General features: G+C 36.5%; 13 protein-coding genes across 26 annotated transcripts; 6 read left to right on the top strand and 7 right to left on the bottom strand.

Annotated features, from left to right (window-relative positions):
* Positions 1-21,626: 21,626 nt before the first annotated feature.
* Positions 21,627-37,665, bottom strand: LOC122404045. The gene is made up of 4 exons (XM_043407907.1): positions 37,501-37,665; positions 28,574-29,629; positions 24,491-25,165; positions 21,627-22,670 (listed from the first exon to the last, which is right to left on the bottom strand). The coding sequence occupies exons 1-4, from the start codon at positions 37,663-37,665 to the stop codon at positions 21,825-21,827; spliced, it is 2,742 nt and encodes a 913-aa protein (XP_043263842.1). The 3' UTR covers positions 21,627-21,824.
* Positions 37,666-45,508: 7,843 nt separating this feature from the next.
* On the top strand, positions 45,509-51,064 carry LOC122404053 (leukocyte receptor cluster member 8 homolog). 3 transcript variants are annotated; one of them, XM_043407921.1, is made up of 7 exons: positions 45,509-45,648; positions 45,731-45,869; positions 46,307-46,746; positions 46,903-48,068; positions 48,237-48,570; positions 48,662-48,869; positions 49,551-51,064. In XM_043407921.1, the coding sequence occupies exons 2-7, from the start codon at positions 45,802-45,804 to the stop codon at positions 49,711-49,713; spliced, it is 2,379 nt and encodes a 792-aa protein (XP_043263856.1). In that variant the 5' UTR covers positions 45,509-45,648; positions 45,731-45,801; the 3' UTR covers positions 49,714-51,064. The 3 variants fall into 3 exon arrangements, with proteins under 3 accessions (XP_043263856.1, XP_043263855.1, XP_043263857.1); XM_043407922.1 differs by having other exon boundaries at positions 45,542-45,648; positions 45,734-45,869; XM_043407920.1 differs by having other exon boundaries at positions 45,534-45,869.
* An 800-nt stretch (positions 51,065-51,864) lies between these two features.
* Positions 51,865-59,674, bottom strand: LOC122404054 (cAMP-dependent protein kinase type I regulatory subunit). Of its 5 annotated transcripts, none has more exons than XM_043407926.1 (6): positions 59,372-59,674; positions 59,078-59,280; positions 53,843-54,152; positions 53,055-53,321; positions 52,770-52,973; positions 51,865-52,653 (listed from the first exon to the last, which is right to left on the bottom strand). In XM_043407926.1, exons 2-6 carry the CDS (start codon positions 59,240-59,242, stop codon positions 52,481-52,483), a joined length of 1,119 nt encoding a protein of 372 aa, XP_043263861.1. In that variant the 5' UTR covers positions 59,243-59,280; positions 59,372-59,674; the 3' UTR covers positions 51,865-52,480. The 5 variants fall into 5 exon arrangements, with proteins under 5 accessions (XP_043263861.1, XP_043263859.1, XP_043263860.1 ...); XM_043407924.1 differs by lacking the exons at positions 59,078-59,280; positions 59,372-59,674 and adding exons at positions 56,701-56,891; positions 57,054-57,138; XM_043407928.1 differs by lacking the exons at positions 59,078-59,280; positions 59,372-59,674 and adding exons at positions 56,219-56,627; positions 56,701-56,808 and having other exon boundaries at positions 51,911-52,653.
* A 459-nt stretch (positions 59,675-60,133) lies between these two features.
* On the bottom strand, positions 60,134-66,877 carry LOC122404052 (gamma-1-syntrophin). 2 transcript variants are annotated; one of them, XM_043407918.1, is made up of 11 exons: positions 66,304-66,877; positions 65,522-65,626; positions 65,184-65,382; positions 64,676-64,801; positions 64,438-64,599; positions 64,169-64,353; positions 63,870-64,028; positions 63,550-63,774; positions 63,267-63,470; positions 63,036-63,150; positions 60,134-61,028 (listed from the first exon to the last, which is right to left on the bottom strand). In XM_043407918.1, exons 1-10 carry the CDS (start codon positions 66,364-66,366, stop codon positions 63,043-63,045), a joined length of 1,536 nt encoding a protein of 511 aa, XP_043263853.1. In that variant the 5' UTR covers positions 66,367-66,877; the 3' UTR covers positions 60,134-61,028; positions 63,036-63,042. The 2 variants fall into 2 exon arrangements, with proteins under 2 accessions (XP_043263853.1, XP_043263854.1); XM_043407919.1 differs by having other exon boundaries at positions 65,184-65,379; positions 66,304-66,876.
* Positions 66,878-67,711: 834 nt separating this feature from the next.
* Positions 67,712-69,920, bottom strand: LOC122404057 (mitochondrial nicotinamide adenine dinucleotide transporter SLC25A51). Of its 2 annotated transcripts, XM_043407933.1 has the most exons (5): positions 69,780-69,920; positions 69,500-69,638; positions 68,856-69,125; positions 68,053-68,765; positions 67,712-67,947 (listed from the first exon to the last, which is right to left on the bottom strand). In XM_043407933.1, the coding sequence occupies exons 3-4, from the start codon at positions 69,000-69,002 to the stop codon at positions 68,055-68,057; spliced, it is 858 nt and encodes a 285-aa protein (XP_043263868.1). In that variant the 5' UTR covers positions 69,003-69,125; positions 69,500-69,638; positions 69,780-69,920; the 3' UTR covers positions 67,712-67,947; positions 68,053-68,054. The 2 variants fall into 2 exon arrangements, with proteins under 2 accessions (XP_043263868.1, XP_043263866.1); XM_043407931.1 differs by having other exon boundaries at positions 67,712-68,765.
* Positions 69,921-70,251: 331 nt separating this feature from the next.
* Positions 70,252-73,932, top strand: LOC122404056 (very long-chain specific acyl-CoA dehydrogenase, mitochondrial). The gene is made up of 8 exons (XM_043407930.1): positions 70,252-70,386; positions 70,955-71,162; positions 71,248-71,466; positions 71,537-71,965; positions 72,558-72,821; positions 72,921-73,277; positions 73,349-73,561; positions 73,653-73,932. Exons 1-8 carry the CDS (start codon positions 70,319-70,321, stop codon positions 73,788-73,790), a joined length of 1,896 nt encoding a protein of 631 aa, XP_043263865.1. The 5' UTR covers positions 70,252-70,318; the 3' UTR covers positions 73,791-73,932.
* A 2,462-nt stretch (positions 73,933-76,394) lies between these two features.
* LOC122404042 (leucine carboxyl methyltransferase 1) lies at positions 76,395-78,590 on the bottom strand. Of its 2 annotated transcripts, XM_043407903.1 has the most exons (5): positions 78,226-78,590; positions 77,578-77,761; positions 77,140-77,491; positions 76,836-77,068; positions 76,397-76,658 (listed from the first exon to the last, which is right to left on the bottom strand). In XM_043407903.1, exons 1-4 carry the CDS (start codon positions 78,433-78,435, stop codon positions 76,864-76,866), a joined length of 951 nt encoding a protein of 316 aa, XP_043263838.1. In that variant the 5' UTR covers positions 78,436-78,590; the 3' UTR covers positions 76,397-76,658; positions 76,836-76,863. The 2 variants fall into 2 exon arrangements, with proteins under 2 accessions (XP_043263836.1, XP_043263838.1); XM_043407901.1 differs by having other exon boundaries at positions 76,395-77,068.
* A 511-nt stretch (positions 78,591-79,101) lies between these two features.
* LOC122404055 (muscle M-line assembly protein unc-89-like) lies at positions 79,102-81,611 on the bottom strand. The gene is made up of 2 exons (XM_043407929.1): positions 81,578-81,611; positions 79,102-81,463 (listed from the first exon to the last, which is right to left on the bottom strand). The coding sequence occupies exons 1-2, from the start codon at positions 81,609-81,611 to the stop codon at positions 79,809-79,811; spliced, it is 1,689 nt and encodes a 562-aa protein (XP_043263864.1). The 3' UTR covers positions 79,102-79,808.
* On the bottom strand, positions 81,329-92,940 carry LOC122404050 (glycogenin-1). Its single transcript, XM_043407916.1, has 10 exons — positions 92,849-92,940; positions 92,492-92,715; positions 87,619-87,754; positions 87,360-87,534; positions 86,992-87,281; positions 86,684-86,864; positions 83,302-83,505; positions 83,103-83,220; positions 82,487-82,562; positions 81,329-81,463 (listed from the first exon to the last, which is right to left on the bottom strand). Exons 2-9 carry the CDS (start codon positions 92,496-92,498, stop codon positions 82,543-82,545), a joined length of 1,131 nt encoding a protein of 376 aa, XP_043263851.1. The 5' UTR covers positions 92,499-92,715; positions 92,849-92,940; the 3' UTR covers positions 81,329-81,463; positions 82,487-82,542.
* Positions 92,941-93,293: 353 nt separating this feature from the next.
* On the top strand, positions 93,294-107,151 carry LOC122404046 (guanine nucleotide exchange factor DBS-like). Of its 4 annotated transcripts, none has more exons than XM_043407908.1 (16): positions 93,294-93,863; positions 100,151-100,246; positions 100,339-100,453; positions 100,540-100,630; positions 100,715-100,945; positions 101,029-101,288; positions 101,374-101,608; positions 102,701-102,895; positions 102,993-103,169; positions 103,260-103,445; positions 103,518-103,853; positions 103,931-104,248; positions 104,327-104,524; positions 104,609-104,817; positions 104,883-105,081; positions 105,161-107,151. In XM_043407908.1, the coding sequence occupies exons 1-16, from the start codon at positions 93,692-93,694 to the stop codon at positions 105,386-105,388; spliced, it is 3,246 nt and encodes a 1,081-aa protein (XP_043263843.1). In that variant the 5' UTR covers positions 93,294-93,691; the 3' UTR covers positions 105,389-107,151. The 4 variants fall into 4 exon arrangements, with proteins under 4 accessions (XP_043263843.1, XP_043263844.1, XP_043263846.1 ...); XM_043407909.1 differs by lacking the exon at positions 93,294-93,863 and adding an exon at positions 95,121-95,571; XM_043407911.1 differs by lacking the exon at positions 93,294-93,863 and adding an exon at positions 99,674-99,808.
* On the top strand, positions 96,093-98,622 carry LOC122404049. The gene is made up of 3 exons (XM_043407915.1): positions 96,093-96,739; positions 97,167-97,364; positions 97,467-98,622. Exons 1-3 carry the CDS (start codon positions 96,671-96,673, stop codon positions 98,499-98,501), a joined length of 1,302 nt encoding a protein of 433 aa, XP_043263850.1. The 5' UTR covers positions 96,093-96,670; the 3' UTR covers positions 98,502-98,622.
* A 1,634-nt stretch (positions 107,152-108,785) lies between the features above and the next one.
* Positions 108,786-111,306, top strand: LOC122404051 (adenylate kinase). The gene is made up of 4 exons (XM_043407917.1): positions 108,786-109,089; positions 109,181-109,417; positions 109,697-109,864; positions 109,935-111,306. The coding sequence occupies exons 1-4, from the start codon at positions 108,973-108,975 to the stop codon at positions 110,169-110,171; spliced, it is 759 nt and encodes a 252-aa protein (XP_043263852.1). The 5' UTR covers positions 108,786-108,972; the 3' UTR covers positions 110,172-111,306.
* A 778-nt stretch (positions 111,307-112,084) lies between these two features.
* Positions 112,085-116,939, top strand: LOC122404048 (cullin-4B). 2 transcript variants are annotated; one of them, XM_043407912.1, is made up of 11 exons: positions 112,085-112,532; positions 113,121-113,484; positions 113,557-113,745; positions 113,821-113,967; positions 114,045-114,231; positions 114,345-114,537; positions 114,625-114,926; positions 115,083-115,313; positions 115,408-115,686; positions 115,768-115,920; positions 115,988-116,939. In XM_043407912.1, the coding sequence occupies exons 1-11, from the start codon at positions 112,229-112,231 to the stop codon at positions 116,081-116,083; spliced, it is 2,445 nt and encodes an 814-aa protein (XP_043263847.1). In that variant the 5' UTR covers positions 112,085-112,228; the 3' UTR covers positions 116,084-116,939. The 2 variants fall into 2 exon arrangements, with proteins under 2 accessions (XP_043263847.1, XP_043263848.1); XM_043407913.1 differs by lacking the exon at positions 112,085-112,532 and adding an exon at positions 112,724-112,852.
* The last annotated feature ends 1,228 nt before the right edge of the window (positions 116,940-118,167 follow it).

Genomic DNA, 118,167 nt, shown 5'->3' with positions numbered 1-118,167 from the left:
TGTGCCATAACCGAGATGTAAAGTGTCTGTGAATTGTTAAATATAAAAGTGGTTACAAAACAGAGATGTAAAGTGTCTCTGAGTTGTTAAATATAAAAGTGGTTACAAAACAGAGATGTAAAGTGTCTGTGAATTGTTAAATATAAAAGTGGTTACAAAACAGAGATGTAAAGTGTCTGTGAATTGTTAAATATAAAAGTTGTTCCATAACAGAGATGTTCAATATTCAATTTCTACATATTCTCCATCAAAATACGCGTTGTTTGCAACTTGAAACATTAAGATCCTTCAATCCGTTCAGAAGTTATAATATTTTAAAGATGCAGAAATATTCGTTTGAAATTTCATGCGTATGTTTAAAAATTTAGAACTTTTGAACGGATTGAAGGATCTTAATGTTTCAAATTGCAAACAACGCGTATTTCGATGGAGAATATGTAGAAATGCTTTATATATACGTATAAGTATTCCATTATTTAAATAATGATTCTTTAACTTTTTGTATGGGGACAATTCGTGAATAATTCGTGTATCAAAATTGCACAGATGTCGCTCGGTCTCTCGTGAGCGTCCGGGCTCCTAGTATATAAGAGCCCCCTGAGGCGTTCATCGGCGAGTTATCTCCCAACCACCAAGCAAGACGGACCGTATCGAGATGAAGAATTTAATTGAAGATTTCCATTCAATCAAAATCGAAGATGGCCAAAGATGATGGTTCACGAGCAGCGGCCAAAGGACAAACCGGTCTTTTTAAAGACCAAGAAAATCTCATTTGTGGGAACCACTAAACTGAACAACTTTTCTATTTAACAACTCAGAGACTTTACATCTCTGTTTTGGAATAACTTTTATATTTAACAACTCGGAGACTTTTTACATCTCTGTTTTGGAACAACTTATGTAATAAAATTGAACATGGTATATTTTTGCCTATAGAGGCGAAAAATATACAAATACAAATTGAATTTATTGAATTGATATTAAGTAAACGTTCTTTGCTATAAGATCAAAAAATTATTATTTGAAATAGTAGAACAATTAGAAAATAAATCGTTTGAAAATAATTTCGAAAGTCTTACTTGATAAACTATATTCAAACGATTTATTTCCAAAGTATTGTTTTATGTCAAACATGATCAGGGGGTCTTGAAACGTGTATTTACGTGTCAATTTTTCATTCAATATGGGCTTTGCTTATATATTTGTGTCTATATAACTTGAATTTAAATTCAAATGGTAATGAAAAATCAATGACGCATGTTTGTACATTATTTTTTAATCCTGGACTCGTTAATGGTACTTCTCTAAGATTAGATAGGGACAGTAATGGGGAAGAAAATTTAGTGTCAGTGCCTTCTGGTTCGTAACATTTAAGCTTTTTATTACAGTCTCTCATCATGTATTTCATGAAACCTCTCTTTCTATTAATTCCTGATTGCAGAAATGCATATATAACTCTAATAATTTTTAAACTTATTACATTGCTCAATGGATAGGAATAATCCTCTATTTGTACAGGACAAATATATAAACATCGAACCAACAAGTCCATAAAATATGCAGGATAATTGCCCGTAAGAAATTCATCTACAAACAAATTAGGTACATTAGCTAGTGCATTAGTGGTAGCAGATTCTGACCCCTTTAAGCATGTCTAATATTTCAACTTCGTCTTCTTCCTCTTCTTCTTCTTCTTCTGCTGATTCAAAGTCTCCATTTTTATCAGTTTCTTCTATGTACATTAGAATGTGTTGTGGCACGAGCTGCATATTCCTGTGAAAACCCCAATGGAAGTAAGCAAGTATTTCTGTAGATGCATTTGTATAGCCATTTTTTGTCTTACGGTTTTAGGTGATCTACATAGTATTCCAATGAGTGCTTGTCCAAGGTGTAGAATCCGCTCAACCATTGTAAAGTTGCTTCTATACAATACTGACGATTACTATACCTTTTTCTTGTTATTCGTCGTATCTTTAAATAACGAAAGAGGTTTCTAAATGTACCACGTTTTACATAATCATTGCCTAGTAATATTGCAGCTAATGGCAGTGTAGATTGACTTAAACCTCTATAAGAATTTAATAAGTGTTCAACTTTATAAATTTTACAACGTTTCGTGTAACCATTTCCAGTTGAACTTTTCACCGTGTAATTGTCCAATGTATCAAATGGTATGTGCAATGTCCCAAACACATAAAAATCTGAATCATAACTCAATAGAGGACAATTCAATATCCTTGCTACAGTAGCTATAGCATTATCAGCTTCGAATAACTTTAACAAATCGTCAAAAAAATCCGATACTCGTTGAGCGTATTTATCGTAATCACCGCCAAAAACACAATTGCACTTGTACGAATTATATATTTGACAGCTAAATAACTAAATACCTATCACATGGCTCGAATTATTCCAAATAACGATCTGAACGATTGTTTATGAAAGTTGTTAAACCTGGAATACCCATTTTGAAACCTATTTATTAATTTACACTTTTCTTAATGTTTCATATCACAAACTAAGTTCGTTATGCGTATATCAATATTAGTTATTATGCATTTATACATAGGTTGCATGTAACAGGTAGTCAAATTGTGTGTTATTCGTTATTTTATTTGAATCAAAAGTTTGTTAAATATTATACTTTGACTACTTGGATAAATCAAAGAAATACAAGAGCTGTGCATAATGTTTTTGCATTGATCTTTACGATATTACAAACCGGTATAATAAAAAATAAAATTAGATAGTATACTGATCTTGCATAATTAAGTGCATTGACGGGCGACAATACTAACGACGAATTTCCTTCCTATACGTATAGGCAAATATACCATGTTCAGGTTTATTGCATAACTTGTTCCATAACAGAGATGTAAAGTGTCTCTGAGTTGTTAAATATAAAAGTTGTTACAAAACAGAGATGTAAAGTGTCTCTGAGTTGTTAAATATAAAAGTTGTTACAAAACAGAGATGTAAAGTGTCTGTGAATTGTTAAATATAAAAGTTGTTACGAAACAGAGATGTAAAGTATCTCTGAGTTGTTAAATATAAAAGTTGTTACAAAACAGTGATGTAAAGTGTCTCTGAATTGTTAAATATAAAACTTGTTACAAAACAGAGATGTAAAGTGTCTCTGAGTTGTTAAATATAAAACTTGTTCAGTTTTGGTGTTCAGTTTTGGTGTTCAGTTTTGGTGTTGTTCCCAAATATGAGGTTTTCTTGGTCTTTAAAAAGACCGGTTTGTCCCTTGGCCGCTGCTCGTGAACCATCTTCTTGGCCGCCATCTTCGATTTTGATTGAATGGAAATCTTCGATTAAATTCTTCATCTCGATACGGTCCGTCTTGCTTGGTGGTTGAGGGATATCTGCCGCGGGTGCGCCAGGGGGCACGGTTTTTATAGAATTTCTTGAAGCCGGAAGGCTGCTGACTGGCTGCTGATTGGCTCGTTGATTCTTTGGCTTGACTGCATAAAAGCGGACACAGCTGGGCAACTCTTTTCAGTACTCCTGGAACCGCCGGGGGTACTGTCACGCGTTTTTCTTTCTGTTTCAGATTCTCTGATTCTGCGATGCTGACCAGGAAGGATCACCGTTTGGTATACGCATAACCAATATTAATATAACTAATCCCAATATTGTCTTTTTCATTTATATATATATAGGTGATGTAATATTTGGGTTGTTCGTTCCACTAATTTATTCAATTATTTTCCTTTCAGGTTTTATCTATACATCGTTGGTTTGATATTTTTCCAATTATTTTGTTATTCGTCTTGCGCTTCGTTGGGTTGTTCCTTTCCAAATTAATCTATTATTGCACATCGTTGGTTTGTTTTTTTCCTATTAATTCGTTTGTTTATCTTACTGCGTTGGGTTGGTCAATTCATTCCTTCAATCAATTAGGTTTTGGTTTTGATTTTCATTTCTTATTTAGGTTATATTTTTTTACATGTATTATTAATATGTAACTATTAATTTTTACGTTAGTTTTTATGCAGGTCAATTTCTAGGTCGCCAACAGATGACGTCGGATTCATCGTTAAACGTAAGCGATTAATTTTAAGGCGCGGCGCGAATGTAAAAATTAACGTCGAATTTTTCTTTTTCCTTGTTTCTTTTTCCCAGATTTCCTATGTTTCATTAATTCACATTAATTCTCAATTCCACCTACGACGTTAATTTTCAGTTTACATTGTATATTATTTTATTTAATGCGTAGATTGCCAAGTAACGAATGAATTAATAGCTTCTTTTCCAGTCTCGTTTCTCCGGTCACCGCTGCTTTAATGTAGAAAGCAAGTGATCGGCCGTTTAGATGGTTCGAAGGGTCGGTTGCCGTCCTCTGGTGAGACAATTCTAGGGAAAGAGTCATCGGCCGTAGAGGGGACCTGTTCCTGTCTGCGGTAGCCCCGACTCAGGATCTCTCTCCTTTGTCAGACGTCCCGGGTTGGGTCCTACGGGCTCCCAGCAGGACGCGTTGGAGAAATGGGGAACCCGTGTCTGGTGCGTCGATTCTCCTCCCCTTCAATTGGACTTGCTAAGAGGTAACGAGCTGCCCCTTTTGACCCGCTATTCGGTACGTGTCGCACCTCATGTTCCTACTGCACTGTGCAGTATTGTGTCGCGTTTCGTCGTGTCGCGTCTCCCACAATTTACCTTCCTCCTTTGTTTTAGAACAGTAATTACTTGGCATCTTTTTTTTTGCGTAATCTAGTGTGTAAAAAGGAAGGTCGATCGAACTTTGTTCCATCGATCTCACTTTGGGTCTCCACTCGCAGCAACCTCCTCGTGGTGAGACCTGGTAATCGGTGTTACCTTTGAAGAACAACTTCTTCATTATGGGTAACACCGAGCTAATGGCTGCGAATTTAAAACAATATAAATTTGATTTTTAATCTAAATCAAAATTAAATGTTGTCTAATACTTTTTTCTAGGTATTCATCAGCTCAACTTCTAGAGAAAAATTTCAATGAGATAAGTTTTACTTTATTTATTTTCAAAAATCGTATTAATAATATACATACGTGTGCTCATACATGGGAATAAAAAAAAATTTCTTTTTTTTCAATAATTAAAATATGATCAGGAGGTCTTAAAACGTATATTTCCGTAAAATAAATTTTACAAAATTTTTTTTTCATTATGGGTACTTTGCTTATGTGCGCCTACATAGGTCGGAAAGTAAAAATGCCTGGGAAGTCGAGAATCTCGGCTCGAGAATCCAAATCGTATGCCGTTGTCGGGAGGTCGGATTTCAGTTGTGTGGGAGCGAGAAGGCAAATGTGAGCCTTTCTCTCTCGACTTCCACGAAGCGAGAGAAAGTGGGCATGCGTCTGTTTGCCTTTGTCGTCTTTCCGAAACTCCACGAGCTCACGTACATACGCGTATCTGGCACTGCCCTCTTGACACTGCAACACATATTCCCAGTTTCTACGTTTCTTTGAGCAAATACACGATTTAACATCGTGTCAAGCATAATACACATTAACTTGTTGAGACTATATGTACGTCAATTTAATTAATAACAGTGTCTAAAGCTTATTATTATAATAACTAGAGTAGTGTCCACATAACTGACCACGCTATCCCCTATCAATGCCCCTTACACCATTCGCGGACACTTAAATGGGCACCACCCCTACCTAATTCGCTGTATATCTATATATATCAAGACGACATCTACCACAAAACGGCCAAGTTTGTCGAGAAAATGTAATTCACCTCTTTGCACACTAGATGGCGTCTCAATTATTTACGATCGAAAACTAATTTTAATTTATTTATTAATGCAACAATAGAGTACTCGGTAATTTAGATCACTTATAAATGCTTCACAATTAACGCTAAAGGCCCGAACTTGTCTAGAAGCAGTCCTATTCCTGTCAAAAGACATCGCTAACCTAAGACACAGGTTAACGGAATAGGACTGTTTCTAGACAAGTTTGGGCCTTTGGCGTTAATTGTGAAACATTTATAAGTGATCTAAATTACCGAGTACTCTATTGTTGCATTAATAAATAAATTAGAATTAGTTTTCGATCGAAAATAATTGGGGCGCCGTCTAGGGTGCAAAGGGGTGAATTATTTCTCGACAAACTTGGGCGTTTTGTGGTAGATGTCGTCTTGACACATGTATATAGATATACAGTGAACTACGTAATTGTTATAATAATAATAATAATAAGCTTTAGACACTGTTTATTAATTAGACTGACGCACATACGGTCTCCAGTTAATGTGTATTACGTTTTACGTGATGTGAAGCCATGTATTTGCTCAAAGAAACGTAGAAACTAGGAATATGTGTGCAGTGTCAAGAGGGGATGTTGGGGGTATGTTTTGACAGGAATAGTACTGTTTCTGGACAAGTTTGGGCCTTTGGCGTTAATTGTGATGCATTTATAAGTGATCTAAATTACCGAGTACTCTATTGTTGCATTAATAAATAAATTAAAATTAGTTTTCGATCGTAAATAATTGAGACGCCATCTAGTGTGCAAAAAGGTGAATTACTTCTCGACAAACTTGGCCGTTTTGTGGTAGATGTCGTCTTGATATATATAGATATACAGCGAATTAGGTAAGTACTTAGGGTGGTGCCCATTTAAGTGTCCGCGATCGGGATAATGGCCATTTATGTGGACAGTAGAATGAATCAAGATGAATTCCGCTAAATAGCCTGCATAATGTATTTGGCGAGTTCCATACTTTGGAATATTCGAACCTTTTGACAGCAATGCGTTTAACAACGATATCAATGCAGAACTCCCCGATGCAGAAAAACCCCATGAAAATGGTTAAATTTTCAAAGAGCCATAACTCCCGCAATACCGAATGTATTTTGTTGAAATTGATTTGCGAAGCAGAGTGAATGGATACTTGTAAAAATGTATTAGACAAGATTGTCGTAGTGCGTGGAACAAGAGGAAAAGTAAGACTTGTTCGACTGTGATCGAAGGTACATATTTATACATAAACGAGATTTGAGATTATTTGCGAAATTGCTCAAGACAGATCGGGCATATCGGCACACCTGCTTCCAAGCAGATGTCGAGTGCCGCACGGATTTTTTATTTATTTCCGCTGGTTAATGCCGAGATTACTGCAAGGAGAATGTAGGGCGGTGAAATTTTGCTCTGGTTTTCTGAATTTCTTGATCGCAGCGCACCCGGCGCGTTCGATCTGCCAACTCTTTACCGGGAATAGTTGTCGTTAGGGTTGAATGCACGGTACACTGCACCGAAAACAGTAATTAATGCTAATCCATATCATAATGTACGATAAAGAAAAGAAGCTACAAGGTAAAAGGTTTCCATCGTTTTATTTTTCTATTCGATTACGTTGTAGAGGAAATGAAATATCATTTGAACAACTACCGCGATTCTGGCACATAATGTATGTACATAGGCATTTCACTAATAACAGAAACGATGTTTGGTTTGCAGATCGTCGACAGTTGGTTGAAACGGACAAGAGACTCGACAAGGCATCCGAATTGTCGACAAGGTCGTGGAATTTATAAATTTCGATTTTCCAGCAACACTTTCTCTCGCAGCAGCAATAGTCTGTTCGCTTGTTGCAGTACGTTGATCAGGAACCGAACCAGTGGCTCCGAATTTCTCCACCGAACGACGAATTGCGATTCCCGATCATTTATCGTCATTATCGAATCGACAAGTTTGATCAGTAGTAGTAGTAGTAGTATTAGTAGTAGGCCAAATTGTGGTTTACTTTCATGTTCGTGCCGTTGCAACATGCTAGTTTTCTCAGTAATTACAAACTGCATCGTATGTTTATTCGAAATCAATGATAAGAGTACGACTCGATAGAGATTTTGGTGCGTTTTCAAATTCCCTTGATGCTTCCTATAGCGGTTTAGTGTAAATGAAGTCGAGGGCGTGGCGTCGACAGCGATACAATCGGAATGAATTACCATTTGTTCCGGCACTCGACGAAGCTTCTTAACATTTTACACAAGTTATTCTCACCTCCCACACGGAAGGAAGTAAAAGAGCAAACCGATTGACGGCACAATGTGCTTCGACGGCGAAATAATTCATCCACGAATCTTTCTTAATGCCAGATAATACCGTACGATTAACATTGTTCGACAGGCACATGATAACAGTTACCTTGTACAATTATTAATTATTTCGCGCGAGCGTTGGTGTTGTCGATTCTGTATGTATGTATGTACGTATGTATTTTGAATAATTCCGAAATCGTAGCATTTATCGTTGGTGGTAATAAGACGCATGTATCTCTCTGTTCGCGTGTAAATTGTCTGGAAGATTGTTTCGGGAGTAAATACATAAACGATCACCGACGCACATTGATCGTTGATCGTAAATGGAAAATAATAATAATAGATTGGACGAAACGGTGGTAGTAATATGAAAGACAGGGTAATGTTATCGCATCGAGATCAAGACTCGCGAACATCGGATGCATGCAACCTCACATTCACTTGGTTCAGCGGTGTTTCTTACTTGTTCGGCCAACAGCGCGAGGATTCTCTTTATTAGCGTTTTGAAATAAACGTTGAGCAAGAACGATCCAACAGCTACGTGGATCGATCGAGTATAGATTCGGTGAATCACGCGTCTCGACAGACATTTTATCGCGAAACGTACGTTTCACGTTTCACATTCACTTTTTCGAAATGATCGGTATCGCAAATAATTCTAAAGAACAAGTTTAAAAATACTGTAACGGTATGTATGCGTTAGCGTAGCGTAGGGTAGGCATGGCAAACTCAGTTTCGCCCGAGGGTTAATTTTCACTTTGCCACCGCGTGCCTCGCGGATCGCAGATGTACAATTATGTATTTTACAACGGTTGCATGGAAATATCAAAAGTAAACGCGCGTAAAGAGATCATTTCGAGAAACGCAGCCACGAAAGTCTTCTTTGGGGCAACAACAACGAAAGTAGAAATTAATATACCGTTTAGAATGCAATTCCGTGAACGAATTAGCACCTACATATATTCAAAAGGGACCAACGTTTCGAAGAAATTACATAAGAAACGAATTCTTGCACGATACCGATTTACGTCTTTTCCAACGGTCTCTGCGTAACTTGGTGTTTCATTTTTCTATTCTCCGAGCAACGGAAAGGATTATTGTTCATTTTTCCGTTCACTTTGATCGCCGTGTTCGCTGCATCGATGGTCTTTACTTTCGGAAAAATGTCCTCGTCGACTGTTGGAATAAATGATCAACGTAGAGCCAGTGGGCTGTTGCGGCAACTAAATCAAAGATCAACGATCCGATCGATCCGGTGAACGCGTTGTGGGAGGGTTGTAGGTCCCATTCGTAACCTTTATCGATCTATTCGTTTCGCGAGGATCTGCGCTCTATGAATTATTGCGCTTAAACGGCTCCCATTAATCTATAAAACTGCCGCGATTCTTCATCCGTTCCTCCGCGAGAATCAACAGCCACGGTACGCGAAATTTTTTTCTTTCTTCGACATTGTTAACGCGTCGAGATTATCGGACGCCTTGGGCTACAGATCAAATCGGCTGATTCAGTCATTTCTGAGCTTCTCTTCTTAGCTTCTCCTCCGAGGTCGTGATTTTTAATACTCGATACTCGTATCTCTTTTTTTCACCTTTAACTTTTCTGACGTTAAATATGCAACGTGTACGCATACGCGTTCACCGATCGAATTAAAATCCAACCGTAGGCCGAGGTAATAGCTGCTGATTCAGAGATCCTATCGATCAACACGCACGATCGGAATAAAAATGACGAACATGTGAAATTCAAATCTGCCATGGTTACTTTTCCAAATCGGTTCCTCCCGATCTATTGTAAATGCTCGGGAATTAAAATACATACGTAGAAACATACTCTTTCCGTATCACCGGAGGCGCGCCATTTCGACTAATTTCTGCCATTACTTTTCCTTTCTAATTTCATCGAGCGCACGAAGAAACGACGCGGGAAAAACGGCTCGATTTCGGTCGGCCCCTATCGATCGACCGCTGCACGTTCTTCGAATTAATTATCAAAGTGTACGTAAGCGGTGTCGGTGGGAATAGGTTCGAAGCGTCGTTTCGTACCGTGCCGTTTCAGGGGAGATCCCGAGGCGTTTGCGTGCATCCAGGTCTGGTTGCGTAGCCTCCCTGATTATCACCTGCACAGCTATAACGGCGATTTTCTTCCAACGAATAGATCCACGGGAACGAGAAAAGAAGACGTTCTAACGAACGTTACAACGTCGCGAACGTTTACGAAGCAACGCGGCGAGTAACCTGCTTCGGCCAATACTCGCTGACCATGTTAGGAGAAACGTTGACCCACTCGTCTACGATCCTTTAAGGGGATCTTCTCCCATCGAACGCGAGAAACAGCCATTTTTTCCTATAGTATAAATATGCCAACTTGTTGTTTAACGGTTCATTCGGATATAGATTATAATTTTTAAATTTTAAACATTCACGAGCACCGACTGTTTTCTTCTGTCTCTCTTAACGGACAATATGTATCCGAGAAATGTAAATAACCGATCGGTAACTGTAATCGGCCTGTAACTTCCGTCTTACATTCGGCCAATTATTCGAATACGATGTCTGTTACCAAACCGTTGCCTCGTCAATGAATATAGCAGACCTCTGAATGGTTGTCCAACGAATACACGTTAACGGCATACATATGCATGCGAGATGCATATCTAAATACGCGTACGCCTATATGTATGTATATTAGCATTGAAAATCTGCTCAAGGTATTTCACCGGCCCGCACAGCGCTCTTACAATTACCGATTATAATTGATTCCATTATGGCTACCATTTTTCCGATAGCGGCCCTGTTAAGAAAATCAGACTGTATCGCTCCACCCACCATGGCTGTAGAACGTTTGACGGGCAATTTTACTTGTAAATTTCCTAAACTAATTTCCAAAGAGTGTAGGAGATCGCGACGCTAAATGTTACGAGATTCTCATCGCGAAAAGTGAAACACGCATACTTGTATGTATGTATGTCTTTCTCGGTGGACGTCGAAACAAGAGAGAGAAGGGACGAGTGTAAAATGAAATTCGAAATGCTTCTGGCATTTGTTGGTTCCGTAATAGGAGAAGTTGAGGCGCGCGAAACGTTGCGATAGCTGGATTACGGTAACTTTTCTCTTCGTGTCACCCTAGGGCGCCTGATGATACGTTGTAAACTGCAATCGACCTCGTGAACTTAAGCGTTACGCTCGTACACACGGGAGATTATTGCTGATGCCGACAGCATCGCAACCCGGTTGGATATTAATTGGAACCGGTTGTACCGCGTTGCAAACGTGCTCCAACACCGACCAGAGAATTAGAGCAAGGATTTTGAAGGAACTTACGAATACACCTTCTAATCGCTACGAACATCGATTCCTGAATAACTTGTTCCAATACGTACGGGTCCACCGTACGTAAATAACGTACAGAGTTGAGCGTTATCGGAAGATTAACGTTCCAAATAACTTGTTCACGATATGTATATTATCGTAAATAGTAATACGTACATACGTACCATTTCCACGATACAGATTTCTCGTCGAGCGTAACGTGGCATCGATGACTAGCCGCACCGACCGAAAGAAATGCAATGTAGGTAGAAAATAGAGAGGAATGTAGGCTGATCCACCAGGCGAAAAGTATCACGGGCGGGTCTACACTGTCTGCATATCCTAGCTAAAATTATACATATACATATGATACATCCTTTCGGTTATGTACATACATCCACGTAAAATCTCGGTGAGATTTCTTGCTAGCGACCAATAACTGGATCCGCGGCAAAATTACGTTCCGGTAACTTTGTTGCTTCCAGCACTAGCTACGTATTAACTTTGCTTGAAAATCATACCCCTTTCGAACACTCTCTCTTTGGAAAAGCAGCTGTTCCGTTTGTTGCGCCTGGAAGGCAAACCGTTTGATAACACGCGCGTAGTGTAATTTGTTTCGTACAAGGGTTACCCCTTACCAGCACTGTTAACAGCAACTCGGGAAGCAAATATCAAATAATTCCGAGTTTCCGTCGAGAACGATTCGTCAACATTTTTAGATCCAACCAGGAAAGCAAGATACAGAACAGTGGGTAAGCATTAGAAAGCGAAGGAAATAATGCGTGCGTTTTCTTTGCCGGAACCGCAACGCCCGCGGCGAGCCACGGCGCTTGTCTTAACCGTAAACGATCTTATGATGTTACATACCCCTGCTGCCCTTCTAATAATTTCCAACAATTATCGTCCGCGACTGTTTCTCGTTCGAAATTGCAACAACTTAATATTTTCTAGTTTAATTGAAACTTGTACACGCAACGAGACGCGATAAAAGCTACAGGGTTCCCAGAACTTGTTGTATCGTACGATCCACCTGATCCATTTATCTCTGGATCTTTATCCTCGAGCTGGTGTCGCCCCGAGAACGGAATTCCCGCGTCTCCGAACGCTGAGATCATCCTCTAAGACAGTGAACCGTAATCTACATTTAGGATGGTGTGTTGCGGGCAACTTAATTAACGGCGCAATTTACAGGGTGTTACGTTTTCAGTTGGTCTCCCCTTTGGTACCCTTTCCCATGATCTTTCTCCAAGGCCGGCCGAGCGTTCAATAAAACACGGATCTTAATAGCGCGGAACAATTAACTCGGACGAGCGTGTGCTCTAGGAAGCTGGACAGCAGCCTTTTACGATCCTCTACGAACGTCGCATTTATCAAGCGGCTCTATTATGCCTTGAATCTGCACGTTAAGCGGCCAACTGCCCTGCCGCGCTTACCTTTAATTAACACTGTGCTTCTCTGCTTCTTATCAGAACCGCGCAAGGTGAAAGAAAAATTCCATTGTTCCCGACTCTCTTCACCAGCCAATAACCCGCAGTCCGTTTGCTTTCAGACTTTTTACTTTAACGTAAATTACGTAAAAGATTACGGTAAGAAACAAACTCTGCGACGAGGTATTAAAAATCATTTTCATCCGCAGGATATCTGGGCCGCGCGCGGTTTTATTTCTCGTCGCGTGTCTCCGTATTCGTAACATGCACGATAAATATAAATGAACGGTATTTAATTAATTTATGGACACGATTAGGCGCCGCTCTGCGCCGATATAACAAAATTAGTTTAAACGTTCGCTTCGTACTAGCTGCCTGTATCCTGTCGATCTTGATCAACAATTTATTAGAAATCTCTACGCGACGGTAAATATCGAAACGATCGATAAACCTTAAACTAGATTTTCTATCGAGGAACACTCGCCCAATCGATCAACTTTTCTGGACAAGCTATAATTGAAATTTGAAAAAGTTCAAGTTGAAAGTTTGAATCGTCCGAGCCTTAAATTCGGTATTTAGAGTCTTCTCGGTCGTAAAGAAGCGAATTGCAAATTCTCGACACGAAGATTAGCATCGTGAACCTGATTGGTATCGTTGTCCTTAACGGTAGGTAGGTGTCGTGGACGAGACGTCGAAGAAAATCAAACGGTTCCAATAATCGGGAGAGATTGGAAATGCAAATGTTTAAATTTAGACGAAATGCGCGCGTCGAGACGAGTCGTCGATCGCCGCGAAGATTCTCGAGAGCGCGCGTGCGCGTGCGATCGCGAACACGACAAGTAGCAAGTCCAACACTTTCCATCCTTTCTTCGCGCGCGAAATAACCGTCGCGTCGTCGCTACGAAATGTCAAGGTGATCACCGAGTGAAAGGACACCAGTATTTGTGCTTATTTTTCGTCAGCGTTCTTCGTACCGTGATGGAACGATTAATAAATTATTTTTCCCCTCAGCCGCCGGTTTCGACAAAGACGAATCGATTCGAGCGTGTCTTTTTCAAGGGACGGATAACGATCCGGGGTGAAACTGCACCCTCGCCCTTTCTCATCGATCGAGGACGATTCTCTTTATACGTATGAACGTAAACGAAACGCGTGATTTAACCGACCGGTAATAACGGCTCGAGCCGCGAAGCTACGCAAACTTACGAGATATAAACGCGCGACCGAGGAGACATTTTCGTTTATGGCCCGACGATTTCAGTGCAGTGAAAGTCCCGTCAAGCCACACCGGCGTAAATTACCCGAACATTTTACCGTCTCAAAGCAACACTCGAATCGCGAGTACAGTGGACGCGACAATTTCTACGAGATTTCGGAAACATCAACGTGCGGTTTTTCTTTCGATCCGCGCCGAGCTTCGCGCCGAGCTTCGCGCCGAGCTTCGCGCCGAGCTTCGCGCCGAGACGCGTCGCTTTTTAATAAATAAACGAGTAAAATAAATTTTTAACCGATAACGTTTACGAGTCTTGTAACTTGGTGTATAGAATCTGAAATCCTAGCATCAAAGTCTACTGTTTACTTTAATGTAATCCTCTCGAATCTGACCTCATACCAGTACTTAATACTCCAAGCCGTAACATACCGGCGTGTTCTATTTCAATCTTTCTATCTAAAATTTTAACTCTCTCCTGGTCATTATGTATATCTACGTTCCACAGAATCATTCCTACGCTTCTTTAAAACATGCCGGTCCAACTTTATGTTTATCCTATTTCCTATAATAGTACAGTTTCGTCTTCTTGTTGCGGGTACGACGCGACGTAACAGCATCCTAATCGTTCATCTCGCGTTTAACACGTTCTTTGCGGAGGAAGTAGATTTATGTGTTTGCGTCCGGGCCGGGCCAGCCGTAGGTGGAAGTGCCTGGATTTGCTTTGCTCACCGACCGTTTACCGCTACCATTTTCTCCACGTTCAACATCCATTTACTTTGTGGGAATTGTTAAACGGTAATAATACTGCCCGTGCCGTGCACAAAGTTTAGAAATTCCAAACAAACAGGTTTCTTTCGTATCGTAATCCGAAAACTTGTAATTTAAACGTTTATAAATCATAAATCGATCGACTGTAATCCCGTTGGAATTAACGAGAGTAGCGTACACAGAATGATTGACATTGTTTCAAGGCGTTCAGCACCGGTTGCCACTGACATTTATTGCCGGTGCAAAAAAACGGCAACAGAAGCGGCACGGCGTTACGCGGACTGATTTACTCGATTGCACAACCCGTGATTAACGGGCTCTGACATTAGCTTTCTGACACGTTGTTGTCGACACACTCCCATCGCGGCTTTATCGCGTTTAAAAGAAAGTTAACGGCCGTTTAAACGGCAAATTAAACGGGACACTTATAGATTGTAGAGGCGGAACGGCTCGGTCAGCTGCTTCAGGGTAAACGGCCACGGTTAGGGCAAAGAGCATCTCGTTCGTTCCGGTATCGATTATCTATCTCGCCTCGTTAGATATTATTTCTTCACGAAACATTATCGCGAATATCGTTGATTGGGAGACAAGTTTCACGACGCTTCGATTCACTTTTAGTCGGTCCAGTATTTAACAATTTTTTCTCACCTAGCCACAATTAACCGCTAAAGCGAGTGCGCAAAGAACCAGATGTATCGCGGAAACGTATAAGGGATTGCTCGTTTCTTTTCCAAATGCAATTAAAGCGTACCTTCGTCCGAACATTCCGGACGAGATTTCATGGACGGGAAGAGTGGTTCGTTCGTTTTCATCGCGATTAAGATCGCGAAAGATCGCGTTGGTTATATCGGTCGGTCAGCCTTGGCTCGAACGAGACGCCGTTTGTCGTCGATAATTTTATCGTGTTCGCGTAATAAATATCTTGGTACGAAGGCAGACCAAATATTATGTTAAAACCAGTTCGCCGTGGTCGGTCGAGGGAACCTGCTCGCCCCGGATTGTCCGCGAGCCAAACAGATCGTGTCTCTCGCGACCCACTGCCAGATTAAAAGAATCCAATCGATTTACATGCCGACACACAAAGTACCATGTACCGATTTCTAACACTTGCTTCGCTCAACCGCTATTTCCTCGTCTTTCGTCTATCCTTCCTCTCGATGCTACTCGTTAATTATACATACATATATGTATTGGTTGCGATCGAGAGGCGAGGCGTGATAAGTGCACCAAGAAATCGCTGTCTATTTCTATTAATATTAAGATACGAGCAAACGATATCGATACTCGTCGAACCGCTATTTTCACCAGCTCATCGCGGGGCAAACCGAGCTTCGATATTCCGTTTCGCGTTTACGACGCGACGATTAGATAATTCATTTTTAAATCAATAATCTGTAATGTTCCGGGTGGAAGTGTGTTTGCTCGCAGGCGACGCTTAACTATCATCGGCAGTTTCGATTCCAATTAGTCATACTGTATGTATTTCGTACCTTTCTCGTGCATACTTGCGTATTTAATGCGCGTAAACGGCACATAATTCTTCCATATTTATCGTGCATTAACATCCACGGTCTAATTATAGCATTGACGCGCAAACCGAAGACGTTTGCAAGCATTTATTTTCGATATTAACGATTTCCTGCAGCATACGCGATCGTAAAATCTGGCTTACGATAATCGTTTTTCGTTCCAGCAGTGTGTGTGTGTGTGTGTGTGTGTGCGCGCGCGCGTAGAGGCGATCCGCGGCTCCTTTTGTCCAGGCTGTTATTCGTGGATTATGTATATTCTGCTTGTCGAAAAGCATGCGTTTCTTTTCTTCCCAGTTCGTAACTTTGTATCTATGCGTGTCTATTCTCCTCGAGCCAATCACATATTTCATGGACACCTACTTTGGACAAATTATACTCCTTTGCCACCATAAATGACTATAAATCTTAAATGATCGTCCGCCTTTCCTCGCCATGACTGGCAAAATATAACTACTCGTTATGAAAATATAGAATGTGGGATTCGAAAGGTATCCTAACGAAACAACTAATTCGGGCATATGCCGTTCACGATTAGGTAAATTGGAAACATCGATCAGGGGAGAGCGAAAACCAATTGACACGTGGATAGCCTAGTCCTTTGAAATGAACTGGCCTTGAAAACGATGGAAATCCAGCCGATCTACGTGGTCGATACGTATCCTGGGAATAACTCAATTATCGACAACAAGACTTGGATCGGTCCTTGAGGTAAATAATCCTCGTCGTTTTTTACTTGTTACCCGCGAGCAAAACGACGTTTAATTGATCACGAATAGGACTCCGCTAAAGGAGAGATCATACTCTACTTGGCTGTCGACGACATCTCGATCGAGGCTTGTCCCGTTATTATTCTTAATAGCCCGAGCGATTTAAAATCGCGACGACGCGACGTTCGTTAGTCGATGGAATTCTATACATTAGGTTTCTATAAATTTGTTTTCAGAGCAAGATTCGAGTCTGTTCAATTTCACAGTAACTTGTTAATCATTTAAACACGATAAATACAGAAATTTCAAGATAAAACGAAAGAAATGGTTGGTCCATCCAGTTTTGATGTCGACATGGTTGCTCGACGTTGCTTGTTCTCCAGAGTCAAATGGCACACGCTCTGTGAGTGAATCCTATCTGGGGGGGGGGGGAGAACGACGGCGCATCGCGATCTCGTTGCACCATTCCAGTGGTCGGCACGGACATTTCACCTTTAAGAATCGCGCACTGACCTCCTGAACTCGATGATCGGGGGAAAAAATCCGCCGATGGAACCCGATCGACCAGTTTCAACCGCGTTTTTCACAGGAATCGACGTTAATCGACGTTCGCTGGGAAGCGTGAGACTAGAGAGGATCGAGACCGAGCATTTCGATCGTAACAGATGGGAAACAAACCTCCGATCGATTATTTCAAAGAGAATCAAGCATCTTTAACCGGTCTTATTACGTTTAATTGCTAATTACTTTGTCGGTTGTCTCTCTGTACTTGTACATGGCACGTACTACGATTCCTACTCGACGCCAAACCTTGGAGAATGCCGATGGTCAACTTGTTCCAGCAACGGGTGTATCTCAGTAGAGACTTGTAGGAAGACCAAAAATGTCGAGCAATCTTGTTTATCCACGAGTAGGTTGTGCAAAGATGGGAAAAGAGCCGATCGCGTACGCCGCGACGAAAGTACCCTTTCCCCCCCCCATGAACGGTCTAGACAGAAGAGGAAATTGCAGAACAATTGTTAAGTAATTCCCCTATCGGTTACGTTTTATATAATAACTTGAAACTGTATCTCCGAGAGCCTGTCCCTTTCTTTCTCGGTTTCGAATGCGATTCAGAGACTTATCGATCCCCGTTAATTATATTATCCAACAACGATTTTTAAGGTCTCGTTGGCAACAAACATTATCGTTAACCCGTTGTTATGTCATCGCAATTAAACGGAAAGATCGGTTGACGAAACGCACGCGATACGTTCGAACGTGGGAATCTGGTTTCGAATAAAACGAATCGCTAACGATTAATAAACGTTCCCGTCGAATCATTAATTACTTATAGATTCGAGACACGAATTACGGTGAAAGGTAGTTGATTTGACAGCGTGTCTATCGTCAAATGTTATAGACATCGTACGATTCCTGGACAAAAGGATGCCGCTACGTATCGAATTTTTTCCTATTTCGCACTATTCACCCGAGAAAACGTGTTAACATTTTTCGAAATTCTTCCACGTACAGGGTGGACCGCGATACTTGATCAGCTTAATTTACCCTATCGCTAACGGGTCGCGCTATCTTTTTGTCTCGCAGCGTACGCAGTACGTGTTCCTCGTTGTTGGTAACGGATAGATAAATTCGATCGCGACACGTTGGCCTTCGGATGTCCGTGAAATATCAAATATCTTTTTTTTTTATACCAGGAAACCGGTGGTCACTCTTGTATGCTGAACAAACGTTGGCCCACTAATGGAGGAACGTTTATCAAACATTTACATTCAAGGTACGCGATGCGGAGTACATTTCGCGTTCAGGCCTAACATCGAGTGTCCATTGTTTATTTAGTCGCCTTAAGATTCCGACTACGTTATTAGAAAGATAGACATTTCGCTCCATTGCCTAAACTCCACGATAACTGTAAAAGTCTCGTAAAAGTTTGTAAAATATCAACGCCTGTAAATTCTATGTATAGGATGCGTCCTAACAGAATCTACTTTTCTGCGATCGATCGAGGACACGGAATCGTTTCTGTTTGCTTTTTACAGTTCGTGTGACCAGCAGCTGCGAAAAGAAAAACCAATACATCAAATTTCGGACATTTCTGCCTCTCTACTTATTAATTCAATCTTGGCCCTGTTAGATTTCCGTTCTCGGAGTAAGTGGCTCCTCGATCCACAGCACAGCTCCGATCTATCGCGTACCGACAGAACTTATCCTGTCTCCAAACAGTCTACAAATCAAATGTCGGTAGCTGCTCGCTGTACTCAAACGTTTAACGGAGTTTTCAACAAACATAGGAGCGTACCGCCGGTTCCTCTCCATTAACGTGCTGATTCCTCGAGTGTATACTTGCGTGCCATTATTTCAAGTTTCTAAGCCCGAGCGAAGAGAACAGCTATCTCATTAAAGCTTTGTATAATGTAAATCTATGGCGATAAATGATATAATTTTAAAGAATTCTATGTGTTCTCACCATTTTTACCATTCTCTGTTCCTCGCCAAATCATTCCCGTACTTATAAGATACATGCCACCTCTTCGCAAGGCCGCCAGCATTTTGGAAAAGTTCCGGACACTTTGTAAATCCGGATTTGGCCTTGACCCAGTTTCAAAACTGGGTCAAGGCCATCTGAAATTTAGGCTGGGGGAGGCTGGCAGTAGCCAGTAGTAATCGTTACACGTTGTCAGAAGTATCAGCAATGGTCAGCAATGGTCAGCAATGGTCAGCAATGGTCAGCAATGGTCAGCAGAGGCCTGTAGTACGGAACGAAAAATTGTTAGTTTCGTTCAACTTTTTCATACGATTTCTATATAAAAAAGTGAGCCTTTCTCCCTCGACTCCTACGAAACGGTCCGAAATTACTTGACTGTCCGAAACTCGTCCTAGCTCACGTACGCGTGATCGGGCATAGTGTGAGAAAGTGGAAAGAGGTGTCCTGGGTGCACTCGGGGACTTCGTCTAGCATCTCTGAGCTATCCTCGTATCAGATACGATCTCTCGGCGCGTCAAGTGGTCCTTTGGTTTGCTCGCGCCAAGAGGAAGCAACTCGTCGTCGGTTGTTGTACGTTTTTCGATGAACACGAGAAAGCCGGGGAACACGTCTATTGGATGGACATCGCGGACCCGTCGCAACCGGCGAGTCATTCCAATTATAACCTTAATTAGAGAGCGGATTCATTAGATTTTTATTACCGTCTTTGCTCTTATCCTGATGGTCGTGATGTATTGTTGACCCCGGGTCGAAAGTTTCCTCTAACGGTTACGTAAGCGTCTCTTAGAAAGCATTTCGAACGTTTCTGATTAGCGACGGATACACCGTTTCCTCCATTTTAATCGGTCCGCACTAAAACGGGATAGGATCGAATATAATCGGAGGGGAGAAACTAACGATGGTTCGATAACCGTGTTATAATTATCGATTTTTATCCATCTTATTCGAAGATCGATCCGAGTAATTCTAGGTTTGGTCCAACAAGAGCTACGGAGAGAACCAGAATTCGAAACAAGACTAATTATGGGTTCGGTTGGTCTGCTGGACCGAACGAACGAACGAACGAACGAACGAACGAACGAACGAACAAACGAACAAACGAACGAACGAAATCGACAGGATTGAGAAGGAAAATCGAAAAGAACTGGTGCATTCGATTATCGGTTTAATGAAATTAGGGACACAAGGCTGATGATTCTAGGATTGAGTTAGCCAAGATGATGGATGAGTGTTGATGCGAGGAGCACAGAGAGAAATGGCATTACTCGCGGTAATCACTTAGGACAGTGTTTCTCAAACTTTATCTGCCCACAGACACCCTTAATAAATATCCATTTTGTTAATATAAACTAAAACTAGTTAAAAAAATACATGTTTATATTTTATGCTGCTTGTTAGAAATTTTAGTACAAGACGAAACTATGTGGGTTCTTCCTTTCGCGTTCGCGGATCGTTTGAGAAACACTGAGTTTCGACGTATCGTGCAAAGGTTTCGTAATATTTCTTACGTTAAAACTAATGTTAAGCCATTAATCTCAGTTTCGAATATCGTGGTAACATCGTGTTATGTGTTCCATTTTATTGTATTAAAAGTTCTTTTACATAAATAATACACGGTTTCGAAAATGTGGAATTCGAATATCCGAAAGGTATGTTGGACAAATATATTACAAGTAGAAAAGGGAGCTAAACGAAGGATGTCTTTTATTAAAAGTAAAAATACAAAATCGAGGCTTACGCGCGTTCTTATTATTAAACTATCCCCTTAGAAAAAGAATAACCTAAATTACGAGCTACGGTTTAAGTACGTATGTACGCTTCATTCGTCTCAACAATAATTTCTCTCATTCCAATGCATAAATATTCCACGTGAAACTCGTAGTGACCAACGATGATTAAAGTCCGTCTTTTTCGTACGAATCGACATTAATGCCACGATGCAACGATCGATTCCAAAGGAAAGGGGATTGTAACAAAAAAATAATCAGGTCTGGCGTAACAATTTGCCAACCGAATCGATACGTATTACCGTAAAACAACAATTTCCAGGAAAAGGCAACCGTTCTTGCTGTTATGGTAGCTCGGATTACCGATCGGACATAGCCGCTTTCAAACGAATCTAATACATACTTTCTACAGTCTGATTAGATTTCCAGGGACAGAAGTTGTATCAACCATTTCCGCGCATTAATCGCTAGAACCTAACGTTAGACGTCCGCGAGTTTGTGAAACTCGTGCCATCCAGTCGTTGGACAAATTTAACAACAAACAAAGATTCTTACGGTACAGAGTATTTTACACGTAATCTACGGTCTAGCATAATCTGAAGAGTACGTACTTGAAGGATGCTCGTCGCACTAGGTGCAAGTTCCATCGTTGGTTTTCGAAATGGGCGTCAGGATGCTCAATTCCTGATCCGAATTCGGTGGCGTGAGGGCGTCCGTGGGCGTCCTCGAGATCATTCTCGTCTGAACAACTCTGGACGACTCTGTTCCAACAACAGCGGCGGCGGCGGCGGCGGCGGCGACGGCGACGGCGACGGCGACGGCATCGGTCTGCGTGTTCTTCGCCTCGACGGGATTGTTGACGGTGCACTTCTTAAAGTGTGTCCTCATGTTACTGCTCTGCGAGAATCTTAGTCCGCAGTTTGGACAGGAGTAAGGCTTGGTGCCGGTGTGATAATTCAGATGCGTCTTCAGGTGATGTTTCTTGGTGAAAGCTTTCGAGCAGAGCGTGCATTGGTACGGTTTCAATCCGGAGTGAAGTCTGGTATGCAGCGTCATGTTGGACCTATCGGCGAAAGCCTTCTGACAAACCTGACACTGGTAGGGTCGTTCGCCCGAGTGGGTCCTCAAATGCTGCTTGAGCAACATTTTCCTCGAAAATGCCTTCCCGCATTGTTCGCATTGATGAGGCTTCACGCCCGTGTGTATTCTGACGTGCATGTTGTACGCGACCCGCTGGTTGAAGCTTTTTCCGCATTCCTGGCAACCGTACTCCTTCCGGTTGCGGTGGATCTTCATGTGAGAGCTCAGATAGCCACGATCGTTGAAGTACTTGCCACATTCCGGGCAGGTGGCCGCGAACTCTCTGGTGCCCTCGTGGACGCTCCGATGGTACTTGTAATTACGCAATTGCGAGAACTGTTTGCCACAATCGGCGCACCGAAACGGCTTCTCCCCCGAATGGGTCCGTACGTGTACCTGAAACAGATTTCGGAACCTCAGACTCCGGATCGGAACGTGTACGTACATATGTATGGAAAATAAGTGTACGTTTCATTATTTTCATCCGCCAATTGCTACCTTTAAACCAGATACACGATTTAACAAACCGGTTGTTTAAATTCTACTTACGACAGGATGTTATAAAAATGGTATAACAAGTTCTTCGTAAAAGATTCAACAAATACTAATAATGGGTCGCCTTTAAGAGCAACCTACAATTTCCAATATTCATTTACGTACAAATTATTACCAAATAGAAGCTACGCGATAAAATCTCTTAAGTGGTAACATTTTGACAACTCTCCCCTAATTGACTAGTCGGTGAATATTCGAATATATTAGCATTTCGTATTCGCTAGCCACGTAAGTGCAGAATACCTGCTTTATTTGATTTCGGTATTCGGTACTTTTTTTTAATCTATGTAATAAATAACGAACAGGTCGTAGACCTGCTCCAAGACTTTAAATCTTGCGTAAATAAATAACTTTACAGCGATATAAATATTTCATTAATTTAGAAATTCCGTATCGATTTATTTAAAAAAATTTTAACAAGTTCAAGTACCGTTCCGGACCTTTGAAAATTTCATCTCTCTTTCGGAAACCACATTTTCATTTTTATTTAGTTTTACGTTTGTTCGAGAATGCTGCGGCAGCACCACCACCACCAACACTCCTCTATTTCGCCTAATTATACCACGAACTGTTGTACCGTTTCCGATTAGCAGTTCTGCTGTCTAAATACTGTTACAATGATCATCCATATATGTATGTATAGACGAAATCTTGATTAAATATTTTTAACAGCGATAATGCACGACAAAGCAATCCACGGTCTGAATTACACGGACTGAATTCTATGGTTTTACAGACCATTTTTTACGCTATAGAATGATGCTTTCGTCGAGTGAAAGTTCTTCCTTGGGTGTACAATATATCGATTAAAATTTATCTGGGAAATAATTAAAGAGCAACTTAATTACTCTTCGGTTATCTACAGGATAGATACCACTTACGGTACAGTCTCCGTTATACGAACAGAGCATGTTCTTATATCGTCCCTCTCTTTATCGAAAAATCCTTCTATAATAGAGAAAGTAAATTGTTAGGAAAATTTTAAATGTAATCGGAATGACACTATTAAAACTATCTTGGTTAGAAATCTTCCAAGAACCAGAAATATAAAATAATTAATGCAAGGGAAATAAATGTTCTTTTACCTAGAAAATTTCATTAATCAAATGGTTGGATCTCATTAATTTGGATTATGGAATTGTATATTACGCTGTATACCGAATCTATTACAAGATATAATGTTTGAAAATGATGATTTATTAACGTTCCAAGGATCGATTGGACTCTTCCTTGTTTCTTACACGACCTAATCTATCATAGTAATCGTGGCAACAAGTCCTTTCATCCTGACTAGCGTTACATTGCTCCATTTAGTAATTTTTGATCCGCTATTAATTCGATGCTTACATTCTTGATAACCGTTCGATTCTTTAACCGTGGAATTTAATAAATCATCCAGGAAATCATTAATCAGCTGGATCACCGATACTTTTAAGATTACCGGGAAATATTTTTACACTCGGCGGAGCAACAAAGTCTGGAATAGAAGGACAATTATCGATATCCGACTAATCGTGGCTGCCTGGACCGAACAGCTAAGACTATCGGGTAATCAGTGAAAGCGTATCGGTATCTGCAGAGCAATATGATCAATTTTAACCAAACGTGCAACAGATTTTACAGACTTTGGAAAGGTTATTTGTGTTGTATGGAGTTTGTACCTTGAGGGACGCCCTGGTGACGAAAATCTTCCCGCACTGGTCGCACCTATGATTCTCCTCCCCTCCGGCCGGCCTCCCACGCCGAAGAACATCATTCCCGACAATGGAATCGTTGTTATTGTTGTCGCTATTTACAACGAGCCTTTCCGCGAGCTTCTCTTCGTTTCGCTGCTCTGTTTCAGGCCTCTCGGTGCCCAGACTCGCGAAACAATCGTTTTTAACGTCGGGTTCGATCGTGTCGCACAGTCTGCTCACAGGATGAGAGATTTCCGGCTTCTGGGGCGGATGGGGAACAACTTGCCCGAAGTAACCAGCCTGTCTATTAACGTTTTCGTTATCGTTGGTCAACAGGGACCTGGTCGTGGTAGACACAGCGTTGTTCTGCGGTTGCAAAAGCGTCTCGTTGCTTCCGACGTCGTTGTTGATCGTCGGGACGGTGGTCTGCGCGGTCGTGGCGATGAAAGGGATCATCTGCGACGAGTAGAACTCTTGGTGTCGCGTATCTGGAACGACACCAGGGTCCAGCAACCTGGGACCATTGTTACTAATAGGAACTTGGAAACCGTAATAATGATCGATGGACACGGTATTTTTGGAGGGTTGCCGATCAGGGCTGCCGGAGGTCGCGACAGGCCGTGCTGCTGCTTCCGGTGGACGCTGGCTCTCCCCGATCTCCTGCAACAAAGCAATCAGAACTTCTAGCCCGTTCCCCTTAATTTTCCTCCGATCACTATTATTTCGCGTCCGCGAGACTCCGTAGCCCCGTTTGTTCTCGCTTCGATTGCACGTGTGTAGGTAATACAACAATACACCGCTCGAATATCTTCAACCGATTCGGTTTCGAACGACAATTTCATTCATCTGATTTGGGAATGTACGATTTCGCTGCAATGTTAACTAGAGGGATTCTGCTGTTAAAAATTACTTGGATAAATTGTAGAGATAGAGCCATAGAGCTTGTCATTAACAAATGTTTTATGTAGATTTCACGAGCGTGTTCGTGTCGTTAATATTTCCGCGAGCGTAATGAAACGCGATAAGCGAAGAGTCTGTTGCAATAAGGATGTACATATACTATACATACATATACTGTACGTATACTGTTCGGTAATCTATGGTCGAACCGGTAACATTTCCAATCGTCCGTAAAATGGATAAATTGCGGATACATAAACAATCTTTACGATGATCGGCAGACTGTCTTTCTTTGTAGCAATGCTGCAAATGATAGAGAAGCAACCGGAATCGCGCGATAAGGAGATCGGTAAACTAGTGCGTTCGGTGCATTCTGCAACTAGGATCTGGCACGTACAGCGACTCGGACTTTCCTAAACATTCGATCAACAATCGAAATCCGGATTCTAAAGTGGAGGTTACAGAGCCGGGCAATTGAACGAGGTTCCGTACGCAGCAACCTAATAGTTTACCACCTAATTGGGAAATTGTTGGTTGAATCGATCATCGAGTGTATCCACACTTAGGATTTCTTCGAAGCGACACTTTCGTATCGGATGGAACAGGTGTGTGCCACAGTCAAAGTAACGAGCAACGGTATCGTAAGAAAAGGGGGAGGGCCCGACGCGAGAAACACACGGGCCGGCGCGTTGCGCAAGGTCGTAAAGCAATCTGAAAAAATCTGGAGCATATCAGTGCACGTGTCGAAAGAGAAAACGTTCCTCCTTTCCAGATTGCGTGTAATCGCAGGTAAAGCCGAGATTCGCAGCTGGTGTGCGCCAGCTGGTAGCACCTCGAACGAAGAAAAAACGTACACAGAGAAGGAACAAAAAAATAAAAAAAAAAAAAGTTACATAAAGAAAGAAAGAAAGAAAGAAAGAAGAACGTAAAGACGAAAGGACCGCCATGTAACTGATAGTTTCATTAATCAGAATGACATTGGCTAACCGAAAGACCGAGCAGCTGGTCGTACAAGTCCTTTATCACCTGGCACCATCGAATTATTGCAGGCTGGTAAGTGAGCTTGCAAAACCGCATGTCGGGGCCAGCACTGATTCTCCTTGCATATTTTACGGAAGAAAGCAAAATGAACGGCTGCCGTGTACGGACGCAATCGGTTGTTCAGCGTGCTTTCATTTGTGGTGAAAGGTCGATGAAGAATAAGCGGGCCCTGGCTCGCCTGGCTTCTTCCGATCTTCTTGTTTCCTTAAGAAACAACAAGAGATCGCCTATATTTAATAGATAAGTGGCGTGCGCTGTGCTCTTTGGCTCGTATCGATGGCTCGCCGATAAGGGACCAGCGCGGCAGCGTTGGGAATACAGACGAACGATCTAACGATGATCGGGATGTTCCTATCGAGATAAACAACCGAATGAAACACTATCCTTATCGACTCGGAACTTTTTTACCGCACGATTATCCATCGAATAACAATGGTAATTGTTTCTCGCCGGTTACCAGAAGCCTAACCAGTTCGATCTCATATGTTATGCTCGCAGCTTCGCGTCTGCAAAGAAACGAGACGACCGAAAATACACCACGGAACGCGCGTAAATTTTCGAGGCGAATACTATACATATAGATACATATGTATAGCAGAAACGAGGACGATCTCGCGCACTAGGAGACGGGTAAACGTTATGCAATGGACCCGTGCTTGTTCGAAAGATGATCAAACGTGAGCAAGAGAAAGAGAAAGAGTCGGAATTATAGGCAGCGCGGAACGTTGCATGTAGCTACGTAGCGTAAAATCGAATTTTTTCCAAACAGACCCTATGGTTTCTTAGTTTCTAACCAATGACCAATGTCACGGAACAACTGCCGAGAACTCCTTATCGTCTTGATAACTATACTCGAAGAACATGCGATGTCCTGGCGATTAAACACCGTATCGGTTCGATATACATAGATACGTGTACGTTCGTTCGATTTTATGGAATATATTTGGAAATAATAGCAAGCGGAACGGATCAGTGATGTTTGCTCCGTTGTTATCCCCAGAAGAAGCATCTCTGATGCGCGTTCCATATGGTAACGAGACTCGAAGGATGAGTCGTGCAGTCTCCCCTCTGCGATCAACAGCCACAGCAAACAAGTCACTTTCTGTATGAAAGGATACCGTTTGCTACTGGTCGGATTAGTAACCCGATCCGACGAGATTCATGCATGCAACGTGTGACGTAACAATACGAAGCCATGGAACAGGAATCGGTAATTGTATCTAGCTGACAAATCCGCTCGGACAAATTCATCCAGCCTGACGAGACAAAAAGTTGGTTGGATTACAACAAGTTCATTGATCGGCGAATCACGCGTCCCTAATCGAACTCTTTAAAAAGAAATGTTTGTTGATCGATGCTACGTCTCTATCTTGCACGATCTACGCTGGTGCTCCAATTTTCATGAAAGCGGTGAAAGGAAATGCCTCGGGTAAATATGCCTTCGATCTTCTTCCAACGGGGGAAAAGAGTCGCGTTACGTTCAATTGTTGCAACAAGAGTTGCGTTGGAAGAAAGGGAATACATGTCCCGATTCTTGAAGCGTCTACCTGCGAAAACGGTAATCGTATTAATTTTATCGATCGTAACCTGTTCCTCTCAATGTTTCGTTTCGAGGAAAATAATCGAGGAAAGCTTGTTTCGTAACAAGCTGTGAATTTTTCAAACTTTCCACCATTACTCGTAAGCATGGCAAGTGCAACTTGTTAAACTCGTCTTCTTCGTTTATTCTGTCAAAACTCGAACATGATCGGAGCGATGTTTCGATCGACAATTGCACGGCCTAGATTTATTCCAGAGATATGCAAATGCGTACCGCCGCCGCACCCGTTGCAGTGCGGTATTACGACTTGGATCTTATTTTTCTGGATGCACCCGGACTCTGTGCAATCGGATATCGAGGATCGACTGGTTGATACGATAAATAATATACCGAACGGAAGATGATTGGAGAAATACAATAACGAACGCCTTGAAACAGATACATATATCCGGCTACGTGTTTCGGTTCGTATACATACCCGTTCGATTTAAAAGAAAATTCGTTTCTACAGGAATAATCCCGTGTCTATGGTATTTTCGAATTCTGTATCGAGGATCGAACGTAAGAGACGATCGATAAGGACTTACGACGTGATCCGCGTGGGGCTGAAGGACGATCGGCTGCAGCTTGGGCAAGTGATAAGGCCTGACGGTTTGTCTCCACGGCGAGGCTATCACGCGATTGGCCACGTGCCTCTTCGGCGTTTTCCAACCGTAGCAACTTTCCCCGCAAGTTAAATCCTCGCCGTAATCTGATTTATCCAACGACCTCGTGCGACCCGACGATTCCAGGGATGCCGTACCGCCGCTCTGACAGGAGCCAATCCCCGAACGGATCACAGTGAACCGATGTCCTCTGTCCTCCTGGACGGTCTCGTCGTCGGCGTTGATCCCCGTGCAGGTTTCATCGTTTCTGATCCTGAGCTCGAGAGGGTCCAGGTCCCCGTGGACTTTGTAAGGACACCTCGTGAAACAGAATTCCTGCTGGGCCTTGACCGGCGAACGTTCCGCGTTGCTGTCGCTCGGCTCGGTAATCCTATCGATTCTGGGCGCCATCGAGGCAGGACGATACCTCCTCACGTCCGTCTGATTCGTCCTTTCGTTATCCGACGTCCGATCTGCGCCTCGGACGATCTTTTCCTGGCTGGCATTTACGAAAGCGGGAACGGGCCAGGTTGTAGAGCAATATCTGCCCGGGCCGTATCTCGGCCCGGCAAAGTTCATCGATTCAGGAAGCGGTCCGATTTCTCTCGCGGCTACCAAGGACTCGATCGCCGGATAGGGGGGTTCCTCCTTGCTCGCTGGACCTCCATCGTCTTGATCGGGCCCGGTTGGCCGGTACCAACCGTCGCAGCACGGATACTGCTCGCACCGCAAATACTTTGGGTTGATCTTCACGTCTTTGATGTCCTCGTGGTTGCAGTGCGGCTGCGCGCAGGTCATCACGACCGGGACTGGCGGCAGCCTGATGTGCAGGGCCTCCGCAGCGCGCAGAAACGCGTTCAGACGCGGACGGGGCACCGTTGCGGTACCCGTGTACACGAAACCAAGGATCGCTGCGAGTTCCGGTGCCTCCACCTCCGCGAGGATCACCGTGATTGGCTCGCAATGTCCAGAGGTTTTGCTATGCGCCAGCAACACTTCCTGAAACCAGAAAACCCGAGCCCGCGATTATTCCACGATTTTTTAACCTCGAGCAGCGCGCCTCATTTTTAACACAACAGCCATTATTTTCGGAATCGTTTCCAGGCTGTTGCCCGACCAGATGCAAACCCAACATCCTCGCCCTTCAAATACATCGCCCGGCCTCTATACCTAGAAAATCTACAAGTCGGATCTCCACTCCTTTTCCTACAATCTTGCGATAACGTTTCTTCGATGTTCTCCAACGGTTTCATCCATGCCGACTAATTGCGCGGCTATACATCACACGCGACCATCCAAGGATAACAGTTAACGTTACGTTCATGACTCGATCGCACGAAAACTGACATTCGTGGAAATCGGCACGAGTTTGTAAATGGTACGCACACCGGGATTACAAACGCGACGTTCTGCATGCAACGCGAAACACGCAGCTACGTAGACATTATCTGCACTCGTAAATCTTCGGGGTAGAGGTAACGCCGAGCACTCGTACATTCCGAATTGCCAGAGGAGAAGGAGCCTTCCGACGACACAAAGACGTTCCGAGTAAACGGAACGCGTATCACGCTCCTCACCGGGAGATATAGCGCCTGCATAAATTATTTCAGGTGCGAATAACCGTGAATCTTAGATACGTGTTAATAACTCTTAATGACAGAACGTAAACGATCAAGGAAACGTTCAAGGTAGTCAAGACTAACGGTGTTCGCCTTCCGTGATAACATTAAAACAAATATGTACATACATTCAGCCGTCTTGATCAAACGTCATTTCTATTATTATTGTTATTATTATTAGGCGTTGTTGTTGCCCCAAACTATGTATAATGCCCTGTCACTTGTTTTGACATTCCTTTCTAAACAAACATCCGAAATCGTTCTTTCACTTTTTAACGGAACCTCGGACCGGACACAAGTATCGCACCTCTTTAAAATTCGACCTTCCGATTCTGTTACACGATCTAAACATTCCGTTATCTGCAGGGTAAGGATTAAAATATGTAGTTTCAACAGGACGGCTTACCAGCACATAATTCTACAGTTGCTACATCTTTCGTTAAATAGAACTAATAATATACATATGTATATTGCCAACAACCTCTGACAATAACGCTTAACGAAGGATTTCAATAGGTATTTTCGCAATCGCTTCAGAACTGAACCGTTAATCTTCGATCGATTTGAATTATTCAGCCGATTAGAATGTAAATATGTCGTCTATGGTAGATCGAATAATTAATATTGTCGAACGCTCGAAACTCTGGAAAGAAAATAAAAAAACTGTAGACATTTTAAGATGTTTAGCGTCTATTCTCCTTGTCGATATATGTACGTCTACGAGACAAATTACACCGTATCAACGGCTAACATTACACGTACCAGCAGGAAGTACGTAATTATTGTACTAATTTTCTGTCAAGGTATAACCGCAAACTGCCATACGAGATATAAGTGATGACGCTCATTACGCGGTTCCCTGCAGACCTTTTTCCACTATTATTCACAGCCCCGCCATCCACCGGCATGCGCGAGCATAAACGATCAAGGGACAATTAAGTACTGTATCTGGTCATTGGAAAAATAACGTAAATAGTTGCTATAGAATAATACTTGATACCAAGTATAACGAGAGTAATTTCGCGAGCGTTCCAGGCCTTATTTTATTTGCTTTTCGATCGTTTCTATACAAATAAGGTGTAAATTACACTCGTGTTGCCGATTTCATCGTAAAAAAGGAACAGATTTATGGATTGTTTCATCGAGGTATGTATGTGGGTATTCGAAACGTTGCCAATTACAATAAAATGCTCGTAGAATCGTTAGATAAATATGGAATAACAGTCGTATTAGGAAAATGTTTATACGTGTTAATCGTGTATAGTGGCAAATTAAGCGTTATTGGTATTTAATGGATTTTTCGAGGATCGCACCATACCCCCGATAGATGATGTCATCGAAACGATGATACGAAAGAATTCATACCTTCCCGAGTACTTTGAATTTCAAATGGAAATTATGTTGTTGCGTCAGATAGGCACTAACGTCTTCTACAATTACCGGGGATCGTGTAAAGATTCTTCGAGTTTTGCGAGTAACGGTATAAATTGTAAAACCTGCCGTGAATTCGTAATAGAAGTTCTATTAGAAAATCAAGCCTATATTCGATGTTATGCTAATCGCAGTATATCATTCGGTACAAGGTTTTTACCATAAATAGAAAATTAGCTATAAATATGAATATACATATAGTATAACGAAATTATGTAGAAAGTATATCGATGCGGACGATGGTCACGGTAAAACTTTCGACTGTCAAGCCAGTGACGAGACGAGTCATTAAATTCGTCTCTATAAGGAGCCAAGTCATTTAAAGGTTATTAAGTTGACCTTGCGGTGCCATTAACACCTATACCTCTAGCTTATTAGTTTAAAACCGTATAAAATCGAGGAAGGAATTGGAACAAACGTCCGTTATCTCCAAACAGATTAATTTAACTCGACGTATGCCTAAGGTAATCTAACTGTACCGTGGATGCGAACAATACGCGTTCGTTTACACGTTCAAGAGCCAACGACGTTTCCCCTGGAAGAAGCGAGAGGACAGCTTCTACTAAATTGCTTTTTAGAACCGGGACTCGAAGAATGTCAGCGATCCAGAGACACGTTTCTAACGTTCCCAACGATAATATTATCTGCTCCGAAATGGGGTAGTTTGCTCCAGAGGTCTAACGGGGTCCTTTCTATGCAACGTTCTTAAATATCGGTTAAATCTTGCAGAGAAGACAAGCGATTCTTTTAAAAACTTTGCACGCGGCTCAAGTCTGAAAAGAAATATAGTTTTTTTAGTAAGTCAAAATGTGTAGAAATGTTTAATAATAATAATGATCGAGGTGGTACGTACGGTCAGGTGTGCAAGTGGAACAGTGTCGCACGTAAACGATACGTCTACAACGACCGCGTAAATCCATCGAGTATTCTTATTAATCATTGTACCCGATTAGCGATCCGATAGGTCTGCGTGTAAATCAGCCGAGGGAATAGTGCGGAGAACAGAAGCAGACTGAAAGAAAAGTAGGGAAAGGAAGGAGGCTGGCTTGTGGCAAACGTGATAAGTTGCTCGGCAAATGAAATAAATGTTGGGGTTCGCGTGTAACGCTAATAAGAAACGCGGATAAAATCTGTTCCGTAAGGTCGCGGCTTCGATACCGGACATCCCATCTATCTATCGATCGAGACTTTCATCGATTTTATGCACCGGTGATATTCGGTAAAAGCCATACTCTGCCCTCGGGCGAATATGCAAACGAGTAGTCGCGCAAATAATTACCGATCAAATTTTATTTGAATAAAAATTCATCGAGGATAGAATAAAAAAGAAAATAATAGGATAAATAGAAGATTTGAGAAAAAGTAAAGAGTTAAATTAATTAGCTTCGAATCCCGATAAGCCTAGATTCGCCACTGGCGATAGGCGATAAATTATCATAGCTACATATGTGCGAACAACGGTCAGCAGTGCGGCTATCGTTTCTACATTAACAGAAATAGCAGTTGACTAAAAAGTAGAGAATTTCATTTTAATATATTATCAAGCTGTTGTCGTTGATATATCGTGATCTACATATAATCAAGTTTAATTACATGACTTTTTTCTTTAAGGTAACCAAGATTAACAACCTGTGCTGTTTGAGAATTAATTTCAGAATTTACGCTGCACCGACTACATACTGTGTCAAGGAAAATGTAAAAATAGTAATAATAGTAGGAGAAAGTTTCGATGTTGTCTGATAATGGTAATTAATTGTTCGGTAATTATTCGGTATAAAAAATTGGACGATGTAAGAATAAAGATCGGCGCGGCTTGAAAAGTTAAACGGTGACTTGAACGCGCGCATAAGGAACGATCATAGTGTACATATGTGTATAAGTAGTAGGTACCTACATAGTCGTGTAGTTGTTGCGCGCGACTTGGAACAACATCCAAACTCATAGAGCGTTGTTTATTTTGAAAAAAGATTAGAGTGTGTTGCACGAAGCAAAGGGCGAGATCATTTCGTAGCGGAAAATGCACGCGTCTACGTGGAAGTTTATGACAATGCGTACGAAGAACGTTCGCGAGAGGGGAGAGTGTGCGCTATCTTGGGAATATAGTGAATCAACTGCCATAAAATAGCTGCGTGCAAGAATTTTAATGGTCCGCGAGCTGGTGTATCTCTGGAGATCAAACGCGGCGTTTAGCATGCATCAACTTGTATACCGCATATAGCGCGTCCTACGTGCTAGAACCTCTTACTTTTTACGAGACACCGAAACGGTAAATGAAATCATTAGGGTGCGCTGACCCGCCTATCGAACCTTCTTATCAAACAGATGCATACACGTCCCATGATCATTGGCATGCTCTTCTAAGATCAAACACGCATCTTCTACGCATTGTGATCGACGAGATCGCTCCTTGGAACAAACTGATATCAAATTGCAAATTAATTGTGGGAAACTTGAGACACTCTCGAGATACGCCTGCTGAACCTGCTGAATTTCTAAGTGTGTACTATCAAGCGTTCCATACATTAGCTGGCTGCTGCATTCTGTTGTACCTTTAAGCATGGAACTTGATGACGAGAGCGTAACTATTTTACGGGCTATATCTACGTGCGGTCTTGAATAAGATTCGGAATCAGGAAACGTGACATTGAAGCGTACGTAGGGAGAGTAGAACTGGACTGTAGAAAAAGAAGCGTTCAATTATCTAAGAATTGTCGACGACGTAACAGAGAGCGTAACAGGGTATGGAATATGGCAATCGGCTCGACGACAAAGATGGTAACGGGGAAACGGGCCGTAAGTAGTTCTCATTATCGACTGGTTAAACGTGAATTCCGAATTCAGGATCCCGGTAGCGACATTTGTTTCAGAATGCTCGCGGTTCGGACAAAAAACGGGAGGAAAAAAAGTGGTGCATGCGCGCGGAACCTTTCGCAGAGAGATTTGCACCGTGTAATTTTTAAGGCGCGTTTACCAGCCGTCAAGAATAAGAGAGCAATCAAGAAGGAAATAAGAAGAGCGATCAAATTGAAAACGATCGTCGGAAAATTACACCGGGCTAAAAAAATTAACCAGATAAAATGTCACAATTACGTGGATTCGCTGACTTGTGCAACGAACGTAGAGACACGGAGAGTTGGATGGAGGAATTAAAGTTGGCTCGAATAAAACGAAGCGTTCTCGAGGTTTGCAAATACCATTGTGAAATACATAACACCGAACTATCTTAGGTTTCTTCTCGGTTGATATGCTGCTTACAAACTTCCGCGTGTAAACTCTGTCTGTGTGTGTGTCTTGGAAAAAGTTTATTTTACCATCTTCTGTTTAGTAAGAAGAAAGAAACTGAAAAGAGCTACCGATTTTTACACGATCGATTCCCATTAAGCACTCTTAATTTATCGATGTCTGATTCGTGAAATGTTTATCGCCGCATAACGATACGGTGCTATTCTCTAATTCCCTTCTTTATTTTGTTATAAATTCACGACACGAGATTGCGAATAAATGGATGTTTCCTTTGGAAACTGGAATTTTATCACTATGTATCGTGGCAATTAAATTTAATGCTCGAGCATTGGTGACCATCGTTAGCATCGCGCGACAATCGTGTAAAAATCTTGATTTACTCGCGCGTATACATGTATCTACGTAGAAATAAAATTTAAGACTGGATTCTCAAGCTATCTCCCATTCGATTGTTTAAACTCTGGTCTTACGTCGACTTTAAAATGATCATTACCGCTTAATATTTGATCAATGAACGACACGATTCACTGGTATTGCTAATAACATACGAGGCTCGGTTTATTAATTACTTTTCAACTATACGCACAGGAGCGCGAGTTACGAACGAACCGAGTCGCGGCACGTATGCAATTAACGCATTCCTTCTTGATAACACACTCTACTCCTGCATTTTCCTATTACAAACCATCCCGATTCACTGCGATTTCCCATTAATATCGCGCAATTTAACCCATACTGATTTATCTAGGTTGTAAGAGGCATGGTGTGTCTCGTGTAAGTCGTGTAAGTCGACGTTTCTTACGAATATTGGCACGATAAAACTAACCACGCGCTCAATTGTTCATATAGTTTCGATCTTGTGTTATTTAAAACAAACTATAAAAATGAATGTTGTTTAAATCGTTGTCAAGAAGAATGCATAGAATGAGTACAATTAAATGCACCGTACAGCGTGCGATGGATGCAGTTCCAGACATTGTATTGTATACGTAGATACGTATGTATGTATGTAGTAAGGAATTAGAGACATACCAATCGCAGAATGCAGTTCCCCTTATCTGCATTACGTATGTATGTATTATATATTGATTATTCGGTTCCCCTCAATTTCCGGAAAAACAATTTTTCACCAACTAAAAAATGAAATGTATCAAGACGAATGTGTACTATGCTGTACCGAGTATCGATATTGGCGCGCTGAATACCAAACAGGGCTTTGCCCAAGCGCCTTCTATTCCAAAGAATGTCACAGAAATTATAACAAGAATCAGCACACGCTACCGTAACGTAACTTTTACAACAATTTTCTATATCTGCTAAAGCGAAACATGACCATTTTCCGACTGCTACACGCTATTTACGACGAGGATCCTACTCCTACTTTGTACAATTTAAACATACTGCTACGATCTTTGTAGCGTCAGGTATAAAAACAGCTATTGTACCGTTGAAACTACCGTGAATTTAGAGATCAGAGTGACAACTTGATGGGAAACAATTAGCGAGCTGGCCTATCGGACGAGAGAAGCGTATAATTAAAAACGACTGACCGAATTCACTACTTTCACTATTTACATCTACTTGGAGAGTCGTACGTTACTAGTGGATCAATAAGCTCGGTGATTAATGACCGGCGCAACTCGTTGGCTATCTTTGAACAGAAGTTAGCTCACTTTATGGCCGGCTTACTCCATTAAGTACATTGTAAATACTTGAGTGTAAGCTGTAGAACGTACGTATTTGGAATCCAGCTTTTTGCTCCTTCTACACGCGGCAGACAACCGGAAGCTACGTTTTCTCGGGCAGTATTAACGTTCATATTACACGTATGTGTATGTGTTTTCTATCTCTCGTTCTCCTCCAAGATGAGTTACATTCATACGCGCGCGTATATGGTTAACGATCCTTGTTACGAGACGAACGAGATGATTCGTTTCCTGATTTCTGACTCACGTGACGCGGCATTAGATGTATACGGTCGGTCGTTATTTAAAAAGACGGTTACTAAACAATCACGTTTTTACCGTGTAATGGTTGGTCTGGATTAGGCCGCGTCCACGCCAGCACAAATTTAATTAAAACGTTTACGATCTTTCGATGATATTTCGACTTCCTCCTCGATAATAATAAATCAATACCAGCGAAATTATTTTCGAAATACTACACCATCAACACCACCACCAGCACCCGGCCGCCACGCCGCACCGCTACTCTATAGGCTGACGTTTATGGTTATTAAGCTCTTAGCCGAGTTTGTAATCAATTCGCTTCGCTAAAAACCACACGGAGATAATGTTACACTGTGTTCTGTAGAAATTAAGCATTCGGTAAAAATCCTACTGCACCTTCGTTCCTGCTAATTGATTTGTTCTTCCGATGATAAATGCTCGCGTTAAATTGTCGAGATTTTCGAAACCTAGATTCCTGTGCTTGGACATTCTACAATAAGAACAAATAGGAACCGGATATTAACAGTTTTACGGCCGGTGTCGCGTGTACGTGATTCTACAATGTCTAACCTTTGTTAGCGTACTGATCTATGCTGCGATCGAGTTAATTAGTAAAAAGAGTACCGACCTGCAAGTAAGGACTAGCGGCTGATAGGACCAAACGATGCGCCAAGAATTTCTGGCCGCCAGGACAGCAGAGAGCAACGTCGGCGAATCTCTGGGACAGCATCGCCTCCTTCAGGAACTCCCCGACATCCGGTGCTCTGCCAGAAACGCGGATCACTTCTCCCATCATGCTCCAGCTCGTGTACAATAACACACTGTATTCACAATGGTCCGCGGTCATCAAGAAATCGAGAGATCAAGCATGATAATCCGTTAACAGAACTAAGTTACGCTTCGCTCTGTTACTCTTTCCTTCACGTTGCACTCGAGCATACTCGATTTCCATTACGTGTCCACGTGACCAAACGATCCACGACAGTTTATCAAAGTCTCTCCGTGCGTTCTTACAAATAGGAGCTAATTATCCGAGGTACAATTCCATTATCGATGCCCGACATAAGCCACCGCTACAAGAGAAACAAACAGATCAGAATTGAAACATTTTCAGGGAGGCCCGATCCGAAGCGACCCCTAACACGTCAAGGCAACTCTCTTCTCTCCATCGATTTCACCTACATACCGTGTACATACATAAACAGTCTCCGTTACGACTAGGAAATAATTCGTTATTATTTTATGGCTCGTCGTTAAACGAGAGACGAGCACATTGCGACCTCTTGCCGCGTAGATACAGCGATAATATTAAAAAAAAAACCACGAGGTTTTATTACGGTTTACCGGACCGGTGGTTTTATCGAATCGAGCATCCCCGCCCCCCTTCTGATGCCGCTGTACTGTGAAATCACTTTGTGGCCAAGTAGTAATTGATACTTAATAACACAACGATCGAAACGAGCGCGTAGATCGTGCTGTCGTACGCATCGTTGAACAAAGTTATTCGATCGCGATTCTAATAGCCTCCGAACACCCTCGAGCTGCTCTTTTCATTTACGAACAATCGTGTGTTTTAAAGAAAAATAAATAAACCAACCGACATTTCCCTACGACTGTCTCAAACACTGATACCCCGATATCGTAACAGTTTAAGAACCAAATTACAATTTTAGTATGCAGTTTCAGCACAAAGGGTTGGTTCGTTGATCTTCCAAGCTAACGAAAGAATGATTTGTTCATTTCACTTTCTCCGTCGATTCTTTCATAATGTTTCGAATTTCTATGGATTCACGGAGCGAGAAAGATTCAATGTTTACGAAACGTGTCGTTATTCATACAGTCGCTCGCAGCTGCCACGTAATTGCTTGGAAATCGAGATCGAAATAGCTTTCGTCGAGATTTACCAACGATTCGAGGTCCCAGCATTTGTCTGCTTGTCGTTCCCGAATCATTTCGAATGCTCCGAATACTCCGGTAGTCTTGATATTCCGTTTAATTATTATCGAGATAACAGCGTTGACCTCCATCGGTACCTTTCGAAAGCGGAACTAATTCATTTGCGTTTGTTTAATCGTTGGAATTGAAACAATGTTCCGATGCGTTCTTCTCGCTAACGAGAACAAATAAAAGAACAAATTCTTACTTGGTGTATCTATTTTACGGTGTTATCGATCGAAGAAACCTTACTCGTTCGTAGGAAACAATCCGTTGGTTCAACCGACACCCCGTCGTCGTCGTCGTCGTCGTCGTCGTCGATTAGAAATTTTAACGGCAAATCGTCCAACTGTTGTCTAATTTTATTCGTGAAACTTTTTCTACGCTAAATGAACCATGCCGCTGTCGATTTAAAAATCAAAGATACATTGATGTTAATCCTCTCCCATAATATTATTCGACGATATAAAAAAAAATTACTAATGGCTTTTCTACCAGACTAACGGGTCGTGATTCGTCCGTTAGACACGGCAGAATGCTTTTGTGAGTCACGATTTTCAATAAGAAGTCCGATAATCGTTAAAATTTTTTTCGATACAAAGATAATATACTATAAATGTTTCTGGTGCTTCTTGAAACTTAATCAGACTCGATAAAACTCGAATTCGTTCTATCGCGACAAACGTTGAACGTGTTCGTTCTCACGATTAAATTCTTTCGATTATTAATAAAAAAAGGTCTTGAATAAACAGTCGATACCTCAACGTTTTTTTTTCCATGTGTTTATCAAATAATCCTTGCGCACGGATAAAACTTGGTTCATGTTTTTCCTCCCCGCTATTTCTTGCACTGTATTACCCGAAACTCTTCTCGATGAAACAATTCCTATTTTCGACTCTGCATAACTTTCGCAAAATTATAAACCATTACGTGGCAATTCGATCAACGGTGCTATCTATACACTTCACCATATTTCTAAGAGGAGGCACGTTATGTTCCATTTTATAGTACATTTTACGAGCCACTTTGTCCAACGATTTAATATATGTACACTAACGATAAAATTTAACAGAGATTTCCCATCACTTCCGACATTTGCGAGTATGTACCTTCTTGGTAAAATAACGTGCAAAGTCTACAAGGTGAACGAATCACGTTACGTATCAACAGGTTCACCACGATTATCGAATGTTTATCGCGATTCTTGATCGCACGATGCATCATCACTGTTCCTCGTAACGTTCACTTTCTATCCGCCGAATGCAAACGTCGTCATATTTCATGTTTCGTATAACCTCTTTTCGTCAAACTTCCGCCACCTTTCGTCGATCGCATTTTCTATATTCGTTCTTTCTTTACGATTCTGACAAGAAAAAAAGAAATCATTACGATGAAACTGTCGGTATTAAAGAATATTTAACGATATCCGTCGATAATTTCGCCGCTTGACGAGGGGGTCTGGTTCGGAAACTTCCAAAGAAATAATGTAAACAGCGCTCGTAAGAGGGAAACTGCATCGAAAGGGAAAAAGAGAGGGAAACAGAGAGAGAGAAGAACCATCGATGACGGATTAACTAACCGTGAAAACGCGTGTATTTCAGCCGCCTGAATATTATTGAATCCGTGTTAAAGCGACCGTAAAAATCCGGCATCGTAAGGTTACGTGTACATGAGTGTAGAGTGAAACGAGAACTCTACTGAGAACTCGCGGGATTCTCTGGATAAGACCGTGTGCTTACGAGATACCCGTCGCTGAACAACTCAGCAGGGCGACTGCCACCTGAAATCGTCAGGTGAGCAGAGACCACCTCTGCTCCTTGCAGTCTCTCAACGGAGAGAGAACTCGAAGGAACTCCTCCCATATCGGTGCTCTACTCCCTCCTCGTAGTTACGTTTCCCATCGTGGCACCGATCACCATGCGGACACTTTGTACCAATCATCAGAAGAAATGGCGCTGCTCTGTTGTTATTACCGAACGCTTCATCATCCCTTTGCGTTCAACACGCTTAACGTTTCTTTCACTCGTCTAGCTTTCTTTATCTTTCTTACGATAATTCCCCCACCCTCCTCCCTTTCCTTAATTTCCTTTGCCGTCATCTTTGAATTCGATCCTAACCTTACCACTACACGCACACGCTGCACAGTACAAACGTAACGTGCTTATTTTCCCTTAAAATCCTACCATTTTTTCCTACGGAATACTTTTTACCGAACAATTTTAGTGCCCGGCTAAAACTGTGGTACAACTAAGTTGCGTGTTATAGGGGTGCGCAGATAGCCCGATTCTCGAATACGAACTGCGCCGAATGGGCCGAATGGGCCGAATGGGCCGAATGGTCCCGAGACAATTTCGCGATGTATTTAAATTGCTGTTTAATTAGTAAAAGAAAATAAAAATAAATTCAGGTGTTCGAAATACATACCGCTCTACTTTATATAGCCGTTAATTTCGATGTAAACCGTGTGGAAGGTTTGTGGGCCACATTTGCCTCGTCCAAGGCACCGTGGTCAGTGCTAAATCCATTAGCACGATGCGAGAACGTTTTCCAGGTTGATTATCGGGTAAATATCAGTTTGTGTCGGTTCCTGTTCTAGCCACGTATCACCACTATCACCCCTTTGCGTCAACGTTCGTGTCAAATTGTCAATATTCCCAATTATCGACATTTCTTTATTCCAATCGAAGCCTGCAACTTTCTAATTGCACAGTCCTGCGACGCAAGATACATATGCAATGCCTTTGCGATGCAACGATTACACAAAGATGCACAATCCTCGCGTTCATTTGTCCAGCTAAATTTTGTCAACGGTCCGATGCATCGCATTTTTACCATTAACCTAATAGGAGCTACGACGAAGAAAAGTTTGGAAAATCTGAAAACAGAAGCTCGAAAAATTATTTAATTGAAAAGTATGAACGTGACTACAACCGATACAAAGGTGAAGGCGTGGACGCCTACGATTTCTTGCAAAATTCCGGATAACATAATTTCCTCGCAGTTCGTTACAAAAAAGGTGTTTGTCCCGTCTTATGAAAAGTGCGTTATCCTTCGTTTCGAGTTAGATTTTCAATAGTAATCGATTCGATTACTTTATAAAGCATAATAGAAATTTTTTTATACAGAGAGAAACGTCCATGCATAGAACAATTACTGACGAACGAATACCAGCGCATCTGGTGGCAGGAAAAAGAATCATGGGACAAAAGACACAGTAGAAAAGTAACCACCAAAACGCTATTGCAACGAATGGTAAGAAACACTCTCACAGATAATAAACCTTTCACATCGTAATGACTTTTGTTTCCTTTTATTTTACCTTTCTCCAGCATTGATTGGCTTTATCATATGCGGAAAGTTGCGTTTAAATGAAATCAAATGCTTCTATTAGATATCGGTTAAACTCGTTGATGATGAGCAGTGCTCATCGCGAATACCAACTAAATACATTTTATGAGTCTTCTTAACGAGAGTGACCATAATTTCGCTCAAGTGCACGAAACACAAAAACAGACAACCGTTTCAACAATTTCACGGTACATTATTCCGTATTTGCCGGCCATTCGTTCACCGCTCATCGCATCCCTGGATCTCTATTTAGAGATTGTGTCTTTGCAAGCAACAAATGTGACTTGTGCTTTAAAACAGCGAGCTATTAATTGCAAGTCTGGCCGTTTCGAAAAATTCGGTCAAAGACAAATACGACACTCTGTACGAAAAGAACTAGGTTGTTACAAGATACGTTATTGTTAAATAAATCTTTCTTTAATACAGATAATTCGAAGAAAACCGCCGACACCGACGTCCGTTGTCGATAAACCGAAGAAAATTAAAAAGCCAGAGAGGAAGAAGAAGGAATCAAAAACCGAAAAGGCGATCGAAAAGCCTTTGAAAAAAGAGAAAAAAGTGGAAATAACAGCTGCAAGGGAAACTACGAAACAAGAGACGGATAATAAATGCGACGAAACTAAATCAAATCCTTCTAATGTACCATAAATCATACTTTCAGCTCGATCAAGAAGGTTTAAAAATATCTGTAAAATTATAGTATAGCATTTTACACATGTATACAATTTAAGATTTAGGTATATCGATTTTATAAGCTTTTTGAAAGACAAAGGTAAGGTAACAGGTTACAGCTAGTAAAACGCCTAATTATTTGCTAAACATTCAACTTGGCTATAAAAACTTTTACTCTGTTTGTATAGGACATTTATTTATTTTGCACAACACTTAAAAGAGGAAGAAAATAAAAAGCTATTGGTAATTAGTTTTAATTAGATTGGCAAAGTATCGAACAAGCCGGAAGCAATAGATTCCAAGGAAAATAGTAGATGTTAAGTTTCTTTTTTTCAGCGGAATAATTTCCAATAATTATTGCCCATATGGAAGAATAAGTAGTTCGCCTTTCTATCCATGTAGAAACGTTACGGAAATTAATGCATCCGAATCCATTTGATCGTGATGTTTTATCAAATAATTGACGCTTCGAAATCATTTATACGCGCAAGTAAGTATGATCCTGAGGCATAACCGCGGCAAAAGTGGACATTAAGAATAATACTGGCTTTGCAACGGTAATTGTATAACATCTGTGTGCTATCGAATATCCTATAAAATGTTTATGTAATTTTGAAGATATTTTTCTATCAATTATGCAGACTTTCTAATGCTATTACTTACCAGTTTGTTATACTATGATAAGATTACGTGAGGTGGACACTAGACACGGTTGCACTTTGTCGAAAGACGAAAGTGGAAAATGCTGATGCAACGTGCCACGATAGTTGAGTTTGATTTCTAGCGTGCGGAATGAATTTTTCAACGGGGATAAAGAATGTTACCACGTGTTTTATACTCTATCATTTATTTTCGTAACAATTGTCGATTCGTTGTTAATATTTGTCCGATACCAACGAACGGCAACGAATCAGCCAAATCAACTTTCCAAACAATCTTTATTAAACTTAATATACCTACCCTTCGTTTTCTCCATTGTCGTTAACAACGAAAAGTACATTGGCAATTGCAGTTTATTAGAAGCAATAAACCGTCTACACGTTCGTTTTAACAGATTGCAAGATAATTTACGACTACGATAATCGGTACATCTTTATTTGTTCAGGGAATAACTGGAAATTCTGGTTCTATTGTCTTTCTTCAAATCCAAACAGTTGGCGCAATTATTTGTTTTTAAACAAATAATAGATCCACTTTTATACACGAGTTACTTCTCTTGAAAGGTTACCGCGACATTTTATGCATCGTTACTTTTTATTCTATTTTTTTCCAACAATATTTTTGAACAGTAGGCCCAGAAGTCGTTCAAGGCAAACCACACGTCTACATACATATATCTATCAATTTACTATCCGATATTTCATCTAGAAAACAAGATGAAAGAATCAACGTTATTGCATCATAATCATTATAATATAGTTGTTTTATATCGTTATTAAATAATGTTTAAAAAATTGCTATGCACGATCGTTGTATCGTGGAAACCATACGTTATAACAACAAAAACGAATCAAGAGAAACGAATAACATTATACCATATACATACATATAATGTACGGAAGAATAGGCTTTTCACAATAATTTTATTTTTCCAAGAAAATGTACACAGAATGTGACGCAATGAAATTCGATCGCAAAGCTCGTTAATCGTGGATCAAGAGATAACAGATTGCAGTTTACAACGCTGCTTAAATGTTACGAATCTATCTTTAGCAGTGTTCCGGTATGAAAAAACAGTACAACTACGTACAACTTCATTCGATATCCATTGGATATAGTATTACACTCGCGCTAGGCCATATTCCGTTTCTACCATTTCGTTGCAAAACTACCTGGGTGTTTCGTTACGTTACTCCGCCAGCGTTAAATAACACCCATCGACAATTGTTTCCTATAAATTGTTTGCGCCGATCAACGAGAGAACGAGAGAAGAACCGACGTAAATAATCGTCAACACACAGCTACCTACTTAGATTGCACGCCATACAAGCCCTTCGTTATACGCAAAATGAATCTACGTTACAAATGATAATATGAACATTTGAAAATATAATAAAATAGAAAACGTCAGAAATTGTTAAGTGTGCTTTTTCTAAAATATGTATAGGCATGTAGTTGTACAGTTTCCCTAACTATTTTGTTCCGCGATCCCATCCGCGGAAACGTCCAAAACTGCTAAACAAATCGAAAAGTCTAACACCAGGAACACAATTATAAAATGTTACCACTACGAACACTCACCGATTTCATTTAAATTCACTCTGAAATCAAGGTATAAATGAACTTTTAATAAAATCTACTCGCCTGTGCTTACACTGCATTCATTTGCTGCACTCGAACCTCGGTACCCCAACAAAACTCAAGCTCGGTACAGAACCTTGCGTTGACTGTGACCATGTTTCTTTAAATCGCTGCTAGAGGGCTATAGGTGTCAACTAACTCTCACAAGTTCCTCAACGGTATGAATTTAAATAACAGAATTTTCGAAATTTCCTATGTAAACGAATCTCGTATAATGAAATAAGACTTACGCGTAATAATATTATTCGGAATAAAAGAAAATACCAACGTACCAATGTACAAATACTTTCGACAATGTTTAAAAATGTTATATGTTATATCGAAACGTTACTTTCGGTGGCTCGAATTTACGCGACGATGCTGCCGTCTAACAGCAACGAGTTGCATCGCACGATGCATCGGCTCCATTTTAACTCGAACCTGTTCGGTCGTTACGTCTGACGCGTGTTACGGTTCGATAAAGTGCAATTTTATTCGTGAAATGTTTTAATAAAAGCCTTTTGCTTGGAGTAGATTCGTGGTAATGCAAAACGCATTTACGGCGGTGAAACATAAAGTGTAAAATAGTTTAAGTATTTCTGATTTTTTCCACGGTATGTCAGAAGGCGAGGCTACAGCGTCGCAGAAGAAACAGCAGCCATTTCAGCAACAGCCACAACTTGGAATAGGCTCGATGGCGAACATGGCATGGCAATATCCCTCGCCAAATAATATTCACAACATGTTCCCTCCATATTCGGGGTAATTTTACATTTCGATTATCTATATGATCGCCAATTTATTGCATAACGGAAACAATGAGTCACCTAGCGCTTCGATCAGAAAAATTATGAAGTCGTATCGGAAATGGCGCAGCTAGGCGTAACGTTCTACGATTTTCTTTCAACGTTTGTCCGTTTTCAACCCTTTCGATTTCATTCGATCAAATTATTTTTTTTTAAAGAAATCTAACAGAGAAATATATAAACGATGCATCCAAAAAAGAAATATTTCCGTTGACCTAATTCTGGAGTAATAAATGCGATACGAGTACAATTTGGATAATTATAGATATGCGTATCGAATAAATGAAATATCTGAAATATTAATGCACAAAATTAATATTGTATCTTTTGATACACCAAGTATTTCAGCTGTTTGTCATTGTATGTATAATTGTTTTTACCTTTTGTTTGCAGGCAATTATATGGACCCGGGTATCAAGGTGTACCTCATCAAGGGCAAATATTTAATTATTATCATGCAATGATGCCAGGGTATGGACAACATTTTACTCCACAGCAGATACTACAACAGCAACAGCAACAGCAGCAACAGCAACAGCAACAGCAGCAACAGCAACAGCAGCAGCAACAACAGCAGCAGCAGCAGCAGCAACAGCAGCAGCAGGGCAACACTCAGGGGAAACAGCTTCATCAACAGCCACCTGTACCTGGAACACCAATGTCTTTGGACGACGAATCGGATCTTCCTCCTTTGCCACCTGGACCACCGCCATCCGTGCAGATGTTGCAGCAGCACAACAGTCAAATCCAACCATTGATGCAGTCCCATCAAGGATACGTGTATAATTCGTTTCCCTATGGTAATTGGAACGGTATGCACGGTGATATGTCACGTAAGTTTTATTTTGATAAATTTATCGAGTCTTGAACCCTTTTGCTCGAAAGCACGTATACAGAACAAGAAACGTGTAGACGTGAAAACATGCAGGAGCAAAAGGGCGGAACAGAAGAAAAATTGTAAAATGAACAATGCGTGTCTTTGTTTACAGAATATAACAATCAGATTCGTTTTAATGCACAAAACAAGAAAAACGGGTTGGCGTTTACTCCGTCTGGCAATAGTGGAGCTGCAAAGAAAAAACGTAAGCGGAACAAAAACTTAGCAGCTCAATTCAACAATAGCTTTCAGGCGAACAATCCAACGACGAATTTCGTACCGGGTCCCAATTTGAAGACCGAACTACCACCCTTACCTCCCGCACAGCGTGAAGTAGCGGCTCCTCCTCCACCGATCGAAGACTCTCCCACTCCTACTACACCTGTTACTACGAACGTTAATACAACTCCTAGTGCTGGTTCTCCAGCGGTAGGTACTCCCTCTGTGATGACAACTGCCAGTCCAGTCGGAGATTGGCCCGACAGCTTGAAAAACTATGTAAACAGATGTTACGAGAAATGCAAAACAGCAGTGGACAAGGATCAAGTTGAGATTATATTAAAAGGAAAGATAACTCGTGCTGCGAACGATGGTTCGCTTTGGGTAAAGGACTGGGACCAAGAACCTTTGCCTAGTATTCACAGCGAACGTATGACCATGACGATAAAGCCACAGAAAGCAACGTTAAAGTTGAACAATTTGGCGAATCCGCTAATGAATGCACAGGGAGGCTTGCGCAAGCCAGGTCTCTCTACTTCTCTCGGGGCTCGGCTTGGCGCGCGTCTCTCTGTGAATCACAAACGGTCGAGGTCGAGGTCGAGGACTAGGTCAAGATCAAGATCAAAGTCGAGGTCGAGATCGAGATCGAGATCGAGATCCAAGTCGAGATCGCGTTCGAATACACGTAGCCCACCGTCCCGAAAGTACAGACGTAGCACGTCGTCATCGTCCAACGTTAGCGATCGGGAACACGATTATAAGTCGTTAAAATCGAAAAAATCTACTAAAAACAAACAAAATCACAGCGGCAAGAAAGCAAAGAAGACTAAACAGATGAAATCACATTTCTATTCAGAGTTTGGTTTAGCTACAGGCAACACTGAGGAACTAGGATCCAAGGAGAAATTGCAGCAACGCGCCGCAAGATTTAATGACAGCATTTCTAGGACGGTCAGCAACGGTGTTAAAGACGATCCTTCCGGTGACTTTGATTTTACCGGACTTCACATTGTTGGGATATGCAAGGATATAGAGAAACCGTATTTGCGTCTAACGTCTGTAAGATTTCGTTTCTTTCTTTATACGAGATAGAGAAGTTTAGTGGAAAACTAAAGGAAAATATTGAGCGCGCATGTGCCTGCCTGTTTTTCACCGAACCCCTCGGCTACCGAGGCAATCGATCAAATCTTATTGCAAAACCTAACGCTTGCAACTTGTTTGTTACAGGCTCCGGCTCCCTCCGCTGTACGACCGGTAAGTGTACTCCAAAATTCTTTGGCACATGTCAAGAAGCGCTGGGTGGCTGAACAAGACTATAGATATGCTTGCGATCAACTTAAATCTATTCGTCAAGACCTTACCGTACAAGGTATAAGAGATGCATTTACAGTCCACGTATACGAAACACATGCCCGCGTAGCTCTAGAAAAAGGCGATCACGAAGAGTTCAATCAGTGTCAGACACAGTTGAGGATGCTGTATCAAGATGTCGGAGGAGAAAATCGGTGTGAATTTATCGCATACCGAATATTGTATTATATTTTCACGAAAAACACACAAGGTAACGAATATAGAAATCTATTATTCGCTACCGAAAAATAAACTAAGTTACAGCTCGAGGAAACTACGAATCGTTAATATTTTTTTTACAGATTTAACAACTATTTTAGCTGCATTGTCGAAAGAGGACAAGAACGACGAATGCATAAAGCATGCATTGAAAGTACGTTCCGCATGGTGGCTGGGTAATTTCCATGCTTTTTTCAAATTGTACACTGCTGCTCCAAGGATGGCGGCTTTTCTGATGGATTGGTTCGCTGCAAGGGAACGCAAGAATGCATTAAAGTGCATGATAAAGTCGTATGTACTAGATCCTTTGCTACTCACCATTTATTTCAATTCATTAGAACGTTTCCAAATCGATGTTTCACGCCATTTTATCAACGAAAACATTACTGCATTTTTCTACTATCGTAAATATTTAAATAACGATTAGATATAACGGTAATAGCTAGTATTTGATGATGAACGTTTTACTTTGTTTGCACTTTTTCTGGTAGGTTGTACAACATTGCTAAACGCGTTCGATTTTTATTCGAGTCTATAAATATACAATATTGCTTTTTCATAGACGTTTTCGTAGACAGGAATAAGTTAAGAATATTTAGCGTTAGATGATACAACAGTACCATTAGGTTTAATTAATTTTTAAGTATGTTTTCACATACGCGTCGAAAATATATTTAAAAGCCATTTTTGTTGTAACTGTTCGTCGTTATTGGGAAGTGATCAGTTTTCCCAAAAAAATTATTATACAGGTATTACGTCGTTATGCAATGGAAGCGAAGCGAAGCGAAGGATTGTATGATAATTTTTTTTAACAATTTATAATCATACATAGATTTCTGTTACAGGATATCGTAGCTGAAAATGACTATTTTTATATTTAGTTATTATTTCTCTGTATTATAAATTACTTTGTTTTTATGCGCATGCAATTAACGCGCAATTGTCTAATGATACATTTCTTCTGCTGTTTAGCTACCGGCAAAATTTGGCGGTTGATTTCGTCGTAGCAGAATTGGCCTTTGAATCTTTGGACAAGTTTTATGAATTTGTCAGTGAATTCGGATTGGTTTATGCTGATCCCGAACAACATCTAATCGACTGCAAGACAAGCAGTGGTTCTCTAGGTGCTTGGTAAAAGCAACATGACTCTCTTCTTTTTTCGTCGAAGATGCATAACAAAAGCCATTGTGTTGTGCACACTACTCTAGGCACAAGCCTTCTACGTGTGTCTATATGCATATGTTTTCCAGTATATGCGTATGTGACTGATACATACATATGCATATACATGTGCATATATCATGATACACGTTACCCTCTCGCAATGATTCTTCTTGCTATCCAATTGCAATCATTGTTCTTCGTTGATCGACACGAATTTGTCGAGCAACAGATTTGTAAATGAAATTTCTCCCTACGTTAATTTGTACATAATGTCTTAATCTCAGCCCATTGTTTATACATAATCGCAAGCGAGGAATTTTGTTACGGGCTAGTAAAAAAAGAAAAGAAAAGAAAAGAAAAAAAAAAATTGTACAAAAAAATAGGATAATCGTTCCGATGATCCGCAACTACCTCAATAACACTCGGTATGAAACCGAAGCTCGTAAAAAGAAGGAAGCCGATCAGAAGTCATCTTCAGAAAATTCTCGTTCGGTCAAATTTCGAATTCTTCGATACCAGCCAGCCAGCCAGCCAGCCCCCCGCCCCCTCCCCCACCCTCTCTCTCTCTCCCCTGTTCGTTGATGTATCGTTACGTATTTTTTACCGCCTTTGTTTGATGATTCTAAATGTCTTTTTAAACATTGTCCACAACATGGAACCGAATCTTTTAACCAATTGCCAATTCTTTCGCTCAACAAGACAATCCGTAATCGTTACGTCGAGGAAGAATTTGAAAAATCTCATGCCATGGATTTACTACGTGATCTCGCGCGTCGAATAAAAAGCAGTGATTGTCTCTGTCCCTCGTTTAAACGCGAAGAATACTTGGAATTGATTGAGCAGGCACGTACGGAGAAACATCATCGCGCTAGATACGGATATTCAACGACTTCTTGATGGAGCATCGTGAGTTTGAACGGAACGGGACGCGACAAGAGAGAAGAAAACAAAGAAATCAACGACGGAGGCCAACGAGTTTGTGAATGTATTGTAAAAACGATATGGAACATCGACTCCGAGAAAGTATTTCAACAACGTTACACGCGCTCAAGAATCGACAATTTGGAACTTTTTACGGGACAGATTAATTGGCGCTGAACGCCATTCGCGTGTGATATGAGTGTTTTATTTTTATCTTTTTAAGTGTTTACCCGCAAGACAATGCTTCCCTCCCTCGGTAGTATATGTTATCGATTCTCGATTATTGAGAATTTTATTTCTACGCATGAAACAACGGGTACAAAGGGTCATATTTCAAAGAAGAAAAGACATTTCATTGTACGATCGCATTCGAACATGGGTGTTGTGCATAATAAATTATTTAATTTTTTCGATGTTATATTATTTTTAATGCGTTACTGGAATCTAACGAATTTACAGGGAACCTCGATTATAAAATTCAAATAAAAAAACTCGATAGTATTTGTTATATTGTTATTAAATATCGTGACCTGAATATTTGGCAAAGCAATATACCCGAATAATTCCTACATTCGTTAGAAATTGTTCATTACCTAATTTTAGAATTTATTGAAAATATTTTTAGTACGCAATAAAGGATTAAAAGATCTGTCTCGAGAAAATTATATAAACGTGGAAACGATGAATAATATCCGATTCGTATAATGATGTTAAAAATTAACAGACGCAAAGAATATAGTTGTACAGAATTTTGTCTGAAACATGTTCGTGGTTCGCAATATAGATATGTTTCGATTAAAAATTGCAATGTTCGTTAGTTACCTTGCAAGTATAAAAATCACAAAATTGTATCAAGCAACACAATGCTTTTCTTTTTATTATTATTAATATAATCATGTTTAATACTGCTTGATACAAGCTTCGAAGGAGGCTTTTTTTTTATTAATTCTTTGTGCACAGATTCTCGATTAAATTGTGCGACGTTACATCAGAGCTTTTGCTTAAATCCAATGTTATATAAATATTCAAGTTTAATATACTTTTCTTTTTATATTTTTTTCCTAAATCATACACGTATATGAATATAAATTAATTGCTACATCATGAAATGCACACGACCGTATTTATTCCATTCTTCTATAGAACGATTAAATTCGCATTGATAAAATTTAATATAATAAATAATAGAAACGAAATACTGCGGTAAGAAAAAGAATAGTGATTCAAAATTCTGAATATTTAATAACACAATAAAATTTTTCATTTATTCAATCTCGATCATCAAATGTTGCGAGATAAACATACATCTACCGATTATTTTTTTATTCTCGCATATTTATTAACACTCTCGAGAAACGTTCGTGTAAAAGAGATTACAAGATCGCGTTGTATAGCGTCGTGTTGCGAGTTACAAGGTGCGTAATAAAGTTCTGTATCGCGGCGTTTTCAGTTACTCCAATTGTTTGCGTAATCAGAATTACGTATGTCGTCGATCGCGCTGAAAATTAATTTCAATTCCAAACGAATAATAATCAAAGAAGATTTAAATATTGTTCAGCATTCAATTGATAAGAACGATTAGAAATTTCGACTAATGAGAATAATTAAAAAGATGATATTTGAAATATTGAAAAAAACGACGCGACGCGACACGTGGATTGCCATATAGAATTCTTCTATCACGCATATTTTTGGCTGACGTAATACGATAATTACTTATACGTTATTCAAATGAAAAATGTTAACACGGTATAAGGAAACGCATTTCCATAAAAAGAAATTGTGTCTGACTGATAACCGGTCGTTTGAACAGCAATTTATACGGAGAGGGACACGAAACTGTTATACTGGGTGATGTTACGTTTCAGGATATCCGCGCATGGGCCTAAAACTCGTTCAAACCTTGCTCTATCGAGCTTTACGCATTTTAAGGGACCTCGTGCCACTACGGTCGCAGCTCTTGGCCTGTCCAAGAGCAATGCAATTTCACCTGTAATCAAGCAACGATAGTGAAGGAAGGAAGGAAGTAGGAGAAGATTTTCTTCGCTACCAAGGACCCGAAGGTCTTGCGTTCTCCTTCTAAGCTGCAAAGTAAGGAAAATTTACCAAAGTAATCGGATGGTCCTAGCCGACCAACTTCCGCTGGTTCCTCGTTTTCTGAACGTTGTTGAAGAACTACGGCAGTACCCTCGACGATTATATAAAAGTCCTCGCCAGGTTCACCCTGTCTGACTATCGTCTCGCCATCGTCGAACGCCACTGGTTCCAAAGCATCTGCTACCGTAAGCCGTTCCCATTTATCCAAAGATTCTAAACGTGGAATAAAATCTAGTCGTAAGAACCATTTCGATCGAATGTTTTTTCAATGTTGGCTCGTGTTATTAAACCCACCTAAAATTGAAACTCTGGAGAGAAATTCCTCGTACATTTTTCGTTTTCGTATAGTGGAGCCCATGAGGATTCTACGGTAAGAGTCTCTGTCGATACCCCATAATTTCACGTCGGTTTTCGCTCGAACGGTCGCTGCACGCGGTGTACCATAGATCAACGCAAGCTCCCCAAAACTTCCACCCTCGCCGATCGTCGTGGCTAATTCGCCGTTCAGGAATATCTCGACTTCTCCTTGATCGATCACGTAAAAATTGTCACCCTCGTCACCTTTCGAAACACGAAATTAAATTTCATTTCGTTCGGCAAACACTGTTGACAGGAGTAATGTATGTATAAAAAAAATAGAACATTTAAATAACCCCTTTGATAATATCACCAACCATGAAACCAGTTAACCTTTACACCGAACAATAAAGTAATTGAGTGTACTCTGCCTACGCGATGCGTGCGTGCGTGCGTGCGTGCGTGCGTGCGTGCGTGCGTGTGTGCGATGTGAACCAGAGTTGGCACGTTATTGTCTAGATAACAAATCAATCTCTTTAATCGAATAAGATTTGTTTTCTCGAATCAATGTACATATTGACATTCGCGAACAAACACGCTTATTCCGTATTTGCAAACGCATAAAGGTAACGGTTCTGGATCATAGTGCACCGCCGCGATGCACTAATATCGTTCAAAAGGTATACGTATGGTTAGATGAACACGTTGACTGTCGGCTAACCCACGCGACGTTCCACAGTCAACGTGGTTTAAGACTGAAATGATCTACCATTTAAGATAAACACCTTGACGAATGATAGCTTCTCCAGGTAGAAAGGTGACCGGGAACATGGCGTCGAATATGTCGGAGCGTTCGTTCTCGTCCAGATGAGCGAAAAGGACGTTCTTAGCGATGGCCTTGCTCAGCGCAGCCATCGTCTTGTAATCCTTAGGCACAACTTTTTTAACGTAACTGGTCGCATCCTCCTCGGAGACCGGCTCCGCGGAAATGCCACCTCTGCGCCGAGGAACTTGAGGACCCTGTTGGCCGGCCGGTATGTCCTCGGTGTCCTCTGGACTGGTCGCAATTTGCTGCTTCGCATCGTGAGCCTGCTCCTGAAATTACCAATAAACTTAATTAAATTCTTTATCCGATCCGAGCGACGGTTAGCTCACATCGTTTCTTTGCGTTCTCGTGAGCAATAAAACAAAATTATACCAACAAAAACGCTCGTTAATTTATTTAATTCGCTTTATTACATGGGAATCGCATGCATCGATTATTAAATTTACACCCCAGATCCACGTATTTTGCTTTACTTGCCTGTTGCACCATGTCTCACGCTGCTGTCCTCGATTCCTTTTTTTTTCTACTTTTACTTAAATTTAGACAATAAACGAACGTGTCCGGCTGCAAGACGCGCCGATAATGCTAAGGCGTCTTTCTAAGTCAATTTTATATAGACATGCGCACCGCTATCTATGCCCTTCCATTAATCATATGCCCTTCTAAATTTTCTAAATATAAAGAGTGTCTTGACGATCACAGACCCGTAGCCGTTTTAAATAATGCTTCGACTACTAATTATCTAAGAATTTCTTTTAAGAAAAAAAAAAAGAAATTTTATATATACATATAAAAATGCTCGACGATACTATCAGGAATACGCAAAAGTTCCCATCGTTTGAACATACCTGGTTTTATCCAGTATCTTTCAATACAGTTTTATTCGTTTCTATTGATTTTTCGTAATACATACATACGTACCAATTACTCTTACGCTTACTCTTGAAAGTCGGTCGTTTATCAACTTGTTATCAATACGGTGGGAAAAGGCGATAGAAATTAATGGAAAATATTATTCGATTTCCACTTATCTTCGCCCCTAATATATCGGCAATTTTAATGCTTGTTTGTTGAAGAGAGGAAGGGGAACTAATAAGTTGATTGCTCGTTGTAAAATTATACAAGTCTTAAAATATTACACGGCTTATGAACGATCAGCATGGACGTAAAAGGTAAGTAAATAATGCTATAGGTCACTTGGCGTTTTCACGGATGAGTAGTGCCTTGTTGTAAACGTGTAGCAGCACACTATAGTAACTACATATGTATGTAGAAAAACATGAAACGTATCGCTCGTAAACAAAACTCAATCCCTTGCACCGGTCTTTTTCTTGCAATTGATTCGTGGTAATCCAATTTACTATGTAAACTTGCTCTATTCAGATTTGAAACTGTAAAAAGTAAATATCGTTGGTGAGAAAATCGTGTCGAATAATCGGGCATATAACCACGGCAGACACGCGTCGCGAAACTTGATGAGAAACAACACGATCGAACGATAAATCACGCCTGGCTACTTGGAATCCATTTTTCTATCGATCACTATTATTATACGATCAAGTACCCAACAAACCAATAACTATAACTATCATCAAACACTCGTCAATGTCGTTGCTTGTTTAGAAATACAACATTTCAACGGTATAATTAGACATTGGAAAATAATAAATTAAAAGACGTCCTTTCGTCTACTTACGCGCTATCGCACTAACATTATAAATGCTACAAGCCATTGCACGCATTACGGAAACGTTCAAATAATACTGGTTTGTAATAAATGTCACGACTACTGTGTTAACGATTACGTCCAATTAAAAGGAGAGAATAGTGTCAAGGTTGATCGGTCGATGGTCCTAACACGTAGTAAAATTCCATCTTCTTCGATGGGTTGTTTTTAAAAATCGCAACAAAATTAATAATTGTACCGCTTCTCTTTTCTTTTAACGATTATAGTATAAAAGAGAGCAGCGATTAGAATACGTATTAGTTATATTCTGTTCATGCATAGTGGTGTTTTTGAAATATCAGCAAACCAAAGCAAATCAACCGTAGCAATTATTGAAACGTGAATCTCGAATCCTTTCTATTCAAGATGTCGTTTCCAAGGACCAACAAGCCGTGGAACCATACAGGGTGTCTCAAAATACACGGTATAGATTTTTTGGCAGGGACCAAAATACCGGTATTATAAAGACCGAAATTCAGAAATTTTTACATTTCTCGTGATACAATTTTTTGTTGGAAAATAATCCATTTTTCGGACACCCTGCGGTAAAACGCACATTTCGAAAGAGTACGCGTGAACTTCGAGTAAGATCCGAATTCACGATCGTACCTCGCTCATTATTTCTCGAGATATTAGACTCTGTACTCGGTTTTCGATTGTTCGGCGATTTTTACGCGGCCGAATGTCTTTCTTGGTCCACACTGGTCGCACACCGATCCGGTTCTCACGGAATATATCCCTTTCACGATCGCGACGCACCAATCGACGGAGAAACGTCAATCCCGGGAAACGATCCTTCTCCGATCACGACGTCGAGTCCGCGACGCTACGGAATTTTCTAAGGCCTCGCCAAATTCGATTAATGCGACAACGATCTATCGTGGCGCGCGGCGTTTGCTCGCGAGGTCGACGCTGCCCGACGCTGCCTGGACGCTGCCCGACGCTGCCTGATGATGCCGGAACGCCGAACGGTAAATAAAGCTTCGCGACGAATGCACTGCGAAATTTTTCCACGATACTGTCGGATCAATGGATAACGAATTAGCAGAAGAAAAACCGAACGAAATGGCTCAACGTATGTAGGTACCTACTTCCGGCGTTGTCCGTCGAAAACGTTCCGTCGCAGCGCGCTTCGCACATTTTTCGAGGACGACGCGACGAACGCGACCAACGCGCTTACACACACGGTCTTTCGTCGCTTGTTGGCTAAGGTTGCGCGCCTCGTTATATTTCGAGCATATTCTATATTTAGAGCTGCCCCTATACAGGCTCATTCGTCTAACTGTAACAAACCATATCTTTATTTTTTGCTCCAAGCTACAATTACCACCGAGAACGAGTATCCGTCAGGGGGGCTTGAAAACATTCCGAAAATAAATTATAATCGTTGGAAAAATGTTTCTGTTACCGAGAACAAAAAGTTACACGTACAAACAGTACTTACGTATATCTGTCTTGTTACAATTGTGCAAATCACCGTCGACACATATATCGCACACACCGATCGACTGGCCTGTCGTCTCTGTATCCCTGTGTGTGTGTGTGTGTGTGTGTGTGTGTGTGTGTGTGCGCGTGTGTGTGTGTGCGTGTGTGTGTATGTGTGTGCATGTACAGCGATCGGACCTTCTGATGCTGTGGCGTGCCCACCACCCCCTTCGCCCCTGATTTCGCGAGATTTAACACTTCCATGTGTGTATGTTTTCCTTCACGCTGTTCGCTATGAAATGGCAAGTGGTATCGATCATTCGCACGATATACGCTACCCAAGTATCACAGTACTCTAATGCACGGTTGAATTTCATCAAATTCGAGACCCAGCAACGAAAATTCTACTTTCTTCTGCTACAACAAAATTTCTCATGTATAATTTCCAACGTTTATTCTAACTTTTATTCTAACGTTTATTAAACTTGAAACTTCCCATAAAACATACTTATATTATTTTCTTATAAATGTTTAAGTAAGTATTTATGATTACATACTATGTCACATACTTTTGTTCAGCACTGGAGATAGCTAAGGAAACACCGAAATGTTTCATAGCTGTTTTCGAAACTACGAAAATCTTGTCAAGGACGATGCAGTATAATTCGAAGAAAAGATAAGTTACTTGATACTTTCGTACCAAAAAGATACAGCAAACGTAAGAGAGTTACATTTCGTTCACGATTACATAATACGTTTATCGTACCTATATAGGACGTATTTACTAAAATGTGTTTAAAATTTGTTGGACATTGCACGAAACGGTTCAGATATAAATTAGGTAAATTTTACAATGAAACAGTGAATTTAGAATTATGTACATATTACACTCGATAACGTTAGGTGCCGATTCTCTGCCACTAAATATTTCTACAATTTTCTCTGAAATACACAGTTTTCGATAAATCTACGTACACGCGTCCAAAAAATAATCTATCACCGTTCAGTTAACCAGGACAGTCGTGTTTATTTATTTCATACTCGACTTTATTTTAGACCGAACACGATGCGAAGCTCTCGAAAAATTGTTTTTTCGCGTTAAAAATAGTTCGAAGCGTCGAATATTTTTGTTACAATGTTAAAAATCGTGCGCACGTTCGACGCAAAATACTTTTCCCGAATTAACTTTTACCGCGGTTTTAGAAAAATAAATCAACATCCAAAGAATAAACGCACACAGAATATTTGTTAAAGGGTGCAATATTCTTTGCTAGAAGAACGCTTGGACAGTGATTTAATAATTACAAATAAACCACGGTCTCAACATTTTTAACCCGTTTTTTAGGGAAATATTTAACCATAGTTTCCCAGCTTTTATTAAATAGAACAGAAAAATAAAAAATAAAACACATTCGACGCATACCTAACTAATACTATCAATGTATAACGTTAATAACTAAATTACCAAGTCGATAAATAAGCAATGCCACTCTTCTGTTCCTCTTTTAGAAAATGACAAAGTTACGTTACATGTTTCTCGTCCTTCCGTATGTTTCCTTTACGCTAAGATCGTGAGTTCTCCTAGGCAATGGAAAATATACCATGTTGTTTACTACTCTTGTTTATCTAAATGCATACGGTTAGTCTTTAAGACTATAGCTCTCTGGCTATACTAACAATGTTCTTTGCATACTCGAGATACTTTGGTTACTAAGGTTTCTCGCTTCCCCTTTAGAGCTCTTTTAATACAACACGTCGAATATATCTTTTGGTTTCATTTACTTCCTAAAACGAGTTAAACATTCTGTATGTATATATTTGACAAATTTTGGTACAATGTTAGAAAAACATTTCTATTTACATTAGCATTTGTACCAAATGGACAGATACATGTCGTGTCCATTTTTATTGGTTTCTGTCATGGTTATCAAAAGAACAGCATTACTTATTAAATGACCTAATAATTTCGCCGTTTGCAACCGGAGACGAAACAAAGGAAAGAAAATCTAAGGTTATTTACAGAAAATACAATTCGATACATACCCGTTCCAGTTTCTGAAAGTATTCCCTCAAGAAAGATATAGGATTTTCAGGACGACCCACGCACAGTTGCACTATACAGTCTTTCAAAACTTGTTGAATATTGTGTCTCTGCACGTATTCCTCGCACTCTCTTAAACTTTGCTCTTCCTCAAGATTCGCCGCCATATTGATACAGAAGTCAGGTTGTCACTTTATAGCGAATACTTTCTCAACGATTGCGTTCACGATACGAACAACGAAAATACGTTATCCAGTTGACAGCTCAATTTTTTCACATAAACAATATCAACATACCTTCTTCCACACTTATTGCTCATTGTTAATTAAGACGTAGCGCAGCCGAAAATCGTGCTACTCGGAACTATAATTCAATAAAATCTAATATCATCGATATCTACGCATACACGTTTAAATAAAAAACGAAATAGTTTCTTATTTTAACGTTTCACAATGATTTTTTCTAAATTAACAAGATAAAAACAAAAGTAAATAGACGCGTGTAGCTCTTGTTTCACTGGCGCACGGAATTAATGAACGAACAAACTTTCTAGGAGCTATGTATCGCTACTGCATACATATGTATGCATGTATATGGACAGTTATAAGAAACAAGTTGAACATTTTGTATACGCCAATGAATATTAATGCTTGTTATTTATGTAAACTTTCTATTATGAAAGAAGCAACGATATCGAAATTCAAAAATTTTGTAAACACGAAGATGCAAATAATTTGTAGGATTGTAAAACATAACCGTAAAGCCAGTATTTTTTAAATTTTCGATTCGTAAAGTAACTAGATGTAATTTGATTTTCCTAGTTTCATCACGAATAGCGTATTGTAATTACAGTTTATAATTATGTTCTTTGTTCGAAAAATACGTCAAATTTAGTATGAACACACAATCATTGTGGGAGTAGGAATGTAAAAAATATTATGAATTCGCTGTTGTAACTTCTAACAATAATATATTTTAAAACATATTGTCAATGGGAGGATAGACATTATAACACATAAACTATATTTTAAAATATAAAATAAGAATGTTTTGTGCTCTTTTACTTTTACCAGACAGTAATTCTTTAATCCCACGTCAATCTAACACCGTCACGAAACAAATTTCCCTGACATTCGGCGAGAATTAGGGAGAAATGGGATTTTAGAATAACAGTTGTTTCAAACTTAAAGCTTAATATTTAGGAAATGTATGGCCATTTTCTTCTTATGTACATTGATACTGTCGTGTAACATAGAATGAATTAAAGTATCCATATAATAAATATCGATACACCACAGAATCCATTAAAGCGTTATAACGTTAAAGATTTATTATACTGTAAAAAAATCTTGTACGATAGCAAACGATACAAAAAGTTATGGCAATATCGATCCGTTCACAATTTCACTTTAACGTATTAGATACATTTATAATTTGTCGTATGTATTTCTATTCGAGTATATCTCTTAATAAATTATAAACTCTTGAATGGATTCTCCAATGATTGTATTATAAAAATTAATCTCAGAAAGAAGTAGTCAATGTCAAATAAATATCTATGCGTAGCATTATATTGAACTTTTGCAGATCAGTTTCACGTTCTCTTGCTTATTTTACCTATACAATATAATTGTGCAGTTCTTTATAATAATCTAAATTTAACTATAGAATGCATGCGATGTATGCGTATAATAGAAAACAGCAATGTCATTATGGAATATCGTAACATATTCTTCGCTTAATAATAAATATAACACACAATTACAATTGCTTCCTGGATGCATTAGTTTGTTCTGGTATTATTTATACGTTATCGGATATTACACGTTTATTTATTGCAAATCTAACAAGTGGATATGCCTATAAACAGTATTTCCTCCCTGTATTTGCATTCTCAACTATTTTCGCTCTTGCTAACAGCATTAAACTTTATAAAAACTCACCGCAATGCATCTGTAATTAAATTCAGTAATGAGTTTTGCTTAACTTCTAACTGCATTATCATTCAATATCACTATATGTGTATGTGTGTGTGTGTGTGTGTGTGTGTGTGTAATAATGTTCTAAACGAAGAACATAAATAATACATCGTTTTACGCAAAATACTATAAAATATTCTAATACAATAAAGCGATGTTTGTTTTCTAGAGTGCCTCTCGGTGATAATTAAATTACAATAGTATTCAAAAATTCTGACCATGGTAACACCCTTATAGTTTAGACTAGGAGAATAAAACAGTTGAAATTAATTATATTATACATGAAAACAAATTTGTTTTCATAATTCCTATTGTATTATATATGTATATTTGTATAGGCACTTTCTACGAGTAACCGGAGACCCTTAAAATGTGCAATGAAAATTTAATCTTTAATAATCTCCTTATTTTGAAAAATTGTTTTTACATAATTCGTAAAAAAAAGTTAATCTTATTAATAATAGATCGTTAGCTGATGATCTTCGATGACCGATCGACAAACAAAAATGTACTGATGTATGCAACGGTGACCACGTGCTTCTTTTATTCCTTTCTGCGACGATTATGATAAAATTCTTATAATATCCTAATGATAGAAATTGTGTATTGTGATTAATACAAAGTGCAGTTTGCGTACTAAATGGTATTTGTTTTGTTTCTTCATTCAATGTACATTTATTGCTCTATATAGAATTATAAATTGATAGATTAATTGCACAGAGTGTGATATTAGTTCTGTATGTTACCTCGTGTAATTAGTAACGTTAGAACTTTTAAAGATGATAAAAGACATAGAGAAGAATAGATTCTCGTTACGCAATGAAACAAACTTTTGTGCATTAGAATTTTTCTGTACCGAAACATAATCAGAAAGTATAAATAAATTTTACAATTTATAGTTTAGAATTTGCGATTAACTTAACGTTACAAATATAAATCGGAATTTCTATAAAATGCACTGCTGAATTCCATTAAAAAGATTGACGCTTCAGTTATTTATAAAGCTTGTCTAATAACAAGCCTCGATGATTCATATGTTTGCTCCCTGTGATCTATCTCTCGTTATTTATATGTATATATATATATTAATAAATTAATTTTTTCATAGATGGCCACCATGGTCTAATGTTACTACTTATTGCTATTAGGTTGTTACGCCATAATTTTGTTTTATTGAATTAATACTGATTTAAAATTAATATTACACTAATATAATCTCATATTTTTGTATTTAACGCAAGATAAAATTTCTCGTAAAGTGTATATTTATTGGCATTAGATGCATAAAACTTGCCGTTCTAAAGAACTATACAACTTCGATGCTCTTTTTTAACTTATTATTAATTACACCTTGTTCATGGTTTTTAAGGCACCACGTATACTTGAAAGGTAACTCGACACATTCATGTGTGAATCATTGCTCAAGGAAGATTACCTCCTTATCATTGGAACTTAAAAATCATGAACGAGCGCATTGAGAACTTTTTAATTTTTCACGTAACGTTTCTTTCTTCTTTTTTTTACATAATATTATGCAAGTACGTTTTTCATATAAAAGAGAAATATTATATAAAATAATATGCTTTTAAAATTAAATCAATTGCTGTTAGGCTTTACCGTCAGCTTGAAATCTTTTCTAAAAACACCTAATTTGTTCGATATATAAAAATAAATAGCAGTGCTTAATCAATAGCAAGGTACATAAAAGTATATATAAATAAAATAACTTCTAGGAATTAGCATTATTAATTACATAATAAGTCCATCGATATTTTCTTTTGGAAATAAAATTGGAAGCATTCAATTAAAAAATTGATATAACCTCTCAGAACTCATAAACAACATTCCTTCTTGGAAATTGACTAGTATTTGACATGAACTTTGTTCTAATCCTTTAACCATAAGTATTTCTGTACGCCTATGTAAACATATGAATGTCGAACAGTGATTCATTTTCTGATTTATTGGCAATAGTACTTACTTTAACTTTATGGAGTTGTTGATTTTAAAAAGGTTGGGTCAACTGCAGCAACTTTTGCAGTCAAAAATGCATGCATACAGAACAGTAAATTCTGTAGTTGAGAACATTCCAATTCCTATATATGTATATATGTACAAAAGAAGAAAAAAAAAGGAAAAGAAAAAGAAAATATTAAATACAATGAATATAATTTGTTGATTTTATTCTTTGTTGTCGATTATAGATACCTACCTTTGTCTCGATAGCTATGCTATCAGGTTCTTGAAAGTGTAATTTCAGTCTGCTCTTTCCGTCATCGCTGGATCCTCTTAATTGAGAGAATTTATAACGCCATACGGAATCACCAATGTCTTCGTAAGAAAGCGTGAATCCTTGAGTCCATTCTAACGTTAATCCAGCACTTCTCCCGTTAAAAGTGACGGGAAACGTTTTACTCTGCGAGAAAAAGTGTACATAACAAAAATCACGAATATTTTAAAAGTAATGTAAAATGCATAGAAAAAACGATACCAACTTTTAAATGTGTAACGGCTGAACAAACCGCAGTGTGCCATGCTGCTTCAACTCTTAAAAGTTCTTGTCTTGTTTCGACGCTGAGATATCGCGGAGGTTTACCCGGACTTTGGGCTAGAAAACAATGCTGTCTTTCGTCTACATTTTCAGATTCTCGCATTACACGAAACATAGTTTGATACACTTTAAACGTTAATGCGCATCGCGACCAATCTCCAATGTTACACTACAGGGTAAGCACGTATAACATTTCAGATATCTTAATTGTACAATATATGCACGTACTAATCATACAACTGACTTTAAAATAAAAAAACTTACGGGTGGCGTTTCAAATAGTAACAAATCGGGCCCCTTCAGAGCTAAAAATCTTGGCCTGTAACTTTGCCATGGCTGATTACTGTTGCTTACTGCTTCATTCACCCAACCCATGTATTCGATACGTTCACCCACTCCAAAATTCCGATTATACAATTTCATCTGAAAATAAGTATAAACGAATCCTCCTGATTCTGGAATTTCTACAATTCGACTTACGCGAAAACCATTAAAACGATTTAATCGTACAAGCCAAGGACTTACAGTAATTAATAGATTAAAAAGAAACAAGTTTTTTTTACCTGCAAATGCGTCAAGCCTGTGATATTGTCAGTGATATACTTCAACCATTGACTAAGAATAGCACTGTCATCGCAGTGAATTACACCAGTGCGAGCACCATTTAATCCCCTTACTTCAAACGCATTTCTTCTTAATTTATCGGTTCCAAAGATGTACCTTGTCACGTATGCCATCATTAATGGAACTGTAACGATGAACGCACTCTTTTATCAATTTTTGTCTTCACGCGGTAAATAGAGAAAAGCAAAACATTAATAATTCTTGTAACCTGTTATAACATCCACCCATTTTTTACATTGTATCGACGCAACAGATGCATTTGAACTTTGTCGACTGTGACCGCACCTAGGACTGCCACCCTGTCTGTTAGACGAAAGCCAGTCGTCTTCCGCGCCACCGTTTGCAACGTTATCTAATTTTTCTTCTTTTTCTAAAAATAATATTCCACAAATATTACGTAAAACATTACGATAGGTAACTGTATATGTGCATAAAATCGTGTTTACCATTTTTTTGTAGAAATGGTTTGGCTGCTCGATAATGTTTAACTGTTAAAACAACTATGTCACCAGCATTCCTTAAGATGTTTACAGCATCATCATGGTTACATGCAGTTATGTATTCTCCGTTCACTACAAATACATTGCATATATTTGACAAAAAAAAAAGAAATCAATATGCCTACAAACAAAAAACTATAAATGTAACTAATTGTGTTACAAAAACGCATTTAAATTTTATACGCAAAATGTAGTTTAATATAGTTTCCTTTGTAGCTTCGATGCAGGATTCAGTTGGCGGTACAAATCGACAGATAACATAGAAACTTTGTTTCAAAAGAAGAAATCAATATCGACAGGTCTGACATAAATAGAATAAGCATTCAATGCAGGTTGCATAGAAAGTAGAAGTTGAACTATTACAAAATTGTGCATAGAGTATTAACAGAAGACACTCTGGAGCATGGTAAAATTACCAATTTCTAACAATTTTTTTTATAAACAATTCATTTACCTTTAATTATTGCATCTCCTACAAACAGTTGGCCGCATTGATCGGCAGCTTGGCCTTTATAAATTCTAGATATAAGTACAGGAAGCTTATGTTCAGCTCCCCCCTTTATACTTAATCCTAATCCTCCAACCTTTTGTCTAGTGATTTGGACCATTCGCTCTTTAGCATCCAATGGTGGTTTATTGTGATTCGCTGCCTGCTGAAAATCAGTGACATTTTGTTTACTAACTATACATATAATAAGAAAAGATGTCTTTGATATTATACAACAACATAGATCGTATAATTGATAAAATGTTACGAACTAGAATAAAAATGGTGGTTACGGTAAACTTTACCTCCAAGTCTTCTCTTTGAAGTTTCAAAACCTCCATAGATAATTGCAAACGCATCGGTATAGGTTTACTTTTTCCATCGCTAACGCTCACCATCCCGGTTCTCACCTTTTAAAAAATAAAAAAAAATTAAAATATTCTTTCATCGTGATCGAGTATTAAATAATGTTTCCATCGTAAAATTTATTTATTATATAATTTTCTTCTACTAACTAAAAATTTAAAAGGCACTTTATAAAAGGGAACAAGCACTTCTCCTAAAACGTAACAGAAAATTAGAATAAAAAGAGAGTAATATGCCGAATTAATTAACATAAAAAACTCTCTGTATATTGATTAATTAACTGTGTTGCTTGTATGTATCTGCATACATGCATCAAACTACAAAAATACACTTTTGAAATTTAATCAACGTTCAAATAGATTTTATTACGTTCGGAATCGAGTAGGATCGATTTTCTAATGTATTCTGACGCTTAAACGGCTGCATAGTTAAATTAAATCGCGTTTCCAAAATAGTACATAAAAAGATGAAACGATACTAGACTTTTATTTTACTTAGGCAAAAAGTATAATTTTCTGTGACATAACTCTTTCATAATTATTTCGTTAGGTTGATAATGTACCTTTAAAAATGTTGAACGCACGATTAACGCGAAATCATCGAGAATGTATGAAATATAATCGTGTAATAAAGTTCGTAGCAGTGTTTACTCTGCCATTCGAAATATTCGAATAATTACAAGCGTTAACAGGAAATGAAAGAAAACTTCTTAAGATCTCACCTTCAGCTTCTGATCAATCTTCTCCTCGATCGGAGTGCTCATCTTCGTTGCGTTGATTCTCATTATTCAACGTGATTACAGAGACCGCACGAGCAGCTTCCCGTACTGCCGAATGCAAATCTCCGGTTTCGATGAAATTTCGGTGATTGTTGTTGATAGGACGAGTCGCATGTTATGTTAGTTTCCCACGAATCGTCCGACTCGACTCTGGCCAGCGTTCGAGCGACGAGAGTACGAGATCATATCCACGGTCACCGAGTAGTCACGCCGTAATACAAGTGGCAACACGCGATATTTCACGACGAAGCACGCTCATCCGAAATTACGACTGGCGAGAGCATGCATCGTGACGTTTCGAGACGTTCCGACGAGGCGAAAAGCCCCGTAAACCGGGACCGGGACCGAGACCGAGACCGGGACGCAGAAAAATTGGAGTGGGCTAAAAGTAGCTAAAAGCCCGCGGCCGAGGCGCATCGATTTACACAATACAGTGCGCATCGATGAAATTTCGTTTATTTCGAATCGCGGGAAATACAAAACTCGACAGGTTCATCCATAAATACAGATTTTCCTCTTCAAATTAACCCTCTTACTTTTAAACGATAGCTCGCTAACAAACAATATACAAAATATACAATAACAAAATGATATTGTATTACTTCACTTTTTAGTCTCCCATGATGATGATGATGATGATGATTACAAAACTTGATTTCCAATAAGATACAATAAGAGCGTGTACACGAAAACTGATAACTGAAATGTTTAAACGTTACTTATCGACAAGTTTTACAATATTTATACAAGATAATATTAATTGTATGCATGAGTAATATATCGTAAGAGCATGCGCCCTGGAAATCCGTTAACGATATGATTCGTGTTATGTACCTATTTTTATGTAATAAACATATCTGACCTCGATACATTTTTTACATATCGTAATGTAAAAAATATTTGTTTTTGAAAGTTTGTAAAATAATTATAAGAATTTGCGCACATTTTTGTTACAGGAATATTTGCAAAAAGTTTAGATACGATAATAAAATTAAAAAATATAAGCTACAAACTTTTTGTAAAATTGTTAATTAACATTGATGCAAACCCTGGTTCTATTCATTTTTGTTATATACATTCTTTATTTTGCCAATTTTGCTATAGGGGACTATTACAATGTTTTAAATAATAAAATATGATATATATATTTTTGGAAATCTACTTTATACATTAATTGATTACTTCGAGTGTCATGTCCCCCCCCCCTCCCCCCTCCCCCCTCCCCCTCCTCCTCCATTTATACGAGTTAATTTTATTTACTAAAATGGGAACAATTTTCGCACTTGTTTTGTTTGTAATTATATTTAAGATAAATAATGATAAATTAATGATAAATTTCACATGATTTATATTTATTTATGTACGTTAAGAAAATAATACTTTCCAATATTTTTACAGTTGCAAAAGTCACGAATCGTATATATTTATTTGTTCATATTGCGAAACTGTTTAGTTACAAACACGAGCAAGGAAATTAATATTTTTCTATGCTATTCTAAACGTTGTATAGACTAGTAAAAGTCCTTTTTATTTGTGTGCAATCGTCATGAATCGTTGCAGAAAAAGGTGTGCGATTAGTAGCTTCAACTGCAAAGTACGTATAGTTTGTTAAGTAACACGTTATACGATAGAATGAATTGTTTTTCCTTTGTATAAATATACATATAGGTATATATTTAAAATGCTACTTACTATTAAAAAATGATTGTTTTTAAAAAATCATAAGATGCGTTTATCACACCCCAACTAATAAATGATCTTATATAATTCAAATGTACACCTTTATAGAATGACGTTATACTTCTATTTCTTGAAATATATACTTCGCGAGTAACGGTCATAAACTTTTCAAAATTACCGCCTATTTTCGATTGCATGTGTATTTTTATAACATTCATCGGATAAAATAGAGTACTTGTGAAACCACCTATTAAAGCACCATTAACAAAACTCGTCAACAATGAATCGTTCTGGCCCATTAATTGTTTCGACTGTTCTTTTAAAACAAAAAACATGAGATTAGAAGAACTATTTCTACATATAATTGGGACTAACCCACGATAACATTCCGGTATACCATAATTTTTCAGTATATATGTAAATGCATGGGAAGTATTTTTAAATTTATTATGGTAACGCCAATCTTGTAGCAGTGTTTGTACTCTTTCAAGTGGCATGAGTATAGCCTCGGTGGTACCAGCAAAATGGGCCGCTAATATTCTAATTAATATATCATTGTTTGTTAACATGTACAAACGTTCTTTACATCCTTCGTACATACTAAACATTATACTAAGCGAAAGAGTTTTTTGGCAAAGCGGTGGTAAAATGCCACGATATAACAATCGTACGCCTTCTTTGGATATTTGCCGTAATGCAATTTTGGCTGGTACACCTTCCAAAATCTACACAATAATAACAGAAAATTGATCATTTTAATACACACGTAGAAACTTATCCCGCAAAGTATTAATTCAATGTTTTGTTTTACGTACCTGTCTAAATATAATTTTATTAACAGGAAAGGTAACAGAGACATTAATAACAGCAGCCCCCCAACCACAAACAAATTCTTTAAAATCATTATTCTTAAGTGTTAATAATGACCTTAACGAAACGTTTTGCGAAGTAATGTTACTCATATTAATATTTTCTAGAATAATTTATTTATAAAATACTACAATTTACAACAGCCGATTGTATATATATTTATTTTTTTTGTTTATCATCCTTTTCAAATTGTTTGAATCGAATAAATCATTCACCTGTAAACGATTAAAGTAATAAGATGGATTATACTTTTTATGAATTACACATAAATGATATGTATTTAGAGCAAACGATAGCCACTAATATTAAGCTAATTAAAATCAAAGTTCTACAAAATAATAAAAAAAAAAACATTTGCGCTTATTATATTAATAGTAGAATATATTTATTGATATACAATTAATAGAACAATATGTTTTGGTGATCTGTTTATGGTAATCATAAATCATTGGGTATGCTTATTGATTAGAAAATAAACGAAGCTCAATATGCAAAATATATCGTCATGAAGATCGGCATTATGTAAGTTTCATACAGTAAATTCATTGCACGTGTAAATATAATAGAATGTTATAAGCATTCAACTTACATCTTACGCGATTTATGATTCAACCGATATTCTCCGTTCAGTCGTATCGAAAATTCAATATTGTCACGTTCCTCGAGCCGATACATTCTTTGCCACATATGTACATGTATCATCAACGGTTCCGATTATTCACATTTTGCTGTAACATCAACATTTCAAGGTACAACATACTTTTTTCTAAGGCCAGCTAACGAAAGTGTTCGATTAAAATGGTAAGTACGTGTAAAGTAATCAAAATTCGTGGATCTTTCCAAGATAATATATGTATATGTATACTAACATGTAGATGAACCTTGCTTGTACGCATATTTTCCTCTATCAATTTTCTCTATCTCCTCGTTTAGAAAAAGGCACGTGACTGTGCATTAGCGTATGTAAGTACATAAATGGAGAGGCAGTTTTCTTTGAGCACTGGCTGCCATCTGGTTACACCGAGTGGCACTCACTTATCTAATCGCGCCAAGTCACGCTACAATGTCAACGAATGATCTTCAAGTAAAGCAATAATTATTATTTATCCGTACATTGATACACGATATCTGTACGAATCACATAAATACATAAATACGATTATATAAAAAACACTTTCTGCGTACCATTTATAGAATTCGTTTAATTTTCGCAACGATAGAGTATATTAGAAACGATCGAACGGAGTAAGAGAACCTTGTCCCACTTTTCGAAATACGTTCGATCGGTTGTTACGTGTCGTACGTTTAAAATCTCTATACCTTGGACCGCGGAAGCGATCTTTGACGGATCAATTCGCCCCTTTAACAGCGTCTCTTGGCTCTCGTACACGTTAACGGTAACTTGAAAATGTTGCGTCTAGGAAATTTCGTCGTGCAGAGATCTGGAAATTTGAAAAAAATCAACTTAAATGCCAGGTGAGCTATTTTCATAAATAACATTGGCGTACCAACTTCTTTCAAAGTGCATAATTGATAACTGTCAAAGAACAAAAGACACGTGATATTTTACGTTCCCATAAGTGTTTAAACTTTTCTTTTTCATTGTATTATCGTCAAATTTCTTGAATGAATTATTTAAAAATTATTACGTGTAATTTTCGTTAATCCATATCTCGGATATTTCTATCGATATGATGTTGTTGGCTCGTTGGACTTTGAACGGATAACGTATGCATCTAGATAGAATATCAAATTTCAATTCTTTTATTTCAATACTCTGATCTATATTATATATGTTTATACATAAATAATTCTTTTCGAAGATATGTAAATTATGTAATTTAACAGAATTGTTGACAGCAGAATTTGAAATTCGAAACAGTTTTAAAATGGTAATTAATTGTATTGATTTTTAACTTTTTATTAATTTTTCGCTCCAACGAAAAATTGTTATTTTTCTGGTTGATTTTTATTCTTTAACAGCATGATTCAGAATGAGCGTAATATTATTAAAAATAAATGTATGAAATGATAATTGTTTCAGATGTTTGTCGACACAAGCAGCTGTCAAAAATGCTCCAGATGATAATATGGACAAACATAATGCTATAAAAAATAGTACATCCTTTACTAAGAATATTTTTCGTGGTCATGTACAAACGAGCCAAGTATTACCTTTCCCAAAACTTTTGAACGAGGAACAAACCGATACGTTAAAGTTATTAATCGATCCCATAGAGAAGTTTTACGAAGTAATAAAATTATGAAGAGAGAAATCCTCGTGACTTTGATGTTACTACGGCGTGAATTTAATTTTATTTAAATTTTTGTTTAAAGGAAGTAAATGACCCCCAAAGAAACGACGAAACTGCAACCATAGACGAGAAAACTATGGCTGCGATGTGGGAACTTGGTGTATTTGGCCTTCAAGTTCCACAAGAGTACGGAGGATTAGGATTAACTAATGTTCAATATAGCAAATTTGTTGAACTTTGCGGATATCATGATTTAGGTATTGCTATTATGCTAGGTGCGCATCAAAGTATAGGATACAAGGTATATTTATTATGTATTGTATTATTTTATTATTTATTATATGTTGTTATTTATTATTTATTATACATAGGGTATACTGTTATTTGGTACTCCGAAACAGAAAGAGAAATATCTGCCAAGAGTATGTAACAAAGAGATGGCAGCATTTTGTCTCACGGAACCAAGTTGCGGTTCGGACGCGAGTTCGGTTCGTAGTCGCGCGGTTAAATCACCAGATGAATCACATTATATTTTAAACGGTAGCAAAATTTGGATATCGAATGGCGGTCTTGCAGAAATAATGACTGTTTTTGCACAAGTTCCTACGAAAGATCCAAAAACTGGGGTGACAAAGGATAAAGTCACCGCTTTTATCGTCGAGAGAGCTTTCGGTGGTGTAACAAACGGACCACCAGAGAAGAAAATGGGTATTAAATGTAGTAACACAGCGGAAGTATATTTCGAAGATGTTAAAATACCTGCAGAGAATATTTTGAGCGAGGAAGGACAAGGTTTTAAGGTATTATTTGAGAGGACCTTATTCAAAATCGCGAAATTTTTTCCCCTCCCCGGGTTTCAGATGTTAATTACCATCTAAAATAGTCGTCGTTATTTTACATGATCTATACAAGTATTTTCAATTTTTACCATCGAAAAGAAATTTAAACAATTTTGTGTATTATCATTCGTGCAAAACATGTTGATGTTCATTGAATAACAGACTTAAATTGGATTTAGAAAAATCTATATATACATATATATATATATTTATTATATTTATATTAAATTTATCGTCGCATTAATTTTCTAGATACTATTTAAGCCTGTTATCATCTGATGATAGTCGCGTTGAAAATCCAAAACGTTTAAACATTATCATATATTATATGAATAATAAGGAAAAAAATGGCTGAATTATCGATAAGAATTATTTTTAGTTTCATATTAATCACTATGAATGAAAATATACTTTACGGATTTTGATAAAAAAAACTATCGCAATTATATCTTCTTTAATGTTCTTTCTGATAATGGAAGATAGATATCGAAAATATGCTTAAATAAGTAACTTTTTAAGAAAGTTAGAGAAATAACTTTTCCTGTTGTTTCAGGTTGCAATGACTATCTTAAATAATGGTCGGTATGGCATGGCATCTGCTCTTTCTGGTACTATGCGTTTATGTATTAAAAAAGCAGTTGAACATGCAACGCAGCGCGTACAATTTGGACGCACGATAGATAATTACGGAAGCATCCAAGAAAAATTGGGTCGTATGGCAATGTTACAATACATAACCGAATCGCTCGCGTTCACAATTTCCGGTAATATGGATGCCGGAAGTCAAGATTACCATTTAGAAGCTGCAATTTCTAAAGTATGATTCGTTTAACAAAGTAACAATTATATAACGGTATTGTTTTTATATTTAAAAGTTAACATTATATGCGATATAACGACTTTTCTTTTTAAATAGTGTTTTGCATCAGAGTCTGCGTGGTTGGTTTGCGACGAAGCTATCCAAATACTGGGTGGAATGGGATACATGAAAGGAACTGGTCTTGAACGCATTCTAAGAGATTTACGTATCTTTAAAATATTCGAAGGAACGAACGATATACTTCGTCTTTTTGTCGCGCTTACCGGAATTAAATATGCAGGAAGTCATTTGAAAGAATTACAAAAAGCATTCAAAAATCCTGCAGCTAACTTGGGATTAATTTTCGAAGAAGCCACGAAAAGAGCAACGCGAGTAATTGGTCTGGGATCAACACCTAATTTCACACATTTGGTACATCCAAGTTTGCAAGAAGGTGCTACATTATGTGCTAAGGTTTGTATTGATGTATATTTCGATATGGTAACGATCGAGACTGTTGGTTACTATCAATTAATCGTTTGTAGAGTGTGGAAGCTTTTGGCCAAAGTATAGAATCTACCCTGATTAAGTATGGGCGAGGAATTGTGGATGAACAATTTGTTCTCAACAGAATAGCACAAGTAGCATTTGACACTTATACTATGGCTGTTGTATTGAGTAGGGCGACTATGTCTGCAAATAAAAACCTTCCTACCGCAGAACATGAAATCCTTATGGCTCAAGCTTGGTGCACCGAAGTAAGAACATGTTTTTATTAACGTCTAATTTTACCGTTACTTACTTAAACCATGATATCAAATTTAATATTCCATATATGTGTTATTACAGGCATTCGGTCGTATAAATCTGAACATGAGCGTGGTTTCTTCCAGCAAACAATTAGATGTATTTAGCAAATTAAGTAAAATTTCGAGGAATATGTGTGATGTTGGTGGATGTGTTCAAAAAAATCCACTAGGTTTATAACAATGCGCAAAATGTAATTCGTGATTCAATTAGATTTTGCAAACAATTAACTTAAACCATGACAGAAGTTGAATAATCGGAAATTTTGAATTTGAAAATAAATTGTCAACTTCTTTACACTATTTTAATAAGCAACGAGCAATGCAATTCGTAAAATTATTATAGTAATAATTAATATTTTTCGTATTTTTACACAAAGAATATTGTATGTAAATCGTTATAAATAATATTATACACATAAAAGTAGATGCTGTTTGTTTTTTATTAATCCTCACGAAATAGTAAAATAAGTATTTAGGAAATAGAGTAATACACATGATATTTGTGTAATTTCTATATAATAAATTAAATTAAATCTAAGTACTGAACAAAAATGACAAGTTTGTTGTTACCGGGCCTAATTATTTATAATATAATCTGATTATAAACTCGGGAAGGTGGTGGGTCTATATGTAGAAAGAAGATTATACTACAACGAATCAGAAGCCGCCAACAAACTTTTCGCCTCTGTACAGTGGATGAATCATATTCATTTATACTGTTTTCATCTGACAGTTTAAGATGTTTTTATACCATTACACTATTCCTTTTTCACTTAAGATTTTGGTATGAAATATAAGAAAACAAGTACCATAAATATTTCAAGTTACAATTAATATTAACTCTTGATTACTTTCTTCTAATTCCGATATATAAATGCACAAGTTAACGATATCACAATGTTACGCAAAATGAGGATAAAGTTTCTGATCAGTTTACATCTGTCTATAACATGGAAGCACACAGAATATTTGTATAGCCATTGTATGGTTTGTTTAAATTTTACAGCATCCATGAGACAGTAATAATATTGCGCATAGAATAAAATACATGCAAAAACATAGAATCGTGTAATTCGTTATTATGATAGGTACGGCTTAAGTTTGAGATTCAAACTATTGGCAAACCTTTTCAATATATAAAGGATATATCGTTAATTATATTTAATTATATAAAAAATAGCAAAGAAATAACACTTAATGCTTGTTATTTTATTTTAAAGCTAAAATTTTCCAAAAGCAACTATCATTTAACAATATGTTACTTTTAAAAACTTTTCAATTATATATTGGCAGTGTTTTTCCCCAATTTGCAATACTTAACAAGAATAATTTGATTCTCAAACTTCCAGTTATCTAAAACATTTAACATGTATAATAGATATTATTTCAAGTAAATAAGGTAAAGTCATACGAAACTATTATGATCGAGTGCAATTTTATTACTGAATGCTTAAAACACGAAATTGGAAAGAATCTACTATTACCGATAGATATAACCGTGATCTATAACTTTCCAGAAAAATAGAATATTAGATTATTTTTTTTAGCTTTTGTTACTCCAGGTATGCAATCCTATTTTTGAAAACATACGAATTCATAATTTTTTTTCAACACACATGTATTTTTCCCTATATAATGTTACGTCTTATGGTCTAATAAGCCTTTGTAAGGATATTGGTACATATATATTATCGCGAATAATCAAGAAAATATAGCTAAAGTCAACTGATAATCGACACATTGATGAAAGATGGGAGAAATACAAACAACAAATAGTCGTATTGTTATTGGAACATAAGTTTTTTCACACCATCTGGTAAAAATTCCATTTTCATATTACTCTTAATTTGCATATATTGTAACCCTGATGTTCCTTTATAAGAAAATAAATCTTTATTAATCCAGCGATCAAGCTGTTGGCAATTCAATGAGTCGGTTAGAAATTTCATTGGAATGAAATTAGTTCACATATTGTTGTCTTATTAATGTACAGACAGACGACAGTGTGTGTGTGTGTGTGTGTGTGTGTGTGTGTGTGTGTGTGTTCCTGAGAATTTTTTTACTACCGCTTTAAGATCCACCTAACGTACTTACTTATGATGACAATGGTGAAAGTACAATTTCCTGTATATACATTTCTTTGTTTTTTTTTTAATATACAGAAATAATTGCATGTTATATGTATATCCTAATAGTAGCATAAGTTACAATGTCTTGCAACGTGTGACTATTGGTTGTATTTTAATTAACCCATTCTGTACATGTAACTAATTAAAACGAAACTAGCCAGAAGTTTCTTAAACGATACACTCAAATATTTACTTTCACAATATAGTATACTGTTTTCTATTTTTCAATATTTAAGTAAAATTTTATTTTCGTTGCATGTTATTATTTTACATAATCACGCTCATAGAAAACTACATGCGTAGTGGTTCAATCAATGATTTATAATATTAATTTGATCTACAACGACTTAGTAAAAATGTAATTATTTATAGGAAACGCTATAAAGATAAGTGTTTTTAAGTACAAAATAGTAAGCAGCGTAAGAAAATAAATTTACAGATGCTTAAAATTAAAACTTTAAAGTCTGTTTACATTGGACCAACGATTACCATAGAATGGTAGATTAATGTTATAGGAAGTACTATATGGAATTCATAAAAATTAATTAAACGTTGTACGAATGGAAAATATTAAAAATATATATCTTTAAAAACCAGTAAACTAGTTTTGTTCTTTCAAATATTATTTTATGTTTAGCAGTGGTTCAAAAGACAGGAAAGAACTTTATATTTTTCTTCGATATTATTTTTACATTACAGACATTATAACATTTATAGCATACAAATATAGTTAAAATGGAAATATAGAATGGTGTTTTAAAATTAATATAATAGAATTGAACATTTTTATACCAAATTATCTGTTTTATACAAGTTTACTTACAATTTGCTTCTTTCTAACACCTTAAAAATCTTGTTCGAGTAGATATACACTGTATATATTATTCACCCCATAATGAAAAATACATACAAAGTTGCTATAATGAAAGAAAATATTAACATTACCAAGTATAAAAACGAACAGATTTATCAATTCGTACCAGAATTAGAGATTTTCACTTATTAATTCCATTAATGAACAATGATTTTGCATCTTTAGTTACCACACGTGTGTACTTACAAGTTTATACCTTTTAACAATACAATATTACTACCTGGAGTAACTTAGAAGAGTTAGGAAGGCTAACCCTGTGCTATAGACAGATTCTTAAATGTTTGTCCATTCGAAGCAACAGAGATACAATAATGTTGCAATAACTGTGTCAAAAGCTCTCGTTCGTCCAACATTTCTATACGCTCGATTCGACTTCGATCAGTTTGAGGTAGCGAATCATAGACCTCTACCATTGTCCATGCATTAGAGCCTTCCCAATTATTTATTGTAAAGCTGAAATACACAATTTTCAAATCCTCTTGATAATGGTCATTAACTTTATAATATTAAACACGAATACGTACCGTCTTTGTTGGGTTTCCAAAGATTCACAGTCTTCCACTCCAGCCAACAAACACCCACGACTACGTAAATTAGACAACATAACTTGTCCAAATTTATCTTTCATATTCACTTGCTCGTAATTAACAAAAACACTATTTGGAAATTTTGCGGCAAGCCATTTCAACAATGCAGAAGCTGCGCTAGCGTCTACATACACTAAGACGCATTCTGCAAGGAACATGGTTGGCAGATTAAAATTAACTTCTGCTTGCGATAATTTATTAGTAAGTTCGGATATGTGCCGCAGATCTATTCCTACTAAGTGATAGTTGGCACCGTGTAGATCTGTCGTCGAAAATCTAATTTCCCCATCTATAAGAAACAGATAGGAAACGATGGAGAAATTCGTCTGTGAAAAATGCCGGTGTTGAAAAATTAATAGCATCTGGTCATTCTACCTTCTGTATTCATCATATCTATCAATTGTTTGTGCTTTTTAATGTGATAGCATTTTCTAGCAGTGACACTGGGAAAATCAAGTTCTACAAAGTTAATCGGGCTCTTTCCTGCATCTTTCAGCCTCCAATAAAGGGTATCAAATCCAGCACCCAAATTTATAATTTGCCCTTTCTCACCAGACAACTATTTCAATGTTATAAATTAATGTATAATCTATTGAAAAAGGCTCAACCAAGTTTTATTCTATTTTTCGGCATGAAAATATATAAACGTATAAGTACGTATTATATCTCCAATTTACTGATTAATTTCAATCATACTTTTTAAAGTATAAAAGGAAAACAATACTATCGATGTACAGAGCACAATAGTAATTATTCTAAAGATTAACAATCCGGCTGTAATTATTTATTATTTCTGTGCGAAAAGTGTGTGACAGGTGTTATATCGTAGTTCCACAGGAAAAGGTGGACCGCGAGAAATTAGGACAGGGCCTTGGTCAGGTCAAGGTTTCCCGCACTGCATAGTATACGTCCTTTGCTACTCAAATCAGCTGTATCCCGAATTGTTTCTATCATGTTTCTAGGTTATGCCAATTTCGGAATTGGGATTACGAAATTCGGAAAAATTATTTCAACGACACGTACCTTGATAAACTTGTCAACGAACACTTCGATGCCCTTTACTCTGGCATAATAACCACGATTGATTTCGGGCGCTTTTCGTCCGGTTTGTTTCACGAAAAAGTTGATAAATGGATCGGACCAGTAACCAAGTTGTACCGCGTATCTTTTACACTCACTCGCGTCATCGTTGGTGGCCTGTATGGCCTCATCATCAGCCATATCTTTGATCATTACACCAATTTTCGTTCACTTCAGTTACGATTAATCATAATTTCGTATGTATTCGTTTAGTCGAGAACCGCGGTACTCGCCACTTACAGACGAAGACCTGCACAAGCGACCATACTGCTGGCGACAACTGGCGACAACTGGCGACGCGAGACTGCTGTGTGCCTGCTGTATGCTGTATACAGTGTGGTGGCCAGATTTGGCATAATTGCGAGTAGTAGATCAGATCGACGGCGATACTAGTAACGACGAACTTCCTTAGCTTTTAACGGAATGGTGGGGAAAGCCGACGACATATCCTACCGCACGAGCCACATGTTCACGAGGTCAGCACTTGACGCAACTTTGGAAAATCGATAAAGAACCCTTCTTGCTCTTGAACACAGCTCAAGTCCTTTCTCGCGTCAATGGTATACAATTTCGAATCCCGACTGCCCAGCCATTTTTATGTTTCTTCATAAATTTATGTCTGTTCATAATTTTTTGATAAACGTTAGTAACTGTGTCGATTAAATGGATCCGATAAAGTATTAATGGAAAATAAATACATTAGGGAAGAAGTATGTAAGAAAGAAGGTATAAAGTATAAATAAATTTTATTACTGAATTATTCAAACTTTTCTTTTCACAGATTTAAATAGATTAGCTTCAATTCAAACGGGTAATAAATAAAATAATGTACGTTGTAATGTTAGCAAGTGTATTTGAATAAATTTAATACCCCTGGCATCTTTTAAACAAGAAATTCGTGTGATGGTATAATTGCATACTATATATATATATGTATAAATATATAAAGATACAAATTGATACATAAAAAATTTATAATTTTTACAGTGAATTACCACAACAAATAATGTTTCATGTGCTTTTCTCAACATTGTATATTATATCATAAAGATGATCAATCACAGCTATTTGCATATACGCTTTTAAATAAATTGATGCTAACAAATGAGTGAAAAATTAGTCGAGACACATATTGAAATAATATATCGATACAATTGTAATTACAGAGCACTATACCTACTATGGTATTAGTTTTACTCCAAAGAATATATGTAAATAGATAAGTAGGAATAAAATATAAAAGCTTTATTTAGCATTGACACTTAATTAGAAAGGGCACATAGTAAAATATATATAAATTAGAAAGCAAAACATGACATTGGAATATAATGCGGCTTAATAAATTCCAATGCGTTCAAACATCAAAACTACGGGTGATACGATTTTAGGCATATTAAAAGTATAAAAAATTAGGAGAGACTAGTAAGTATCACCTTTCATTACTTCATTGTTTTTATGGCTCCTAATTTTAAAACTTTTTCTTAGAGTATTTTTATCATTATTGTCAGTTCCTGTTATGGCAATTACTATTCTACGTCTGACTTCTTAACGACTGATTTTGTAGCTGTAGCTTTTACTTTTCTTTTTGGCGGAACTGGAGTATCGGAGGTACTAGACGATGGGGTTTCAGAAACGGTTGTATCAATATCAGGAGTTTGCAAAGTTTTTGTACCTTTTTTAACAAGTTTGACAGTCTTCTTTTGTTTACTATGAGAACTACATTCTTCTGCATCATCATCCAGTGCCTCTTCCGGTTTCGATTTTGACTTTTTTGCGACCTTTTTCACCACCTTTTTTCCAACTTTCTTCCCTGTACCATCGCCCTCAGCTGTTTCTACAGGGTCTGTTTCCGATGCTGATTTCTCCGGTGTCTTCTTTACAACTTTCTTTGTTGCTTTCTCTTGACTTTTTAAATCCTGTGGAGTTTCTGGAACACTTTTAGAAGATACAGTCAATTCTTTTGCTCTCGACGGCCTAACCGGATTTTCTCTCGACTGTGATGTTTTAGCTACTTGACACTCTGCAGAAGATTTACCTGTCCCTTTTCTGCAACTTTCACTTTTTTTAATCTGGTCCATTGCTTCTGTTGTTTTCTTTGTGCTGTCAACGGATTCTTTAACTTGTTGTACCGGCTCCATTGTCTCTTTCGTGCAACTTTCAGTTTCTTTGACTTGTACCGGTTCTGTTATTTCTTTTCTACAACTCTCAGATTCTTTCATTTCCTGTATCGATTCTGTTACTTGTAAATGTGTATCGGTATATGTTTCCGTGCTTTCGGCCATACTTAAAGGTAATGTGGCTGTTTCTTCAAGTTGAACTTGTCCTACGAGAGGTAGAATTTGTGAAATTTCTGCTGATTTTGTAAACGATTCGCTCAATTTATTAACAGTATCGATAATATCAGAACTTAATTTCTCCTTGTTCGGTACAGAATCAATTGCCGACGCCGAACCATTAACTTGTACTTTATTTTCTAAATCTGTTTTCAAGCAGAGTACATTAGACTCATGGACAGGTGTTATCGTAGAGGAAAGAACTTCTTCGGTCACCGTTTCCGAATCCGACACAGATTCTTTAGGTTCCATTTGAAGAACAGATTCTGCAACTTGTATCGGTACAGGGCTGACTGTAAGAACTTCAGAAGCAGTTGATAATTCATTTGCATGCTTTTCATCTCGAATATCTGGTTGTTTTATTTGTTGCGCATCTATAGTAATTTCAAGGTTTGTTACAGTACTTGCAAGTTCCTCTGTCGGAATAAGAAAACTGACGTTATCTTTGTTACAAGATTCAACTTTCTGTTCTCCGATTGAACAAGACTGAACCAAGTCGCATGGTACTATGGGTATAGTTATTTCTTGCGGGGCTCCTCTTAACAATAAACTTTTACTAAATTCCTCTGCAGGTTTTTCAGGAGATGTTTGCGTCGTAGATTGTGTAGAAAAAGAGTCTATAATCATACCATGAGGTTCACTTTCAAATCTTGTTGTAGATTTATCAGAAATATCTTTTATTTCTTCCGATACTGTTTGTCCATTTTTAGTTTTTTCAGCGGAAGATGATGTAGTATTGATAAATTCTCCACCCTTCTCGGATAATTTAGATACTATGTTATCATTGTCTGTTATAGGAACATTGTTAACTAGAGATTGTTCTTCGGTATGACTGATCGTTGCTTGAGCTAAATAAAAAAGATAATCACATTATATGTATATGTATAAATGTAATAATTTATGGGAATTAAAATTGATAATACGTTCCTTGCTAAATAAATTTAATATCTAAATTTTCATACAATTTTCAATAAAGATTTCAATTACTATTATCATTCGTGGCAGGGAACGTATAATAAATAATTATGGATTATGAAATAAAATTATGTGCAAATTAAAAAATATACACATAAGTGATACTCTATCTCCTTAATATTATTTTCAATTGCATACATGTATTTGAAAAGATTCTCTACTTCTAATGCGAAGAATACAATGATTTAAATTATTACTGAAAAAGTGCTCTTATTAAATGCTACATGATAACACTAAATACTAATATGAATGTACCATAAACACTGTGTTAATTTGAAGCACACAAAACATAAAGTCAAAATATTTTTAGCATATTATACAGATATTAGAAATGTTGTGTTACAATAATGATACGAAGAAACACGTCATGCACGATGATTGCAAACATATTTGATTTTTTTGCAGCACAGTTGTTATTATACCAAGCACACATGTAGAGTATTCTTGTTTTGAAATAAACATAAGCAAGCTATACAAATATATTCATTTGGTATTTGAAAAATTAGTAATATTTAATAATTTCTTTTGAGATACGTCATTAATTTGACATAGATTATTTTAGAAAATTTACAAGAATCTTTCATTTAAAAATATTAATTAAAATTTAATTGGTTACACAGTTAATATATTTTCCAGATTTTATTTTAAAATAAATTTAGTAAGAACCAAATGTTTAAAATTTACTAAATTAGATATGTGGGCATTTAATGTTAACGTACAATGAATGAAAACAGAATGGTATGATTTATTATTAATTGATGCTGCCCTAATGATATCAAGTTCAATATACTATATATTATTTACTGTTTTAGTTACGTTCAACAAACTTTTAAATTATTTAAAAATATGATTATAAAAATCGCGGTTGCGACGATGTGAGTTCTTAAAATATTTACCCCATTAAAGCAAAACGACAATACAAGACGTAGCAATGCTATGGCGCCAGGATCTGTTAGTTGCTGTCCTCTGTTCCTGTTTCAAACACTTAAACTTCATAAACTGTGTAAAAATATATATTTTTCGCGTTTTTTAGATTATATTAAAATTTTCCAATTTCGTATCGAGTACTGTTTGCGTTCGTTTTGAATTAACGTTCTATCACAAAAGTTTTATCATGAAATATCAGTTTGAATATCACATGCTGTATTAAAAAAAAAGGGGAAAAATAAAATCGCAAAGCGTGTTCAAGAAAACAGTTAATAGCTTTGCACTATTCAGCACTTTGATTTACAACTTCTTACATTTTTATTGATGCTCAAAATTTTCATTGAATTCATTTTGATATGCAGTCATAATCGTAACATACATATACATAAAAAAATGTGTGGAAAGTAATCATGTATAATTTGAAATATACAAATATTCCGAAACAAAAATAATATTTTTTATTTCCAGCTCAGAAATCACTTATATCCCAGTTATGCGATATATTTTATAAAATAGCCTATATAATCACAAAATATATGTGATACGTACACCTATGAAAATATAGTATAGTATAAGAACACATACCGGTTTCTTTATCCACCTCGTCTGTAGACTCAGCAGGTTGAACGGAACCAACGGATTCGGTACACTCAACAGATTCAACTGTCTTATCGGTCGTTGATTTCGCCACCTTTTGCGTTTCCTGTGAATTCAATTATAAACCTTGTTTATCTAAATAGCTACTTTTATCAATTTATAGAAACTATTGAATTGAATTAGTTACCTTAGGAGGAGATGGTAGTCGCGTTGGTGCAAGAGAGAGGGTTTGACAGATTTTCTTCCAGATATTGTCAAAACTATCAAGACCCATATAATCGATTTGTCCCTGCTCCCAACTTTGCTTACGCATATGTTCTTCTAATGCAATTTGTTCAGCACTTCTGGGTTCACCCAATGTTATTTGAGCCAAGGCACCGGCAAGTCCAGCCTACAAAAATAAAAAAAATACCTTTCTTTTTAATTCATTTGTAATATAATACATCTAAGAAGTAGTAGAGCGAGACTAAGATACAGTATATGTTTCTAGCAACTATTTTAACAAGTTACCTTATAAATTGTTATGATATACATACAAATGCATATACCACAAACATATAGAAAAGTGACGCACACACAAATCTAGCACAAATTAGTAAAGTAATAATAATAAAAAGGCGAATTGTTGAAGATAGACGTGGCATCCTTCCGGAGGAAGCCTTGAATTCGAGTATAAACTCGGTCCGCGTAAGCCTTAAATCTCATAATAATAACAATAATAACAATAATAATAATGTTAAAAATTCGAGAATATTATAAATTTCCTTCCTACAAGCAAATACTGTTACTCAGTTTATCGGTATAACTATAGGATAATGCCAAGGAAACTAAACAAATGTAAAGTGTAGATAAATTTTGTCAGGATTGTTAGAGACATTTCGTAAAAACACTTTTACTAAATAACTGCATTAAAACTGCAAGTAATGTCCCAAAAACTATTAGTTATACAAACAATATGTTTAATATATATTTTATGTAAGTATCTATACGATTAATTGTAACTAAATAAATATACATTGGCTATATAATATCCACTATAGATGATGACAAGAGGCATAAAGTCTAAAGTACATTTTTTAACTTTAATGCAATCTAAAGAAGTATATGGGAACAATTACTTACATTTGAACTGTCTTCCGTTACGTGTAGGTCAGATTGCGTTGCTACATTGTGGATATCTGTACAAGGTTTGGAAACAGGATGAGGGCTAGTAGATATCAGTGCATTAGTTCGTTCGTCTGTAATGTTTATATTTTCACCTTGTTCAGTATTTTGTTTGGTAAAGAGATTATTTTGATGAATTGTATTATTTTCTGTAGCTTGTTTACGTTCATTTGTATTATAAGGTTTTTGTTTTTCAGACTGGAAATCAGTATGTTCATTGGAATGAAAAGTTTGACTGTTTTGTTCATAACATTGAGTAGCTTGACGATGAGTTACATTATCATATATTTGATGTTGAGTACTATGTTGATGATTAACATAAGGTTCATGGTGTTGATGCTGTTTTGTTTCTTCCGGTAGTGATTTATTACTATTGTTTGCAGAATGCTGGTAAGCATGTTGATGTTGTGTTGTTTCTTCTGGAAATAATTCGTGATTATCATTGCAAGGATAGTGATAAGTATGTTGGTGGTTAACATGTTGATGTCTTTTTGTTTCTTCTGGTAATGATTTGCAGCTATTGCTCCAAGAATGTTGATAATCAACATGTCGTTGAAATTCATTGGTGTAATGTTGTACACTATGTACGGGTACATAATTTTCTGTATTTTGTTGATTTTGCCAGTAATCAGATTGAACGTTTAAAATGGGAGTATTATCAGAATGAAAAAACATATGTTTTTGTTTACTTTCACCAATGAACTGGTTAGATTGTTCTTGATTGCTATGGTGTTGGGCATGTGAACGAGAAGTATTATATTGGTTACATTGTTGCTCGTAAAACACTTCCTTGTCGTGTTCCGGTGGTGATTCATAATGTGTCTGATGAACAGACTCGACAGAATTAAACGTATCACTTAACATACTTATGGATGAAGATCTGTCGGTTGTGGAATAATACTGTTTTGTTTCATTATTGTCTTCTTTTCTATGAAAAACTAGATCACTTTGCACGTGATAATTTTCCCACGGGTCTTTAAATTCTGAGAAATCTGGTGTTTCTACGTAAAAGTCACTCTGTGCTTTGTCTTGTACGTCTACGTAAGTGGGACTGTTTGGAATATGGGTGCGAAAAGGCATAGGAGAAAATTCGTGCCAAATTGGTGCCAATGTGCTGGTGGTCTATGCAAGCATCATGCCAAAACAGAAAAATGCACATTCAGTTGGTTAGTAGAAAACTAATATAACAGTGTCCATTTTTCTTATGCCAGAATCACTATTTGGGAAATATGTAATATTATTATAGCAAATGATATTATGTTTTAGTCATATTTCGGATTTAACAGACAGTATTCCATGATTCTACGTCCGAACATGTCCAAGTTATATACCGTTCAATTTTTTCCCGTTCTATATTAAAATTGGATAATTTCTTGAAGGTGATGAACCGCCTAGGTGATAAGACGCTATTTTACGTACGCTCCGGTTCCCCAATCAGTACATTAAATGAAGGTTTTACTGTATAATCAGTTAAAAATGATATAGTTTGTGTCGTATTAATAATAATAATCATAACCTGATAAAGTACCAAATACCAAACTAAATTGGCAACATTCATCTTTATCAATTCGTTTCTCTATATGTTAACACGAGTCACGTATTGGAATTTACATACTTGCAAATTACAAATGTTTATATTGTAAATACAATAGCGCGAAATAAAAAAAATGGACACTGATCTACAAGAGGAAAAAAAAAAAATGGTAACAAAAAGATCAAAGAAGTTCAAAATGTTCTACTAGCTATGCTACTTTGGAAATTCCTTGAAAATTTGTAATATAATTTTTATATCGTTTGTTGTATCGCTTCAGCTATTATCAATATTGAAAATTATGCTACAACGGTAAAACGAAAAATATACCTTGAATGCCACAAAAAATAAATCATGTCAGAAAATGTCACTTGTTTGTTTTGAATATTATTTACAATGTCTGCATACACATTTAATTTTTCAAAAGAGAAATAATAGTTTGGCCGCAATACGATAATTTTCATACATATGTTATATAATAATACTTTTCAATATGTGCAATATATACAATCTTAACTACTTCATCAAGCATGTTTATATGTAACAGTGGGTGACTGTGCTTGTTATATGTAAACTAATTCTAAAGATGTTTAAAAAAACATTTTGCAAAGTGAATGGCACACTAACAAGAGCAATGGAAGCACGCTACCTTACCTTTTTCCAAATTATGTTTCAATTCAATGGCTTATTGCTTTTGCATTTTATTTGGGATATGTAAAACCTTAGTCTAATATAACGTACAATAAACAAGGAAAAAAGAAAAAAAGAAAAACAAAAAAAAATGTACAAAGTTATTTGAAAAATCATTATATTTACAGTGTTCTTTTCCATGTCTATAATTGGTTAAACACTGAAAGTAATTGATTGAACTTACCATAACAGGTGATAAGTGAGGATGCACTTTTTCACAAAATATATTCCACCATAATTGTAATAATGGTTGTAAATGTGCAGATTCCATTGGTGGTTGAACAATACCAGTCATAGTATCAAAATACTGTAACCATGGTTTTGTAATACCAATGAAATGTATTATTCTAACATCGTCTCCGAATCTGGGAAACAAGAATATCTGCAATTACTTTATTTTATGTGTTGCTATTATGATATCGCAACTTATACGCGTACGTAATAAGAAGATATTATTCCATAATTGATAAAAAAAACATAAGGCTTTCTTACTGTTTGAATGCAGGGAGGTAGGAATAGGTAGCCGTCGAACACATATTATAGATAAACGGTAAATGTTTCGAAATATCTTTGTGGGCCCAATCACTGAAGTACATGTTTAGTAAACCTTGATCACCGCCATCAAACGAGCCTTTATTTGCAGCAAATGCAGTGATAGAAGCAAAAGTTTGTTGAGATGGTTTGTATACAAATACACCAGAATTGAAACAGTCAGGCCAGCCGACGTCAGGGGCAGCAGACAGTTCTTCCCGTTCAAATAATTCATCGCAATTTCTGATTACCTAATGTATACGTATCAAGAATTAGAAAGAAGAATCTGAATAAAGTAGAATATCGTTATAGATTGGTTAAACACTTACAAGAGTATCTGCATCAAGAAAGACACATTTGTCATATAGAGTCAGTCTCCAACAATGTAATTTGGTAAATGTAATACCCAATTCTGGTCTAGCTAAAAGTGCCAAATTAGCTTCATCTTTCGAATCGAGTACATTTACTTCCGTTACTAGAGAAAATACTGCTGCCAATTTTTCCCTAAATCGATGAAAGAGAAATTTGAATTATTCGTATACGTAGCAGATTACTTAAAAATAAATTATTAACAAGTCGTGTACCCACCTCATTGTTTCTGTTACCCCAGGAGTGACCAAAACAGCTAATTCGTGCTTGGTACCTACTCGACGCAAAGAGTGTGCCAAGACTAAAGCGCCTAAGGAATAGGCATCATTGGTAGCCAGTGTAACCCAGGCATATCCTGAAATTTATGTTACAATATACATAAGCATGCCAATAAACTATTGATATTTCTATATTATAGTATACTCGTTTCATAACGATTGAAATCCAAGTAAAAAATGAAAGAATGAAAAAACATTTGATTGACCAATATTTATTCACGCACACGATTATAAATAATTGCGCGTGTACGTGAATCAAGTCCTCGTTGCTCGATAACATTGATATTGATCGTATCGCAATGTATATTAATTGGCATGCTGTGAGTGAAATTAACTTGGCAGACATTGAAACATTGATTCCTGTATTGTCTTTGATATTACATCATCAATATAGCTCAAATTGAAATGCATTTTTCAATTGATAGAAGCAGTCGAGGAAAGATAACTCCGTGAACTCTGTCGATGCCATTGACTTTAATTTACCATTTGTTTCCAACGATTACATAAAACAGAAGACAGCATTCCAACAATTATCTAACGCGAAGAATGTTCCTCGGTTAATAATAACAATAGGAATATCGGAAAGATTATTGCCGATGGAATTCAAAGTAAGTACTGTTGTACTTATAAAAACTAGCCCGGTTTTCGAAAATATCTTTTGGTAAGGAAGTTAGCTTAGAAAATACATTTTGTTTCGAAAGGTTCGAAATAGAAGTTGGATCGAAGCGCGGGAATCAAAATGCGTTTGCTTTCCGCGAGCAAAGAAATTATTTATAACGTTTTCTATTTCTAATTCGCGAATGTCATCGCGAGTGGCAGCTTACTCGCTAACCGAGGCCACCAGATCTCAAGAAATTTGGCTCTAGTCTTCCTGGATAAAACTCTATTTTTAGTCATTATCTGAACTTGCTGTGCTGTATATCCCACCAGATAGGATATAATCGGCAAGAAAGAACGCGTCGAATTAGCAAAATAAAACGATTTTGCTAATTCAACGTCGTTGGCCACTGGTTCGAGTTGCACACATAACGCAACTTTAAAGCATTCTTAACTTTTATACTTGTAGTTTAATTTCTATGTATATTTATCAGAAGGAATAGGAAAATCAGGTCTTTAACATTTTATCAAATTTCCTTCTAGACAATATCGTACAATGTAGACGTTTTACGAAATCCCGTGTAATTAGGTAACCTCGAGCCTTGAAAATGTACCGTTCATGTTTCTGGAATGGTTGCGTTCTACGTATCGACATTGAATGAGGTGTTATGTTTCCCGCGTTAGGTACGTACACTTTACGAGGTTGATCGTTATAATCATCGCATAAATGATAGTTCAATCTACGACAAATCGACAAAACGGTACATTCAACTATTCATCATAATGATTTTTCATTTTCATTTTTTACGATGGTTGAATGGGCGACAAAAAATATTAAAAATAAACATAGCATCGTTTTCGTGACATCAACTGTCACTGGTACAACTATTCCGTTTACAGTAAATAGATTATTATTAGTTCGAGACTCGATCTGTCGGAATGTGAAAATAAGTATGCTCAAGTATGCCTATCTCAACATTCGTCTAGGTCTATTTACATATAAGCCAGCAATTAGTGCTTCTCCAGTGCACACTGCGGAATATAAGACATTTAATTTTTATGTAGTTAGCATTGGTTTACATCGGTTTCTTATCAGCTCGACAATAATCGTTCATTCTACATAGTATATCGGACTTTTAAACTGTACACATACAATTTCTTTACAAAATGACGTTATTCCGATCCATATGACAACATCTCGTACATGTATGGTTTTTTTTTAATCTTTGGATACTAATATAAAATGTATATGCAATAATTTTGTTTCGTTAGATCGGTGAAATACATATCATATACGCGGTGCTCGGCGGTCGCGTCAAGCACGGTGGTAAAATTAAATGTAATGAATGCAAAGGAACAGCACTGACAAGTCACAGATGTAGAACGAGGAGAGATGAGAAGAACTCGGGAAGAGAATAGAAGAAAGCTCGGATTTCTGTTACCGATATTCACCGAAACAAAACTCGTTCGGTCGTATCGAGTCCCGGGAAATTAACTTACGATCATTTACAGTTTATTCATATGTATTTATTCAGAGTTGTATTGTTTCAGGCTTCAAGCCCAACGACGAGACAAATTCAACTTGAGGGTTATATCGAATGTTGCAACCGGAAAAGTTTCCTTTGCAACGATTTTCATTTTGGCGGAAGAACCGCATCAGCGAGAAAAAAGAAGAAGAAGAAAAACAATAAAAGATTTATCTTGGCTATGAGAAACGGCGGTACTCGGCTTCTCGTATATTGTAACACGCAGACGAAACCCGAGAGGCAGAGTGCCGGCGGGTCGCGTTGTGCCACACAGGTTTATATTTATACAAGCCGACCAGCTTATAATAGCAGCCGAGCCTAGCGTTTGTACAAAATGCATTCATATACTCTTGCCTTAGGTCAAGCACTTGTCGTCCAAGTCTGGCCAGATTTCCTTATGCGATCCCGTACACACGTATCGTCTATGAATCGACACTTTCTCTTCGTAGTAGCGACGCGAAATAACCATTCTCGTCGCTCTTATCGTCTCGGCAGAACGACGATAAACCGCCGATTACACGAGCTTCTAATTTTCAAACAGAATTCCTTGCTGTAATTGTGCTATTTATCAAATGGGAACCTCTTTCTTTGCTACCGCGTTATTTTCAACTGGTATTAAAATTATTCTCTTACTGTTCTTTCTCCATGGAAAAATTCAAACGAACAGACAAGGCATCCAAACACTTTCAGAGAATTAACTAAAGATTTATTAGGGGCAGTAAGTAATTAAACTTGTAAATAATGTATAATGATATACCGATCAAGCATCGATTCTATGCGAAACGTGTTAATTAACGAGAATTGGGCATCCCCTTTTAATGCCACCCGATGTCAAAATGAAGATCGATTCTGTCGCAGAGCGTGCTGCGATTAAATACGTTTCGTGACTATTTTAAGCCTGCTGCGCATGGAATTAAGACAATAAGGATAGAAGAAACAACAACTGCATTCCCAGTGTTTAATTAGGAATCAGTGCATCGTACGAAAGAAGACGCAACTGTGTTCCTAGCACGTCTAGAGACCGTAGATCGGAAACTAGAATTACCGAGCCCAACCCAGACGAAGGTCAAGACTGAACTTATATAAAAATAGTACTCGACTAGTTTCTGTCGATCCAAGTACAATGCACCGAACAATACGAACGAACGAACGGATTCCGATTAGCGTGACATTAAACTCTGTGCTCTTGCACGACACGTTTTTTATTCGGGGAGTATTCGGTTCTCTGGATATAAACGTATTACACGTTTCTGCTCTCGAAATTACCGACTTCTCGTCGTCTTTATACTATCATCTCCCGCGTGTTGAATTATTAAAACGCGAAACAGAATAACGAGGCATCATTACTGTGTCAACATTAAATTTTTCATTTTTTTCAGTGGAATTTCTCACGGGTTTATCGCTCCCGGTTACATCATCGTGCCGCACCGATCGATAAACATAAATTAATATAGTCGAAATATATATCATCCGATTACGAAAATCTTTAATTAGGTAATATGTACCATTTAAAAGTAATTACTCAAAATCGAGGATAAATATTTACAATAAAATGAAGGTAATTAATATGCAAAGCGCATATTTTCTTTATTTATAATACTTTGTTCACGCACGTTTGCCTCGCGCGGAACAACCCAGCGAATCTATGCAAGACATTTTTGAATAACACAAGACAATTTTACCACACGTGTAAAATAAATATAGAGAGACGGACGGGGTTTGGCAAAGAGCCGCAATTTCTCCCCCAGACGGCTAAGAATAAACGGTAGGAATACTGCCGACAGTTATCTTATTTTATGCAGCAGGAATCTTGCATCTAATAAAAAAAAAAGGCACAGAATACCTCCCTGCACTTGAGCCAATCCTCCAAGTACTTAATTAATTAAATGGTATACAGCACGAAATTAATTTTATTTCTTAAAGCACGATACATTTTTTTTTTTGTTGCAAACAACGTCAACTACTTCGTTTTGTATAAATTTCAAATATAGAGGATATGAAAAAAGTATTATGGAATAAATATTAAGTTCGTTGTATTTATACCAGCGTATCATGTTAGAACTTAAAATATGGCTGCCCAGTTACACTAACGAAAATAGACTTACTTGCATGTTTGCAATATTACTTTGTTACAAGTAAAAACAATAAAATTGCTCAAAGTCGTTTTCAAGCGTGTAATTCTATTGATTGTAAAACATAACCAAGCGTAATGTATTTGATGTATCCGTGTACAACTATCGGTATACATACATATAATATTAAATTGGCGTCGTCTCTGTCGAAAAAAAGCAAAACAAAAAGAGTTCGCGCATGCGTTCGAATAGAACAGCAGAAAACATACCGCGAATCTCACCGATCTTTGCAAAATAAATTAAAACGAGCACACATGTTCAAAAGTAAATGAGAAGAAAATGAAGTTAGAAAAGAAATCATTTTTTCGTACGTAAAAACATACTACAGGGATACGATTAAATAAAACCTAAAACCTACGTGTTTTCACGCGTTAAACGGTTATTATTCGTTGCCCATATTAGATATAAATCGTATGAAGGTCATTGGGTCAAGACCGGTTACCGGCGACTTTATCACAGACCCCAAATGAACTCTCAATGAACGTAACCTACAAGCCGAGACGCGTTTAGCAGGGGGAAAAAAGTCAAAATGCCTCTCACAGACGATTCGTGTACTTACCACCCATGGTTGGAGAGAAACTCTGTGTTTCTTCTTCGATGGATGACTCTACAGCACACTCAACACTTGCCAATTCCCACACAACTGACAAAGATTCATACGCACTTCACCAGCGCTACAACACGAGTGACGAATCGAGGCTCTCCTTCCATCGCCGTGGCGCTATCCCCACCTTCCGTTCCATGCGAACCAAAGTTCTGCATTATCGACCGAAGGTATCGACTCTACCACAGACAAGGTATACGTGTAGACATTTCACCACAGACGAGGAATCCCTCCCATAATCAACTCACATGTATTTAGGCACACATTACAGCTAATAGTATGTACTAATAAAGGGGATACTAATAAACTCACCTCCGAATTTTCAGGTCGGTATGGCAGTCAGATTGGGCCAGGAAAGTCCGTAAGGTGTAATGTCTACTTGTATACCTCGTCCGTCTGTGCCACTGCCACAAATAAATGCATTCACATTAGATTTCACATATTGGAATGTTTATGTTTCGGGCTTGTGAGCATTACATTCTCAGAAAGTTTGCATCACGTCTAACATTAATGATATCAACCCCTTGACATACGATTTAATTAGAATAATCTTTACTTTTGTTTAAATGTATTCGGTAATATATCGGTTTCGGTATAGCTTTGCCAGAATAATATCAGTATCAAAATCATATTTATGTAAAATCCCCGTTTATAACTGTTTGATAAAAACCGATATACATCGTACAACACTTTGAAGCAGTTATTCTCAGAACCTTTTCGCTTCTTGGTATACATATAGTCGATCACTTACCGTAGCACATGAATCGAATGCAAAGTTGAAATTGTAACGAACAGGCGCAGTACAATGGCAGCTGAATAATCCATGCGCGCGAATTTTACAGCCGTTCGCGACACCTGCCGCGAAAACACTGCGGTGAGCGATGCGTCGTTTCAGTTCCGGGCGTTCCTCGATGACAAACAAACATGCATCGTGTAGCAGAAGAAGGTACGACAGCGGTCGAAATTACAGCGATACATTCGCTCGCGCGCTATAATTCTTTTGACTTTGAAGTGGCCCTTTCGATGCCATAAAATGTGGCCAATTCATTGGCCAAAATTAGTGCTGCGACGGCCGTAAAAATTCATACCTATGAGATCAGCTCTCATCTCCATCTCCAGCACGTTGACGTTCACCGAGGAGTGGCGCGTAAAAAGATGGCCAGCTCACCGACCAGCATCGAAAATCAAATAGACAGTTTTCTGGAACAGTTCAAACGCAGTGCCTCCCGTGCTATGGAGGAATCTCATAGACCTAGCTACAATGCTTGCAGCAGTAGTATCAGTCACAGTCGAAGTGGGAATCTGGATCTCGAAATCTTGGAGGCTGGTGAGTTTCCGCTGTAACTTTCTCACGGTCTATTGTTCCATCGCATTTGAATTTTCGCTGCCTTCTACTCTTCCTTCTGCCCTTTCTTTTTTTCCAGCAGAAAATCAACAGTTTTTTTCACTTGCTGTCGATTGATTTTTCGGGCGTTTCTCGCACATTTCTATGTACCCATTTTCTAATAATTTACTGGTCCAAATACATCTACATCAAATTTTCCATGTACATACTCTTTCTACATCTTTGATGTCTTAAGAATGTTTATAAAATTATATCAGTTAATATTTTTTAAATATCATATTTTAAACTTTACACATTTATTGCATTGTAAAATTATAATAACACACGTATGCCGTTCGTTATAATTGTATGCAAATGTATTTACACCGACATATCACTAATGTTCGTTGTAAGATAACAAAATAATTCATGCACATGTATAATATACGTCACATTTAAAAAGCGAATATTTTTATGCGTTTTTTTCCAATTGTTCGTTAAAAATTGCATTTTTATGAAATCAATAGCAAAAACATTTGCACTGGTTGTTTTAAATTGCACCAGCCCATTTAATGAAACAATAGCAATATTTCTGGTGATCAGACACGTTTCTATGTTAACGATTAAATAATTATCAAGTAATATTGAATTTGTTTCGATTGTATCGTACGGTTTGACAATGACACGCTGCAAGTCACGTGTTGCTAAACAGCTATCCCTCTTTAGAAATCGAGTCTTTCGTGATTGGTTGTTTCATTTTGTCCATAGACTTGTATACAGATAAACGGCTCCTTCTTCAGGGCGCGTTTTGAAGCATACATCGAAGAAAAGCGACAGAGTCTCTCTCTCTCTCTCTCTTTCTGTGTGCGTGCGTGTGTGGCTTTCTCACGCGTTACAGGAAGAGAGGAAGTAAATGATTAGCGAACGAGATGATAAAGTTTACGATATACGACACTATTTCTGATATCTGTCGCCAATTTACGTCCGAGTTAAAAAGAGGCACAACAACTCCACTATTGTTCTCTCTGTTTTATATTGTCTTGGAGTTTTTGTCGCTGGTCGTCGCGCAGCGCAGTCTATCCGAATATGTCTATGGTCTTGCTTTTCACATCATCGCGAAAATTCGTGAACCGGCATTATGGTGTATTGTAACTCGATTAGATTTCGCTAGAGGTCGTCGCTTAATATCGTAGCGGCTCATGTCGAGGAGTTGTAACACTGCAGGGATGCAAGATGTATTTAGTAGCCTCGTGAAGGAAATATCGACTCGATGTATCGCCATTAATTGCATTTATACGGATCGCGTAACCAATGTGGTCATAATCTGTTTCTTGATTCACGGTATTTTTTTTGATCGTTACGTGGAGTGATAAGCGGCGCAGTTCTGTCGAGATAATCGAGGTGTATAGAGATCAATCGAAAATACCGGCTGCAATGTTCGAACGAGAAACAGGCACCGGCGTCGCTATCAGATTCCGTTAAGTCGACGTACGCGACAAATTAGCCTGACTCGCCGCGTCGGTAATAAAATAGTCCCTTAAAAACTAATAAACCGAACTGCTGCACGTCAACCTTTACTGATAATACCACGTGACCGTTTTCAAGCGCATAGAAATTTACTGTGTGATAAAGAACGATATGATTCTACGACGAAAGTCCGTGCGCAGCTGCAATTGTCCCTGTCATCAGCATTGCTCCACGAAATGTGCAGGTTTGAGTGAATTATACGTGTTTTTTCTACTACTAGATTAATTCAACACGAATGGACGTTAACAATGATGTACTAATTAGAAACGCTAACGACGTAAGCGATCATTCCAGTTCTCTTTTCATAACTATAAACGGATTATTGATTTATGGAAATATCTTATTTGTTTACGTACTGGTTATTACAGTATGTTTGTTACAAATAACCGATGACATAATTATTTATAAACTTTGTGTACAAATATTTTATAGAAAATTAATTTAGTTATGGATATTCATTAATTTCTCATGCATACAGTTTATGCGTTTGTATGTGTATACCTACGTGTTTACACTTTAATATTGATCACATTATTCACACCCGCGTCAAGATGTTTTACAATTTATTAATCGATAATTCAACACGCCCAAATAAGCGTTTACAAGTCGGTAATAAAGTGGCTTACTTTTTAAATATTTGACTATGTATTTATCTATGTTGTAACATTTGTACTGCATGTATGTATCCGTGTATGTTCAGTTTTGTCAACGTTGTCGGATTAAAAATTTATACGATCTATGCTTGACGATAATGTTTAAGATTTATCACGATGAAATTATACAGTGATACATTATCGTCCTACCTGCAGGATGTTCCTAAATGTTCAACTAAACTTGAATAGCGTATTCTATTAATACAGATCATACAAATTCCTTAATATTTAATTACTACTATCGTTCTTATCGTTATGCGGTATTCGGATACATTTGTTTACGATATACGAGCAAAATGAACGTTCGAGTTGTTTCGTGACTATATAATTCTCAGTATCTATGACTGAAAAAATACATTTGCAGATTTTTAAACGTTTAATATTTTTTCTTTGGCGCAATTAATAGAATATGTACGTTAGTAAAGTCCGGTGAAGCGTTTCAGGAACAGCCTGTATTCGCTCGAGTTGCAACGTAGAAACTGATCCTGTATGTACGGGACTGGACCTGTTATCCCCTCCATGCAATGTTACGAACTACGTTCGCCATATCATTGAGCGTGGTGCTTCACAATATCAACCGGTATATCGAGAATCACGAACAATTTCTACCGCGAAACTACACATTTGTAAATGTGGCGCCTTTTAAAACACAATATCATTGACTTTGCGAAGATAATCACAAAGTTGAGTCGAGAAAAGGTAAGTAAACTTTGACGTGCCACGTACCATAAAGATCAAAGTTGGAAAGCCGTCGTCGTAGATAGCGATTCTCAACCTTGTTGGTGTCGACTTTCTTTCTTTCTTTCTTTCTTTCTTTCTTTCTTTCTTTCTTTTTTTTTCTGTATCTTTATACAAGAAATTATAGAGACTAATACGTATTCGTTTCCTATTTATGCAACGTCCGTTAAAATAATTTTCTTTACTACTGTATTTTTCCTGTTCTCGAGGAATTTTTAATTTCACGATAAAATGTTCACATTGGCATGTACATTTAACGAGACTGTAATCAGCTGATCATTTGTTTCGAATGTTATCGTTTTTGAAATTTCTTGTCATACGGTATTTCGTAAATATATAATAACTTATTTTTTATTCGAGTTACCTTTGAAATATTGATGTTTACCAGAAAGTGTTAAAAGGCACATCATTGTATAAAGTTTGGTTGAACATGGATGCTAATTTGTGTGAAAAAAATGAGATGCAAGTGCAAGAAGGTGTTGTTACAACTCCAGACATTTTATGTGAAAAAAATAAAAAAACACAGGTATCTAATTGTCAATGTATGATCAATGATGAATTGACATATACACAAACAAAAGAAAAGGTAAGTGAATATCTGTGTTAAGTTTTATGAAAGAAAATATCTTAAATAATTTTAATGTTAAATTAAAGTTTACACGATATGAACAAGTTTGTATTATTACAGGTAGTACGCACAGATGCAACAAATATTTCTACCAAACCAAAGAAAAGTTTGACTAAAATTAAGGTGAAGAAATCCAAACCTGACGGGGAATCAAGTTACGACTCCACAAAGTTAGAGGATAGCCCGGCACAAGTATTAGAACGATTTAAGCGAGGATGCGAATGTCAAGACGATCAGTGTTTTAAAGGGTTAAATCCTGAAACTGTGTATCGGCATAGATTGAATATCGCAGAATTAACAAAGGCTGAACACGATATGTATTTAATGGGTGTTACTATGGCTTGTTTGACAAATCCGTACGAAACAGCAAGACATACGGAACGACGTAGATTACGTGCACAGTATGTGTATCAAGGTCGTAGAGTCTGTTTAGATGCTTTTTTATATTTGGAAAACTGTACGCATTATCAAATAAAAAGAATTAGGAAACACTTAATGACTCATGGCGTCACGCCAAGAGTTCATGGCAATCATGGAAAGATTCCGCACAACACATTTTCTTTAGATATTTATAAAATTGCGACAGAATTCTTAAAAAATTTTATTGAATTGCAGGAAGCAAAACAAAAGACTAAAGTTGCTAAAAATGCACAGTTACACCTTACATCGGATGTTACTCGCAAAGTAGTGTATGATTTGTACATACAGTATTGTAGGAAAATGTCACCTAATATTAAAATAATGGGGTATTCGACGTTCAGAAGATTTATGAAAGTTCAATTTCCACAAGTCAAGTTTGCAAAATTAGAATTTGTAGTTAGAAATCAAAGTGTACAAAATCAAGGGTGTAATAAGACTGACTCGGAAAAGAAGGAACCGATCGATGAAAAATTGCCTGAATCAGCAGACTTAATAACAGAGGATGGTGCCTTATTACCTTTATTAATTGCTAGTGAAACGGGACAAAGTGATACTTATTTTTTGACACCAGTCAGCAAATTACAGGATGGTATGAGTTATCAGATAACTACAAGTGGGCTTCTAGTCAATAAACCGGCATTGCCTATCACTCTAACTAAAGTAAATGCTATTTAAAAACAGAAGTCTTTATATTTAATATTTAGATATGATTAAGAAAATAATATATGTAATAATATATACATATACATGGAAAATAGATATCTAAGCGATACTTTAAACATCACACTTTATATCGAAGAAGAAGTAATTTATAGTTTATACAATAAAATGAAGGGTCCTTTGTCTAAGATATGTACAGATTTATGTCTTATAATACTTATCCATTGTTTTATATGAAACGTCGCCATTCTTTTATTCAACTGTGTTGCTTTGAAAAGCTCATGTTTTATAGCAATAATTTATAGAAATATTATAATTGATTTTTCTTTGTTTTTTACATATATTGACACAAATATATGATCATTATTCAATAGGTATTCTATTCTAAGTTACTGGTATTACTCCTTTATATTGAAAAAAAAACAGTATTAATTATGTAAGAGGTGGAAACCTGTTAGAAGTTGATAAATATTTGTTTGAAAGTCAAGTAGTCAGACCTTATAACCATTTAACGATACAATGTATTATGGAAATATAGTTGGAATAGATTACATAAAGCTCTTCTACGTGTTTCAGAAGTATTTTATGCAAATTCATGTCCTATATTTTTATATAAAAGAGTGAAAATGTATATTTAAGTATGGGACATATTATAACCGATGTATAATATCCTCATATAAAATATCTTACTCCAACAAAAAGTCAAACGTGTAAAATAAGTCTTTATAAAAGTTAAGAATTTAATGTATAATTGTTTTATGTTAATGTTTACATTTTATACAACACAGATGTGTAATAAATAATATGAGCAATAAATAATTTGTATTTTTGCAATTTATAGATTTGTTCGTTTCTTTTCATTATTATATACTAAGCTTATAATAGTTTTTTTAAATACAGATTAAATATAGAAGTTCCGGTTGAATTTTAAACATGCAAATTAAGGAACTAAAGAATTTTAATACAGTGCCTCGTAAATCACTTGTAAAATGAATTAACATTGAGGATTAAACTGCTAATGTTAACTTAAATTAAACCAGGGTTTGATTGATTTGGAAACTATGGGGGGAATGAAAGAAAAGAAAAACTTTATGAAAAGATATTACTTTTTTTTAGTATAATAATTTTTTACGTTTTTTGTTCCTTTTTTTTTTTGTAGGAATTAAATTTCACATTGATCATTCAGTGTTGAGGAGTTCAAGTTTGAGAGCCTCTTGGTTTACAGTTACAACAGAAATGTTGTAGGTACAACAGAGAACTGTTTCAGTTAGTTGGAGTCAGCAAGGTCATATGAGTGCACTCTGAGGTCTCAGTCACATACAGTAAATATTACATAAGTGATCATCACTGCAAATTGTGCAAATAACATAAGACCATATCTTGATTGAAGTAATTTCTTTAAACAGTTATATACTTGTAACAATAATGTCTTACAAGAGTGACTTATGTTTGAAAGAAGCTTACAATGTTTATACACTAAATTTACTGTTTAAATTTATCACGTGCAAAAATGTAAATAATATAAGCAGTATAAGTTTATATACGCCACATTGATATTTCAGTTATTTGGTATCATGTGTATTGTATAGTGTACATTTATATTTTCAATCCAGTAAGTCTGTTAAATCTGTGTAATGTAATTCAATTAGATTGATCTTTTACAGAGGATGTAGAAAGTATGACTGGCGAGATTGAAAATGGGGATTTGGCAATCCGAGATGTTGCAGACCTTCTCCAATCACAGTATGCTATTATAGCAGGTAATTGATGCTCATTCTTGCTAATATTAGTGAAAAGTATCATTCAATTATTAGTCTTTGATTTTAATTGTATATCTTGTACATATCCGTAGGAGGAAAAACTCGAGAGGGCTGTCCAATAATTACTTTTCCCGATAATGGTAATTTTCACAATTTAACTGACTTGGATTATCAACGTCTCATGCTGTATCTTACTTCCGTGCCAACGTAAGATTTCACTATTATTATTATTATTATTATTATTATGTGTCTACAAATCTTAGTTATATAAAAGTATTATCGATGATTTTCAGTTTACAAGAAGCTGATCTTGGGTTTCATTTAATAATTGATAGAAGAAACGATAAATGGAACACAGTGAAAACTGTCTTATTAAAAATCTCTGTAAGTATATGTATAAAAAGATATAGTTAAATAGTAAAATTAATATAAAACTAAACTTGTTAATACAATCATTTTATACTTTAGGGTTTCTTTCCTGGTTTAGTGCATGTAGCATACGTTTTACGTCCAGCTGGATTTTTACAAAAAGCTATTTCTGAAGTGTCAAATAAATTATTTCGAGAAGAGTTCAAGTTCAGAGTTATATTTTTAGCAAATATTGTTGAACTTCATGAGTTTATAGAAAAAGATCAGTTGACCGAGCAACTTGGTGGTAATCTGCCATATTGCCATCACACTTGGATACAAAACAGAATTGTAAGAATCTAGTCTCTAAAATAGAGAAAAGCAATATAGAAATACATAGTGTGGAATTTTAATTTTATTTCTATACCTTGCAGAGTTTAGAAAAGTTCTCATCAATGACACAAGACGTATCTTTCGCATTGGATTCTTTTACACGGCGCTTAGCCGAGATTGAATTTCCCAATAATACTGTTGCAACAACATCTTTACTGTCCCAACAACAGGTCGAGTACAATGAATTGAAGGAAGAAATTCTTAGTGCTGCCAGACACGGCGAAGCACTTTTGGACAGTGTGCGGCAAGTAAATGGCAAGGGAACGGCTGACAGATTAGGAAATGTTGCGGCAGTAGAAAGGTGCGAGATAGTTTAATTTAAGAACGAATTCATGCATTATATTGTTTATAATTAAAAAATAACAAGACATTATTTTCGTTTCCAGATTACTTGTTCAATTAGAAGAAACGGAACGTACCTTTGACTTATTTTGGTCACATCACAGTTCTCGTTTGAGGCACTGCCTAGCTTTGAGACAATTTGAAGCCGACTTTCGAGAATTACAAGCAACATTGGACCAACATTTAAAAACGATAGAAGATATGACAGAAGTAGGAGAAACTCAAGCAAGAGTCGAACAATTACTTTGCGACACATTGGCGTTTCAACGAATTTGTAGAGTATGTACCATTCTTTTACCGATATCTGCACCATTTTATATTGTTAAACAAAAACACCTATTTAAACTTACGATGCGAAGCAACAAATACGTAATAAATGTTCCAGTCTAAATAGATATTTTTTAATACATGAGAAAATAACGTTCGTGTGTCACACGTAAATTATTATAACATGTGTCGCTCTCAATCATGCACAGTTAATGAAATTACATAATTAAAAAAAATATCAATGATAGAATACTAATGGGTTTAAGTTTGAGAATGTTTACAATGCACTTAAAGCAACAAGGTGTAATATCCAAACCAGTATAATATTATATTATTTGATCCATTAAGTAACATTTTTATATGATATTTGTATACATACATATGTATATTCTAAGGTGGTCCATATTTCAGCCATCTATGAAATCATTTTAATGCATTTTCATTAAATACAACTAATAAACGATTCCATGTACAATGTAAATTCTGGTTTGGATACATTTATAAGCAGTCACATATCCATATAACGCACACCATGCACAAATGTTACTTTGCACCGCTTTCCTCATTTTGTCGATAGTCCTATTTGTTGCATACCATGTGGATTTGGGTCTTGGTAAGCAATCCACTCAACAAAATACATATATCTTGTAATAGATTTACATTTTTTAAATCACAGTGATAATAATTTAGTACTTCAAATATTATAATCCTGTGTTTATTATACCTTAAGATAAAATAAGAAACATATTACTTTTAGCAGTTTTTTTATGGGTTTCTGAATTAAATCTCTATCTAAGTCGTTCTCTTGGTAAATGTATTATATGTATACATAGTATGTATACGTAAATTAAAAAATTGTTAATGAATAAAAGAAATAGGGATTTAATTCGTGCCTTGTACTGGCATGATGGGTCTTTGAGAATGAATATCATTGTTATTTCTCACTTTGCACTGCACGTAAGATAGTTTAATCTTTTTTTTGGAATACTTTTTTAGACGAATAATATACATTTAATGAAAAAAAGTTCAATAACTGTTTGTAGTTTTCTTGTTAATGTGATTTAAACGTTTGTTAAACGTAAATAAAATTCCATAAATTTATAGGGAGATATAGAACGTGCGGAGGAAGTGATATCAGCTGGTCAGCAATTGTTGTCCGGAAGACACCAATGCCCGACGGACGTCGTAGAACCCAAGTGCGTGGAATTACAGAGGATTTGTACTATTTTAAGCCAAAGATTGGAAAGGCGACTACACATGTTGACTAAATGCAGAGAACTTATGGAACGAATAGATAAAGTAACTATTTACAAGTTAGAAAGTATTTAGGAGAAAGAATTTCTAGCGTTAACTCGGTTACAAAACATAAATTTATTTCTACATATACGCATAATAGGCAAATACGTGGTGTACACGTGGAATAGAATTACTTGCATCGCAAAATAATGTAACACCGCCTGACCAAGCGCTTCAAGAATTGCAAGAATTGATAGAAGCCGCGGAAGAATTTCATCATCCCAGATGTATTTTTCAAGACTTTGTAATGCCTGAAACAAAAGCTCTTATTACTCAAGTATGGGAAATTATTTTTATCTCGGCGATTCGATGACAGTGTCAATGAAATGTAAAACATTTTACTTATTCCATGAAACGTGTGCATTAGGTTTTGCAAAGAATAGAAGATGTATCTTTAATGTGCGACAAAAGAATAATGACACTGAAGCAGCAATTGATTAAACCAGCAAGACCAGTTCAAACCGTGACACCTGAACCAGTCAAGCCATTACAATCACTGCCTCAAACCGTGAAACCTGGAAGAATTCTTAAAAAAGCTAACACTATGCCAAAGGTACAAAGAGCTATTATCGTCCGTGATTTAATACAGCATTATAAATAACTACAATTCGTTACATTCTTTTAGATGGAAATGAGTCCTATAGAAGGAGAATCTTCATCGCCGGAAAGTGAATCTAAAGATGTAGAAGCTTTACGTTTAAAACGCGGTCACGTTTTGGCGGAACTCGTTGAAACTGAACGAATCTACGTTGCCGAGTTAGGATCTATAATTAAGGGGTACAAAATGGAATTAACAAACGAAACAATGGCACATTTAATACCGGCAGCGCTAGTAGGCAAAGGGGATATTTTATTTGGTAACTTGGAAGATATTTACAGTTTTCACGGGGAGACGTTTTTAAGGGATTTAGAGAACTGTATTTCAAATACCGAACTTGTTGCATTATGTTTTGTACAAAGGGTAAGAACTTGTTTACATACATACGTTTTTTAATAAATTATGTAAAGTATTCTTCGATAATATATTTTCATTTTTAGCGCGAAGTGTTCTTCAGATTATATAGTTATTACTGTCAAAATATTCAAAGATCGGAAAGATTACGAGAACAGATCCAAAATGAGCCGCAGTTTCTTGCAACTTGTCAACAGAGGCTTGGTCATAAGTTACCTCTTGCCGCGTATCTTCTTAAACCCGTACAACGTATAACCAAATACCAATTGTTATTAAAAGATCTTTTAAAATATAGCGACGAACCATCGTGTTGTACTGAATTACAAGAAGCCTTGGACTGTATGTTAGTCGTGTTAAAGTGCGTCAACGATAGTATGCATCAAACTGCAATCACTGGATTTGGCGTGAGTGGAATATTATTTGTTTCTTTGTATTGTTGTTTAATCATGTTGAATGAGGTTATGTTGTAATCTTATTTCTAGGGAGATTTAAATGCGCAAGGTGAGCTGTTATTACAGGGCTCGTTCAGTGTATGGAGTAGCAGTAAACGAGAACGACTTCTCAGGTTAAAGCCATCTCAACGTCATATTTTCTTGTACGAGAAGGCTCTTATATTTTGTAAGCATAGTAAACCTCAAGCTCATAATAAAGCTACATACCACTTTAAGAGATATTTGAAGGTGATTTACGATTTACGATTCTTAATATTTTCATTAAATTTTATTCGTGTTGTAGAATGTATGTATAATTCTATTTTTGTTTAGATGTCGCAAATTGGACTAACAGAATCGGTGAAAGGCGATGCCAGGCGTTTTGAAATTTGGCTTCAAGGTCGAGCCGAAGTACATACAATACAGGCATCCACCATTGACGTGAAACAATCTTGGGTGCGTCAAATAAAAGGTGTTTTAATGTCCCAATTAGCTGAACTTAAGGGAAAACAAAATTCTGCTCTTGGAAAGACTAACCACAAGTATGTTGTATTTAAAACTTTGCCAACGGTAATTGAACGTACATTTAACAAAATTATATTTCTAGACCTTTGCGGCAAACAATTTCGTGGGAAGCTCAAGGCAGTGTTTCCGGGTCTCTACGGACTCTTTCGGTCGATGGTAGCAGTGTTATATCGCACATTACAGACGTCTCGCAATCAACGGAAGACGATGTCGCTTGGAGTTCGGAAAACAGTAATACCGATGACGAAGACGCTTTTAGTGAAAATCCTGGCCCAGCTCCTGTAAGTATTTTCCCCTTTTAATGCTTAACCATTAGTTAGATGAAGTTAACACCGTGCCCGAAATATTGTATCCAATTAGGGTGGAAGATACGTAGCATTAGCTGATTATTGTGCAGTTGGACAGTCAGAAGTTACTATGCACGAAGGAGACAATCTAGAACTTCTTAAGGTCGGTTGTGCTGGTTGGTGGTTTGTAAAATTAATAGGTACTGGAATAGAAGGATGGGCACCTGCAGCTTACTTGGAACCAATTAATCGAAAAACATCGCGCAGTTCTCAGTCGGTGAACAGCCAAGAAACTATATGAAACAGGCGTCTAACACACTAGGTTTTTCTAGTGTGTTAGGTTTATATAATTGTCGTTAACGAGTATCGATTGTTAAAGAGTAGAGTTAAGAATTGCATATGGAGGCTTTTGTAATATAAAGATACGGACAAGACTTTGGAAATTTACCATAAAATTTAACTCGTAACATGCACACACACACACACACACACACACACACACACACAACCACACCCACACACACAAACACACAATATTAAATTTCTGATTCTGTAAACTACATAATACAACAGCAATATGCGCTTGATTAATACAATTAATCAATAAACAGTTATAATTACGCGTTACTTTTAATATTGAAATCAGAGAAAAGTGATTATCAAAGAACAATCTGATTGTGTAACCTTTTATGAAGAAGTCAGGGAATAGAGAAATGCATGAATTTTTGGTTACATAAAGTCTACTCCACAAAAATTTTTTGGTGAAAGTAAGTACTTTATGCAAGAAAATAGAATTTGCATTTACTAAATAATAAATACATATACTATTAGTTAGATTTATTCTTACAAGCAGAATAACATTTATAGAATTGTACAAAACAATGTTTCGATAGCAAATTAAAATCATGTGCAAGCATACACGCGTATTTACATTTACATAGTTTAAGAATTGCTACAAATAATACAGATTTGTATTTAATGTTGCATATTGTCATACCAATAAGAAAATTACTGCAATGAGATACAATCGTTCAGTCGTTAGGTTGTTACTTCCATGAAAATTTCCATAGGGATATTATAATCTATAAAAATTTATTTGTACTTACGAGCTGCATAATATTCGACCGAATGCAAATCATATGCTACAAGACTTGGAATAATTTTGTTAGCAATGCTTGTAATATGTTTAATATGGTTGAAACTTGTGTAAGTACAGTTACAGAAAAAAATCAAATGCATCTGTGTTATATTTACGAATTATTTTTTAGGAAACTCATGTTAATACACCACACACATGATTTAGGTATACAAAAGAAGTTTAAATGCGAACATGTATTATTTATTTTTACAATTAATAGAGTACAACTGAAAGTAGAAGTTTCACAATGTTTTTAAGTGAGTTTAGAATATTTGCAAAACTATCGCAAAATTGGTTAAAGAGTCCTTCAAGTAGAAACAGACGATCGAATATTTATTTGATGGTTCCGTAAATGAAATATAAAACGTAGAACTACTTTGTTGGCACATTAGTGTAGTTAGAATAGAAAATTATACTGTTAATAAGTCTTCGTGACCAAACAGCTTGATATTAGTACTATTTTAGTAAGTAGTATAAATAACTTATTTAAAATATTTATATAAAGAGAAAGCAAACGATTACAGAGAGATTAAATAACATATACACAAATTTTTTAGAGGATAAAGAATTAACACCAAGCATTGTGCAATATTTAACACTGATTGTAAGAAAAATGTAGTATATACATAGGTAGTAAAGTTGCAAATTTCGATTTTAGCATAGTTAATGATCTACCAATTTCTTAAGTATCGAATGATAATGAAACATGTATAATAAAGTAATTTGTACTAAAAGTTTATATGAATACAGAAGAATTAAGAAATTGTTAAGGATTAACATTTTTTTTATAGCTATGGAGTGCAATAATTATGTTTACTTTATAATCGAAAATGATAAATATTTCATCGCATAATTTATATTACTTGTACAAGTGTTATTTAAATGTAATTTATGTATTATTTATGCATAGAAAAATTCTATTGTGATTACGAGATATACATATTGAGTACAAATAATTTATTTTAATAGTACGAGTATCGTTTAAAAATATTCATGTTATAATGATTGAACTTGATGCTGTAATAAATGCGTCTGCGTAATTTAAATGTATAATTTTTAGTTATCTTGTTAATGTTTGATTAAAAGAAGTTACGGAGGTTTGACCAAAGAAAATTTTATACTTTTCTTTGGTAAGATAAAGCTAGAGAAACTATTTAATTTATAATTACGAATATTTGTAATTTCATGTGATTATTTCCATTTCTTTCGAGTAATAGAAATTTATAATTTTTATCCACTTTTACGCCGTCCTGATACCGACTATGTAGTTATAGGATTTAATCAAGCAAACTTCATTATTTTGTGTTTACTATTTAATTTATACATATATCGAGAATTCGTTTTAAAAATGTTACAAGGGTTTGTGTGTATTCAAATACAGCAATATTGAGTGATAATAAAAATCGACTATTGTTACATATTTGCAAAAGCGATTTTAAATTGTATTCGATTAATAATCCTTTTCGTACAAAGAGAAAAATAACGAGGTGTACTGTACAGTGCGTAATATTGTATTATGAAATTATACAAACATTCAATTTACAAAATATGATACATAAATTGTACTATTTGTTTGAACAATATAGTTTTCAATTTTACTTCAAAATTTAGATTATTTCTCTTTATTGTTTTTCTTTTTTGTACTAATATACATAGGCGATCGAAGAAACATTCAAACGTTTAGAATCTTCTATAGACACTATTAAATTAACATATAGACAATAAATATATGCCCATTGTGGAATATTTCCATTCGAATATATACGGATATATTAATAATTTTTGACACAAAAAAAAAAAATTATAAGATACTTCCTTTAGAAAGTTAATAAGCAGCAAACTTTTATAGAAAACGTTCATTCTGTGTTACATTGATAGAGTTACGATACAAGAGATTATTCGAAATGTTAACTTTGGTTGAGGCATTAAACCAAGCATCAATTTAAAAAGTCGATTATAGTTCAAAGATTGACTGCAAGTTTTCAATAAAGGGTTCCTTCTGTTGTTCCTTTAAAGTAAATTGAATAAAATTTATTTTTACATATAAGGTTAACGTGAATGCTAAAATCTCTTCTATTTATAACAACGTTAAACGAGAAAAGACAAATTTTTTAAACTTTTTAACAAAGAAGAAACATAGGTGGCAGATTGTTGTTCGCTCCAAATATAAAATCCTTTCTTTTTATTCAAATTACGTTAATAGTATTAGTAAACGTTAGATAATAAGATTGCGAATAATGTAATGATTGCGTTTAAGTTAGTTATAATGCAAGTCGTTAGTATTTAATTATTGTTTGAAACTCTGAAATGTGTTACAAAGTTAAATGTTGAATATAATTAATATTGTATTTTGTTCAATATTAAACAATACAATACGATAAAAATACATATGAATTATTGAAATAATATTCTATTCAAATACCCTTTCTCGTTTAAACTGTTATTATAATATAAATTTAAAGTAATTTTACCGTATTTGAAATTGAAATTGAAATCGATTCGACATTAATTTGAAAAAGTAACGCTAGATGAGGCAACAGGCAACTGTTCTGCATACTGATTAAAACCCATTTCGTAACGAAATTTTCGTTGCGTTATTTCGGTGGAGTCGGTGGGAATTAATGGCGCTAGATAATAACGCTGTTCGTAACAGTGATATGTATTCTTGATAGTGAACTTTGGCATAAGCGTGTTTCGAAAAGCTCGTCTGTTTAAATTTCTACAAGGAAAAATATTGATAAATAAAAATGGCTCCGCGAATGGAAGCAGAAGCAAAGGAACAGTGTGAATTAGAAAAAAAAGTACCGCATAGAGGTATTAATGCAGTTTTATTGGGACCACCTGGTAGTGGTAAAGGTACACAGGTAAAGGTCTTTTATTTTACCCGTAAAAAATATACTTGTTCTAGTCATTAAAATATTCCAACCTTTTTCAACTGTTTATTTGATATTCTAGGCCCCCTTATTCAAGCAACGATATTGCGTGTGCCATCTATCTACAGGCGATATGCTCAGAACAGAGATTACTTCTGGATCTGCTATGGGAGCGGAGCTTAAAAAAATAATGGACGAAGGGAAACTGGTCAGCGACGATATTGTTGTTAAAATGATCGATCAGAATTTAAACAAGCCCGAGTGCAAACAAGGTTTCTTATTGGATGGTTTTCCAAGAAGCGTTTCTCAAGCTCAAAAAGTAAGTTAACGATCAAAATTCAACGTTCAAGTATCGGTTAGTTTCTTTTATATAATTATTTTCGTAATTAGATTTTTGGCAACGTGTAAGCGATACAATGTTAGTATCATTAGTCATTGCTACTGTATATTTTGTTTTTTATTTATAAAGACTAGTTGACCTTGAAATGACATTGGGCAACATAAAATAAAACAATCATAGAATCATTGTACTTTTAATTAATTTAGTCAACTTGATCGATATAATGCATATTTTAAATTTATTTTATATTTTAAATAGCTAGATGATATGCTAAAGAAGAGGAAAACTAAATTGGATGCTGTAATAGAGTTTGGCATTGATGATAATTTGCTGATAAAAAGAATTACAGGTCGTCTAATACATCCTCCGAGTGGTAGATCATATCATGAAGAATTTGCTCCACCTAAGGTTCCTATGAAAGATGATGTAAGTTAGAACAATTATAACTTAAAATATTGACGAAAATATTGATGAATATATAATTTTCTGTTAATAGGTCACCGGAGAACCATTGGTAAAAAGATCGGATGACACTGCAGATGCATTGAAAAAACGTTTAACAACATATCAGACACAAACTCAACCGTTAGTTGATTATTATGCTTTACGAGGGATTCATTACTATGTTAATGCAGCTCAATCAAGTAAAAATGTCTTCAAAGATATAGATCGTATATTTCTAAGATCGATTAAGCAAGAAGAAAAGAAAAGTTTCTTTAGTCGATTTTTTTAAAATATCAAATGAAAATGTTCCAGATCATTTTTCTCTTATAAGTGAAAGGGCAACCTGTAGTTATTGGGAAATGTTATATGTTAGTATTATAGTAATTTTTAGAAGAATTGTAGCATTATAGATGTACAATTTTCGATTCAAGAGAAATGTTTAAGAACACATAGTTTAAGCAGTATGTATTTTTTTGATTGGGAAATGTACAGAACATCTAACAAAGAATGTAAAAAAAAAAAGAAAAAGGGAAGATAATGTTATCGCATTGATTTAGTTGCAAATTACGGTGTAAGTTTATAAAGGAAAGTATTATAAATCCATAAGACAAATGCACACATTTTATTAATATTGAGCTCTCGATGATACTATGACGTAAATTAGTCATTTAACTTTCGCGAGGGGAACAATGTATTTGTATATAATGGACAGCACAGAACATTTATTTCTTTGATTACCGTTATAACAAATATTTTTTTATCGATTTCTACTTTGTTTATTTTTTAAACATATATTTTGAAGATTATTGTAACATTCTTTGCATGTCATTCCTTGCTCTGTTTTTAATACAAGTAAAATGAGTTCGGACATTTTACGATAACTGAGACATTTACGAACTAAGAAGTATAAATGTAAATAACTAAATTTTAAAAAAAATTTCTTTTAATACTATTGTTTGTGTAAAATTGTAATAGAAGTAAAAATTTATTTACTCGAATCTGAGCGATTCGACGTAAAAAATTAAGGATTTAAATTTAACAAAATAACATTTCTAATGAACACTAATTTGAACAGTTAGAATAAAATCTCTCATTTATACATTTTACGCGCACACGTATTAATTATTTGGTCATTTTTTAATTAAATAAATTTTATTCTTATAGAAAAATGTGAATATAAACTAACAAATATTTTAAGGTATTGTACTATTAATGCACTGAATTGACGCCTATGTATTTTCAAAAACAAACACTTTTACGAACGGCTATTAAAAAAAAACAAAACAAAGAAAAAAAACGCAATGTAGATCAAAATCTATTTTCCATAAATCAAAGTAACTGAAATATATTCTGGTAAAGTATTTCCGCCTATACATATTGTATAATTCGATTGTGAATATTTTACATAGAGAAATTAATGTACACCTGGGTAAAATAAAATTTCTAACATACTGTAAAATCTACATATTGTGTTGTAAAAATCGTTTCGGTATTAATTCAAGTGCAACGTTTGGTTGGGCATGTATGATGAATTTTTAATTGGGGCTCCCATTTCCTTCCTGAACGATTAACGGAAGAATCTCTTTTAATATTTTTAAGAAACGATTTCCCGATGATGCTGGAAAATATAATTTTATTATTTCGATCAAGGGTGGGGTGGGAGGATCAGTTTAGTTTTCTGACCTTCTAGATCATTTGACCATCCCCTACAAACTTTTTCTTATAAGGCTATTTGAAAAAGAAACTTTACAATACAGAGTTATGTAGAAAAGACAAATTAATTAAAAAAATCTACAAAACATGCAAAGAGATTAGAGAAAATCAGAATCAACTGAAATGAACGATAAATCGCGATAGTACGTCGATGTAAAATTTGTCACAACGAAGGAAGGAAGGAAGGCGGGCTACACTTTTAAACGTACATATATGTATATTCTTACGTTGGTATTTAGAAAACAGCATAGATGTTTCACTTTCTACGAATAATAAAGAGTGCGTGACGCAAGAACGGGTCATAGTTTATACCAAAGTACGTGGCATTATCAGTTTTTAATTAATGAGCATGAAATTTGGATGTTAAACGCGGAGATACGTAAGGAGTAAAATAATAGTTAAAGATGCGCGGCAAGCACGCGGAGCGCGCCGGGTAAAAGGTATCGCGCATGTGCAAAGATTGCCAATTGTTCGCGAGTCTCGTCACAAGCAGGGTCCAGAGATAAATAACTTTTTTCCGCTGGTCGAGCACGCAGGGACAAAGGTAGAACGGGAGAGGGAGAATTGATTGGATTTCTCGGTGGAAAACTGTTTTACGTGTGCTGAGGGCCGGCGGCCGAGTGATGCACGCATATGTCTAGGCTCGGAGGAACTCAGGTTCTGGCCACAGTACAGGTGAAGAAGACGGCCGCTGATCACGCAGCGGTGGTAAACTTCAGTGCTGCAAAGCGCAGCAAACTGTCCGCCGTTGCGATCACGGAGATCAACGAGATCGAAAACATGACGGATACTGCCGCGGCCACGACCGATACTCAGAAGAGGGCCAATTTTTCGGCGTTGACCGTCGGAAATCCGAACGGCGTCAACAAGATTTCACCGAGCCTGGCGAGCGCGAAGCCAGGCACAACCAGAAAGCTCGTCATCAAAAACTTTAAAAGTAAGCAAGACCATAGGACTACCTAACCTCAAAGTCAGCTGGTACTGACTAGCAATGATTCGTGGTGTATGTAATTTATGGCTGGCAATATGCCTTCAAAGATTGCGACATTCTTTTCAAAATACCACTTTACGAGTTTTGTGACACTTATCCCGCGTCGCCCGTCCAAGGACAAACTGATTCTTACTACGATTAATAATACGAAACTGACATAACCTAACATGACGCCTAAGAAAAACTGAAAATGGATAAACGTCTTGAAGATGTATTATTTCTCTTTTTTATGCGGTTTCCACAAGTTCCGTATCTGCGTCAATTATGTAATTATCTAAAAACGTTGACGTTACATAGTCATATTTTAATTCCTTCCAAATGATTAATGACTAAAAAATAAAGACTAATAAACTACTTTAGTAATTTATCAAATGGAATTCTCTGAATGAATGTATAGCCCCGATATTTTCTTATTCTGTAATAATTATAAAATATGTACATGATTTTAATATTTAACTTGATACAGGAATTGTTTAAATATCGTTGTGAGAAAAATAATGATACATGGATATTAACATTGTAAATTTTATACAGATAAACCAAAATTGCCAGAAAATTATCAAGAGCAAACATGGGAGAAATTGCAAGAAGCTGTAATTGCGATACAAACCAGCAAAAGTATTCGTTATTCGTTGGAAGAGCTGTATCAAGCGGTCGAAAATATGTGTAATCATAAAATGGCATCTACATTGTACACAAAACTCACAAGGTTAACAGAAGCTCATGTTCAGGCTAACATAGAACAGTTCTTGGCAGAATCTATGGATAGGCATATATTCTTAAAAAAAATGAACGAATGTTGGCAGTCGCATTGTAGACAAATGATTATGATTAGGAGTATTTTTCTATACCTGGATAGAACATACGTATTACAAAATCCAAGTATTTTGTCTATATGGTAATTGTTTTGCGTCTATTTCTCAATTTTCTATTTATCATTATTTTAGGCTCATTCTGTGTGTAATTTCAGGGATATGGGATTACATTTGTTTAGAGTATATATCGTTCTAAACAGTTTAGTTCAAACACGGACCGTGGAAGGACTACTGATGCTCATACAAAAAGAGCGCCAGGGTGACACAGTAGACAGAACACTTCTTAAGTCATTATTACGAATGTTATCAGATTTACAAATTTACCAAGATGCCTTTGAAACTAAGTATATATTTTTTTATCAAATTTTTTATGTTCATACGCATTAAAACAATTCGTTATTCAATTTTTATTTCCATAGATTTCTGGTAGCTACGGAAAGACTGTATGCTGCCGAGGGTCAGCGATTGATGAACGAACACGATGTTCCTGAGTACTTAGCACACGTGGACAAACGACTACAGGAAGAAAATGAACGTTTGTTACACTATCTCGATGCGTCTACCAAGTAAATGCTGTATTAATAATCACTACATAGAATATTAAGCTATATTTCTTTCATTTATTAGTAATTTAATGTTATAGGTGGTCACTTATACATACAGTGGAAAAACAATTGCTTTCTGAACATATTACTAGCATTTTGCAAAAAGGATTAAGTGGTTTGTTGGATGAAAATAGAATTAGCGATTTATCTTTACTTTATAATTTATATAGTCGAGTGAAAAATGGCCTTGTAGAACTTTGTTTGAACTTCAATTCTTATATAAAGGTATGTTTTACACATGTACTTGATAGATTTACTAATGAATATTATATAATTCAAATTATAGTTACATTTGTCTATTTTTTTTCTCTTTTTTTCTTTCTTTTTTTTATATATAGAAGAAAGGTAAAACCATAGTCATAGATCCAGAGAAAGATAAGACTATGGTTCAAGAGCTTTTAGATTTCAAAGATAAAATGGACAATATAGTTAATACATGTTTTCATAGAAACGAGAAATTTGCAAATAGTTTAAAAGAAGCTTTTGAAGCTTTCATTAATCAACGAGCAAACAAACCAGCCGAATTAATAGGTAATATTAATATTTTCATATTAGTATAATGATATGTATTTATTATGTACAGTGATAACGAATTAATACATTCTTTTGTAATTGCAGCAAAATTTGTTGACTGCAAGTTGAGAGCGGGTAACAAAGAAGCGACTGAAGAAGAGTTAGAAAGATTATTAGATAAAATTATGGTACTATTTAGATTTATACACGGAAAAGATGTATTTGAAGCTTTTTACAAAAAGGATTTAGCCAAACGTTTATTAGTGGGTAAATCAGCTTCTGTAGATGCTGAGAAGTCCATGTTGTCAAAATTGAAACAAGAATGTGGGGGTGGCTTTACTAGTAAATTGGAAGGAATGTTTAAAGATATGGAACTCAGCAAAGATATTAATATTGCTTTTAAACAAGTAAGTATATATATATATATATATATATATATATGTATATAATAAACAATTGTAGTTTCCTTCGATAATAATCGTGTTCAGCTTCTCTGATACATAAATATAATTTTAATGTACATTTTCTTTATTTTGTCAACTATGTATTTCTTTGTGAATTAGTACTCAGGAAATCTGCAAAATGAATTGTCTGCTAGTAATTTGGATTTAACTGTATCGATACTTACAATGGGTTACTGGCCAACATATCCTGTAATGGAAGTAACGTTACCACCAGAAATGGTTCAGTATCAAGATGTATTTAATAAATTTTATTTGGGAAAGCATAGTGGTAGGAAGTTGCAGTGGCAACCTACTCTGGGACATTGTGTATTGAAAGCTTGGTTCAATCAGGTATTCTTAATGCTTCCGTAATAAATAGTTAAGCTGCTTCGATACGTATTGTATGAAAAGTAACATATACCATTTTATGTCGATTTAAAAATAGGGTAACAAAGAGCTTCAAGTATCACTGTTTCAAGCATTGGTATTAATTATGTTCAACGATTCTGACAATTTATCTCTGGAAGATATAAAGGCAGCTACGAATATAGAAGACGGTGAACTTAGGAGAACTTTACAATCGTTAGCCTGTGGAAAAGCTAGAGTACTGCAAAAGAATCCACGGGGGAGAGATGTCGCGGACAATGATAGATTTGTATTTAATGCAGATTTTACAAACAAATTGTTCAGAATTAAGATAAACCAAATTCAAATGAAAGAAACGGTAAAAAAATATTTTCTCAAGTATTAATGTTCTATACTATACTATAAAGAATCACTATAGAATGTATGATTTTTATTTCAGAACGAAGAACAGAAAGCTACAGAAGAAAGAGTCTACCAGGACAGGCAGTATCAAATAGATGCGGCTATTGTCAGAATTATGAAAATGAGAAAAACGCTTACGCACAATTTGTTGATTAGTGAACTATATAATCAATTGAAGTTCCCTGTAAAAGTATGTTATTAATTTAATGCGTGTTAACTGTTACAAGTATAATTATGTAAACAAAATTTTATTCCAGCCTGCTGATTTAAAAAAGCGAATCGAGTCCCTTATCGATAGGGATTACATGGAGCGGGATAAAGATAATGCAAACGAGTACAACTATGTTGCGTAACCTGAACCAAACGTCAAAGTCATTTCAGACTGGGTCGATGCTATGTTTTATAGCAAAAGGAACCAATTCGTTTTGGTGTTTGCCTATTGAATGTGAATGTGACATATTGAAGAGAAGAAACAAGGAACGTTTAATCGAATGACTATCAACATAATGTTGCAGTATGTGTTTAAAAAAAAAAAAAAAATTAGAGTGGAACTCGTTGTTTTGGTTTTTGTAGTGCATAACGGACACTGGACAATTAAGATTCTTTTTAAACAGTGCTTTACTGTTGTTCTGTTATTCTTGTGTTGTTTCTGGATTTCGCTAAAAAGGACAATGTGCAAAATATCTTGAATGGTACAGCATTTAAAATACACCAACAATTTTTTATGCAAAACAGTTTTTCACGGCATATTAAAGATTTAAGAAGATAATGTAGTAAGGATATTTTAAGAATAAAAATACAATGTATCGTTTGACTGAAAGTGAACAAAAATCCATTATTTGTGGCTAATAGAAAATAGTATATTGTGAACATGAAACAGTGATTACTGAAATCATTTTGAACAAATGGAAAACACATGAAATAAAAGGTTTGTCTATTTAACTAATATTTTAACAACACACGGAAAATATTTAATTCAACGTAAAAAGAAAGAAAACATAATACGTGTATTCTAAAGAGATAAAAGCCACAATGTTTAAAGAAACATTAATGGATACATAATATGTATTTCTGTAATAAATTTTTGTACATTACCTTATAATACAGAGTTTATAAATAAGAAAAGAAATATTGTACAAATGAAATCCATTTTTGTCAAAACAATAGTAAAGCAATACATGTAAGTTTATGATGACTTTAAAAATAATATGGAGCACTTTTTAAATATTGTGTATTGTTTGTAAACTGTTTATTTATATTGAAAGTAGTATTGTTAGAAATAGAGTTTTATGTATAAATAAATCATTCTTACGCTTCCTTTTAGATTATACACGATTAGTTTTGTCATAAGTTTAACAAAAGTATATATCAATTTTCTTGCGATATTATATAATAAAATTATCCATTACAAAATACAGTCGAAGTGTTTCATATTATTGTATGATAAAAATACTCTGTCATTAGCTTTACGATTTTAATTAAAAAATTACAATACTAAGATTAAACATGAATATAAATAATATCATACTTATTTAATTACTTTTTGTATATCGTTTGAGTAAAATTGTAGCTTGTTGGGAGTACAAGTTTATAAAAATGTATGTATCTTCTTATGTGTCGTTATATACAAATTAAAAAGTACGTGATATAAACTGATTTTGGCTACTTGTCATTTTGCTTTGTATATATTATAAAGTGTTGAAATTAATTACCATTGTACTGCTTTTAAAAATCATATTTAAAATTATTAAATAAAGTTTTTAATTTATATATTAAATTATAGACATTCTATGAAAACATAACATACATAGTATGTAATGAAATTATATTTTATGGGCATGTCTAAAAGTATAACAAATACAACATATTATTCACAATTTGTTTATAACTTTCAATTGTATATGTTACCATTATAGAAATTAATTATAATTTTTTTGAGTGACTCTGTATTACAAGGTTATTTTACAAATGATCGTTCCAATAAATAATTTCAAAGCTCATGTAAATGCTGTGCGTAATGAAATTCTAGGAAGATAATAGTACAGTACTGAAGCGAAAATAAATAAACCATAAATTGCTGTAATTATACATTAAATAAAGTACACAATTTCTTACAATCACTTTTAGTGTAATCTAAAAACGAAAACAAGAGACTTGTAAAAAAAATGTCCAGTGCTTTTTTGTGAATACAAACGTCTAGTTCTATGCCATGAAATATAAAAGAACAACAAAAACTTTGAAAAAGAAAATAAGCAAAGATTCGCGTAATGTAGAAACAGATTGTTATTAAAAAAAATTATATATGTATGCTACTGATAAGATTTGGAAATGGATCATCCAATGGTTTGTTGTTCAATCGTCTTATGTCAGTGTAATTATTAAATAGCTTATTAATGGAATTTTGTATAAACTCAAGGAAAAATGTTGTTGATGAATC

Source organism: Colletes gigas, unplaced genomic scaffold (assembly GCF_013123115.1).
Source record: "Colletes gigas isolate AHSC1104 unplaced genomic scaffold, ASM1312311v1 Colletes_gigas_Sc00097, whole genome shotgun sequence".
In the NCBI taxonomy this organism is placed as follows: domain Eukaryota; kingdom Metazoa; phylum Arthropoda; class Insecta; order Hymenoptera; family Colletidae; genus Colletes; species Colletes gigas.
Note: the sequence above shows the minus strand (reverse complement) of the source record. Positions and strands in the feature narration are given on the sequence as shown.

What these genes read in the sequence shown, in the direction of transcription:
- LOC122404045 (XM_043407907.1), bottom strand. Translation starts at nt 37,665, where the DNA reads ATGGGAGAAGTGATCCGCGTTTCTGGCAGAGCACCGGATGTCGGGGAG. An exon ending in CCGCTAGTCCTTACTTGCAG is followed by an intron (nt 29,630 to 37,500) that starts GTCGGTACTCTT and finishes TTCTGGTTTCAG; the next exon opens with GAAGTGTTGCTGGCGCATAG. An exon ending in AGCCCCACGCGGATCACGTC is followed by an intron (nt 25,166 to 28,573) that starts GTAAGTCCTTAT and finishes GCTTTGTTGCAG; the next exon opens with GAGATCGGGGAGAGCCAGCG.
- LOC122404053 (XM_043407920.1), top strand. Translation starts at nt 45,724, where the DNA reads ATGTCAGAAGGCGAGGCTACAGCGTCGCAGAAGAAACAGCAGCCATTT. An exon ending in TATGCACGGTGATATGTCAC is followed by an intron (nt 46,747 to 46,902) that starts GTAAGTTTTATT and finishes CTTTGTTTACAG; the next exon opens with AATATAACAATCAGATTCGT. An exon ending in TTAAAGTGCATGATAAAGTC is followed by an intron (nt 48,870 to 49,550) that starts GTATGTACTAGA and finishes TCTGCTGTTTAG; the next exon opens with CTACCGGCAAAATTTGGCGG.
- LOC122404054 (XM_043407924.1), bottom strand. Translation starts at nt 56,883, where the DNA reads ATGAGCCTGTATAGGGGCAGCTCTAAATATAGAATATGCTCGAAATAT. An exon ending in AGAAGCTATCATTCGTCAAG is followed by an intron (nt 53,322 to 53,842) that starts GTGTTTATCTTA and finishes GTGTTTCGAAAG; the next exon opens with GTGACGAGGGTGACAATTTT. An exon ending in CTCCAGAGTTTCAATTTTAG is followed by an intron (nt 52,974 to 53,054) that starts GTGGGTTTAATA and finishes TTCCACGTTTAG; the next exon opens with AATCTTTGGATAAATGGGAA.
- LOC122404052 (XM_043407918.1), bottom strand. Translation starts at nt 66,366, where the DNA reads ATGAGAATCAACGCAACGAAGATGAGCACTCCGATCGAGGAGAAGATT. An exon ending in TACTATTTGAAACGCCACCC is followed by an intron (nt 63,775 to 63,869) that starts GTAAGTTTTTTT and finishes CTTACCCTGTAG; the next exon opens with TGTAACATTGGAGATTGGTC. An exon ending in CAGCCGTTACACATTTAAAA is followed by an intron (nt 63,471 to 63,549) that starts GTTGGTATCGTT and finishes TTTTTCTCGCAG; the next exon opens with AGTAAAACGTTTCCCGTCAC.
- LOC122404057 (XM_043407931.1), bottom strand. Translation starts at nt 69,002, where the DNA reads ATGAGTAACATTACTTCGCAAAACGTTTCGTTAAGGTCATTATTAACA. An exon ending in ATAAAATTATATTTAGACAG is followed by an intron (nt 68,766 to 68,855) that starts GTACGTAAAACA and finishes ATTATTGTGTAG; the next exon opens with ATTTTGGAAGGTGTACCAGC.
- LOC122404056 (XM_043407930.1), top strand. Translation starts at nt 70,319, where the DNA reads ATGTTGCGTCTAGGAAATTTCGTCGTGCAGAGATCTGGAAATTTGAAA. An exon ending in AGGAAGGACAAGGTTTTAAG is followed by an intron (nt 71,966 to 72,557) that starts GTATTATTTGAG and finishes CTGTTGTTTCAG; the next exon opens with GTTGCAATGACTATCTTAAA. An exon ending in TAGAAGCTGCAATTTCTAAA is followed by an intron (nt 72,822 to 72,920) that starts GTATGATTCGTT and finishes CTTTTTAAATAG; the next exon opens with TGTTTTGCATCAGAGTCTGC.
- LOC122404042 (XM_043407901.1), bottom strand. Translation starts at nt 78,435, where the DNA reads ATGATCAAAGATATGGCTGATGATGAGGCCATACAGGCCACCAACGAT. An exon ending in TCGTTGACAAGTTTATCAAG is followed by an intron (nt 77,762 to 78,225) that starts GTACGTGTCGTT and finishes ACATTGAAATAG; the next exon opens with TTGTCTGGTGAGAAAGGGCA. An exon ending in AGATATGATGAATACAGAAG is followed by an intron (nt 77,492 to 77,577) that starts GTAGAATGACCA and finishes TGTTTCTTATAG; the next exon opens with ATGGGGAAATTAGATTTTCG.
- LOC122404055 (XM_043407929.1), bottom strand. Translation starts at nt 81,611, where the DNA reads ATGATAATAGTAATTGAAATCTTTATTGAAAATT. An exon ending in TGAAATCTTTATTGAAAATT is followed by an intron (nt 81,464 to 81,577) that starts GTATGAAAATTT and finishes TTTTTTATTTAG; the next exon opens with CTCAAGCAACGATCAGTCAT.
- LOC122404050 (XM_043407916.1), bottom strand. An exon ending in CTCACTTATCACCTGTTATG is followed by an intron (nt 83,506 to 86,683) that starts GTAAGTTCAATC and finishes TTATTTTTGTAG; the next exon opens with GCTGGACTTGCCGGTGCCTT. An exon ending in GACTACCATCTCCTCCTAAG is followed by an intron (nt 83,221 to 83,301) that starts GTAACTAATTCA and finishes TTGAATTCACAG; the next exon opens with GAAACGCAAAAGGTGGCGAA.
- LOC122404046 (XM_043407908.1), top strand. Translation starts at nt 93,692, where the DNA reads ATGGCCAGCTCACCGACCAGCATCGAAAATCAAATAGACAGTTTTCTG. An exon ending in ACAGTATGCTATTATAGCAG is followed by an intron (nt 100,247 to 100,338) that starts GTAATTGATGCT and finishes ACATATCCGTAG; the next exon opens with GAGGAAAAACTCGAGAGGGC. An exon ending in TATCTTACTTCCGTGCCAAC is followed by an intron (nt 100,454 to 100,539) that starts GTAAGATTTCAC and finishes GATGATTTTCAG; the next exon opens with TTTACAAGAAGCTGATCTTG.
- LOC122404049 (XM_043407915.1), top strand. Translation starts at nt 96,671, where the DNA reads ATGTGGCGCCTTTTAAAACACAATATCATTGACTTTGCGAAGATAATC. An exon ending in CAAAGTTGAGTCGAGAAAAG is followed by an intron (nt 96,740 to 97,166) that starts GTAAGTAAACTT and finishes GATGTTTACCAG; the next exon opens with AAAGTGTTAAAAGGCACATC. An exon ending in ATACACAAACAAAAGAAAAG is followed by an intron (nt 97,365 to 97,466) that starts GTAAGTGAATAT and finishes GTATTATTACAG; the next exon opens with GTAGTACGCACAGATGCAAC.
- LOC122404051 (XM_043407917.1), top strand. Translation starts at nt 108,973, where the DNA reads ATGGCTCCGCGAATGGAAGCAGAAGCAAAGGAACAGTGTGAATTAGAA. An exon ending in GTAGTGGTAAAGGTACACAG is followed by an intron (nt 109,090 to 109,180) that starts GTAAAGGTCTTT and finishes TTGATATTCTAG; the next exon opens with GCCCCCTTATTCAAGCAACG. An exon ending in AGGTTCCTATGAAAGATGAT is followed by an intron (nt 109,865 to 109,934) that starts GTAAGTTAGAAC and finishes TTCTGTTAATAG; the next exon opens with GTCACCGGAGAACCATTGGT.
- LOC122404048 (XM_043407912.1), top strand. Translation starts at nt 112,229, where the DNA reads ATGTCTAGGCTCGGAGGAACTCAGGTTCTGGCCACAGTACAGGTGAAG. An exon ending in TGAAAGCTTGGTTCAATCAG is followed by an intron (nt 115,314 to 115,407) that starts GTATTCTTAATG and finishes ATTTAAAAATAG; the next exon opens with GGTAACAAAGAGCTTCAAGT. An exon ending in AATTGAAGTTCCCTGTAAAA is followed by an intron (nt 115,921 to 115,987) that starts GTATGTTATTAA and finishes ATTTTATTCCAG; the next exon opens with CCTGCTGATTTAAAAAAGCG.